This window comes from Triturus cristatus, chromosome 5_1, assembly GCF_964204655.1.
Source record: "Triturus cristatus chromosome 5_1, aTriCri1.1, whole genome shotgun sequence".
Lineage (NCBI taxonomy): Eukaryota > Metazoa > Chordata > Amphibia > Caudata > Salamandridae > Triturus > Triturus cristatus.
This window is the reverse complement of record NC_140587.1, coordinates 335,920,934-336,065,112: the sequence shown is the minus strand read 5'-3', so window position 1 is coordinate 336,065,112 and position 144,179 is coordinate 335,920,934.

The window sequence follows — 144,179 nt, the reverse complement described above, 5'->3', positions numbered from 1 at the left end:
TGTGTGGTTTATAGGGGTAAAGGGTGGGAAGTAATGTATTCTTAGTTCATGAATAATTAGGTGATAATTAATTGATAATTAATTTTGGTAATTGTTTAATTACATTTTTTTGGTGTGGGATTTGGGTTTATAGGGGTAAAAGTTGGGAAGTAATTTTTAATTAATTAATACTTAGTTGTTAGTAACAATTAATTAATTGATAATTAAATACATTGTATACATTTTTTTTAGGTGCGAGCCGTGGGGATTATCGGGGCAAAGGGTCAGAAGTAATTTATTTTTAATTAATATATAATTCATTGATAATTATTATTATAATATTTGTAGGTAGTTGTGATATGTATTTAACATTATGGTGCCAATTCCGATCCTGTAAAACCCGGGTACGAACCGTCGTACGGAGTGTTTTCTCTGTTCGACTCGTACCCGGGAAAACCACCTTACAAACACGCAAGTACGATTCGTACAGAAATACCATTTCGGTACAAATCGTACAAAACACCGACCGGCTAAAATATACCCACAATTCCGATCTGGGACACCGCGTACGTGACGTCCGGACGGAGTCAGGCAGCGTTTTACGAACCAGCAAGTACGATTCGGTCCTACGTCACTCCGCACGTAGCATTTTTTACGGGAGCCAAAAACTGCCGGGAAATTGAAGAGGACGCGAGGAAGGAGCACCTGTACGCGACGGACAGCCATGGACCCCATCCTACGTGTCATCCCGGCCCTCATAGCCTACGACCTGGTGCACAGGAACCGACGCAGACGCCGCAGAATGTCAGAACAACACCCAGGGGCAAAGGTGGTGGGCAGGGGCAAGAAACATAACCCCCACCCAAGGCAAAATATATACATGCCCTGCACATACCGTACCTACAGGGACTGGTCACTCCGGGGGGGGCGTGTCCACCAAGGCCTGCGTCCCGCCACAACGAAAGTGGACGTGGACGCGTCCCATCACCACAACAATTGTGGTACGCACCGTACCCATGCCTTGGGTACGGGTCGTACCACGCCTACACCTAGGTCACCCCAACAATGGTGGTACGGCCCGTACCCACATTCTGTAGGCCTGGGTATGGGCCGTACCCCTACGGCACCCCAACAATGGTGGTACGGTCCGTACCCACGCTCTTCAGGCCTGGGTACGGGCCGTACCACCATTCTTGGGGTGACGCGTGGTGCGACCGTACCCACGCTCTGAAGGCCTGGGTACGGGCCGTACCCCTACATCACCCCAACAATGGTGGTACGGCCCATACCCAGGCCTGAAGAGTGTGGTTACGGGTCGCACCACGCGTACCCCTACGTCACCCCAAGAATGGTGGTACGGCCCATACCCAGGCCTGAAGAACGTGGGTACGGGCCATACCACCATTGTTGGTGTGCCGTAGGGGTACGGCCCATAACCAGGCCTACAGAACGTGGGTACGGGCCGTACCACCATTGTTGGGGTGACGTAGGCATAGGCGTGGTATGGCCCGTACCCACGCTCTTAAGGCCTGGGTACGGGCCGTACTCCTACGTCACCCCAACATTGGGGGTACGGCCCGTACCCAGGCCTGAAGAGCGTGGGTACGGGCCGTACCACCATTCTTGGGGTGACGTAGGGGTAGGCGTGGTATGACCCGTACCCACGCTCGTAAGGCCTGGTTACGGGTCGTACCCCTACGGCACCCCAACATTTGGGGTACGGCCCGTACCCAGGCCTGAAGAGCATGTGGGCGGGCGGGTGGGTGTCGTGCTACGATCCACATCAGTGGACAGAGACATAGGGGTGGGTGCCTATCACTCCCAGCAGTGCCCAGACATATGAGGGGTGGGTGCCTATCACTCCCAGCAGTGCCCAGACATATGAGGGGTGGGTGCAGAGGACTCCCAGCAGTGCCCAGACATATGAGGGGTGGGTGCCTATCACTCCCAGCAGTGCCCAGACACATGAGGGGTAGGTGCAGAGGACCCCCAGCAGTGCCCAGACATATGAGGGGTGGGTGCCTATCACTCTCAGCAGTGCCCAGACATATGAGGGGTGGGTGCAGAGGACCCCCAGCAGTGCCCAGACATATGAGGGGTGGGTGTTTATCACTCCTAGCAGTGCCCAGACATATGAGGGGTGGGTGCAGAGGACTCCCAGCAGTGCCCAGACATATGAGGGGTGGGTGCAGAGGACCCCCAGCAGTGCCCAGACATATGAGGGGTGGGTGCAGAGGACTCCCAGCAGTGCCCAGACATATGAGGGGTGGGTGCAGAGGACCCCCAGCAGTGCCCAGACATATGAGGGGTGGGTGCAGAGGACTCCCAGCAGTGCCCAGACATATGAGGGGTGGGTGCCTATCACTCCCAGCAGTGCCCAGACATATGAGGGGTGGGTGCAGAGGACTCCCAGCAGTGCCCAGACATATGAGGGGTGGGTGCAGAGGACCCCCAGCAGTGCCCATACATATGAGGGGTGGGTGCAGAGGACTCCCAGCAGTGCCCAGACATATGAGGGGTATGTGCCTATCACTCCCAGCAGTGCCCAAACATATGAGGGGTGGGTGTCTATCACTCCCAGCAGTGCCCAGATATATGAGGGGTGGGTGCAGAGGACTCCCAGCAGTGCCCAGACAAATGAGGGGTGGGTGCAGAGGCCTCCCAGCAGTGGACAGAGACATGGGGGTGTGTACATCATCCTCCCATTAGCAAAACTCCATGGGTGCATGAAGGCATCCACAATGTGCGACTATTTTGATAGTGCCATGACAACACATCACTGACAGCAGTGTCCCACTCCCATGAGGATGGATGTCCTTCCCCCACTGCATGACACACCACATGTGGGTGTGATGACAAATTACACATGCATACCCACCCCTGGCGGTGGCAGCACAATACACACACTGAGATCATGCAACAAGACTGTATCCTCATGTTAAACCCCACTCAACTAAGAGAGCCTAAGGGAACACACACGGTCACCCACATTCCAGGACTGATAGGAATGTACAGGTGCTGGGGCTGCCAACAAGTTGTTGCCTCCCATGGAGGGAAAAGGGTGGAGTACCCACAGATACAATGCCCACAATTGTCAGTCAGGTGCCCAAATACCCTGCAGAACAAGTAACACATGTGTGCTAGGCTGGGAGTACACACATGCATAGTGCGGAAAAGTGACCATGTCCACATTAAGCCATGGCAACATACTCCATACACAAGTACAGTGACTACCAAGGATGGCACAGACGATGCAGGCGGAGACATTGCTGAGCAGGCATGGGCAAAGTTGAAGGGATCCCTCACACAGCAAGGTAATGTAGACACAGGTCAGCACAACAATTGGGAAACACCCTGCAGGGAAGAAGTCAGGTGCCACAGAGGAAGGAACACTCCTTGGGACAATGTCACCATACAGTAAGAGCTTACATGACCAAAGATTATTTGTAGAGACCTTGTGATGGCACGCAGATACCAGGGTCCTCCCCATGAGCAGCACACTACAAAATTTCCCAGACACCTAACACATTATCACCACCCCAACTCAGGGAGCAGCAGCACCAACAGCAATAGCAGAAACGCGTTTGTGTGCAAATGAAAACCAAAATGCTTTATTCAGCATGAAAAAAGATTGGATTTGAAATGTACACTATATACAAGGCCCATAGGCCAGTCCATATGCGAATTCCGGGGGAGGGACACATTGGGACGCGTCTCCCCTAGCTTGCCTGCACAGTTCAGAGTTCCTTTCCATCCACAGGGGGGGGGCATCATGTGGGGGGGAGGACCAGGCACCGCAGGGACAGGAGGGGCAAGGGTAGGTGTTGTGGGTGCAGGGACAGACGACTCCACCACAGGGGGTGGGGCAGCGCCAAAGGTGGTGGTTAGGATGGCACTGCACACAGTTGCAAGGTCTCCCATGCACCCGAAGGAACCACAGGCCCCAAGGAGGGGGGGGTCGGAGGGATGGGTTGCAGTGCTACTGGGGGAGGGTGTGGACAGGGGGGACTCAACTCCCCTGCCTGGGGACTTCCTCGACCGCTTGCGGGGTGGTGTCACACTGGGGCTGAGGGACAGACTGGCCATGAAGGACTCTTTGTCCGACTGTTGGGCAGGGGAGCTAAGGGGAGTGGTTTTGGAGGAAGTGGGTCGTGAGGACTGCGGACTCCCACTGTGGCTGCATGGCTGCCGTTTTCCCCCCGACCCAGTGGGTGTGCCTACTTCCCCCTGTGTGTGCGTGACTGGAGGTGTGCGCTTGGCCTTCCCTGTTGGTGTGCTGCCTGTGTCTGGTGGGGTGCGTGCATGGGGATGTCTGGGTGTGCTTGGGACAGGCATGGGAGTGGGAAGTGTTCATGGTGCAGGGGTAGGGGGGGGACAGAGCGCTGCAGGAGACCCACTGCTGCCGTCAGTGACGAGTCCATGGACCTCAGCAACATCCGTTGGTCAGACATCGCTGCTGACATGCCCTCCATGTACGTCACCATCTGGGTCAGCAGTCTGGTGTGGCCATGGAGGACATTAAGCAGTGATGTCTGACCAACCTGCAACTGCCGCATGATGTCCACAGACTTGGCATTGATGGCAGCAGGGGAGACAGGGGCAGGGGGTGCGGTGCCTGGCACGAAGGAGACATGTGGTCACCTAGCACGGACAGAAGGGACCCGAGCAAGTGGGAGGGCAGTGATGGGAATGGAGGGGGCGGCGAGAGATGTACTGCTGCTGTCAGCTGTGGGAGCAGCCTCTGCCCCCTCTGGGAGCTCAGCCTCGGACCCGTCAGCGTCATAGTCGGTGTTGGGACTGGACAGGTCCTCCGCCTGACTCCCCTCGCCCTCCGTGCCACTTGCTGCGCCAGACTCCCCAGCACTGGTGGCACCGGTGCTGGATCCCTCCTCCACGTCCGTGCCGGTGTCTCCCTCGGTGTCCCCCGACGATGCTGTGGGCAAGGTGAAGAGACAGGAAATAATCAGACACCTGTATACATATGACACATGAGTCCAAACTACATAGGGCACAGTGCATAGCATGAAAAGCATCATGAGTAACATCTACAATACTACGCACATATGTAGGCCCTGCACTACACAGTTGGTTGACCGACCATGCCACTTTGAAACAATGGAGAGCATGACACAACAGCAAAGAACTTGATATCGAATTATACAGAGAAGCTAGTGTCTGTGGACAGTCGAGCACAGCATCTGGACCACACACCGTTGCCAAAAATGGATGAGCAGGAACCATGTCTTTTAACTTTTGACACATGCTGCAAAGCACAAACATTAAACCCTGCACAACATGACTGGGTCAATACTTGTTGAGTGTCTGTTCCGACTATCATCACACACAGGCCAGACCTGGCAAGGAGACATAAGCTTTGGACATGTGGGCCTTGCCCGCACAACCCCCCCCACCTGAGACAATGTGATTGAGACAGAGGAAGGACTTACACCTCTTAATCAGGGATCACAAAAATGGGCTCCATTAAATCCTAATTGCACTCTAACTACCCCTCGTGGGGCTGACCACACATATTATTGACAAACAACCATCATCAGATAGTTGTACACAGACACACAGGCACTGGCCAGTGTGAGGATGCACAAGCCACATTGGGTTACCCTGTACAGTGTACACATGTAGCACACTTTACGTGAATACAAAGGAGGCCAAGGTACAATGCCACAGAGGCCAACCTATGCTGAAGACACTGAGAATGTCCACAGTGTTGGATGACACACATGATTCCTAGGAAAAGGTGTCTCAGGGGACTGTAGTGGCCACACTGCTCCATGGTCCTGGATAGATCTGACTGCAACAGGAGCAACCGTCCCCGCACTATGCATATCTCCCCCTCAAGCACATCATGTCTGAGGCCACAACATCGGTCATGCATGCTGCAAGGCAGTTTATTTTAGGCCTCACACTCCTATGTTTAGACTCTGCATCAGTGCCAACAATCATGGACCCCCAAATGACTGAACTGGACAGGGCACAGGCAATGTCCCAACACATGTCACAGACCACCCCCACTCATGATGCTGCAAGTATTGGGCACTTGGATTAACTGCCAGCCTAGATTACCTTGTGCAAGAGTGACTACACACAGACCAGGGAACACATGTCAAGGAGGGGAAGGGAGGAAGAACAGGACCGGCTGACTTTGGGGAACAGGATATGCACTGCACATATAAACCCTGGCATTGTATCCAGGCGACTGAGCACTTCCAAAAGCTGGTGACACACAACAAACACACATGTACCTACCCCCTTCCTGCTGCTGCTTCTCCTGTAACCGTCTATCCATGTCAGGGAAGACCACCGCCAGGACACGCTTCATTTGGTGGGTCAGGCGCCGGCGCCCACCGTGTTTGCGTGGAGGTAAGTCCCCCAGCAGGACCCGGGCGATCCTCCTGGTCCAGCACCGGATATCCTGCCATCGTTTCCTCACCTGGGCCAGGCGCCGATTGCGACCCTCCACCGAGCTCATGGCCCTGACGGCCCGCTTCCAAATCTCCCCCTTGGCGTAGACGGCTACCTGTGAGGATGACAAAGTAAGACAACATCAATACACCTGCTCCATGTCACAGAGACACACATTAGAACAATTGGGCTTGTTTGAACAGGGTATAGTATGCAGCAAACTCATTGCACCTTTGTCATAGGGACATTATCCTCTGGGGAAGGCCAAATGCACTACGTGGCATTTAAAGTACACAGGTGGCATGAGGGGTGCGACAGAATCAATGATCATGGCTCACACTGTGCATCACAAGCAACACCAGGATTATGGACAGCACCTCAAAGCAGTCACATGCCCCAGGCCACTGACGCAACCTCAGCGGAGTACACAGACACACACAGGCACAGGACAATCACCTGCCATTGGCAACTGCGGGTACAAACATCACTCTGCACATTTGCCACTTGACTGGGGGGAGTCACAGGTGTGGGGCTAGCTCAGCACATCAGACACATAGCACGGCTCCCTGCTCACATCAGATGGGTAGGGCATATGCATCCTCCATGCAGCTGGGGTGCAACACTCCACATAGACTCTCACCCACATGACAAGGGACTTACACACACACCAATGTCCAGGGGCCGTACACATCATTTGGACACTATCACCACAGGTACACTCAACTCACACACATCTGTGGGTACAGTCACCTGTCACACTGGGGGGACCACAGAATCACATCAGGACTATAGAAACAACATTCCCAAGAGGATTAGCCAGGCTGAATGTGGCATGCACCATGCAGTGATATTCACAGTAAGCACAATGCAAGTGAGGAGTACAGATATGAACCACATCAGGCTTTGCATGGGAGACATAAGGCATTCCCCCCCCCTGGGACCCACCATGAACAACATTGCATGTCTGTCACACCTGGACACAATGCCAGAAGTGACAGACACAAAAAAGGGGCACAGTCACAGCTAGTGGAGTCAGCACTCACCTGCTCCCCTGGTCTCCCATACATGCAGGGGTACTGTGGGAGGATGATGTCCAGCAACGCCTCATTCTCCTCTTGGGTGAAAGGCTGGGCCCTCTCTACAGACCTGGACATGGTGCCAGAGGAAGCACAAGCAGCAGCAGTGGTGTGGAATGAAAGGTTGTGCAGGCAAGTGCTCTCTCATGGGTCCTGGCTGCCTTATATCTCCCTTGCTGGGCTGTTTCATTTACAGGAGTACAGAGTGATTGGTCAATCTCATTTGCATCCTACGTTTCCTCCAATCCCTTTAAACCTACCCCAGTGAGGGCCTTTGCATGGTTCAAAATTTGAGCGTGATGTCAAGTCAACAACCACTTTGAAACATAGTATATTGTCTCCAACCGACTTTTGCTGGACACCTGATGAAAAATTTTGAACTGGAAACTCGGTCTCCATGACAACCAGCATGCATTTAGGCCCTTATACTTGTCCCTCATGTGTCCCCTATGTATTTTCACTATCCACACACAGGTACGGTGCGTTCCACATGTACCCCTAGGGCACCACTACTCCAGTGATACGGTCCGTACACGCGTGTGTAGGGCCTATATCACTTTGGTAGTGTTGCCGTAGGCGTACGCCATTGTGATATGGGCCGTACACACGTCTGTAGGGCCTGTAGCACTATGGCGTACGCCTACGCCAACACTACCATAGTACTACGGGCCCTACACACGCGGGTACGGCCCATAGCACTAGGGTAGTGTTGGCGTAGGCGTACGCCAAAGTCCTATGGGCCGTACATACACGGGTACAAGCCGTATCTCAATGGAGTACGCCTACGCCAACACTACCCTAGTGCTACGGGCCGTACCCACGTGTGTAGGGCCCGTAGCACTATGGTAGTGTTGCCGTAGGCATACGCCATAGAGATACGGGCCATACATATGCGGGTACGAGCCGTATCTCTATGGCGTACGCCTACGCCAACACTACCCTAGTGCTACGGGCTGTACCCGCGTGTGTAGGGCCCGTAGCACTATGGTAGTGTTGCCCTAGGCATACGCCATAGTGCTACGTGCCGTACATACACGGGTACGAGCCGTATCTCAATGGAGTACGCCTACGCCAACACTACCCTAGTGCTACGGGCCGTACCCACGTGTGTAGGGCCCGTAGCACTATGGTAGTGTTGCCGTAGGCATACGCCATAGAGATACGGGCCGTACATACGCGGGTACGAGCCGTATCTCTATGGCGTATGCCTACGCCAACACTACCATGGGGATAGGACCAGTGTGTACACGTACGTGTGTACGGTCCTTACACACACGCGTACTCCTACCCAAACCCCATATTGTGATATGACCGTACACACACCCTCAGAGCGTGTGTACGGTGCGTTTCACAGCTTACACTGGTGATAGGAGACGCACAGGAAAGGAATGGAGGTGTATGACTCGCTCAAGGATGGACATCAAGTCATTGTCAGTGCAGTGCATCATGTGTAGGGCCTAGGTGTGTCAGGCAGTGAGCTGGCACATGTCTCCTCATGTTTTAACCCAATAGTTGTGTGATGACCTGTGTACACATGTCATGTGTGATGGGGCACCATGTGGCGCACTTCCCCTTCACACCTTTTACATGTGTGCATGTATTTCAAACTTGTCAAGCACTGCATCACTGGCATGGCACAGTCCCCAACACCCGCAACTGCCCCTGATGCCAGGTACATGGATGATGACACCTGACATCTCACTACCAGCGTGCCACGATGTGACTATGTCATGTGTGTGTCATGTGTTCCCATGATCTTGCTGTTGGTGTTCCGTCAACGGCATCTGCTGTAGCTGCATCCAACATGTGTCTGTGTCTAGATGCCCATGTCCCACTATTACGCACACCAGGACACATGTGGAATAACACGTGATGTGTGTCTGTATGCATCTAACAGGGACTTGCGAGCTTAGGACATATCTGCGTAGTCTCAATGTCTGTGTGATCATATTTGACATGTACCCCTTCATGGCAAGGTGTGTGGTCTGTCCTTTTTCCATGACATGTGACCTGTGCGTCTAGCTTGCCGGCAGCTGTCTGTATAAGATGACATCCTTCAAATGCACATATGTGGATGTATGTCACTCCTGTAATGTGTCTGGCTGTTCACTCACACTGGCCCACAGCTACTTTCATGGCATGTCATGTAGACCTTGACAATCCACGTTTGTAGCTGGCTCTTGGTAGGAGTATCACCTGGCTGGCATACGTGTGCAGGATGTATTGCACAGACCAGAATCTGTATGTGGCATATGTGTATTAGCTGTTGAACATGTGCTCAGTTCATTGACATTGGTGTAGTAATGTACTCAATCTTCGTTATTCCTTCCAATTTTCTGCAGGGCACCACCTCTCCCCCGACCAATGCCAGACTTGGCTGCCATGAGGGAACGTGACTGCATACGCTGCTACAGATTCCCCCAACGGTTAATTGTGGACCTGACAAACGGGCTGGCACCACACCTCCAACCGCGACACAGTTAACCGACTGCACTGACCCCCAAGATGAAGGTGATGTCAGCCCTACATTTCTTTGCCACCGGTACGTTTCAATTGACCATAGCTGATGTGGGTGGCATGTCTCAGACCATGTTCAGCCGTGTCCTGCATGATGTTTTAAAAGCCATGTTGGCGCACCTGGATGAATTAATCCATTTTCCAACTTGTGAGCAGTTGACAGGTATCAATGGTGAGTTCTATGCCCTGGGAGGGATGCCCCATGTAATTGGGTCCATTGATGGGACACATGTGGCTTTGGTACCACCACAGGCACAGGAGGTAGCCTTCCGTAACCGTAAACATTACCTCTCCATTAATGCCTTTGTGGTGTGTCTTGCTAACATGGTGATTTCCCATGTCTGTGCACGTTTTCCAGGGTCAGCACATGATGCCTACATCATGAGGCGTAGCAGGGTGCCAGAAATGATGCTGCAGCTGCACAACGAACGAGCATGTCTTGTTGGTGAGTAGACTCTGTTTGTCCAGTATTCAGCGGTATCTTAGTATGTGACGGCATCTCCTGATCCACCTCTTTACATGATGTTTCCATGTAGGGGACTCTGGCTATCCCAACATGCCATGGCTGGTGACGCCTCTCCGCAACCCGAGAACAGCTGCAGATCACCGTTACAACAACGCCCATGGGAAGACCAGGCGAGTGATTGAGAGGACGTTTGGCCTCCTGAAGAGCCGATTCCGGTGCCTCCACAAGACCGGCGGGTCCCTCCCATATGCACCGGTGAAGGTCTGCAAAATCTTCCTCGTGTGCTGCATGCTGCACAACATGGCAGTGGAGAAAGCTGTGCCACTCATCCTGGATCCCGATGAGCAGGAACATCCACCCGTGGAGGATGACGGCCTTGGTCACGAGGCAAGTGAGGAGGAGGAGGAGGACATCTGGAGTCAGCTCATACGCAACTTCTTCTCATAATGGTGAGTCCCTGGGTCTGAGTGTGCACGCTTTGAGCCTTGTGTGGCATGTGTTGCAATGTGTGTGTCCAGCTGACTGTATGCTAAGTGACTTTGAGGTGTGTGCTGATGTGTCACTCGAGTGCTGATGTGATTCCACACATTTTAGCTGACACACTCAAGTAAATGTAAATGTAAATGTGCAGATATTTATATAGCGCAAATCACCAACCGGTCTCTAAGCGCTTGCTTAGGGAACCCGTCCTGGTATTCCCCTGTGAGATAACCCAGCAGGGCATCCACAAGGTGAAAGCCAGGCATCCCGCCGCGAGGGGCCATTGTGGAGATTAAGCAAGCTATTGCCCAGAGTCGCAGAGTGTGAACCCATGAATCGAGTATGCACTGGAGCGAGAATTATCGAGTCCATGGACAATTTATGGACTCAAGACCCAGCCGAGCCGGGAATTGAACCCTGGTCCCGGGCTGACCTCTGCTTCCAGGTCTGCCTACTCTAACCAGTGAGCCACACTTCTCCAAGTGACAACTGGCATGGTGTCAACCTTATTCATGTAGAGTACATGACCATGCATGCGGATGACTATGTTTTTCCTGACTTCTTGTGTGTCTCTCATCCCCAGGTAGTTGCGCATGCTGTCTGCTCGTGGCATCGTTGTGCTCCTGCTATTCCTCATGAGTAATGCAACGTGTGCTGAATCAGCGTTACATGCACGAACATGGTGAAAATTCTCCTTTCGGTAAGGATTGCAGCAAGGCTTTTTGGGTGTGGTAGTTGTTTGTAATGTGTGGGCACTGCTCCTGCGCAGGTTATGTTACTCACCATGGGGCACATGACATATGGCATGACTCACATGAATTGATAGTCACACTTCGTGACAGTCATCTGTTATGGGATTGTGGTTTGTGATGAAGGCATCAATGTGTGTACAACTTCCCTCGGAAACAGACGGGAGGCTACGGGTGGACATATTGCGGGACATCCCCATATGATGCTCAATGGGGAATTGCAGCCTCTCCGTGTGCAGCAGGGGATGTTTGGCTCAACTCCTTCACTTGTGTGCCAGTACAATGGATTTACAGCGTCTTTGGTGCAAAGGGGGTGTCCGGTGTAGGTCCCACATGTTAATCCATTAGACCTGTGAGTCTGTTAATGTTGATGCTTTTGCAGAGGTGTGAGCCTGAGTAATAAAGGTGTTCCTCAGCCTCCAAGGTGCCTCATCTCTGTCAATGCAGGTCTCTTGCCACTGTGCATGCGGCATCTCTGGCATGGTTGTCAAGGATTGTGCATATGAGTCTATGTGTAGATTAGCAACCTGCATGCTGTTCTTCATGTATTTGATTCTCTATTGTGCATGATGTCCATGGCTGTGTATGTGTTTTGGCATGTTATTCCCCCCCCCACGGGCCGTCAACACCTTCTGGGGTGTGTTTCCTGTGCGCAGCTCGGCCTTCAGTTTCATGATCCGGGTCAGTCATCTTTGGTGATTGTGCATCCTTTGTCTCTGGGTGTGCCATTGCAAACCGGTAACTCCTTCCTTGAAATACACCTGTTGCAGTAGTACTTTCTGACATCCTAGTCTTTGTGTGGATATTGTGGAATAATTCCCAGGACATGCCGCCTGCTGTTGCAGCCACTGCAGCAAGGGCACAAGTAGTTTCCAGATTTGGCAACACACACACATCAAAGGTGCTCCTCCCTTCCTCCCTCAACACATTCATTTGGCTGTCTTCGGCTTGTCTGTGCCACAGTTGCGGCCACGCGGTACCAAAGGCTGGACCGTCTGCACATGCAACGTGCACATTGCACGACCCTCAGGTCCTTGCATGACCCACATCACACTACAGTGTGATGTTGCAGCCACCCTACAAGCAAGGTCCATCCACACATCTCCCGCCTGCTCTCAGGCATGCACTGAGCGCACACACAACACCTTTGCATGATGAGTGTGCAACTCCGACTGCCTACACAGCACTTCCACACCTTCCAGGACCTGTCACACCCACCAGGTCATGTCCCTCCTACTCCCCACCGGATCTGTACCCCTGCAAGGCCATGGGAGTGGGACTCAAGGCATCGGCATGTAGTATGCTTTCGTCGTGAGGCACATGGCATAGGTATCATCTTTCAACGTGTCAATCTATAATGTGTCCAGGACCCCCCTATCCACCATCACATGTGCACACGACCTCATCATCAACTCGTATGCCATTGACAGCCAGGCGCTCCTCACCCTCACCAAGGACACAGACATTTCCAGTTCCAGTATTCAAGATTGCATGGGATCCATAGATGAATGGCAGAACAGCAGCCACCTGAGGCTGGACTTGTACAGGACTGAGGTCAACATCTCAGGATTGTCCCCTTACAGCTGGCTCAACTGCTTGTGTCCCCCCCCACAGAAGCCCCGCACAGGCACCCAGTGTCCACGCACACAAGATGTTGTGCATCATGGATTGCTTGCTCTAATTTGCCATGGTAATCACCAGCATCTGTACCTCACACTGCAACACCCTCAGCATTATGCACATGATCCCCAGATAGATCCAATCCAAGGTAAGACGGACCATCCCCCAGGTCCACGACAACATCCGTGTCAAATACTGTCCCGGCCCTCTACGGAGCAGCCACGTCCAAAATCCAGGGACACTTGTCCGCATCCAGGCTGCATCTGCACACCCCAGCATCAAAATACCGCGCCCCATCCACATCACTGTCCAGCAGAGAAAGCTGCAATGGATCACAGTGTGCTGCAGGATGACCTTCAAACTCCTCACCCACACTCAGGAGGCAGGCCACAACCCTGACCCAAAACCAACCTTGTACCACTGTCATCCGAGACCCCGTAGTGCCATCTCCGTGCATCCAACCTTGACCTGGCCACCATTCTTCTGATCCACCGTACTCCTGCATGCAGGACATAGTTCTCCCACCTTGGAACACATACCTGGGACTCCCTCCCCGGGAACCTCCAAATGAGGCATGACATCTACGCCTTAATGTTACTCTTCCAAATAGGTGTGTCCTCACAGTTTCCCTAGCACACCCTCAGCAGCTTGAGGCCATCACAGGTGAGTATTGTGCTCCATGTCTGCATTGAATGATAAATTGTGACCCATGTGTGTCCTGTACCAGACTCCGATCCCAGGGTATGGATGTGTGGAGTTAGTTCAACACTCAGGCATAGTTTGACATTTACACACACATATGTTGGTGAATAATGCCAAATGACAGCAACATCTCATGACAAAATAAAGTATTTATTTTTGGTGGGGTAAGTCTTTTGGTGGATGAAGTAAGGTGCTCTACCGGGTGCATTGAATCCAAAGTTCACAGGGGGAGATGGCATCCTTGTCAGTTGGAGTCATCAGAGTCCAGACCACAGTGTTGGTCATCATTGGTCAGACTGTGACCAGCAAGTCCATGTGGCAGAGAATGTCATTGGGTGAGGTGGTGCTGTTGCGCCAGAGGGCCAGGTGCCAGGCCAGGTGACCTGGGAGATGTGGATGGTCAGCTGACTCTCACGGTCTTTTCCGTGGACGACCCACCTTCCTCCGGGGACCCTCAGATGCAGGCCTTGACGATGTCTGTGATGCTCCGTCGGACGAATCCTCCTCCTCCTCCCTCCCTGTGGCTGGTGGTGGCCTTCGCTTGGTGGCACAGGGAGGGTTGCCCATGTTGTCGGCGATCTGACGGAGTGAATGGCTCATGTCCGTTTGCACCGCCAGGAGCTCAGCCAGTCTTGCCTCCATCCGTCCTTGGTGTTGTTGTTGACTGGCATGTTGCTCGGCCTGCAGGTTCTTCATCTCGTCGAGGGTCCCCTTGATGTCTGTGAGGCTCGACACAACCTGGCTGATGCCCCTGGTGTCACACCGGTATGTGTCCAGGATGTGGCGCATGTGTGCCATACTGGTTCCCTCAGCTGGCTTGTCAGGTTCTCGCCTCCGCCTGCCTCCACTCCCACCACCCCTGCCCACACGAGCCTGGCCTGCCGTTGTGGGCACATCAGGTCTACGGGACCCCTGAGGGATGGCATTAGCATGGTCGTCTGCCTCCTCCTGGGTGCCCAGAGAACCTTGTCCCTCCTGGTCAGACTGGCTGTGTTCTTCAGTGTGAGCAGGGCTCCTGGGTGTCTCCTGGGATGTGGCAGGAATAGGGGTGGGGGTTGGCACAGATGTACCTGACGCAGGTGCTGCAGGGCCTTGGGCACCAGAGGGGCCAGGTTGGTCGGGGTCATCCACGGAGTGGTGAGAGTCGTCGCTGCCGGTGGGATCATCTCCACGCTGAGCCTGGGACTGTGATTGTTCCCCCCCATTGTTGGGGGGAGGTCGATGATGTTGCCCTGTGTGTGAGAGAGAGACAATGTTAATGCTGTTTCATGCCACATCCATGTTTCATACATATTCAAGTAGTCACAGTTCCTCCAGGTGGTTGGATGTGCCTAGCATTCCTCTCAATGTACACTTGGGGATGGGTATGTTGCGGGGGACAGATTGGTATGTGCTCCTGAGTATTTGCCAGTAGATTTTTGGCTGGGATGCTTATTTGGCTATGGATTGGTCTTGTTGTGTCACATGTCCATTGTGAGAGTGGGTAAATACGTTGCCTGCCCCGGGGGTGTGTGCTTGTGTGAGGGGAGGTGTGTGACCAGGCCTGCTGTTGTGTGTAGTGTGACTTGTCATTGGGTCTCCCAGGTGATGTGTCTGTCCCCTCATGGTGCATGCTGGCATGCCAGTGTGTGTGAGTTCCTGTGCTGGGTATGTGAGCTTGTGGAGTTGTTGTTTGAGTGTACAGTGGTCACAGGAGGGCCTTGTGCTGCCTACAGCAGGGCCAAGTGTCAGCTACCTTGTCATTACTTTGCCAGTCCCTGTGCATTGGACATGGTGCATGGGTACGTACCTAGGCCATATGGGCTGTGGGCATTGGTGTCTGGTTCTGAGTTGCACAATGTGTTGTGTGAGCCTCACCCTCCCAGCATCCCGGACATCCAGTCTTGGGTTTGTGGTTGGTGTGGCCTGGGACATGGCATTGCCTTTATTTGTGAATGGGGCATGGAGACGTTAGTGGCATGAGTGTGGTTTTTGGGCGTGGTTGTGTGCGGTGAGGGCTTGGGGGTAGTTGCGTGCATTTGGTGTATTTGTGGTGTGGATGCCTTTCCCCCCATGCTACGTGAGTTGTTTGTGTACTCACCAGGCGACTCCGTGTTCTCCCACCGGCGGAAGCGTGGCCATCACCTTCTCCTCCCAGGGATGGTAATGTACGGGTCTGCGGGGCAGCCCACCTCCAGTGATGTTACTCTGGGCGTATTCGACGTTTATTTTCCTCTTGACTGCCCTGCGCAGATCGTACCACCTGGCTTGGCATTCAACTTATCGACGATCCTCTGCCACAGGCTGGTTTTTGGGCTATGCTGGTCTGTCTGACCAATGTTCAAAACAGCTGTGGCTCGACTCTGATGACTTCGTTGACAAGGAGCTCCAGCTCCGCCATTTTGAACTTTGGATTCTTGTCAGTGGGCATGGTGTGGGGTGTGGGTGTCGATGGTTGTGGGTGTATGGGTGTGAATGTGACGGTGTGTGTTTGAAGGTGAAGAGGGGGTGTTTGTGAAGGAGGTTGTATGAAGGTGTGTAAGTTAAGGTGTAGTTAAGGTGTGAGTAAGGTGCAGTTGTTTGTCTGTGGTGTCTGTGAGCAGTGGGTCTGTTGCAATGGCTCATGGGTTGTGTGTGCGGGCCCTTTTTATTGGTCCATTTGTGGGTGTGGCTGTGTTTGAATTTGTGGTGGGTGTGTTATAAGAGGTGGTTGTGATTTGGTCCTCTGTTTGCCTGTTTGGATGTGCCAGGTCAGTCATAGAGATGTATTTTGTCATGTTGACGTGTTTTGTGGTGTTGTGCGAGTCAAATTGACTCTCCTTGTGCTGTTTTACAGTGTCCTGGTTCTGTACGAGTCTTTTTCGCGTAGGTACGGTCCGTACATATGCGATGCTGGGTGAGGGTGCTGGGGTACGGTGTTGGGGTACGGTGCGTACAGGTGCGGGGCTGTGCTACGGTGTTGGGGTGCAGCGCGTACAGGTGCGAGCTGTGCTACAGTGTTGGGGTATGGTGCGTACGGGTATGGGCTGGGAGACGGGCCTGGGGTATTTTGTATTTTTAGAATTTATATTATTTGTTTATTTGAAATCATAATTTTAATTATTAATAGTTGCAATTGTAATTTGTTTTAGGTAAATATAAAGATTTTGAAATCGTTTAATCTTTTAATTTCAGTAGAATGTTTTTATTTTTTACAGATTTATATATCTATATATTCACAGAAAAAAACATAGGTTTCAGGGGCGTTATAGTTAGCTGGACATTTCCCTCGTACAAAACCCTAGAAATTCCCCCGTTATAGTTAGTTCAGCTAACTATAACTCGCGCCCCCGCAATGCACTGCTGATGACGTCTCATATTACATCACTCATGACATGGTCAGTGACATCACTGATGACATCACTGATGACATCTCAAATGACATCACTGATGACATCACTGATGACGTCATCCAGTGTGTCTGTGTTTCTGTAAAGTTTTAATATGTTTAATATATATCGGGAAAGGCCTGTTGAAGAATGAGTGGGTGTACAAGTGTGTGAATGGATGATTTTCTAGGTGCGTAACTGACTCTATAAGTGAGTCATTAAATGTATCTTACTGCAGACTAGTGACTAAACTGTGTGAATGTCTGTATGTGTCTGTGTGTTGGTGTATAAGTGGCTGCATGGTTTTGTGAATAGCTATATGAGTGTCTATATGAGTTATTGATTGGTTGTCTGAGTATGTGTATGGGTGCCTGAGTGTTTGTGTAGGTAGGGTGTGTGTGACCCTGTGCATAGATGTGTGAGTGGGTGTTTCTATGGGTGCATGGTTTTAAGAGTGCAACTGTGATGGACTGTATGGTTGGGTGAGTGTATGTATGGGTGTGTTAGTGATTGAATGTATATCTCAGTTGTACATGTGTCAGTAACTACATATGTGAAACGCAGTGTATATGTGTGTAAGAGTATATAAATATCTATATGTGAGAGTGTGTGATTGCGGGAGTGGCTGTATGGATGAGTGTGTGCTTGTATCAGTAATTGTATAGGAGTGTCAGAATTTGTTAGTATTTTTATGAGTAAGTGAACTTGAGTGTGTTTAACTGTATAGGTGAGTAAATTGGACTGTGATTAATTATTTGCATGACTGACTAGGTGTGTCAGCACCTCAATGGATGATTGGCGGTGTGTGAGTGTCTATATAGGTGTATAAATGCATATGATAGTGCTGTAAGGAGTGACTGTAGGTATGAGTGACTGTACAGGTGAGTGAGTGGAGATGTATGTAGACCTAAGAGTCAATGAGTGGGTATGTAGTTATTGGTATTGGAGTATCTATGGTTTTCAAAATGGCCGTCTGAAATTTTGAGTCGGTGTATCAAAGGTTATATTAGGGTGTGAGAAGATGCACTAATTTATCACATGGATGATGTCATCAGTGATGTCATCAGTGATGTCATTTGAGATGTCATCAGTGATGTCATCAGTGATGTCACTGACCATGTCATGAGTGATGTAATATGTGACGTCATCAGCAGTGCATTGCGGGGGCACGAGTTATAGTTAGCTGAACTAACTATAACGGGGGAACTTCTAGGGTTTTGTATGAGGGAAATGTCCAGCTAACTATAACGCCCCTGAAACCTATGGTTTTTTCAGTGAATATATATATATATATATACATATTCACTGAAAAAACCATAGGTTTCACACACGTTATAGTTAGGAATTAGCACTTAAAAAACCTTGCAAATTCACTGAAAAAACCAGCGGTTTCACACACGTTATAGTTAGCTGGACATTTCACTCGTACAAAACCAATGAAATTCCCCCGTTATAGTTAGTTCAGCTAACTATAACTCGCGCGCCCGCAATTCACTGCTGATGACGTCACATATTACATCACTCATGACATGGTCAGTGACATCACTCATGACATCACTGATGACATCTCAAATGACATCACTGATGACATCATCCAGTGAATGTGTGTTTTTCTGAAAATTATATATGTTTTATCTATATATATGTCAAGGTCGATGGAAGAACAAATGGGTATATAAATGTCTAAATGGATGATTTGTTTTTGAAAAATGTATTGTATTACTGACTGATTAAGTGTATCTTAGTGAGTAATGTTTAAATATGTAAATATCTGTATCAGTCTCTCACTTTGTGTATAAGTGGCTGCATGGGTTGGTGAGTAGCTACATGGGTGTCTATATAGGTTATTAATTGGTTTTTTGAGTATCAGTCTGAGTGTCTGCATGGTTCGGTGGGGGGTATTACGTAGTGCATAGGTGCATGAATGAGTGACTCACGGTTTGTATGTGTTGAAGACAGCATGTGTGCAGGACTGTATGGGTGAATGAGTGTGTGCATGGGTGTGTTAGTGAGTGAATGGCTGTCTCAACAGTGTCTCTATGAGTAACTACATATGTTTTAAACTAGTATATGTGACTAAGTGAGTATATGTGAGAGTGAGAGATTGAAAGAGTTCCTGTATGAATAAGTATGTGCTTCTATAAGTGATTGTTTAAAAGACTAAGTATGTGTAAGTTTCTGTAGAAGTAAGTGTGGTGGTGTGTGTATAACTGAATATGCAGGTAAACGGATGTTTGATTCTTTATTAGCATGAGTGACTACGTGTGTGAGTAACTTTATGGATGAGTGGCGTTCTGTAACAGAATGTATAGGTGTATGAATACATATGATGAGTGAGTGCATGTATGAGTGACTGTATAGGACTGTTGGTGAATGAGTGGATGTGTATGTGGATCTTACAATTACTGAATAGGTTTTTGTAACTGGTATTGGTATGTCCATTGTTTTGAAAATTTTACTTTCTATTTTTGAATGTGTGTAACAAAGGTTATATTAGGGTGAGAGGAGGTCTGCCACTCCATCACAAGGATGATTTAATCAGTGATGTCATTAGTGATGTCACTGACCATGTCATGAGTGATGTAATATGTGACGTCATCAGCAGTGCATTGCGGGGGCACGAGTTATAGTTAGCTGAACTAACTATAACGGGGGAACTTCTAGGGTTTTGTATGAGGGAAATGTCCAGCTAACTATAACGCCCCTGAAACCTATGGTTTTTTCAGTGAATATATATATATATATATATATACATATTCACTGAAAAAACCATAGGTTTCACACACGTTATAGTTAGGAATTAGCATTTAAAAAACCTTGCAAATTCACTGAAAAAACCAGAGGTTTCACACACGTTATAGTTAGCTGGACATTTCACTCGTACAAAACCAATGAAATTCCCCCGTTATAGTTAGTTCAGCTAACTATAACTTGCGCGCCCGCAATCCACTGCTGATGACGTCACATATTACATCACTCATGACATGGTCAGTGACATCACTCATGACATCACTGATGACATCTCAAATAACATCACTGATGACATCATCCAGTGAATGTGTGTTTTTCTGAAAATTATATATGTTTTATCTATATATATGTCAAGGTCGATGGAAGAACAAATGGGTATATAAATGTCTAAATGGATGATTTGTTTTTGAAAAATTGATTGTATTACTGACTGATTAAGTGTATCTTAGTGAGTAATGTTTAAATATGTAAATATCTGTATCAGTCTCTCACTTTGTGTATAAGTGGCTGCATGGGTTGGTGAGTAGCTACATGGGTGTCTATATAGGTTATTAGTTGGTTTTTTGAGTATCAGTCTGAGTGTCTGCATGGTTCGGTGGGGGGTATTACGTAGTGCATAGGTGCATGAATGAGTGACTCATTGTTTGTATGTGTTGAAGACAGCATGTGTGCAGGACTGTATGGGTGAATGAGAGTGTGCATGAGTGTGTTAGTGAGTGAATGACTGTCTCAATAGTGTCTCTATGAGTAACTACATATGTTTTAAACTAGTATATGTGACTAAGTGAGTATATGTGAGAGTGAGAGATTGAAACAGTTCCTGTATGAATAAGTATGTGTTTCTATAAGTGATTGTTTAAAAGACTAAGTATGTGTAAGTTTCTGTAGAAGTAAGTGTGGTGGTGTGTGTATAACTGAATATGCAGGTAAACGGATGTTTGATTCTTTATTAGCATGAGTGACTACGTGTGTGAGTAACTTTATGGATGAGTGGCGTTCTGTAACAGAATGTATAGGTGTATGAATACCTATGATGAGTGAGTGCATGTATGAGTGACTGTATAGGACTGTTGGTGAATGAGTGGATGTGTATGTGGATCTTACAATTACTGAATAGGTTTTTGTAACTGGTATTGGTATGTCCATTGTTTTGAAAATTTTACTATCTATTTTTTAATGTGTGTATCAAAGGTTATATTAGGGTGAGAGGAGGTCTGCCACTCTATCACAAGGATGATGTCATCAGTGATGTCATTTGAGATGTCATCAGTGATGTCATGAGTGATGTCACTGACCATGTCATGAGTGATGTAATATGTGACATCATCAGCAGTGGATTGCGGGCGCGCGAGTTATAGTTAGCTGAACTAACTATAACGGGGGAATTTCATTGGTTTTGTACGAGTGAAATGTCCAGCTAACTATAACGTGTGTGAAACCTCTGTTTTTTTCAGTGAATTTGCAAGGTTTTTTAAATGCTAATTCCTAACTATAACGTGTGTGAAACCTATGGTTTTTTCAGTGAATTTCAAAGGTTTTTTAAATGGTAATTTTTGTATTTTTTAATTATATTTTTTATATATTGGTTTTTCAAAAATTTCCCTATGTATACATTTATATATTATCTGTATCCTTTAATTTGGTGTGGCTCATTTTTTTTTTTTACTTTCAATTAGGATAAAGTTGAACAACATAGTTAATATCTTCTATTAAGTTATGTTCACTTTTTTTTTTTAATAAATTCTTAGGGTGCGCGCTCACAGCGCGCACCTAGTACGTTTGCGTACGTTTTTTTTTAATTCCGGCGTACGTTATTTACGTACGCATACATACGTTTTAGTGCGTGCCCGTAGCGCGCACCCAGTACGCATGCGTACGTCGTACGTTCACCACGCGGTACAGTTGCGTATACGCGTACAGTACGCACGCTGACGGTTGCGCGTGCTGCGTATGCACGTTACGTACGCGCACAAGACTAATGCGCATGCGCGCGTACGCGTTCGCGCATGCGTAATTGCACCGTGCGCGCTGGGAGCTTGCTCCGTGCGCACACCTCGGGGTATTTGATGAATAAAACAACACTTTTAATTGGTTTTCATTACTTTCAGTTTCAGATTGTTTCAACACCACACCCAATCCCCTCATGGCAAGTCATGTGATCCAGAAACATCACTTTTCATTGGTTCTAAGTACTTTTAGTTCCAGATTCTTCCAAAATCACACCCACCCCCCTCATTGTTAGTTCTGATTCCCTAGGAGAAGGAGCTAATCTGTGTGTTGAGATACAATGGCAGAGCAGCAGCCATCTTCTGAGAGTGAACAGGACACTCTTCAGAGACAGAGGCAGAGGAAGCAGAAAGACTCCTTCATATGGCAGTTTTTCACTTTTCCAGAGGGACAAAAGAAGGTGAATGCACCAAAGGTCACCTGCAAACTGTGTCAGCGCGTCTTGTCACGTGGGAATGCTAACAAGAAGTACTCTTTTAGTATTCATACTATGACGAGGCACGTTGAGGCAATGCATCCAGTGACTTTTCATCGAGCTTCTGGAGCAAACCCTCCACCTGCTCAGCCGACGACATCTGCAGCAGCTCAGCCGAGCACATCTTCGGCAGCTCAGGCGAGCACTTCTTCTGCAGTGGTGCCTTCACCTTCTTCCACACCTCTGGATATTCGTACTTGTTTTGGGAGGATGAGTACACACTGCATGGATTGTGGTACTCTTATTACTTTGGGTGAGAGCAGTATTGATCTCATTCAAAAAAAATTTGAGGAGCATCCTTGCGAAAGGCCATAATTTTGTTATTTTTTTCTTTCGTTTTTCTCTTCCTCTGTCCCTACTTTAACTCAAGGGCTCTTTTTAGAGCCACCTAAAATCAAAACACAAAAACTTGTTTTTTAGAATCTATTTCTCTTTTTGTTTTAGGGTGCACGCACTCAGCGCGCACCCAATGGGTTTTTTAAAAAACAAAAAAAAAATCATTTTTTTCACCTTTAGTAAACCTTCAGGGACTACCTGACAAAGAGAGGGGAGTGGCAAAGTAATTTAAAAAGAGATGGTGTACATTTCACAGATGAAGGGAAGAGAGTGTTCCTATTAAACTTTAAACTCTACATCATTATTTATGTATAGGTACCCAAAAAAGATAATAGCTCATTTTAGTGCTGCATTTCAATTGCCTATATTTACAAGGAGAGGAAAAGACACACAAAGAGGCTTATCCTCTCCTTGTAAATATGGAAAAGTACCCTGCGCCACTAGTTTGTCTTGAAAATTGACGTAGTGGTGGTGCAGGTGACTTGTAAATGTGCCCCAGAGATGTTAAGGAAATTAAGGGTAAAACAGACAAACCGAGAGTGACAGATACACACACAGAGAGCAAACAACTGAGAAGGAGTAAGGCAGTTAAAAAGACTAAGACATATGGATACAGATAAAGAAACATGGATGAAAAATTAGTGATGGAGGTAGCAAAGGTAGGGGAGTAGTATAGAAGGAGTGAGGAAGTTACAAAAGAGTAGTAAAGCAGGAAGAGAGAGTGAGAAGAGAAATGAGAAAAGTAGAGTAAGGAGAGGTGAAGAAAAGGAAGCATGAAACTAAACCAGTGACACATGCAGATATGTTAAACTTACCTGACCATCAAAATAAATAATTTAGAATTAAATGTTTTTATTTAATTGCAAAGATAACTGAATAACATCTTCTAAATTTTCTTTCTAGTTCTGAAAAAAAGAAAAAAGTATTAATATTCAACAATACACTTTATTAAACAGTACGTTTTTTCATATTTAGCAAAGCAATTTTTTGCCCTTTTTTTGCTGTTTTCAGAATGTTTTGATTTTCACTGAAAATAGTGAAATCAATTATATTCATCATTTAACAGCGGGCAAAAAAAAAACAATCTGAAAGATTGTTTAAAAAAGCCCCAAATGTATCCTCACTAAAACATACCTTAATAGAAATGTTAAAAATACATTTTAAGAACAATAACAATTTCCCAAAAATAACGTCTGTAAACCTTGTTACAAAAGAACATTTTCCAAAATAATATCTGTCAAAGAAGTCCACAATTGTTTGTTTTACCTTTCCTTACGGCCAAATGGTAAGTTTAAAATCTCTTTTGAGCGAAATATCCAATTTTAATCCTTTTAAATTTTAATAATGCTTTCTTCCAATGATGATGTTAGTATTTAAAATTTGGGTTTCAGAAAAATTAGGTAACAATTGGGTAAATCATAAGGCAAACGTTGCTTGAAAATCAATTGAGAATCATTACACAGTGTCCATCCTTTTTCACATTTAAGATAAACTGTGTAATGACCAGAAGTTATAGAAGGTCCATCATGAAAAATTACTGCAACTGCAACAAAAGTTTTTACAGATATTGATAATTGTTGTCCTGTAAACTTCTTTATTAAAGTGTCCAATTTTGAACCATCAGCTCTACAACGTTGCATCATTAAAATGACATACTGTCCATATTTCTTTAAAAATAACGTTGACAACTTGTCTGATTTACATTGAGAACATTCCATGTTGTGATTAGCATCTTTAACTAATTTACTAAAAGTCACTGTTTTACTCTCTGGTAATGGTAAATATATGAACCTTTCAGAATCAACATTACCACTGCTTGTGTTCATACAGTTATCACAACAATGTTCCCATTTATAAGAGACACCAAATACATTTTCTACTTCTACCCCTTCATCTTCCAGTACCATCAGGATATACATCAAGAATTCCTGTGCATCTCGCTGGACATTTTGTGTAAACTGTGTACGTCCAGAACATACATCTAAAAGATCTCTAACATCAGAAGCACTTTCTATTTTAGTTTTATCATTACTCAGCTTCTCATAGAGGAGACTCAGCAAAGAACAGAATCTTTTTTCATGATTTAGTGTTATCTGCTCTTGCAAAAAATCAAGATAAAATACAACATTCAGCACTACATTTGCGTAGCAGTTGACACCAGAGCTATTTTCAAAATGACAACCAACAACCTCTTCCACACTGTCCTTTTTCTTTTTGCTTGCAGTCACATCACTATCTTTTTGTTTTCTCTTCTGTACACCCTCATTACAGATATTCTCAAATCTCCTTTTCCGACAAACAACACGTTTTTCAAACACAGGATACTGACCTAAATGAGGAGCATAGCTTCTTCTTAATCTATTATACTCTTTACACAGTTTGCATCAGCACTTACTTTTGAATCATCAAAGTCTATCATGAATAAACCAGATAATTTTTTCACGCGTGACAAAGCAACATATGCCATACCTTCTTTAAACACAGTAGATCCAATGTTTACAAAAGCACTATCAACAGTTAATCCTTGAGATTTGTGAATAGTTACAGCATATGCTAGAGAAAACGGAAACTGCTTCGTACGTACATATAAGTCTTTCACAAGCAAGAAACGAACTGAACAACGACAAATGTCTCTAACCTCTTGTATCTGATCAAATTTTATTTTTAAACATTCAATTCCAACTTTTTTCTGGTAATTAACAAAACCCACAACTCTTTCCATAGCTCCATTCACTAAACCTTTCTCCACATCCAAATTACGTCTTAAAATTACTCTAAAGTTCATACACACATAAAGATTATTTTCCAAACCAGCTGTTTTTGAAATGTTTTTCTCCAGAGAATCCAATTTAGTACCCAATTTGCCTGTCAATATAATAGTTATTCGTTCATGTTCTATTTTATCCACAGCTTCCAGTTTTACGATCTCTTCATTTTCCAATTTCAAAAGTTCTTGATTGAATACAGAGCATTCATGTAGTGTTGGCATTAAGCAGATTACAGTATTTTTTTCTGCAATTTCCTTGTATATTTTCTCTGGAACTATTTCTTCTGTTGGAAACAAATTACTCAGCAATCGACTCTGTAATGCTTTTCTGCCATGTTCTGTGAGTAGTCCAATTCTTATATCTTTCAGAATACTTGCATAGTCCTCATCATTGGCTTGCCTCATATTGGTAATGAGTTCCTTATACTCAAAATATGTCCAAATATTTACATTGTCTATACTTCCTAATGACTTTTTTGTGTCTTCATGTGTAAGTGTATGGAATACCGGTTGTCCTTTAACTGGAGTAAGTTGCAAAAGATCTCCAAAAACTATGACGTATTTTCCTCCAAATAGGACGTCAAAGTCTGTCTTCAGAATATGCTGCATTCTTAAATGCACAAAGGCAAGCATTAAGTTTGATACCATGCTAACCTCATCAATAATGAGTACTTTCATTTTCTTCAATACTCTTGAAACTTCCAAGCATGCTTCTCCTGCTAGTTTCTGGTACTGTATTTTGTTCTCATGCTCTACTGGTAACATTAGCAAACGATGTAAGGTAACTCCTTTGATGTTATATGCTGCTAACCCAGTTGGAGCAGTAACAACACAAGACAAAATAGATTCCATTTTCTTCTGTAGGTAGCTTCTAATTACATTAATTAAGAAACTTTTTCCAGTTCCTGCTTGTCCACTTACATACATTCTCATTGGTTCAAAAGATGTGCATGAGCACTCTTTATTTTCCTGTAGTAATCCGTGATCAATTTTTTGTCTGACTTCTTCATAAATTTGTTTTTGTTCTTCATTCAGTTGCTCCTCCAAATATGTTAAGTCTACTAAATCTTCCTGAGCTTGTTTCATAGCTGTTTCCACTTTGTTCATAGCTATTGCTGCTTCATTTTCGATGATCGGTTGTCCTAGAGGATCTTGACTGAATGTCCCAGAACTTTGACTGTCTTGAGAACTGTCTCTAGCTACTTCAGCTGCAATTGTTGCTTCTTGTTCAATTTCTTCATTTAACATTTGAACATAAGTTGTGAAAGTACTGCATTCAATGCTGTCTTTGCTAGCATTGAAGGAATCTTCATAGCTCTGAAATTCTCCAAGTAGTTCACCCTCTGAACGCCATGGTTTAAACAGCTGCAAAAGTGCCAAGTAGTAAAATTCCTTTTTATCAGGAGTGTCGCAACTCAGCTTCCGGTGATTTATCAAACTTCCTTTTGTTTGCTTCTCCAAACATCCTTCCTCACCAATGACTTTATATTTTCCATTGTTGATATCTTCTGTGACATTCCGTTTAAAAATAAAGTTCTGCAGCACTTCATAGAGACACATGTTCTCAAGGTGATGACTTCTTTGTGGATAATATGTGTCCAACATGTTTGTTCTTAAAATGTCTGTACTTTCTGGTTCGTACTCTGCTAAATATTCAATTTCTCGAATAGATTTGAGTACCCGATTTTGCATTCCTGCAAGACCTAAACTTGCCCAAATTATTCTTCTGGATTTTGAGTACAGACTTGCAGATGATAACCTATCTGAGCATTCGTAGGATCCAATTTCTCGATGCGATAACATCTTTAAACTGAAACTGTATAGCTTCTTACTGACAGTCTTCTCGTGAGAAATCTCTTCCCACATTTCTTTCAATTCCGTTTTCTCAGATTTAGTGATGTAAGATGTGACATAGCGAGTAACAGCAATAGAATTGTTAGCCACATACCGTATATCCATGTTAGCATTCCACATGGATAAAATGACTGGGTTGTAGTCATTTATATATTTTGACTCTTCTTTTCTTCTTAGATTGTAGGTATTTTTAGGCGATTTTCTTGTAATAGTATGTCGCACAGCTGACATAAAACTGTTTACTCTTCCTTTTGAAAGAACAGGTTGTGGAAATCCAAATCGACATTTTGTGTAGAATTTATCTTTACTCTTGTACTTTCGTCGACAATATTTTCCACACCGATGACTTTGGAAACTTAAAACTTGCTCTTTTAAATTTTTCTCTTCTGTGCTTTTAGGTATAGCACATGTTGCATATCCTTCGATGAAACTTAAAACTGCATCATCAGAATCTGTTCCAAATTTTGGAGCATCCTTGATCCACAACAGCATATGAATATGAGGAGCACCTCTGGCTTGGTACTCTTTTCTCCAAAAGAAATCCACAACTTCTCCAAGAGGTGGATTTTTTTTATTGCAGATGAAGGACATCATAGCCTCAAATCTATGATTGAAATATCTGCAAACATTAACCGGATCCAATGAGCACAATTCTCCTGCTGTCTTGTATTGGATGTTTTCAATATTTGAATTTGCCTCTCGAAGAAAATCCAGAAGATCATCCCAAGCGTACTCAGCACAGCTTAGGGTAAGGAACCATGTAGGAGTTCCTAAATTCCGTAACATACATTTCAATTCTCCATGGCGTCGGTACCAATATTCATTCGTCCCATGCTGACAAGCCATCAAATTGATCAATTGAGATTCCAAATGATCATCTCGCTGTTGCACTTTGTTCATAAAATCCTTTGCAGTCACATTACCTAGATGTACTCCAGTTTTCAAAATGTGATTTACTGCATAAGATAGTGCTGACAAGTCACTTTCAAATAAAAGATGGAACAAATAAGGAATACTTTGACGAAATCTCCGATCTTCTGCATATAGTCTTGTAGTCCGATACTCAGAAGCAGGAATCTGTACTGGACGTTCATCATATCGTCCTCCTTCTCCTGTAGAAAACAGCTGGGGAAAACAACGAGCTTCCAAGCTCTCCTCCCCTACACTCACGGGAGTTCCTTGTGCTTTCTTCATCTGAAACAGATAAATAGCGTTTCCCATAACTTTTTAGAATGTAGAGGATGTATGCTGAAATGTTCATAAATTTCTTCTTCATTTGACTTATCCACTTTTTCAAGTTGCCCAGTTGGTATTCCTGTGTCTTCTAGTATTTCTTCTTCATCTTCATCCATATGAATGGCTTTATACCATTTATTATTTTTTTTCAAATACAAATTTACTCTTTGTACTTTTCGTACATCCACCAGCTCCTGCCAAATTTTCTTATTCTTTGTAGGTACACCATTAACCAGAATAACTAATGGTTCAGTTTCCAATGTATCTGCATCAATTGTTTCCATATTTTTTTTCAAATCCAATGGCAAATAGACAACTCTTCCTTTTAAACCTCTTTGTAAATCCGAAGGAGGTAATTTACCAGTTTTTGGCTCCATACGCACTATGGCCTGAAACGGATGGACACATTGAATGAGTATAGACTCATACGTATTTAAATCAGAAAGTTCTGGAGGAATATCAACCAATTCTAAATTATTATGTACAGCTCTAGCTGGCATTCTATTTTCTTCTAACTTGTTATAACAGTATTTACAAATACGCTGATCTTCACCCAAATCAAAACAGTTTTCCAGAAATATATATGTTGCAAAATCTTTCCACTTATAATTATCTTCATTTTCACTTTTTTTATACAGATCAACATTCCTTGTTTTAATTTTGTAATGGCTTCTCCGGCAACAAATACAAGTAATATTTGGTCTTTCATTAGAGATGATAGTAAATTTTGTCATTTCATCCTCAAAATTTTTACTAACAGTGAGTTCTACATTCTCTTCCACATTTTCATCAATCACTGTGTCATTTTCTACACTTTCTTGCTCTGGACCAAAGTAACAAAACTGAATCTCATCAGTAACCTTCACTACATCTGATACAGATCCACGGAACAGAGCATTATTCAACTCATTTAACTTTAGTGCTGGACTTTTAGCAAAATACAATGTTCTCACAAACTTTCTCATTTCAGTATGATGAACAGCCAGCATCCTAAAATGGTGAAAAACACGTTGACACACTTTCCTAGATAGACAAGCCAGAGAATGTCCTTGCAAACCAGTATTCTCTCTCACTCTGCATGGATCTAGTCTTTGAAGCACCTTAATCTTCTGTTTAACACTCTTTTTACTATATTCTCTTAGAAAGTCACGTAATTTATCAATAGATTCCTGACGCACAGTACAAATACTACTACAATTCCAAGTGTACACTGGGGCTTTAGGACGTCTTCCCATAACCTCATCAGCCATCACTTGTTCCTCATTTCTTGGAACCATTTTCTCCTTTTCCATTACACAACCATCCTTAACTTCATAAGCTCTACCATTGGTGTCAACTGCATGCAACAAACTATTACTGTGAAGATAACTCTCTTCATTAAAAAATGGTTCAGTACTTGAACTATGCTTCCATTCTCCTAAGAACACTTTACATAAGTTTTTTTTTTGACTTCTCTTTTCCTTTTTCTTTGTGACTTTATTGCATTCACTAATTTATCTAATCTACGCATCCTGTTCAAAATTAAAATGAATAGTTGTTTTTTATTTCTAATGCCTTGGTAGCAATACTTTCAATTAATTTCTTTTTCTTATAAAATTTGTTTTTTTCTTATATTTTTTCACATCCTTCAGCAAATTTAACATCACTCTTCTCTGAAACATTTTTCGACGAATGTTTTTAAAATCTATTTTCCGTGTTAAGTCACTCTTCCTAACTTCTGAGTCTATATTAGCATTTTGTTTTTGCTATCGACTCTGTTGTTGTTTTGTACTTGAAACACTGTTTGAATGTATATTTCGATCATTTTTTTTTTTTGGAAGATATTGTTTAAAAATTCTTTAGTTTGCTTACCAGAAGACTTTTTCTGTTTTCCAACACATGCTTCGCCTCCTATTTTTTTTTTATCAGTCGTCTTCAAATATAGTTGTTGTTTCTTTTCTTTTCTTTTTCTTGACTTTATAGGCATCTTTATATTTTTTCACTGTTGCTCAGCAATACCTGCAAAAAACTAAAAAAAAATACCTTTATGTAATTTAAATTCATTACAATTTTTTTTTGCAACTTTTCAAATCCTATCACATGAGCTGATCCTTTCCTACGTATCAAACTCTTACAAAATAGAAGAAACATGAATTAAATCTCTGACAACAATTCCTGTGTGCACACAGACTCATGGTGTGATTCTAGGCAGAAAAAGATATTTGGTTGGCAATTTGAATGCACATTTACTTCTGTTGAGGAGCAAATGATAATTACTGTGACAGCCTGACACATTTTTGTTATATTTTAAAGAAGTAGAAAAGAGCACATGTCCTTACAGCTATTTGACACCATGACCATGTGTTACAGGGTGAGTGATTAGACTACAGCAAAGGAAATGAGCCTTGGTGACGTTGAATCTGTTTGCGTTACACACTGCTATCTGAAACACCACACAGAGCTGACTATTACGCATGAGAGTGTAGCAGAAGCTGCTGCATGTGTGCAAAGAGTGTGTTTCTGGAGACTGTGTATTGTCAGCTACAAGAGATATCTGCATAGAGACTCCCACAACTGCATGAAGAGTACAGACATGTGTGTAAGAGTACATGTGTGTTAAGGGTTAATTGGAGTTTTCAACATGTAGAAACCACCTCAGCCATTGCAAGAATTGATGAAAAATCTACCATGCTATTTTCAAATGTGTTTGCATTTGCCTCACATTTTTGTGATACTGATTTCTGCTGAGTGCTAACCAACACATTTTTAGAAAATTTGCTGAGCCTTTCCTGAATGTGCAAGTTTTACAGAACAACAGCAAAAACAAATTAAAACGCTGACAACAATTTCTGTGTGCACACAGACTCATGGTCTGATTCTAGGCAGAAAGCGATATTTCCTTTGGCAATTTGAAAGCACATTTACTACTGGGGTAGAGCAAGTGATAATTACTGTAACAGCCTGACACATGTTCCTTCTAGTTTAGACAGGCAGAAAGGAGCACATGTCCTAACAGCTCCTTGAGACCATGACCATGTGTTAGAGGGTGAGTGATTAGACAAGAGCAAAGGAAATGAGCCTTGGTGACGTTGAATCTGTTTGCGTTACACACTGCTATCTGAAACACCACACAGAGCTGACTATTACGCATGGGAGTGTAGCAGAAGCTGCTGCGTGTGTGCAAAGAGTGTGTTTCTGGAGACTGTGTATTGTCAGCTGCAAGAGAGATCTGCATGGAGACTCCCACAACTGCATGAAGAGTACAGACATGTGTGTAAGAGTACATGTGTGGTAAGGGTTAATTGGAGTTTTCAACATGTAGAAACCACCTCAGCCATTGCAAGAATTGATGAAAAATCTACCATGCTATTTTCAAATGTACTTGCATTTGCCTCACATTTTTGAGATACTGATTTCTGCTGAGTGCTAACCAACACATTGGAAGAAAACAAGCTGGGCCTTTCCTGAATGTGCAAGTTTTACAGAACAACAGCAACACAAATTAAAACGCTGACAACAATTCCTGTGTGCACACAGACTCATGGTCTGATTCTAGGCAGAAAGCGATATTTCCTTTGGCAATTTGAAAGCACATTTACTACTGGGGCAGAGCAAGTGAAAATTACTGTAACAGCCTGACACATGTTCCTTCTAGTTTAGACAGGCAGAAAGGAGCACATGTCCTAACAGCTCCTTGAGACCATGACCATGTGTTAGAGGGTGACTGATTAGACTAGAGCAAAGGAAATGAGCCTTGGTGACGTTGAATCTGTTTGCGTTACACACTGCTATCTGAAACACCACACTGAGCTGACTATTACGCATGGGAGTGTAGGAGAAGCTGCTGCGTGTGTGCAAAGAGTGTGTTTCTGGAGACTGTGTATTGTCAGCTGCAAGAGAGATCTGCATGGAGACTCCCACAACTGCATGAAGAGTACAGACATGTGTGTAAGAGTACATGTGTAGTAAGGGTTAATTAGAGTTTTCAACATGTAGAAACCACCTCAGCCATTGCAAGAATTGATGAAAAATCTACCATGCTATTTTCAAATGTGTTTGCATTTGCCTCACATTTTTGAGATACTGATTTCTGCTGAGTGCTAACCAACACATTGGAAGAAAACAAGATGGGCCTTTCCTGAATGTGCAAGTTTTACAGAACAACAGCAACACAAATTAAAACGCTGACAACAATTCCTGTGTGCACACAGACTCATGGTCTGATTCTAGGCAGAAAGCGATATTTCCTTTGGCAATTTCAAAGCACATTTACTACTGTGGTAGAGCAAGTGATAATTACTGTAACAGCCTGACACATGTTCCTTCTACTTTAGACAGGCAGAAAGGAGCACATGTCCTAACAGCTCCTTGAGGCCATCACCATGTGTTACAAAAAACAAGCTGCCCCTTTCCTGCGAGTGCAAGAGTAATAGAGCAAGACCAACCCGAATCAAATCTCTGTTTACATTTCCTGTGTGCTCACTGTCTCATGGTATGATTCTAGGTAGAAAACAGTATTCCTGGGTGATACCAGTACACATTAACTTATAATGAAGACATACTCCATAATAGATAACATGTTCAAGCCACTTAAATATCTTCCTTAACATAAAATGTAAAACACAACTTTTAAAGTGGTAGGAAAATGTACCATACTATTTTCAAATGTGTTTGCATTTGCCTCTCATTGGTCAGTAAATGATTTCTGCTGAATGCTAATCATCACACTTTAAGATAACAAACTACCCCTTTTCTGCGAGTGCAAGGCTAAGAGAACAAAAGCAACACAAACTAAATCTCTGTCAACAAATCCTGTGTGCAGACAGACTCATGATGTGATTCTAGGCACAAAACAATATTCCTCACTGATACCACTACACCTTAACTTACAGTGAAGACATACTCCATAATATCTTACAAGTTCAAGATAGTTAAATATCTTCTAAACCACAAAATGTAAAACACAACTTTAAAACAAGAATGACAATTCTATTATTTATATCAAAATACACCACATACTTCCCCTCTCAAACTCATAACTCACCTTTAGAATTAATTAGTTGAGAAAGAAATGTGGCACTCAAACAGCAGATTATCAGAGCCAGAATCTCAGAGCTGTACACCTCTCTCCTCTCTCCACAACCAGTAAATGGCAATTTTTCCCTCTCTTTTTCCCACATATACATGTTAATGTAAAATCACAGTCCTCCCCACATTTTTTCAAATGGAATCAAACATTTCTATTGGTTGCTACTTTCAACCCCTTTGCAAATCATCCCTTCCCCCAACATGACTTCTGCCTGCTACCATAGCAACAGCTCATGGAACACAGGTGTGAGCAGAGAGGTCAGAAGTTCAGCAGACAATGTTTCAAATCCAAAGAGCAAGAGTGCTTGACTTTTCAAACCTAACAGCAAATCCAAAGTAATGTTCAGTGGGAACACATTTTTCTGAACCAATCCAAAACATGCTTTTAAAAATGTAAACATACAGCCTAGTTTTTAGTGTAGAATGGTTTGAAACAGCCAATGAGTTATTTTTATTAAAAAAAAGTATGTTTGCCTCCATTTTTCAACTGTCTTTCTTTTCATATTGCCATTCTACTGAAAGACACCTCCTGAGGGCATCCTGTTCTCCTTGAAAGATGTTCACAGTGTGGATTGTAGGTCATAGCTATGTCTTCTGGAGTGAAAAATTTGCAGAAAAAAGAGGTATGGTGAGAGACCTTGCTTTGCCAAATGTAGACATTAAATGGATTGGTCAGAGAGGGTTAAAGTGGCACCAATTAATGCCTTTGGTGAAAACCTTTCTACATCTCCCACAGCCTAACCGTATTATTGTGCACTGTGGTGGAAATGACCTAGGCACTTTAACTGGGGTAGGTCTGGAAATGCTTATTAAGGACACCTTTGTGCAATTGATGTCACTTTTTCCACAAACTGCCTTTGTATATTCTAATATATGCCAAAGGCAAAAGTGGAACTGGTCCAACCAATTTTGTCCGCAGATTGACAAAGCAAGAAAGCACGTCAATAAGTCTGTTTCTGCTTTCCTCAGAGACTATGGTATGGGTTCTATATACCACAACAACTTGCGTTACAACATGCAAGACATTTATAGAGGAGACGGTGTACATTTCAATGATGAAGGGAACAGAGTCTTCCTCTTGAACTTTAGACTCTGCATCGGTACTTACTTGTAGGTACCAAAAACACTCAATGAACACAAGGGCTCTTTTTAGAGCCACCTAATATCTAAACACTTAAAAGTGATTTTTATTTCTATTTTTTTTTAAGGCTTTTTTTTGGGTGCGCGCCGAGTGCGCGCACCTCGTGATGTTTTTAAGGTTTTTTCGGGTACGCATAGAGTGCGCGCACCTTGCGATGTTTTTTAAAAAATTAAAATCTTTTTTTTTGCCCTTCGTGGTCCTACTGTGCCCACCTGACAATGGCTAGGGGGTCTAGAACTCCCTACCCTGCCCCCTGTTCACAGTCTCATCCTTTCCTTTTTAGTGCGACAGACAAAATGGCGGCCTACACTTCCTGATTTCGACTGATTCGAATGTTTACTGACATGTAACAACCAATCACAATTACGCTCGCGCACGGCAGGGTGCGCGCACAGGGCTTGCTCAGTGCGCGCACGCTGCGCGCGTATAGATATTGATATGCTTTCAAATGATATTTTCTCAGGAAATACTGAACAGATTTACACCAGACCTGCAAAAGGCACTTCCTTGACCTTATGGCTACCTCTCTGCCAAATTTCAAGTAATTCTGTTCAGCCGTTCGGGCTGTAGCTGTGTCTAAAGGTCCTATGGAAAAATGCATGGGGAAAACGCGTTTTGGGACCCCCCTTTTTTCTCAGCCCCTGCTTGACGATTCACCCCGAGACTTTCAGGGTAGGAGCTGAACGGAGCGCCCCATTAGTTTTGAAAATTGCGCGAGGATTCGTCAACCAGCGCCAAAGTTATTCAAAATAGAATTTTGAGATTTCCTATTGAAACTCGGTCCTAACTATAACTATCTACTGGCGACCGCCAGTAGATAATATGTATATATTTGGTGTGTGAATAAAAGCATTTTCTTGATGAAATTTCCCACGGAGTCAGCGCCTTTTCAGTATTGTTTGGATTGGATCGTAGAATATATATATATATATATATAAATATATATATATATATATTACCTACTGGCGGTCGCCAGTAGGTAGTTATAGTTAGGACCACGTTTCCATAGGAAAACCTCAACATTCTATTTTGAATAACTTTGGCGCCGGTTGATGAATCCTCGCGAATTTCTCAAAATAGGTGGGGCGCTACGCTCCGCTCCTACCCTGAAAGTCTCGGGGGGATCCGTCTTGCGTGGGCTGAGATAAAAGGGGGGTCCCAAAACGCGTTTTTCCCATGCATTTTTCCATAGGACCTTTAGAACGAGCTACAGCCCGAACGGCTGAACAGAATTACTCAAAATTTGGCAGAGAGGTAGTCCCTAGGTCAAGGAAGTGCCTTTTGTAGGTTTGGTGTAAATCTGTTCAGTAGATTCTGAGAAAATAGCCTTTAAATCAATATATATATCTGAGCCCGCTTACGGTACGCTTACCGTACGCTTACGGTAAGCGTACGGTGGCGTGCGCGAGCGCGATTCTGATTGGCTCTTAGATCTTAGTAAACATTCGAATCGGTCGAAACCAGGAAGCGGCGGCCGCCATTTTGTGTATTTCACTCTGAAAAAAAAGAGTGAAAACAAGGAAAGGGGGCAATGAGGAGAGTTACAGACCCCCTAACATTTGTAAGGGGGTCAAAGAAGGACAGAAAAGTACAAAAAAAACATTTATTGATTTTAAAAAAAATCACGGGGTACGCGTACGGTAAGCTTATGGTAAGCGTACGGTAAAAAAAATAAAAATAAATAAATGAAAAGCAGATTTAAGAGTTTAGATATTAGGGGGCTCTAAAAAGAGCCGTTGTGTTTATGAAGTGATTTTTTAGTGGTACCTACAAGTAAGTACCGATGCAGAGTCTAAGGTTCAAGAGGAAGACTCTGTTCCCTTCATCATTGAAGTGCACACCATCTCCTCTATAAATGTCTTGCATGTCATAACGCAAGTTGTTGTGGTAAATGGCACCCATACCATAGTCACGGAGGAAAGCAGAAACAGATTTGTTGACGTGCTTTCTTGCTTTGTCAATCTGTGGACAGAAATGATTGGACCAGTTCCATTTTTGCCTTTGGCATATGTTGGAAAACACAAAGGCAGTTTTAGGGAAAAGTGTAAACAGTTGTGCAAAGGTGTCCTTCATAAGCATTTCCAGACCTACCCCAGTCAAAGTGCCTAGGTCATTGCCACCACAGTGCACTATTATGAGGTCAGGGTGTTGGATTTGAATGAAGGATTTCACCAATGGCATCAATTGGTGCCACTTTAACCCTCTCTGACCAATCCATTTAATGTCTACATTTGGCAAAGCAAGGTCTCTCACCATACCTGTTTTCTCTGCAAACTTTTCACTCCAGAAGACATAGCTGTGCCCTACAATCCACACTGTGAACATCTTCAAAGGAGAACTGGATGCACTCAGGAGGTGTCTTTCAGTAGAATGGCAATATGAAAAGAAAGACAGTTTGGAAATGGAGGCATACATATTTTTTTCAAAACAAAAAGAACTGATTGGCTGTTTCATACCATTCTAGAATAAAAACTAGGCTGTATGTGTAAATTAATAGAAGCATGTTTTGTATTGGTAAAAAAAAATGTGTAACCAAAGAACAGTACTATGGATTTGCTGTTAGGTTTGAAAAGTCAAGAACTCTTGCTCTGTGGAATTGAAACATTGTTTGGCGAACTTCTGACCTAACTCAACACAGCAGTGTTCCATGAGCTGTTGCTATGGTAGCAGGCAGAAGTCAAGTTGGGGGAAGGGTACTAGGCAGAAGTCAAGTTGGGGGAAGGGTACTTTTGGAAAAGGGTTGGTTTTCAACCAATAGAAATGTGTGATTACATTTGAAAAAAAGGGGGAAGCACTGAGATTTGAAACTTACAAGTATATGTGTGGAAAAATAGAGGGAAAGTTTGCCATTATCTGGTTCTGCTGAGAGGAGAGAGGTGAACACAACAGAGATCCTGGCTCTGATAATCTGCTGTTTGAGTGTCACATTTCTTTCACAACTAACTAATTTTAAAGGTGAGTTTACAGTTTGAGAGGGGATGTATGTGGTAACTTAAGAAATGAATAATAGAAATGGAAATTGTTTTTGTTGTAGTTACACATGGAGGTTTCATAATGTGTCAGTCTGTAAAAGTGATTTTCACTTGCCCAAAAAAAAGAGCAGTAAGTGTGCTTTCAAATTGGCAAAGAAATTTTGTTTTGTGACTAATGTGAAAACATGACTCTGTGTGCAGAGAGGAATTATAGGCAGAGATTTATTGCGTATTGCTCTGGTGATTTCACAGTTGCATTAGATGGAAAGGGGGAGCGAATTTTTGGAGGAAGAAGCAGAGTCTTAGCACACACCCAGCTGCTTTTCATGTAGAATCATGCACAGTATTTACAAGCGAGTGGGGTTTTCAGGTTTCAGTCTGTAATACAAATACATTCAGCATCACTAAGGCTGGTTGCCCTTGCTGGAGTGTAGGCAGTCACCGAGAATACACATGGTGGTGGTCTGAAAAAACAGTTTGGACATGTGCATTTAAATAAATCAAAAAAAGTGGTTTCATAATGTGTCAGTCTGTAAAAGTGATTTTCACTTGTAAAAAGTGATTTTCACTTGCCCCGAAAAAAAAAAGAGCAGTAAGTGTGCTTTCAAATTGGCAAAGAAATTTAGTTTTGGGACTAATGTGAAAACATGACTCTGTGTGCAGAGAGGAATTATAGGCAGAGATTTATTGCGTATTGCTCTGGTGATTTCACAGTTACATTAGATGGAAAGGGGGAGTGTATTTTTGGGGGAAGAAGCAGAGTCTTAGCACACACCCATGTGCTTGCCATGTATAGTCATGCACAGTATTTACAAGCGAGTGGGGTTTTCAGGTTTCAGTCTGTAATGCAAATACATTCAGCATCACTAAGGCTGGTTGCCCTTGCTGGAGTGTAGGCAGTCACCGAGAATACACATGGTGGTGGTCTGAAAAAACAGTTTGGACATGTGCATTTAAATAAATCAAAAAAAGTGGTTTCATAATGTGTCAGTCTGTAAAAGTGATTTTCACTTGCCCCGAAAAAAAAAGAGCAGTAAGTGTGCTTTCAAATTGGCAAAGAAATTTCGTTTTGGGACTAATGTGAAAACATGACTCTGTGTGCAGAGAGGAATTATAGGCAGAGATTTATTGCGTATTGCTCTGGTGATTTCACAGTTGCATTAGATGGAAAGGGGGAGCGAATTTTTGGGGGAAGAAGCAGACTCTTAGCACACACCCATGTGCTTGCCATGTATAATCATGCACAGTATTTACAAGCGAGTGGGGTTTTCAGGTTTCAGTCTGTAATGCAAATACATTCAGCATCACTAAGGCTGGTTGCCCTTGCTGTAGTGTAGCAGTCTGGACATGGGCTTTTTAAAAAATCTGAAAAGTGGTTTCATAATGTGACAGTTTGTAAAAGTGATTTTCACTTGCCCAAAAAAAAGAGCAGTTAGTGTGCATTCAAATTGGCATAGAAATTTCGTTTTGTGACTATTGTGAAAAGAAATGTAGTAATATATTTAAATACAATAAAGGAATTTTTTTTTAGTTTTTTTCAGGTATTGCTGAAGAGCAGTGAACAAAATTTAAGATGCCTACAAAATCCAGAGTTCAAAAAACGCTAAAAAAAAAACTATATTTGAAGACAACTGGAGGACCAAAGTTAGTAGAAGATGCTCATGTTGGGAAAAAGAAAAAATCTTCTGGTAAGCAGAAAAAACAATTTCTTAAAAATATATTCAAAACAAGGAAAAATGTACAAAATGTCTGTACTGGAAAGAATGTTACGAAACGAACAGAACAGGAAAAAATTGAGAATTTAGTGAATGCAAATATACCTTCTGCAACTGAAAAGATTTACATAAACAGAAAAACAGCGTTTAAAGAGATACGTAGAAAAATGTTTCAGAGAAGAGTTATGTCCAATTTGATAAAGGATGTGAAGAAATATAAGCAAAAGGCAAAATATTACAAGAGAAAAAAAGAAATTGAAGCCATTGCAGCAAAGGCATTAGAATTAAAAAGGAAACTATTCATATTAATTTTGAATAGGATGCGTACATTAGACAAAATGGTTAATGTACTGAAATCACATAGCAAAAGGAAAAGAGTAGTGAACAGAACAAACTTTTGTAAAGTGTTTTTAGGAAAGTGGATGCATAGTTCAAGTAGTGAACCTTTTTTTAATGAAGAGAGCTATTTTCAAAGTAATAGTTTGCTGCATGCAGTTGACACCAGAGGTCGTTCATACGAAGTAACAAATGGTTGCATAATGGAGAAGGAGATAATGGTTCCAAGAGATGAGGTACAAGTGATGGCAGATGAGGCAATGGGGAGACGTCCTAAAGCCCCAGTGTACACTTGGAATTGTAGTAGTATTTGCACTGTGCGTCAGGAATCTATTGACAAATTTCGTGAGTTTCTAAGAGAATATAGTAAAAAAAGTGTAAAACAGAAGATTAAGGTGCTTCAAAGTCTGGATCCATGCAGAGTGAGAGAGAATACTGGTTTGCAGGGTCATTCTCTGGCTTGTCTATCTAGAAAAGTGTGCAATAGTGTTTTCCATCATTTTAGGATGCTGGCTGTTCATCATACTGAAATGAGAAAGTTTGTGAGACGGTTGTATTTTGCCAAAAGTCCAGTAATAAAGTTAAATGAATTGAATAGGGCTCTGTTCCGAGGAACAGTATCAGATGTAGAGAAGGTTGTTGATGAAATTCAGTTTTGTTACTTTGGTCCTGAACAAAACAGTGCAGAGAAGGACACAGTAAATGAGGAAGAAGTGGAAGAGAATGTAGAACCCTCTGTAAGTAACACATTTAATGATCACATAACAAAATTTGCAATAGTCTCTAATGAAAGACCAAATTTTACTTGTATTTGTTGCCGCAGAACTCATTATAGAAAACAAACTAGGAATGTTGATCTCTACAGAAAGAGTGAAAATGAAGATAATTATAAGTGGAAGGATTTTGCCACATATATATTTCTAGAAAATTGTTTTGAATTGGGTGAAGATCAGCGTATTTGTAAATACTGTTACAACAAGTTAGAGGAAAATAGAATGCCGACCAGAGCTGTACATAATAATTTAGAATTGGATGCTATTCCTGCTGAACTTTCTGAATTAAATACATATGAGTCTATACTCATTCAATGTGTTCATCCGTTCCAGACCATAGTACGTATGGAGCCCAAAACTGGTAAATTACCTCCTTCAGATTTACTGAGAGGTTTAAAAGGTAGAGTGGTGTATTTGCCCTTGGATTTGAAAAAAAATATGGAAACTATTGATGCGGATACTTTGGAAACTGAACCATTAATTATTCTGGTTAATGGTGTACCTACAAAGAATAAGAAGATTTGGCAGGAGCTGGTAGATGTGCGGAAAGTACAAAGAGCAAATTTGTATTTGAAAAAAAATAACAAATGGTATGAATCAATTTATATAGAAGAAGAAGAAGAAGAAGAAGATTTACAAGAAGACACAGAAATACCAACTGGACAAATTGAAAAAGTGGACAAGTCAAAGGAAGAAGAAATTTATGAACATTTTAGCATACATCCTCTTCATTCGAAAGAAGTTATGGGAGACAATAATGATCTCTTTCAGATGAAGAAAGCAAAAGGAAGTCCCGTGAGTGTATGGGAGGAGAGCTTGGAAGCTCGATGTTTTCCCCAGCTGTTTCCTAAAGGAAAAGGAGGACGATACGATGAACGTCCAGAACAGATTCCAGCTTCTGAGTATCGGACTACAAGACTATATGCTGAAGAGCCCAGATTTCGACAAAGTATTCCTTATTTGTTCCATCTTTTATTTGAAAGCGACTTGTCTGCACTGTCTTATGCAGTAAATCACATTTTAAAAAGTGGAGTACATTTACAAAATGTGTCTGCTAAGGATTTTATGGAGAAAGTGCAGCACCGAGATGATCATTTGGAAACACAACTGATCAATCTGATGGCTTGTCAGCGTGGGACAAATGAATATTGGTACCGACGCCATGGTGAACTAAAATGCATGTTACGGAATTTAGGAACACCAACATGGTTCCTTACCCTAAGCTGTGCCGAGTACGCTTGGGATGATTTACTGGATTTTCTACGAGAGGCCAATTCAAACATTAAAAACATCGAATACAAGACAGCAGGAGAACTGTGCTCATTGGATCCGGTTAATGTTTGCAGATATTTCAATCATAGATTTGAGGCTATGATGTCCTTCATCTGCAATAAAAAAAATCCACCCCTTGGAGAAGTAGTGGATTTCTTTTGGAGAAAAGAGTACCAGGCAAGAGGTGCTCCTCATATTCATATGCTGTTGTGGATCAAGGATGCCCCAAAGTTTGGAACAGATGCTGATGAAGCAGTGTTATCTTACATTGAAGAATATGCAACATGTGCTATACCAAAAAGCACAGAAGAGAACAAGTTAAAGGAGCAAGTTTTACGTTTCCAAAGTCATCGGTGTGGAAAATACTGTCGACGGAAATACAAGAGCAAAGAAAAATACTACACTAAATGTCGATTTGGATTTCCTAGACCTGTTCTTTCAAATGGAAGAGTCAACAGTTTTATGTCAGCTGTGAGACATACTGTCACAAGAAAATCACCTATGAATACCTACAACCTAAAAAGAAAAGAAGAATCAAAAAATATAAATGACTACAACCCAGTCATTTTATCCATGTGGAACGCTAACATGGATATACAGTATGTAGCTGACAATTCCATTGCTGTTGCTCGATATGTAACGTCTTACATTACGAAATCAGAAAAAACAGAATTGAAGGAAATGTGGGAAGAGATTTCTCACGAGAAGACTGTCAGTAAGAAGCTGTACAGTTTCAGTTTGAAGATGTTATCGCATCGAGAAATTGGATCCTACGAATGTTCAGATAGGTTATCTTCTGCAAGTCTCTACTCGAAGTCAAGAAGAATAATTTGGGCAAGTTTAGGCCTTGCAGCAATGAGAAATCGGGTACTGAAATCTGTAGGAGAAATTGAATATTTGGCCGAGAATGACCCAGAAAGTACAGATATTTTGAAAACAAACATGTTGGACACATATTATCCCAAGAGAAGTCAACATCTGGAGAACATGTGTCTCTATGAAGTGCTGCAGAACTACATTTATTCACGGAAAGCCACAGAAGACATCAATAATGGAAAATATAAAGTCGTTGGTGAAGAAGGATGTTTGGTGAAGCAAACAAAAGGAAGTTTGATAAATCACCGGAAGCTGAGTTGCGACACTACTGACAAGAAGGAATTTTACTACTTGGCTCTTTTACAGTTGTTTAAACCATGGCGTACAGAGGATGAACTACTGGGAGAATTCCAGAGCTATGAAGATTCTTTTAATGCTTGCAAAGACAGCATACAATGCAGTACATTCTCAACTTATCTGCAAATGTTAAATGAAGAAATTGATCAGGAAACTACAATTGCAGCAGAAATCGCTAGAGATAGTTCTCAGGACAGCCAAAGTTCAGGAACACTCAGTCAAGATCCCCTAGGACAACCAATCATTGAAAATGAAGCATCAATAGCCATGAATGAAGTGGAAACGGCTCTGAATGAAGCTCAAGAAGAATTTATAGACTTAGAAAATTTGGAAAGACAACTGAATCAAGAGCAGCAACAAATTTATGAAGAGATCAAAAACAAAATTGATCACGGATTTCTACATGAAAAAAAAGAGTGCTCATGCACATCATTTCATCCAATCAGGATGTATGTAAGCGGACAAGCTGGAACTGGAAAAAGTTTCCTAATAAAAGTCATCAGAAGCTACCTAAAGCAAAAAACGGATTCTACTTTGTCTTGTGTGGTTACTGCTCCAACTGGGTTAGCAGCATATAACATAAAAGGAATCACTTTACATCGTTTGCTAATGTTACCAGTGGAGCATGAGAACAAAATACAATTCAACAAGCTAACTGGAGAAGCATCCTTGGAAGTTTCAAGAGTATTGAAGAAGATGCAAGTTCTCATTATTGATGAGGTGAGCATGGTATCAAACTTAATGCTTGCCTTTGTGCATTTAAGAATGCAGCAAATTTTGAAGACAGACTATGACATGTTATTTGGTGGAAAACACGTCATAGTTTTTGGAGATCTTCTGCAGCTTACTCCAGTTAAAGGACAACCAGTGTTTAATACTGTCACACATGAAGACACGAAGAAGTCATTGGGAAGCATCGGAAATACAAATATTTGGTCCTTCTTTGAGTACAAGGAACTTACTACTAATATGAGGCAAGCAAGCGATGAAGAATATGGAAGTATTCTGAAAGATATCAGGATTGGACTACTCACAGAAGTTGGCAAAAAAACATTACAGAGTCGGCTGCTACATAATTTATTTCCAAAGGAAGAAATAGTTGCAGAGAAGATATACAAGAACATTGCAGAAAACAAAAGTGTCATCTGCTTAATGCCAACTCTACGTGAATGCTCAATATTCAATGAGGAGCTTTTGAAATTGGAAAAGGAAGAGATCAGGAAATTGGAAGCAGTGGACAAAATTGAGGATGGAAGAATTAGTGTCACAGTAACAGGCAAACTGAAAAATAAATTGGACTCACTAGAGAAGAACATCTCCAAAACAGCTGGATTAGAAAAAAATCTATATGTTTGCATGAACTGTAGAGTATTTTTAAGGAGAAATTTGGATGTTGAAAAAGGTTTAGTTAATGGAGCAATGGGAAGAGTTGTGGGTTTTATTAATTACCAGAAAAAAGAAGGAGTTGAATGTTTAAAAATAAAATTTGATCAGATAGAAGAAGTTAAAGATATTTGTCATTGTACAGTACGTTTTATGCTTGTGAAAGACTTATATGTACGTAGGAAGCAGTTTCCGTTTTCTCTAGCATATGCTGTAACTATTCACAAGTCTCAAGGATTGACTGTAGATTGTGCATTTGTGAACATTGGTTCAACTGTGTTCAAAGAAGGTATGGCATATGTAGCTTTGTCACGAGTGAAAACATTATCAGGTTTATTCATGATAGACTTTGATGACTCAAAAGTTAGTGCTGATACAAACTGTGTAAAGGAGTATAATAGATTAAGAAGAAGCTATGCTCCTCATTTAGGTCAGTATCCTGTGTTGGAGAAACGTGTAGTTTCTCGTAAAAGAAAAAATGAGAATATCTGTAATGAAGATGTAGAGAAGAGGAAAAAAAGAGGAGTGATGTAATTGCAAGCAAAAAGAAAAAGGAAAATGAAGAACAGGTTGTAGGATGTCATTTTGAAAATAGCTCTGGTGTCAACTGCTACGCAAATGTAGTGCTGAATGTTGCATTTTATCTGAAAAGTTTGCAAGAGCAGATAATAGTAAATCAGGGAAAAAGATTCTGTTCAGAGCTGAGTCTCCTTTTTCAAAAGCTGAGTAAAGATAAAACTCAAATAGAAAGTGCTACTGAAATTAGAAAACTTTTAGATGTATGTTCAGGACGAACACAGTTTTCTCAAAATGAACAGCAAGATGCACATGAATTTTTGATGTATTTTCTTCAGGTAGTGGAAGAAGAAGGAGTTCCCATTGACATTTTTTTTGGTCTCTCTTATAAATGGGAACATAGTTGTGATAATTGTTATAATATATGTGGCTCTATTGTTGATAATGAAAGATTTATTTATTTGACATTGCCAGAGAGTAAAACAGTCACTTTTGCAAAATTAGTTAAAGATGCTAATCATAGCATGAAATGTAGTGAGTGTAATTCTGACATGTTTTCAACATTAATTTTAAAGGAATACGGACAGTATGTAATTTTAATGATGCAACGATGTAGAGCTGATGGTTCAAAATTGGATACTTTAATAAAGAAGTTTACAGGACAGCAATTATCAATTTCTGGAAAAACTTTTGTAACTGTGGCAATAATTTTTCATGATGGACCTACTGTTACTTCTGGACATTACACAGTTTATCTTAAATGTGAAAAAGGCTGGACACTGTGTAATGATTCCCAATTGATTTTCAAACAACGTTTGCCTTTTGATTTAGCAAATTCCTATCTAATCTTCCTGAAACCTAAATTTTAGACAGATTTGGCAAGATCTCGACAAAATAATTTTACCATTTTACTGGATTACCATTGCAATTTTGTAGAAAAAAGATTTTTTAAATTATCATTTGGCCTAATGGAAAGATAACCAATTGTAATGTGGACTTTTTAAATTTTAAATGAAACTTTGAAAAACCAATAATTATGGGCCCGATTCACAGAACAAACTTAAGACTAAATCCTAAACTTAGTACCATTCTGGTATTCACAGAATGCACCTAGTACTTCTGGTATTCACAGAATGAACTTACTACTTTTGCTATTCACAGAATGAACTTAGTACTTTTGCTATTCACAGAATGGATTTACGACTCCTAAACTTACGTCCGCACTCGGGCCGGAAATTCCGGCCCGGAGGCGGAGCTTCCGGCCAGGAGGCGGGGTTTCCGGGCCGGAGGCGGAGCTTCCGGGCCAGAGGTGGAGCTTCCGGCCCGGAGGTGGAGATTTCAGCCATAGCTAAATCGGCCGGAATCCCCACCTCCGGGCCGGAAGCTCCGCCTCCGGCCCGGAAGCCCCGCCTCTGGCCCGGAAGCTCCGCCTCCGGGCCAGAAGCTCCGCCTCCGGGCCGGAATTTCCGGCCCGAGTGCGGACGTAAGTTTAGGAGTCGTAAATCCATTCTGTGAATAGCAAAAGTACTAAGTTCATTCTGTGAATAGCAAAAGTAGTAAGTTCATTCTGTGAATACCAGAAGTACTAAGTGCATTCTGTGAATACCAGAATGGTACTAAGTTTAGGATTTAGTCTTAAGTTTGTTCTGTGAATCGGGCCCTTAGAGATTATCGGTAACTTCTGCACATTTTAAATTTTGGAATGTTATTGGACTGCCATTGGAAATTTTTTCAAAAATGATTTAAAAAATTACTATTTGGCCATGCGGAAAAGTAACCAATTCTATTGTGGACTTAATAAATTATTCAAAAATTTTTCGTGAACCAAAATGTTACAGAGAATCGGTGAGATCTGGACAAATTAAACTTTAGAATTTTATTGGATTACCGTTGGAAATTTATTCCAAAAAAAAATTTAAAATTACTATTTGGTCTAAAGGAAATGAAATCAGATGTATTTTGGAGTTATTTGAGATATAATATTGTGATTATACTTCTGAAACAAACATATCAGACGGTATTTTAAAGAAATAAGTATTGGTATTAGATGATATTTTTTTAGAATATTATGCATTTCTATAATGTTAAGTTTAAGTAAAAAAAGAATCAGGGCTTTTTTAATACAATCTTTGTGATTGTTATTTTTTTTTGCCCGCTGTAAAATGATGAATGCAATTGCTTTCACAATTTATAGTGAAATGCAATATATTCTGAAAACAGCAAAAATAAGGCAAAAATATTTTTTGGAAAAAAATGTAAATATGTGTACTGTATTATAAAATGTTTTAAAAATATTAATACTTTTTTCTTTTTTTCCAGATAGATATAGAAAATTTTCGAAAACTACAAACATTTTTAAAACTATTTTTTAAAAAAACAAATGAATAAATATTTTTTCAGTGAGTATGGTAAGTCAATAATAATAATTGTAGTCTCTCAAGGACCTTGTAATGTGTTTATTGATTTTTATTGTTTTTTTAAAAAAAAAAAAAAAAAGTACGCGCACCGTACGCGTACGGTAAAACAAAATAAAAAAAAGTTTTTAAAAACATATGTAAAAAAAAGATGAAAGATAAGGTTGGCTCTTAAAAGAACCGTTGTGTTCATGCAGGGACAGAGGAAAGGAAGCATGGGAAAATTATTCAAAGCGACAAATGTGCTGATCTATTTTGTTGTTCACTAGGGAAACACTGGTCTCCCTATGGCAAATTAGATCTTTACAAAATGTGCAATGAATATCAACCTTCCGAAATCGAGGGTTCATTTCCAGAGGGCCAGCAAAAGGAGATTCTCCCCCCACAGATGAAGGGCTCACCTGACCTGCAGAAGAAGGAGTCAGCCCTGCAGATGATGGTCCAGGCTGAGCTACTGTGGATGTACTGGCTCGTCTTTCTGAAGAGTTACCTCCAAAAAGATGACCATGTGTCCTTCTGTGTACATCCTGGAGGTGTCTCTTCATGGTGTGATTCCCAAAGGAATACTTCCTGTTAGGATTACCTCTAGAAAGTACACGCTTACACAGCTTACAAGTCACTAAGGGTGCATTTACCTTTTGCTGGCCTTCAGGAAAAGTAAAATAATCCCATACATAAGAGGGCTTTTGTTTCCTCGATCTCTGCCTCAAGACAGTGCTGCTAGTGCTAGCCTCACTCTCAGAAGAGCTCTGCTGTTCTGCCATCGTATCCCAAAGACAAACCAGCTCCTTCTCCCAAGGGATCACAAGCAGAAATGAGGGGAATGGGTGTGGTGTAGGAGAGTTCTAGAACTGAAAGTAGTTTCAACCAATCAAAAGTTGTGTTTCATGATCACATGACCTACCGTACGCTTACGGTACGCTTACGGTACGCTTACGGCAAAAAGTGCGCATGCGCGTAAAAAAGACACGCGCTTGCGCGCATGCACATAACAGTCACTCCCCGACACTTCCGCGTAACGTGCGCGTGTGGCGTAAGCGCGCACGCGTCCCACGCGCAGTACGCGCGGCTACGCAAAGTGCGTAACTATACGCAAGCAGCCTAGATAGATTACGGACGTTGCGTAAACCGTACGCTTACCATGAGCTTACGGTACGCGTACTAAAAAAATATTTTTTTTTAAAAAAAAGTACTGCAAATAAATTTTACATGTTTATTTTAAAAAATATATTTAAAAAAACATATTAAAGAATTTTAAAAATTTAATCATAGTCTTTATAAAAGGTAAGATAATTAAATTAAAAATATGTTAGAAAAAAAAAAAAAATTAGCATTTAAAAAACCTTGCAAATTCACTGAAAAAACCATGGGTTTCACACACGTTATAGTTAGGAATTAGCATTTAAAAAACCTTGCAAATTCACTGAAAAAACCATAGGTTTCACACACGTTATAGTTAGGAATTAGCATTTAAAAAACCTTAGAAATTCAGTGAAAAAACCATAGGTTTCACACATGTTATAGTTAGCTGGACATTTTACTCGTAAAAAACCAATGAAATTGCCCCGTTATAGTTAGTTCAGCTAACTATAACTCGCGCGCCCGCAATGCACTGCTGATGACGTCACATATTACATCACTCATGACATGGTCAGTGACATCACTCATGACATCACTGATGACATCTCAAATGACATCACTGATGACATCACTGATGACATCATCCTTGTGATCGTGTGACAGACCTCCTCTCACCCTAATATAACCTTTGATACACACATTCAAAAATAGAGACTAAAAATTTCAAAACAATGGACATACCAATACCAGTTACAACAACCTCTTCAGTAATTCTAAGATCCACATACACATCCACTCATTCACTAACAGTCCAATACAGTCACTCATACATGTACTCACTCATCATATGTACTCATACACCTATACATCCTGTTACACAATGCCACTCATCCATAGAGTTACTCACACACATAGTCACTCGTACTAATAAAGAATCAAACATACATTTACTTGCATATACAGTTATACACACACCACCACACTTACTTCTACGGAAACTTACACATTCTTAGTCTTTTAAACAATCACTTATAGAAACACATACTTATTCATACAGGAACTCTTTCAATATCTCACTCTCACACATACTCACTTATATACACCAATAGTCACATATACTAGTTTAAAACATATGTAGTTACTCATAAAGACACTATTGAGACAGTCATTCACTCACTAACACACCCATACACACACTCATTCACCCATACAGTCCTGCACACATGCTGTCTTCAACACATACAAACAGTGAGTCACTCATTCATGCACCTCTGCACTACTTAATACCCCCCACCGAACCATGCAGACACTCAGACTGATACTCAAAAAAACAACTAATAACCTATATAGACACCCATGTAGCTACTCACCAACCCATGCAGCCACTTATACACAAAGTGAGAGACTGATACAGATATTTACATATTTAAACATTACTCACTAAGCCATGTATTCACTATGATACACTTAATCAGTCAGTTACACAATCAATTTTTCCAAAAACAAATCATCCATTTAGACACTTATATACCCATTTATTCTTCCATCGACCTTGAGATATACATATATAAAACATATTTAATTTTCAGAAAAACACACATTCACTGGATGATGTCATCAGTGATGTCATTTGAGATCTCATCAGTGATGTCATGAGTGATATCACTGACCATGTCATGAGTGATGTAATATGTGACGTCATCAGCAGTGCATTGCGGGCGCGCGAGTTATAGTTAGCTAAACTAACTATAACCGGGGAATTTCAATGGTTTTGTACAAGTGAAAAGTCCAGCTAACTATAACACCCCTGAAACCTATGTTTTTTTCAGTGAATATATATATATATATATATATTGATATATTTATAATAGATATACATTTATGTATGTATGTGTTTATAATTTTATGGATACATTTTTCTACATGCACCTAAATTAATTGGTACATTGAATTGCACAAAATCGACATCGCAATAGAAATATACACATCCATATGGAATGAAGTGTATTTCAATTTATCAACTGGCATTAATAGTCAATGGATTGAAGCTGTGTGTTGTTTCACAACAAACAAAACGACAAAAGTAAAGTCTTTCTTTTATTTTTTTTGGGGTCACGTGACTTTAAGGGGATGTACAAAACAGTTCACTGCAAAGCATTTCATATGTGATCAAGGCTGGCAACAGCTGAAACACATCATGACTGTTAACTGTGAACAATAAAGAAAATCGCACAATTGAAGAGGAGCTCGTGCTCTCTTGTTTTTGCTGTGAGGAAGTGAACGAATGAGCGCTGGGTGCACAAATCCGGACAAAAACAAATATGAAGCGGGGTGCTCCCCTTCTTCATTTAAATGAGCCCCCGGGTGGGCCAGGTTCCGGGGGCAATCTGAAAATTATATTGCGGAGGCCTGTGGGGACTCTGCTGTCCCGGGGATGGCCACCTCCCCGGGGCTATGTAAATTAGGTGCTGGAGGGCACACGGCCTTTCCGCATCCCCGGGGACCGTCACCTCCCCGGGGATTGTTTTGCAATTGTTTTAGGGCCTCCAAAGCCCCCCAAGTCCCGGAGATCGCCACCACCCGGGGCTTTAATTTAATATGCAGGGGGGGCCTCATGGCCCCCTGAAGCCCGGGGACCACTACCTCCCCGGGGCTTTGAAAACAGAGGGAGGGGGGCCACGCGGCCCCCCTCCTGGAGCTGTTGATGGCCCTGGGGACCACCACCACCCAGGGTTGGCTCCTGCAATATCCCATGGAGCTTGCTATGACAGGGTGGAGCGTGCCTCGCCCACTGTCATAGCAAACCCTGGTTTGCTTCGTTGAAGCGAGAGGAGGAAAACTTGCTCTCGCTTAAATAAGGCAAAGCAGGATTGCTTTTGGGCAAGGGGAGCTGCATTTTAGCAGCTCCCCTTGCCCAAAAGCAATGCCGGTTCCCGGAGGTGGCGGGTTGCCAGCGGGAGCGTGGGGGCATTGGGGCTCCCCCCACGGTCCCCAACGAAGAGGCCAGGCCCCGGGGGATGGGGTCCCCGAGGCCAGAAGTAGACAAGGGAAGGGGGACCAAGCGGCCTCCCTTCCAAATGATTAATAAAAACATTCAATAATTGGGCATGCCCTGGGGGATGGGGTCCTCGGGGCGAATATAAATTAATGGAAGTGGACTGTTTTTTTAAAAGAAAAGTTTGGAGTGGCGATCCTAAGGCGGCGCTCCGCACGGCCCCCTAGTGTGAACGCTCTGGGTCCGCGGCTCTCAGCGTGTCCCCCTAGTGTGAATGCACTGGGTGCGCAGCTCTCTGCGCAGCATCCGAGTAATCCACAGGTCTTTAAAAGACCATTTACCTGTATATGAGGCCTTATTGTTATTTCACCTCTTCTTAGAGCCCCTGCATCTCCACTCTGCCTATGACTGGAAGAATTAGCCCTACCCCTGACATTTTTATCAGCCTCCCTCGAAATTCGGCTCTAGTAGCACCCCTGAATGGCATACGCTGGCTCAGCCCACTCCGCTTCCGCTTACAGAATTCCATAGATTCTATCCGCCGTATGTAAATGAACCAGCTGTGGGGCTGGAAATATCTTATGGACAAAATTCTGGGCCTGTCCCGATGCTTGGTTTGCAATCCTGACGCTCTGCCGGGGTTGCCACTGGTTAGCAGCCAATTAGAGCCAAGCTGTGCTCGGGGGTTAGGCTCCCCCAGATATGTACTTATCCAATCACTCCACCAATCCCCAAGCACTTATAAATTCACTATACACTCTCCTTGCAGTACTCTAATCCTCCAGTCTCTACCCATGTACTCATAGAATGACCCAGACAAAGTTACATAACCGAGGTCTTCCCCACTGCCAGAGGTAACATGGTTGCGTGCGCAGTCAACAGCACAATGTAATGTGGTGGGGACCAGGGCCATCATGCATTCATAATGAACACACGGACACAGTTAGATAGTGGAACTGGCTACAGGCACATGCGCTCAACCCCTTTTTATTACCAGGTTCACATGTCCAGTGACGTCTGTGCTGGATGCATGTGGGGTAAGTGTAAGCCAGCCCTCAGGGAATGGTTGGTGCTGGCAACAACTACAACAGTGATATTCGGATCACACACAGAGATTCAATCATAAAGGGTCCATGACTTTTGGTGCACTAAGGTAGGGGTACCAGATCTTAAATCACACACAAAAAGATTATATCGTAAAGGGTCCATGACTTGTGGTGCACTGAGGTAGGGGCACCAGAGAGGAGCGTACTGATGTGAAGAAATTGTTAATGTCCCTTTGGGATATTCCTGCTGCATGAGGTGACATTGTTGCATTCGGTGTCTACAGCATGAAAGTCACTCATAAAGGGTCCATGAGTTGTGATGCACAGAGTTAGTGCCACCTGAAGAGTTCAGCGTGTTGCAGCCAATGATGATGGTGTGTCCTTGCAGGACAGGATTGGATTGGATATGTGTGAAACCTGCTGACCAGAGGATAGGCCGGAGGCAGCGGTCAGCAAGGGCCTACAACTACGTGGTGTTGACTTGTGGTGCACTGAGTTAGTGGCATCAGTGGCGCTCAGCGTGTGTGCAGCCAGCGATGATATGTAGTTCGGGCGGGCCGCACTGGAAGTAATGTCTTTTGCCTAACAAATTCTGCGTCAATAAGGCCATGTGGCAGTAACATGTGGTGCACTGAGTTAGTGGCATCAGAAGCATTCAGCATGTGCGCATAAGGAGAAACCTCTATACCGGCCTATGTACTTATATGAGTGATCTGACTAGATTCTACATTACCAAAAACTCCTGCTTAATGTCATACAATATCCTGCTATCGTTCTATACAGATAAATTATAACTCCTTTTTATTTTTAATCAGATTTATTATTTCTTTTTCATGAACATTTATCATTGAGCTTGGTAGCACATACAGTTAAACAAACATAACATTTTTTTTCTATTTTTGAAACCATATAATTTTTATACTCACTATAATATTGGTACATACATATAAAATGCTTTATATTTCAAAACGACATCCTAGACATATAAAATCACTTGCATACTCATTCATACTTCCATTCATGCATAGGAATAGTGTACTATCTAAAAGAAGGAAAAAGATATTGGGAAAGGGGAATGGGAAACAGAGGACCCTCAAGTTGGTCTCAATGTCGTCGTGTGCTTGAGATGGATCAAAAATTTCTCCAGGTCACCATGATGGGAGACATCAATCTCCAGTGTCACTATGCTGAAAACAGATTCGCGGTCAACGCGCATTTCAGTGGGAGACCACCTTCTTCAGGACCAACAGGAATTTATTAAAAGATGAAGTATATATACAGATTGTCAGGATGTCTGTAGAAAAAAGAAAAAGGTAGTTACATTGGCAGGAGTAGAGGAAATGAATTCAATTTCAAAAAGGAGATGCTTCCCTCTATTTATTTATACTTTCTTTATATTAATCTGCTTGTTTGCTGGCAGTGCTCAGATTGGTGAGAGGTGTGAGAGATGACTATAGACACCAGTATTGTAAGTGGCTAAATGTACCACCAGGGGATAGAGGTGATATGAATCCCATTGATATTAGTGTAAGAGAGGATGGAAAAGTTCCAAATTTTGCTCAAGATCTAATAAGGGGGTTGACGACATGCATCCCTGCGGTCTGGGCTTGGAAAAAATTGACCTGAAAGTCAGAATACTATTTCAAAATAGAGGCAGCGGTCAGCAAGGGCCCACAGCCACGTGGCATTGACTTGAGCTACACAGAGTTAGTGGTACCTGAAGCACTCAGTGTGTGCACAGCCAGCGATAATGCGTGGTCCGGGCGGACCGCACTAGATGCAATGTCTGTTGCCTACTGGACTGGTTCATCTGCAATCGCGAATCTATCTCTATTGTCAGCCCTGCTACCCGCAGTGTAGGCCAGAGGGAGCGGACAGGAAGGGCCAACAGCCACGTGGCTTTCACTTGAGCTGTACAGTATATATAGTGGTACCTGAAGCACTCAGCATGTGTGCAGCCAGCGATGATGCATGGTCTGGGCTGGCTGTAGTGGGAGCAATGTCTTTTGCCTAATGAATTCTACATCAATAAGGCCACATGGCGGGGACTTGCAGTGCACTGAGTTAGTGGCATCTGAAGCATTCAGCGTGTGCTTAGCCTGCGATGATGAGTGGTCCGGGCGGGCCGCACTGGCAGCAATGTCCTTTTCCTAATGAATTCTGCCTTAATAAGGCTACGTGGCGATGACATGTAGTGCACTGAGTTAGTGGCACCTGAAGCATTCAGCGTGTGCGCAGCCTGTGATGAAGCGTGGTCCAGGGGGGCTGCACTGGGAGCAATGTCTCTTGCCTACTGGACTGTGTCATCTGCAATCGCGACTCAATCTGAATTGTGAGCCCTACAGTCCGCAGTGCACATCGAAGGCAGTAGTCTATACAGACATAACTCTGCGGTGCTGTGCTGCTGGATTCGTAGGGAGCTTGTGTCGAGGAGGCCGGCGGTCATGGTGGCGGCCTCATGGCAGGGTGAGGGCTGCCACTCTGCCAGACGCATTGGCCTTCCCAGAAGTGGACCACGCCCAGAGCCCCGGCCTATTTATTTACACTCCTACACTGGAGTGGCGTACGTTTGGACCAGCCCACTCCTCTTCCAGTTTCGCTTACAGGGGGCGGACGGTACAGCTACATGACCGAGATCTTCCCCACTGCCTGAGGTAACATGGTTGCGTCCACTGTCCACAACAGTACAAGCACCAGCAGTATATGTACACATGGAGAGGTCTGTGCTCTGCATAGTGAGGTCTGTCCAGCACATTATCGCTACACTTGGCTTTGTGTGCATTGTTATCTGAGCAGGCCTAGGGGGTCAGAGTGTTTGTACCATGCCCACTTTTCTTGTTTTTTCATCTTTTTTCTTGTGATTAGCATGAACCTACAACAAAGTCCTAATAAACACCAGGACTTGTTTTAGGTTCATCCTATAAATCAACAGTTGGGACTTATCGCTGAGTTATCAGCAGTTTAGCGCAGCAAAAGTGGCAAAAGAAATATCGCCCCATTCTCAAGTTGGTACACAGTGCCACATTGCCCACAGGCTGACGGTACCAACACAGCGTACAATCAACATCGTTACGCAGACAAAGCTGATGGCCGTGCTGCACCTGTTGGCCTCTGGTATCTTCCAACTAACAACTGCGAGAGTCGAAAGAGTCTCACAGCCAGCCGTATTAAACTTCCTCACACGTCTTGGATGCATGTCTACAAAAGCAACTTAGGGCCCCTGCATCCGCACCACCCGCTCGTCCCAATTCATAGTATTTCTGCACAACCAACCCCAGCCGCTGCTTGAAGCCTCTGTGCTCCAGATCCAAGATTGTAGTCACTGAAATGGGGATGCGCCAGGTCATGAAGTCTAGTAGTCAACAGTAGTGGAAAAACAGTGCTTTATTAGAAAAACTTAAATTAACAAAACAAAAACATCAAACAACGAGTGACATTGCCAACGGGGAACATCAACTTGTGGATCGAAATAACTGTAGATCATCCTGGAAATCCCAAAAGTCTATATTCAGAAACCTGTTGGATAAATGAAGATAATGGTAAAGCGTTAGTATGGTCACAAACATAATATGGTACAATGTATTGCACTTGGACAAACCGGAATGCTTACAGGTGTGATCCTGCACAAAATGACCGTAACAGAAGCTTGTGTGGTCGTAACCTTCGTAGGAAAGAAAAGGAACATTACAACCACACAAACGTCTGTTACAGTCTCATTATGCAGGATTTACCACCCCTGTAAGCATCGGGGTTTCGTTTCAGCTTGATACACATGCCTGTTCACTTCACCTAAACTGCGCAGAAACAACTGGAGACGTGGAACCACGCCATAGCAGCCTTGCTGCACGCATTGGGGGTAACTGACTGCACACATGTACTATTTGTGCCCCCTGCTGACACTGTACCCAATCACCGCAACAGAAACCACACGCATTCCAACAATGTGCAGGCAAAACTGGACCACCGGGGCCTGTACACTGTCATCGCAAACGTCTCAGGAAGTGTGCATGATTCTTACATCTTTCGCAAGCATTCCCATCCCTGGTCCCTAGACCAGTCCGCCGTCCAGCGATGACTGCCTGACCCTAATAACCTAGACCTCAATTCTCACCTGCCGCCACCGGTGTGTCTCCAAGAGGGCCCACCATGTGCCGGAGCAACCTCTTCAGCCGTCGCTGGATTCCGCAGCACACGCCCCCAGCGCATCCTGCTGCACCGCGCCGAGGAGCACACGGATACACCCAGATTGAGAGTGGAAATGGCGTCGAGCACATGAGCCTGGCCCTTTTTATTGGCAGGGTCACATGTCCTGTGATGCCTGTGCTTCATGGGTGTGGTATGGGTGTAAAGCAGCCTTGAGGGAGTGGATGTGGCATGCTGAAAACTAGACCTGTGATCAGCAGATCACTACAGGAAAGACCTGGGACATATAGCGTCGTAATTCCCTCTTGTAAGTGTAAGCGGAGTTGGCTGGTGAAACGCGCATCCTTCACGACTTTACCAATATGGCGGTTTGAATCTGCAAACCCAGCGAGAAAGGTACACGATGGGTGCGTGACTCCACTTTTTCTCCCAAAACAAAAAATATATTCATATTTGAGAAAACAGAAGACATATATTTTAATACCAAACAAAAAAAATACAAAAACTATTTTTTAGATATTAAAGTTATCATCCCCAAAAAAATCTAAATTACTGAAAAAACCATAGCTTTAATGAACATTATAATTCAAAATTAGCATTTAAAAAACCTTTGAAATTCACGGAAAAAAACATAGGTTTCAGGCAAGTTATAGTTAGAAATTAGCATTTAAAAAACCTTAGAAATTCACTGAAAAAACCATAGATGCGGGGGCCCGAGTTATAGTTACCTAAACTAACTATAATAGGGGAATTTCACTGGTTTTGTACGAGTTAAATGTCCAACTAACTATAACGCCCCTGAAACCTATGGTTTTTTCAGTGAATATATATATATATATATATATATATATATATATATATATTCACTGAAAAAACCATAGGTTTCACACAAGTTATAGTTAGCTGTACATTTCACTCGTAAAAAACCAATGAAATTCCCCCGTTATAGTTAGTGCAGGCAACTATAACTCACGCGACCGCAATCCTCTGCTGATGCTAATACTGTATTTAGACACTTATTTGCCCATGTCTTCTTCCATTAAATTTTAGCTATACATATATTACAAATATTTTTTTTTCATAAAGACACATATGTCATCAGCAGAGGATTGCGGTCGCGTGAGTTATAGTTGCCTGCACTAACTATAACGGGGGAATTTCATTGGTTTTTTACGAGTGAAATGTACAGCTAACTATAACTTGTGTGAAACCTATGGTTTTTTCAGTGAATTTGCAAGGTTTTTTAAATGCTAATTCCTAACTTTAACGTGTGTGAAACCTATGGTTTTTTCAGTGAATTTGTACGTTTTTTTAAATGCTAAGTTACTTTACGCCATTCGTGGCGTGCGCGCCCAGTTAATGCAGTTCGTTCCGTGCGCGCACGGTGCGCTTCGCGCACCGCGCGCCCACTTTACGCAGTTAGTGCCGTGCACGCACGGTGGTCACGCGGTGCGCTGCGCGCACCGCGTGCCCACGTTACGCGGGATGGGCCATGTACGCACGATGCGCTTCGCGCACCGTGCGCACATGGGGGACATATTATGCGCTTCGTTGTGAACGTTATTCATTTGTACTTTCCATTTAATTATTTATGCCATGCACAAATGGTGCCCTATGGGCACCATTTGCACACGGGGTGGGGAAAGTGTGGATAATTTTTTTTTTAATAAATTTTTTACCGTACGCGTACGGTAAGCGTAATCGGCGATTTTTCGAAAAAAAATAATTTTGTTTTTTTGGCCTTGGGGGTTGTTTGGGGACACATGTATGGATGCTGGGTGTTTAAGAACTGAATATACTCCCCCTGTAGATGTTTTTTGTCTTGGTTTTTGCAGCCCCCCTCAGAGTGCGAGAGAGAAAATGGCGGCCGCCGCTTCCTGGTTTCGACCGATTCGAATGTTTACTTAGATCGAACAGCCAATCAGAATCGCGCTCGCGCACGTCACCGTACGCGTACGGTAAGCGCACCGTAAGCGCACCGTAAGCTGGCTCAGATATATATATTGATTTAAAGGCTATTTTCTCAGAATCTACTGAACAGATTTACACCAAACCTACAAAAGGCACTTCCTTGACCTGTAGACTACCTCTCTGCCAAATTTCAAGGAACTCTGTTCAGCCGTTCGGGCTGTGGCTGTGTCTAAAGGTCCTATGGAAAAATGCATGGGAAAAACGCTTTTTGGGACCCCCTTTTATCTCAGCCCCCGCTTGACGAATCCCCCCGAGTCTTTCAGGGTAGGAGCGGAGCGCAGCGCCCCACCTATTTTGAAAATTTGGCGAGGATTCGTCGACCGGCGCCAAAGTTATTCAAAATAGAATGTTGCGGTTTTCCTATGGAAACAGGGTCCTAACTATAACTACCTACTGGCGACCGCCAGTAGGTAATGTATATATATATATATATATATATATATATATATGCCGAGAGCGACGCACCACCAAGGAAAAGAGCGCCATTACTGCCCAAAATCGGACCCTCCATGAAGTTTTGCGGAAGCAACAAGGGCAGTGGCAGCCGCCAGGAACTGGATCCTGGCTTTGGTCCCCAGCAACTTGAAAGGTAGTATGCATGGGGATTAGGTGACAGCGCTAATCAGCGGAAAAAACTTTTAAGCATCATCCATTAAGGGAAACAACTGCGGGACAAAAGTGAAACTCCATATACCAGCATGCCCCACTGAAGCCTAACGTGGAGCCCACCAGGGGGAAAACACTTTAAATAAGTGACAGTTTACCTTTTGACCTTTAGATGCTTCTGGCTTCCTTTGAAAAAGGTCAATGCTGACCGAAATGCATCAGGAACAAACATGCCAGCGCCAGCGCTTTTAAAGAAATAAATGGATTTCACATCACCTAATGTGTGCGGCTCACTCCCTTCTCCGTGTGAGAGGTTAGCTGTTGTGTTTTTCGGCGTGGTCCTGCCGAGAGCGACGCACCACCAAGGAAAAGAGCGCCATTACTGCCTGAAATCGGACCCTCCATGAAGATTTGCAGAAGCAACAAGGGCAGTGGCAGCCGCCAGGAACTGGATCCTGGCTTTGGTCCCCAGCAACTTGAAAGGTAGTATGCATGGGGATTAGGTGACAGCGCTAATCAGCGGAAAAAACTTTTAAGCATCACCCATTAAGGGAAACAACTGCGGGACAAAAGTGAAACTCCATATACCAGCATGCCCCACTGAAGCCTAACGTGGAGCCCACCAGGGGGCAAACACTTAAAATAAGTGACAGTTTACCTTTTGACCTTTAGATGCTTCTGGCAATGCTGACCGAAATGCATCAGGAACAAACATGCCAGCGCCAGCGCTTTTAAAGAAATAAATGGATTTCACATCACCTAATGTGTGCGGCTCACTCCCTTCTCCATGTGAGAGGTTTGCTGTTATATATATGTATATATATATATATATATATATATATATATATATATATATATATATATATATATATATATATATATATATATATATATATATATATATATATATATTTTCACTGAAAAAACCATAGGTTTCACACACGTTATAGTTAGGAATTAGCATTTAAAAAACCTTGCAAATTCACTGAAAAACCAGAGGTTTCACACACGTTATAGTTAGCTGGTCATTTTACTCGTAAAAAAACAGTGAAATTCCCCCGTTATAGTTAGTTCAGCTAACTATAACTCGCGTGCCCGCAATCCACTGCTGATGACGTCACATATTACATCACTCATGACATGGTCAGTGACACCACTCATGACATCACTGATGACATCTCAAATTACATCACTGATGACATCACTGATGACGTCATCCATTGAGTATGTGTTTTTGAAACATTTCAATATGTTTAATATATATAGGAAAAGGCCTGTTTAAGAATGAGTGGGAGTACAAGTGTGTAAATGGATGATTTTCAGTGGTGCATAACATGATTCTTTAAGTTAGTCATTAAATGTATCTTACTGCAGACTAGTGACTAAACTGTGTAAATGTGTGTATGTGTCTGTATGTTGGTGTATAAGTGGCTGCATGGTTTTGAGAACAGCTATATGAGTCTCTATATGGGTAATTGATTGGTTGTCTGAGTATCTGTATGGGTTCATGAGTGCTTGTGTGGGTAGGGTGTGTGTCACTCTATGCATAGATGTGTGAGTGGGTGATTCTATGGGTGCATGGTTTTAAGACTGCATCTGTGATGTGCTGTATGGTTGAGTGAGTGTTTGTTTGGGTGTGTTATGGATTGAATGTAGATCTCAGTAGTACATTTGTAACTTACTACATATGTGAATGGCAGTATATGTGCGTGTAAGAGTATATAAGTGAGTAGATATCAGAGTGTGTGATTGTGAAAGTGACTGTATGGATGAGAGTGTGCTTGTATCAATGATTCTATAAGAGTGTAAGAATGTGATTCTAATTTTATGAGTAAGTGAACTTGAGTGTGTTTCACTGCATAGGTAAGAAAATGGGAGTGTGATTATTTGCATGACTGAGTAGGTGTAACAGTAGGTCTATGGATACTTGTTAGTGTGTGAGTTTCTCTATAAGTGTTTAACTGTATATTATAGTTTTGTACGGAGTGACTGTAAGTATGAGTGACTGTACAGGTGAGCAAGTGGAGGTATATGAAGACCAAAGAGTTAATAAGTGGGTATGTAATGATTGCTATTGCAGTATATATGGTTTTGAGAATGGAACTCTCAAATTTTTAGTTAGTGTATTAATGGTTATATTAGGGTGTGTGAAGATGTGGTCATTTTTCACAGTGGATTGCGGGCGCGCGAGTTATAGTTAGCTGAACTAACTATAACGGGGGAATTTCATTGGTTTTTTACGAGTAAAATGACCAGCTAACTATAACGTGTGTGAAACCTCTGGTTTTTTCAGTGAATTTGCAAGGTGTTTTAAATGCTAATTCCTAACTATAACGTGTGTGAAACCTATGGTTTTTTCATTGAATTACAAAGGTTTTTTAAATGCTAATTTTTGTATTTTTTAATTACATTTTTTAAATATTTCTTTTTAAAAAATTTCCCTATGTATACATTTATATATTATCTGAATCCTTTAATTTGGTGTGGCTAATTTTTTTTTTTAACTTTCAATTAGGCTAAAGTTGAACAGCATAGTTTATACCTTCTATTAAGTTATGTCCACTTTTTTTTTTGTATATATAAATTCTTAGGGTGCGCGCTCAGAGCACGCACCTAGTACGTTTGAGTACGTTTTTCATGAATTCCAGCGTACGTTATTTACGTACGCATACATACGTTTCAGTGCGCGCTCGGAGCGCGCACCCAGTACGCACGCGTACGTACACATGCGTGCGTGCGTCGTACGTGCTCCATGCGGTACACTTCCGTATACGCGTAGAGTACGCGCGCTGACGTTCGCGCATACGCGCGTGCTGCGTATGCACGTTACGTACGCGCATAGTACGTAAGCGCATGTGCGCATACGCGTGCGCGCACCTCGGGTTATGTTAATAATGAAACAACACTTTTAATTGGTTTTCATTACTTTCAGTTTCAGATTGTTTCAATACCACACCCAATCCCCTCATGGCAAGTCATGTGATGAAGAAACATCACTTTTCATTGGTTCAAAGTACTTTTAGTTCCAGATTCTTCCAAAATCACACCCACCCCCCTCATTGTTAGTTCTGATTCCCTAGGAGAAGGAGCTAATCTGTTTTTGAAATACAATGGCAGAGCAGCAGCCATCTTCTGAGAGTGACCAGGACACTCTTGAGAGACAGAGGCAGAGGAAGCAGAAAGACTCCTTCATATGGCAGTTTTTCACTTTTCCAGAGGGACAAAAAAAGGTGAATGCACCAAAGGTCCCCTGCAAACTGTGTCAGCGCGTCTTGTCACGTGGGAATGCTAACAAGAAGTACTCTTTTAGTATTCATACTATGATGAGGCACGTTGAGGCAATGCATCCAGTGACTTTTCGTCGAGCTTCTGGAGCAAACCCTCCACCTGCTCAGCCGACGACATCTGCAGCAGCTCAGCCGAGCACATCTTCGGCAACTCAGGCGAGCACTTCTTCTGCAATGGTGCCTTCACCTTCTAACACACCTCTGGATATTCGTCCTTGTTTTGGGAGGATGCGTACACGGTGCATGGATTGTGGTACTCTTATTACTATGGGTGAGAGCAGTATTGATCTCATTCAGAGGAAATTTGAGGAGCACCCTTGCACTAGGCCATAGTTTTCTTTTTTTTGTTTTTCGTTTTTCTCTTCCTCTGTCCCTACATTAACTCAAGGGCTCTTTTTAGAGCCACCTAAAATCAAAACACAAAAACTTGTTTTTTAGAATCTATTTCTCTTTTTTTTTTTAGGGTGCGCGCACTCAGCGCGCTCCCTATGTTTTTTTTTTAACAAAAACAAACATTTTTTTCACCTTTAGTAAACCTTCAGGGACTCCCTGACAAAGAGAGGGGAGTGGCAAAGTAATTAAAAAAGAGATGGTGTACATTTCACAGATGAAGGGAAGAGAGTCTTCCTATTAAACTTTAAACTCTGCATCAGTATTTATGTATAGGTACCCAAAAAAGATAATAGCTCATTTTAGTGCTGCATTAGAATTGCCTGTATTTACAAGGAGAGGAAAAGACACACAAAGAGGCTTATCCTCTCCTTGTAAATATGGAAAAGCACCCTGCACCACTAGTTCGTCAAGAACATTGACGTAGTGGTGGCGCACGTGGCTTGTAAATGTGCCCCAGAGATGTTAAGGAAATTAAGGGTAAAACAGACAAACAGAGAGTGATAGATACAGACACAGAGAGCAAACAACTGAGAAGGAGTAAGGCAGTTAAAAATACTAAGACATATGCATACAGAAAAAGAAACATGGATGAAAAATTAGTGATGGAGGTAGTAAACGTAGGGGAGTAGTAGAGAAGGAGTGAGGGAGTTACAAAAGAGTAGTAAAGCAGGAAGAGAGAGTGAGAAGAGAAATGAGAAAAGTAGAGTAAGGAGAGGTGAAGAAAAGGAAGCATGAAACGAAATCAGTGACACATACAGATATGTTAAACTTACCGGACCATCAAAATAAATAATTTAGAATTAAATGTTTTTATTTAATTGCAAAGATAACTGAATTACATATTCTAAATTTTCTTTCTAGTTCTGAAAAAAAGTATTAATATTCAACAATACACTTTATTAAACAGTACATGTTTTTTCATATTTAGCAAAACCATTTTTTGCCCTTTTTTTGCTGTTTTCAGAATGTTTTGATTTTCACTGAAAATAGTGAAATCAATTGTATTCATCATTTAACAGCGGGCAAAAAAAAAAACAATCTGAAAGATTGTTTAAAAAAGCCCCAAATGTATCCTGACTAAAGCATACCTTAATAGAAATGTCAAAAATACCTTTTATGAACAATAACAATTTTCAAGAAATTACGTCTGTAAACCTTGTTACAAAAGAACATTTTCCAAAATAATATCTGTCAAAGAAGTCCACAAATGTTTGTTTTACCTTTCCTTGAGGCCAAATGGTAAGTTTAAAATCTCTTTTGAGCGAAATATCCAATTTTAAGCCTTTTAAATTTTAATAATGCTTTCTTCCGATGATGATGTTAGTATTTAAAATTTGGGTTTCAGAAATATTAGGTAGGAATTGGGTAAATCATAAGGCAAACGTTGCTTGAAAATCAATTGAGAATCATTACACAGTGTCCATCCTTTTTCACATTTAAGATGAACTGTGTAATGACCAGACGTTATAGAAGGACCATCATGAAAAATTATTGCAACTGCTACAAAAGTTTTTCCAGATATAGATACTTGGTTGCCAACAAACTTCTTTAGTAAAGTTTCCAATTTTGTTCCATCAGCTCTACAATGTTGTACCATTAAAATTACATGCTGTCCATATTTCTTTAAAAATAACGTTGACAACATTTCAGAATTACATTTAGAACATTCCATGTTGTGATTAGCATCTTTAACTAATTTACTAAAAGTCACTGTTTTACTCTCTGGTAATGGTAAATGTATGAACCTTTCAGAATCAACATTAGTATTGCTTGTGTTCATACAGTTATCACAACAATGTTCCCATTTATAAGAGACACCAAATACATTTTCTACTTCTACCCCTTCATCTTCTAGTACCATCAGGATATACATCAAGAATTCCTGTGCATCTTGCTGGACATTTTGTGTAAACTGTGTACGTCCAGAACATACATCTAAAAGATTTCTAACATCAGAAGCACTTTCTATTTTAGTTTTCTCATTACTCAGCTTCTCATAAAGGAGACTCAGCAAAGAACAGAATCTTTTTTCATGATTTAGTATTATCTGCTCTTGCAAAAAAATCAAGATAAAATACAACATTCAGCACTACATTTGCGTAGCAGTTGACACCAGAGCTATTTTCAAAATGACAACCAACAACCTCTTCCACACTGTCCTTTATCTTTTTGCTTGCAGTCATATCACTATCTTTTTGTTTTCTCTTCTGTACATCCTCATTACAGATATTCTCAAATCTCCTTTTCCGACAAACAACACGTTTTTCAAACACAGGATACTGACCTAAATGAGGAGCATAGCTTCTTCTTAATCTATTATACTCCTTTACACAGTTTGCATCAGCACTAACTTTTGAGTCATCAAAGTCTATCATGAATAACCCAGATATTTTTTTCACGCGTGACAAAGCAACATATGCCATACCTTCTTTAAACACAGTAGATCCAATGTTTACAAAAGCACTATCAACAGTTAATCCTTGAGATTTGTGAATAGTTACAGCATATGCTAGAGAAAACGGAAACTGCTTCCTACGTACATATAAGTCTTTCACAAGCAAGAAACGAACTGAACAACAACAAATGTCTTTAACCTCTTGTATCTGATCAAATTTTATTTTAAAACATTCAATTCCAACTTTTTTCTGGTAATTAACAAAACCCACAACTCTTTCCATAGCTCCATTCACTAAACCTTTCTCTACATCCAAATTACGTCTTAAAATTACTCTAAAGTTCATACACACATAGAGATTCTTTTCCAAACCAGCTGTTTTTGAAATGTTTTTCTCCAGAGAATCCAATTTAGTACCCAATTTGCCTGTCAATATAATAGTTATTCGTTCATGTTCTATTTTATCCACAGCTTCCAGTTTTATGATCTCTTCATTTTCCAATTTCAAAAGTTCTTGATTGAATACAGAGCATTCATGTAGTGTTGGCATTAAGCAGATTACAGTATTTTTTTCCGCAATTTTCTTGTATATTTTCTCTGGAACTATTTCTTCTGTTGGAAACAAATTACATAGCAATCGACTCTGTAATGCTTTTCTGCCATGTTCTGTGAGTAGTCCAATTCTTATATCTTTCAGAATACTTGCATAGTCCTCATCATTGGCTTGCCTCATATTGGTAATGAGTTCCTTATACTCAAAATATGTCCAAATATTTACATTGCCTATACTTCCTAATGACTTTTTCGTGTCTTCATGTGTAAGAGTATGGAATGCCGGTTGTCCTTTAACTGGAGTAAGTTGCAAAAGATCTCCAAAAACTATGACGTGTTTTCCTCCAAATAACACGTCAAAGTCTGTCTTCAGACATTGCTGCATTCTTAAATGTGCAAAGGCAAGCATTAAGTTTGATACCATGCTAACTTCATCAATAATGAGTACTTTCATTTTCTTCAATACTCTTGAAACTTCCAAGCATGCTTCTCCTGCTAGTTTGTGGTACTGTAGTTTGTTCTCGTGCTCTACTGGTAACATTAGCAAATGATGTAAGGTAACTCCTTTGATGTTATATGCTGCTAACCCAGTTGGAGCAGTAACAACACAAGACAAAATGGATTCCATTTTCTTCTGTAGGTAGCTTCTAATTACATTAATTAAGAAACTTTTTCCAGTTCCTGCTTGTCCACTTACATACATTCTCATTGGTTCAAAAGATGTGCATGAGCACTCTTTATTTTCATGTAGTAATCCGTGATCAATTTTTTGTCTGACTTCTTCATAAATTTGTTTTTGTTCTTCATTCAGTTGCTCCGCAAATATGTTAAGTCTACTAAATCTTCCTGAGCTTGATTCATAGCTGTTTCCACTTCGTTCATAGCTATTGCTGCTTCATTTTCGACGATCGGTTGTCCTAGAGGATCTTGACTGAATGTCCCAGAACTTTGACTGTCTTGAGAACTGTCTCTAGCTACTTCAGCTCAATTGTTGCTTCTTGTTCAATTTCTTCATTTAACATTTGAACATAAGTTGTGAAAGTACTGCATTCTATGCTGTCTTTGCTAGCATTGAAGGAATCTTCATAGCTCTGAAATTCTCCAAGTAGTTCGTCTTCTGAACGCCATGGTTTAAACAGCTGCAAAAGTGCCAAGTAGTAAAATTCCTTTTTTCAGGAGTGTCGCAACTCAGCTTCCGGTGATTTATCAAACTTCCTTTTGTTTGCTTCACCAAACATCCTTCCTCACCAATGACTTTATATTTTCCATTGTTGATATCTTCTGTGGCATTCCGTTTAAAAATAAAGTTCTGCAGCACTTCATAGTGACACATGTTCTCAAGGTGATGACTTCTTTGTGGATAATATGTGTCCAACATGTTTGTTCTTAAAATGTCTGTACTTTCTGGTTCGAACTCTGCTAAATATTCAATTTCTCGAATAGATTTCAGTACCCGATTTCGCATTCCTGCAAGACCTAAACTTGCCCAAATTATTCTTCTGGATTTTGAGTACAGACTTGCAGATGATAACCTATCTGAGCATTTGTAGGATCCAATTTCTCGATGCGATAACATCTTTAAACTGAAACTGTATAGCTTTTTACTGACAGTCTTCTCGTGAGAAATCTCTTCCCACATTTCCTTCAATTCCGTTTTCTCAGATTTAGTGATGTAAGATGTGACATAGCGAGCAACAGCAATAGAATTGTCAGCTACATACTGTATATCCATGTTAGCATTCCACATGGATAAAATGGCTGGGTTGTAGTCATTTATATATTTTGACTCTTCTTTTCTTCTTAGATTGTAGGTATTTTTAGGTGATTTTCTTGTAATAGTATGTCGCACAGCTGACATAAAACTGTTTACTCTTCCTTTTGAAAGAACAGGTCGTGGAAACCCAAATTGACATTTTGTGTAGAATTTATCTGTACTCTTGTACTTTCGTCGACAGTATTTTCCACACCGATGACTTTGGAAACGTAAAACTTGCTCTTTTAAATTTTTCTCTTCTGTGCTTTTAGGTATAGCACATGTTGCATATCCTTCGATGAAACTTAAAACTGCATCATCAGAATCTGTTCTAAATTTTGGGGCATCCTTGATCCACAACAGCATATGAATATGAGGAGCACCTCTGGCTTGGTACTCTTTTCTCCAAAAGAAATCCACAACTTCTCCAAGAGGTGGATTTTTTTTATTTCAGATGAAGGACATCATAGCCTCAAATCTATGATTGAAATATCTGCAAACATTAACCGGATCCAATGAGCACAATTCTCCTGCTGTCTTGTATTGGATGTTTTCAATATTTGAATTTGCCTCTCGGAGAAAATCCAGAAGATCATCCCAAGCGTACTCAGCACAGCTTAGGGTAAGGAACCATGTAGGAGTTCCTAAATTCCGTAACGTACACTTCAATTCTCCATGGCGTCAGTACCAATATTCATTAGTCCCACGCTGACAAGCCATCAAATTGATCAATTGAGATTCCAAATGATAATCTCGCTGTTGCACTTTGTTCATAAAATCCTTTGCAGTCACGTTACGTAGATGTACTCCAGTTTTCAAAATGTGATTTACTGCATAAGATAGTGCTGACAAGTCACTTTCAAATTAAAGATGGAACAAATAAGGAATACTTTGACGAAATCTAGGATCTTCTGCATATAATCTTGTAGTCCGATACTCCGAAGCAGGAATGTGTACTGGACGTTCATCATATCGTCCTCCTTCTCCTGTAGGAAACAGCTGTGGAAAACAACGAGCTTCCAAGCTCTCTTCCCATACACTCACGGGAGTTCCTTGTGCTTTCTTCATCTGAAACAGATCAATAGCGTTTCCCATAACTTCTTTAGAATGAACATGATGTATGCTGAAATGTTCATAAATGTCTTCTTCTTTTGACTTATCCACTTTTTCAAGTTGCCCAGTTGGTATTCCTGTGTCTTCTAGTATTTCTTCTTCATCTTCATCCATATAAATGGCTTCATACCATTTATTATTTTTTTTCAAATACAAATTTGCTCTTTGTACTTTTCGTACATCCACCAGCTCCTGCCAAATTTTCTTATTCTTTGTAGGTACACCATTAACCAAAATAAATAATGGTTCAGTTTCCAAAGTATCTGCATCAATTGTTTCCATATTTTTTTTCAAATCCAATGGCAAATAGACAACTCTTCCTTTTAAACCTCTTTGTAAATCCGAAGGAGGTAATTTACCAGTTTTTGGCTCCATACGCACTATGGTCTGAAATGGATGGACACATTGAATGAGTATAGACTCATACGTATTTAAATCAGAAAGTTCTGGAGGAATATCAACCAATTCTAAATTATTATGTACAGCTCTAGCTGGCATTCTATTTTCTTCTAACTTGTTATAACAGTATTTACAAATACGCTGATCTTCACCCAAATCAAAAAACAATTCCAGAAATATATATGTTGCAAAATCTTTTCACTTATAATTATCTTCATTTTCACTTTTTTTAGCGAGATCAACATTCCTTGTTTGAATTTTATAATGGCTTCTCCGGCAACAAATACAAGTAATATTTGGTCTTTCATTAGAGATAATAGTAAATTTTGTCATTTCATCTTCAAAATTTTTACTAACAGTGAGTTCTACATACTCTTCCACATTTTCATCAATCACTGTGTCATTTTCTACATTTTCTTGCTCTGGACCAAAGTAACAAAACTGAATTTTATCAGTAACCTTCACTACATCTGATACAGATCCACGGAACAGAGCATTATTCAACTCATTTAGTTTTAGTGCTGGACTTTTAGCAAAATACAATGTTCTCACAAACTTTCTCATTTCAGCATGATGAACAGCCAGCATCCTAAAATGGTGAAAAACACTTTGACACACTTTCCTAGATAGACAAGCCAGAGAATGTCCTTGCAAACCAGTATTCTCTCTCACTCTGCATGGATCTAGTCTTTGAAGCACCTTAATCTTCTGTTTAACACTCTTTTTACTATATTCTCTTAGAAAGTCACGTAATTTATCAATAGATTCCTGACGCACAGTACAAATACTACTACAATTCCAAGTGTACACTGGGGCTTTAGGACGTCTCCCCATAACCTCATCAGCCATCACTTGTTCCTCATTTCTTGGAACCATTTTCTCCTTTTCCATTACACACCCATCCTTAACTTCATATGCTCTACCATTGGTGTCAACTGCATGCAACAAACTATTACTTTGAAGATAACTCTCTTCATTAAAAAATGGTTCAGTACTTGAACTATGCTTCCATTCTCCTAAGAACACTTTACAAAAGTTTTTTTTTTGACTTCTCTTTTCCTTTTGCTTTGTGACTTCATTGCATTGACTAATTTATCTAATCTACGCATCCTGTTCAAAATTAAAATGAATAGTCTTTTTTTATTTCTAATGCCTTGGTAACAATACTTTCAATTAATTTCTTTTTCTTATAAAATTTTGTTTTTTTCTTATATTTTTTCACATCCTTCAGCAAATTTAACATCACTCTTCTCTGAAACATTTTTCGACGAATGTTTTTAAAATCTATTTTCCGTGTTAAGTCACTCTTCCTAACTTCTGAGTCTATATTAGCATTTTGTTTTTGCTGTCGACTCTGTTGTAGTTTTGTACTTGAAACACTGTTTGAATTTATCTTTCGATCATTTTTTTTTTTTTGGAAGATATTTTTTAAAAATTCTTTAGTTTGCTTACCAGAAGACTTTTTCTGTTTTCCAACACACGCTTCGCCTCCTATTTTTTTTTTACCAGTCGTCTTCAAATATAGTTGTTGTTTCTTTCCTTTTCTTTTTCTTGACTTTATAGGCATCTTTATATTTTTTCACTGTTGCTCAGCAATACCTGCAAAAAACTAAAAAAAAATACCTTTATGTAATTTTAATTCATTTCAATTTTTTTTTTCAACTTTTCAAATCCTATCACATGAGCTGATCCTTTCCTATGAGTCCAAGTCTTACAAAATAGGAGAAACATGAATTAAATCTCTGACAATAATTCCTGTGTGCACAAAGACTCATGGTATGTTTCTAGGCAGAAAACGATATTTGATTGGCAATTTGAAAGCACATGTACTTCTGTTGAGGAGCAAATGATAATTACTGTGACAGCCTGACACATTTTTCTTATATTTTAGAGAAGTAGAAAAGAGCACATGTCCTTACAGCTCCTTGAGACCATGACCATGTGTTACAGGGTGAGTGATTAGACTAGAGCAAAGGAAATGAGCCTTGGTGACATTGAATCTGTTTGCGTTACACACTACTATCTAAAACACCACACACAGCTTACTATTATACATGGGAGTGTACGAGAAGCTGCTGCGTGTGTGCAAAGAGTGTGTTTCTGGGAACTGTGTATTGTCAGCTGCAAGAGAGATCTGCATGGAGACTTTCACAACTGCATGAAGAGTGCAGACATGTGTATAAGACTACATGTGTGATAAAGGTTAATTAGACTTTTCAACATGTAGGAACCACCTCAGCCATTGCAAGAGTTGATGAAAAATCTACCATGCTATTTTCACATGTGTGATTGCATTTGCCTCACATTTTTGAGATACTGATTTCTGCTGAGTGCTAATCAACACATTTGAAGAAAACAAGCTGGCCCTTTCCTTTATATGCAAGTTTTACAGAACAACAGCAACACAAATTGGAACGCTGACAACAATTCCTGTGTGCACACAGAGTCATGGTGTGATTCTAGGCAGAAAGCGATATTTCCTTTGGCAATTTGAAAACACATTTAGTACTGTGGTAGAGCAAGTGATAATTACTGTGACAGCCTGACACATTTTTCTTATAGTTTACACAGACAGAAAGGAGCACATGTTCTAATAGCTCCTTGAGACCATGACCATGTGTTACAGGGTGAGTGATTAGACTAGAGCAAAGGAAATGAGCCTTGGTGACATTGAATCTGTTTGCGTTACACACTACTATCAAAAACACCACACACAGCTGACTATTATACATAGGAGTGTACGAGAAGCTGCTGCGTGTGTGCAAAGAGTGTGTTTCTGGAAACTGTGTATTGTCAGCTGCAAGAGAGATCTGCATGGAGACTTCCACAACTGCATGAAGAGTGCAGACATGTGTATAAGACTACATGTGTGGTAAGGGTTAATTAGACTTTTCAACATGTAGGAACCACCTCAGCCATTGCAAGAATTGATGAAAAATCTACCATGCTATTTTCACATGTGTTATTGCATTTGCCTCACATTTTTGAGATACTGATTTCTGCTGAGTGCTAGTCAACACATTTGAAGAAAACAAGCTGGCCCTTTCCTGAATATGCAAGTTGTACAGAACAACAGCAACCTAAATTGGAACGCTGACAACAATTCCTGTGTGCACACAGAGTCATGGTGTGATTCTAGGCAGAAAGCGATATTTCCTTTGGCAATTTGAAAGCACATTTAGTAGAGTGGTAGAGCAAGTGATAATTACTGTGACAGCCTGACACATTTTTCTTATAGTTTACACAGACAAAAAGGAGCACATGTCCTAACAGCTCCTTGAGACCATGACCATGTGTTACAGGGTGAGTGATTAGACTAGAGCAAAGGAAATGAGCCTTGGTGACATTGAATCTGTTTGCGTTACACACTACTATCTAAAACACCACACACAGCTGACTATTATACATGGGAGTGTACGAGAAGCTGCTGCGTGTGTGCAAAGAGTGTGTTTCTGGAAACTGTGTATTGTCAGCTTCAAGAGAGATCTGCATGGAGACTTCCACAACTGCATGAAGAGTGCAGACATGTGTATAAGACTACATGTGTGGTAAGGGTTAATTAGACTTTTCAACATGTAGGAACCACCTCAGCCATTGCAAGAATTGATGAAAAATCTACCATGCTATTTTCACATGTGTGATTGCATTTGCCTCACATTTTTGAGATACTGATTTCTGCTGAGTGCTAATCAACACATTTGAAGAAAACAAGCTGGCCCTTTCCTTTATATGCAAGTTTTACAGAACAACAGCAACACAAATTGGAACGCTGACAACAATTCCTGTGTGCACACAGAGTCATGGTGTGATTCTAGGCAGAAAGCGATATTTCCTTTGGCAATTTGAAAGCACATTTAGTACTGTGGTAGAGCAAGTGATAATTACTGTGACAGCCTGACCCATTTTTCTTATAGTTTACACAGACAGAAAGGAGCATATGTCCTAACAGCTACTTGAGACCATGACCATGTGTTACAGGGTGAGTGATTAGACTAGAGCAAAGGAAATGAGCCTTGGTGACATTGAATCTGTGTGCGTTACACACTACTATCTAAAACACCACATACGGCTGACTATTATACATGGGAGTGTACGGGAAGCTGCTGCGTGTGTGCAAAGAGTGTGTTTCTGGAAACTGTGTATTGTCAGCTGCAAGAGAGATCTGCATGGAGACTTCCACAACTGCATGAAGAGTGCAGACATGTGTATAAGACTACATGTGTGGTAAGGGTTAATTAGACTTTTCAACATGTAGGAACCACCTCAGCCATTGCAAGAATTGATGAAAAATCTACCATGCTATTTTCACATGTGTGATTGCATTTGCCTCACATTTTTGAGATACTGATTTCTGCTGAGTGCTAATCAACACATTTGAAGAAAACAAGCTGGCCCTTTCTTTTATATGCAAGTTTTACAGAACAACAGCAACACAAATTGGAATGCTGACAACAATTCCTGTGTGCACACAGAGTCATGGTGTGATTCTAGGCAGAAATCGATATTTCCTTTGGCAATTTGAAAGCACATTTAGTACTGTGGTAGAGCAAGTGATAATTACTGTGACAGCCTGACACATTTTTCTTATAGTTTACACAGACAGAAAGGAGCACATGTTCTAATAGCTCCTTGAGACCATGACCATGTGTTACAGGGTGAGTGATTAGACTAGAGCAAAGGAAATGAGCCTTGGTGACATTGAATCTGTTTGCGTTACACACTACTATCAAAAACACCACACACAGCTGACTATTATACATAGGAGTGTACGAGAAGCTGCTGCGTGTGTGCAAAGAGTGTGTTTCTGGAAACTGTGTATTGTCAGCTGCAAGAGAGATCTGCATGGAGACTTCCACAACTGCATGAAGAGTGCAGACATGTGTATAAGACTACATGTGTGGTAAGGGTTAATTAGACTTTTCAACATGTAGGAACCACCTTAGCCATTGCAAGAATTGATGAAAAATCTACCATGCTATTTTCACATGTGTTATTGCATTTGCCTCACATTTTTGAGATACTGATTTCTGCTGAGTGCTAGTCAACACATTTGAAGAAAACAAGCTGGCCCTTTCCTGAATATGCAAGTTGTACAGAACAACAGCAACCCAAATTGGAACGCTGACAACAATTCCTGTGTGCACACAGAGTCATGGTGTGATTCTAGGCAGAAAGCGATATTTCCTTTGGCAATTTGAAAGCACATTTAGTAGAGTGGTAGAGCAAGTGATAATTACTGTGACAGCCTGACACATTTTTCTTATAGTTTACACAGACAAAAAGGAGCACATGTCCTAACAGCTCCTTGAGACCATGACCATGTGTTACAGGGTGAGTGATTAGACTAGAGCAAAGGAAATGAGCCTTGGTGACATTGAATCTGTTTGCGTTACACACTACTATCTAAAACACCACACACAGCTGACTATTATACATGGGAGTGTACGAGAAGCTGCTGCGTGTGTGCAAAGAGTGTGTTTCTGGAAACTGTGTATTGTCAGCTTCAAGAGAGATCTGCATGGAGACTTCCACAACTGCATGAAGAGTGCAGACATGTGTATAAGACTACATGTGTGGTAAGGGTTAATTAGACTTTTCAACATGTAGGAACCACCTCAGCCATTGCAAGAATTGATGAAAAATCTACCATGCTATTTTCACATGTGTGATTGCATTTGCCTCACATTTTTGAGATACTGATTTCTGCTGAGTGCTAATCAACACATTTGAAGAAAACAAGCTGGCCCTTTCCTTTATATGCAAGTTTTACAGAACAACAGCAACACAAATTGGAACGCTGACAACAATTCCTGTGTGCACACAGAGTCATGGTGTGATTCTAGGCAGAAAGCGATATTTCCTTTGGCAATTTGAAAGCACATTTAGTACTGTGGTAGAGCAAGTGATAATTACTGTGACAGCCTGACCCATTTTTCTTATAGTTTACACAGACAGAAAGGAGCACATGTCCTAACAGCTACTTGAGACCATGACCATGTGTTACAGGGTGAGTGATTAGACTAGAGCAAAGGAAATGAGCCTTGGTGACATTGAATCTGTGTGCGTTACACACTACTATCTAAAACACCACATACAGCTGACTATTATACATGGGAGTGTACGGGAAGCTGCTGCGTGTGTGCAAAGAGTGTGTTTCTGGAAACTGTGTATTGTCAGCTGCAAGAGAGATCTGCATGGAGACTTCCACAACTGCATGAAGAGTGCAGACATGTGTATAAGACTACATGTGTGGTAAGGGTTAATTAGACTTTTCAACATGTAGGAACCACCTCAGCCATTGCAAGAATTGATGAAAAATCTACCATGCTATTTTCACATGTGTGATTGCATTTGCCTCACATTTTTGAGATACTGATTTCTGCTGAGTGCTAATCAACACATTTGAAGAAAACAAGCTGGCCCTTTCCTTTATATGCAAGTTTTACAGAACAACAGCAACACAAATTGGAATGCTGACAACAATTCCTGTGTGCACACAGAGTCATGGTGTGATTCTAGGCAGAAATCGATATTTCCTTTGGCAATTTGAAAGCACATTTAGTACTGTGGTAGAGCAAGTGATAATTACTGTGACAGCCTGACACATTTTTCTTATAGTTGACACAGACAGAAAGGAGCACATGTCCTAACAGCTCCTTGAGACCATGACCATGTGTAACAGGGTGAGTGATTAGACTAGAGCAAAGGAAATGAGCCTTGGTGACATTGAATCTGTTTGCGTTACACACTACTATCTAAAACACCACACACAGCTGACTATTATACATGGGAGTGTACGGGAAGCTGCTGCGTGTGTGCAAAGAGTGTGTTTCTGGAAACTGTGTATTGTTAGCTGCAAGAGAGATCTGCATGGAGACTTCCACAACTGCATGAAGAGTACAGACATGTGTATAAGACTACATGTGTGGTAAGGGTTAATTAGACTTTTCAACATGTAGGAACTACCTCAGCCATTGCAAGAATTGATGAAAAATCTACCATGCTATTTTCAAATGTGTTTGCATTTGCCTCACATTTTTGAGATACTGATTTTTGCTGAGTGCTAATCAACACATTTGAAGAAAACAAGCTGGCCCTTTCCTGAATATGCAAGTTTTACAGAACAACAGCAACCCAAATTGGAACGCTGACAACAATTCCTGTGTGCACACAGAGTCATGGTGTGAGTCTAGGCAGAAAGTGATATTTCCTTTGGCAATTTGAAAGCACATTTAGTACTGTGGTAGAGCAAGTGATAATTACTATGACAGCCTGACACATTTTTCTTATAGTTTACACAGACAGAAAGGAGCACATGTTCTAACAGCTCCTTGAGACCATGACCATGTGTTACAGGGTGAGTGATTAGACTAGAGCAAAGGAAATGAGCCTTGGTGACATTGAATCTGTTTGCGTTACACACTACTATCTAAAACACCACACACAGCTGACTATTATACATGGGAGTGTACTAGAAGCTGCTGCGTGTGTGCAAAGAGTGTGTTTCTGGAAACTGTGTATTGTCAGCTGCAAGAGAGATCTGATTGGAGACTTCCACAACTGCATGAAGAGTGCAGACATGTGTAGAAGACTACATGTGTGGTAAGGGTTAATTAACTTTTCAACATGTAGGAACCACCCCAGCCATTGCAAGAATTGATGACAAATCTACCATGCTATTTTCAAATGTGTTTGCATTTGTCTCACATTTTTGAGATACTGATTTCTGCTGAGTGCTAACCAACACATTTGAAGAAAACAAGCTGGCCCTTTCCTGAATGTGCAACTTTTACAGAACAACAGCAACACAAATTGGAACGCTGACAACAATTCCTGTGTGCACACAGAGTCATGGTGTGATTCTAGGCAGAAAGCGATATTTCCTTTGGCAATTTGAAAACACATTTAGTACTGTGGTAGAGCAAGTGATAATTACAGTGACAGCCTGACACATTTTTCTTATAGTTTACACAGACAAAAAGGAGCACATGTCCTAACAGCTCCTTGAGGCCATGACCATGTGTTACAAAAAACAAGCTGCCCCTTTCCTGCGAGTGCAAGGGTAATAGAGCAAGACCAACACGAATCAAATCTCTGATAACATTTCCTGTGTGCTCACTGTCTCATGGTGTGATTCTAGGTGGAAAACAGTATTCCTGGGTGATACCAGTACACCTTAACCTATAGTGAAGACATACTCCATAATATATAACATGTTCAAGCCGCTTAAATATCTTCCTTAACATAAAATGAAAAACACAACTTTTAAAGTAGTAGGAAAATGTACCATACTATTTTCAAATGTGTTTGCATTTGCCTCTCATTTGTGAGTAACTGATTTCTGCTGAATGCTAACCATCACACTTTAAGTTAACAAACTACCCCTTTTCTGCAAGTGCAAGGCTAACAGAACAAAAGCAACACAAATTAAATCTCTGACAACAAATCCTGTGTGCAGACAGACTCACGATGTGATTCTAGGCACAAAACAGTATTCCTCAGTGATAGCAGTACACCTTAACTTACAGTGAAGACATACTCCATAATATCTTACAAGTTCAAAACAGTTAAATATCTCCTAAACCACAACATGTAAAACTCAACTTTAACCCCTTCGATGCTCATGACGGAACGGTTCCGTCATGAGCATCGGTTGGGCTGTGCTCATGATGGAACCGTTCCGTCATGAGGACAGCCCCTGGGGGAAGCGCTGGCGCTCCCCCCCTTGCGCATCGATCTTGCCCCCCTTTACGGGGGTGGCAGCGGAAGAGCTTCCGCTGCCACCCCCGAGCCCCCCCACGCTTTCTGATGACGTCAGCGCGCACAGCGCGCGCCGGCGTCATCAGGAAGCGTTGGACGCGCTGGAATCCATTTCTTCCAGCGCGTCCAAGGCAGCAACAGGTAGGTTCCCTTGTCCGGTGGGGGCCGCGGGGGTGATTTCTTTTGTATTGAGGCATCGGGGGAGAGGAAAGAGTATTTCCTCTCCCCCGATGTCTCAATACAGGGCATTCCTGCTCCACGATCGCGCACAGCGTCGCGATCGTGGAGTAGGGATGCCCCACTAGACACCAGGGATTTGTTTTTTTGAATTTGGGAAGCGACCCCTTAGGCAAGGGTCGCTTCCTTGGGGGCAAAATTTTTCAAAGTCTTTTCTGCCCCCCTGGGGGCAGATCGGTCCGCTTTCTGCGCGTTTCTGCCCCCAGGGGGGGCAGAAAAGCCCACTAGACACCAGGGATGTTGTTTATGTTATGTAGGAAGCGACCCCTTAGGCAAGGGTCGCTTCCTTGGGGGGCCAAATAATACGAAGACTTTTCTGCCCCCCCTGGGGGCAGATCGGTCTTCTTTCTGCCCGTTTCTGCCCCCAGGGGGGGCAGAAAAGCCCACTAGACACCAGGGATGTCTATTTCGTTATGTAGGAAGCGACCCCTTGGGCAAGGGTCGCTTCCTTGGGGGGCAAAATAATTCGAAGACTTTTCTGCCCCCCCTGGGGGCATATCGGTCTTCTTTCTGCCCGTTTATGCCCCCAGGGGGGGCAGAAAAGCCCACTAGACACCAGTGATGTCTTTTATGTTATGTAGGAAGTGACCCCTTGGGCAAGGGTCACTTCCTAGGGTGGCAAAATAATTAGAAGACTTTTCTGCCCCCCTGGGGGCAGATCAGCCGTCTTTCTGCCCGTTTCTGCCCCCAGGGGGGGCAGAAAAGCCCACTAGACACCAGGGATGTCTTTTTCTTTATGTAGGAAGCGACCCCTTGGGCAAGGGTCGCTTCCTTTGCGGCCTAATTATTAAGAAGACTTTTCTGCCCCCCCTGGGGGCAGATTGGTCGTCTTTCTGTCCGTTTCTGCTCCTAGGGGGGGGGGCAGAAAAGCCCACTAGACACCAGGGATATAAATATTATTGTAGGAAGCGACCCCTTGGGCAAGGGTCGCTTCCTTGGGCCCCTACATTTTTTGAAGACTTTTCTGCCCCCTCTGGGGGCAGATCGGTTTTATTTTTTTGCCGTTTCTGCTCCCATTGGGGGCAGAAAAGCCCACTAGACACCAGGGAATTAGTTCAATTAGAAATTGAAGTGACCCCTCGCTTCCAGGGTGCAATTTGTTATATGTATTTGGCTCACCCGCCCCGGGACTGAGTAGCCTTTTTTTTCCTGCTGTTTTCTGCCCCACCTGGCACACAACCCGATTGACCATTTGGGTAGTGACATGGCATGTTATAATGTTTATTGTTATATTTTTTGTGATTTCCAATTGTAATGTTTTTTTTTTTGTTTACTTTTTTGTTCTAGGTGAAGGCTTTTCTTCATTTCACGTTGACGTTTTGGTACTGGTGGTTCTGCTGTTTGTGTAGTTTGGTAAGAGACTGTTTTTTTGTACAATGTAAATGTGTTTGATTTCTCTGCCTGTTTTTTTTTGCAAATGGTGTAATAATAGCAGTATGTTTGGTTTTTGAGTGTCAAAAACTTTTTGCATTGGTGCTCGATGTGTATTTTGTTGTCTTGTGAGTAATTTGTTTTTTTTTCTTCTTTCTAGTTTGATATCGTTGGTCTTTGCTGTGTCACTGCAGAGTTTGTTTCTGGTGAGTGCAGCTGTCTCTTGTAATTGGATTGTATAGTTTTTGAGTACATTGATCTTTGTGATAAAAGGTACACATTTCTTTACTTACTTGGTTTGCACATTGTTGGTTGTTGTTGACTTGTTTGTGCAGTCTTCTATCTTAGTAAGTATAATGGCTAGCCGCAGGATGACTGCTCAGCAGGTTGTTGGTTTGCTGTTTGAGTCTTCCTCTGATATTGGGTCAGAGACTGACTCTGCTTCTGAGGGAGAGGAGGCAGGGGACGATTCTGGCAGTGAGTTTTCTCTCCGTATGGGGTCATCGGATGATGAAGATACTCTTAGTGCGGATGAAGTGCCTGTGTTAGAGGAGGAGACTGATGTGCCGATAGTGCGGCAAGAGGCATCTGGGCTGCAGCCTGCGGCTGCAAGGCTTCCCGTTGGTGTAGTGCGGCAAGAGGCACCTGGGCTGCAGGCTGGGGCTGCAAGCCTTCCCGTTGGTGTAGTGCGGCAAGAGGCATCTGGGCTGCAGGCTGGGGCTGCAAGGCTTCCCGTTGGTGTAGTGCGGCAAAAGGCATCTGGGCTGCAGGCTGGGGCTGCAAGCCTTCCCGTTGGTGTAGTGCGGCAAGAGGCATCTGGGCTGCAGGCTGGGGCTGCAAGTCTTCCCGTTGAAAGTGATGACCTCTGGGTTGCCCCTGGCATGGTGCAGCCGAAATTTCCAGAGTTTACTGGTGTTCCAGGGTCTAGAGTGAATACTGAGAACTTTTTGCCTGTAAATTTTTTTCAGTTGTTTATGGACGATGTATTTTTGGCAGAGATTGTTGAGCAGACTAATTTGTATGCCGAACAGTTTTTGAGGGACAACAGTGCCAGTCTTAAGCCACACTCTAGAGCTACCCGGTGGACTCGCACAAATGTTGAAGAGATGAAGAAGTTCTTGGGTTTAACTTTTTTGATGGGCTTGCTAAGGAAGCCATCATTGGCTTCATATTGGTCTAGCAGTCCCTTGATGGCAACGTCTATTTTTCCGGCAGTCATGAGTCGTGACAGGTATTTGCTTCTGCTTCGGATGATGCACTTTGTTGATAATGGTTTAGCGTTGCCACGAGATCACCCTGATTGTGACCGTCTTTTTAAGATTAGGCCTGTCCTTGATCACTTTGTTGATCGATTTTCTGAGATTTATGCCCCTGGTAGAGAAATTGCAGTGGATGAGTCTTTGGTGTTGTTCAAGGGCCGCTTGGTTTTTAGGCAATACATTCCTAGTAAGAGGGCACGCTATGGAATAAAACTGTATATGCTGTGTGACAGTAGGACTGGATATGTCTCTAATTTCAGGGTGTACACCGGAAAGGAATCTAGGTTTAACCTCCCTGGTTGTCCGTCCACTTTTGGAGTGACTGAGAAAATTGTTTGGGAACTTGGTAGAGGATTTTTTAACAAAGGCCACCATTTATATGTAGATAATTTCTACACTGGTGTGCGGTTGTTCAGGGAATTGGCCAAAGTGGACACTTTTGCTTGTGGCACAATCCGCTGTAACCGTAAAGGTTTTCCGAAAGAACTTGTTTCTCAAAAGCTTGTGCGGGGACAGTGCAGTGCGTTGCGTTGCCAGGAGCTTCTTGCTGTGAAGTTTACAGACAGGAGAGATGTCTACATGCTGACTTCCATCCATGATGAAAGCACTGCACCTGTGACTGTTTGGGGTCAGGTCGCTGAAGTGCGCAAACCTGTGTGCATTTTAGACTATAATAGGCACATGGGTGGTGTTGACAGAGTAGATCAGAGGTTGGAACCTTACGCTGCTCTTCGTAAGGCTTACATTTGGTACAAGAAGTTGGCTATCCATCTTTTCCACTTGGCAATGTTTAATGCTTTTGTTGTGTTCCAGGATTCTTGCCCTGAGTCAAAGATGACTTTTGCTAAGTTTCAGGAGTCTGTAATAGGCAGCCTTGTTGTAGTGGAACAGGCAAGTGTTCCTAGAGTTGGACTGGTGGAGGATGTTGCTAGATTGAAAGAACGCCACTTTCCAGATCACATTCCTCCCACACCCGCAAAAGATTTTCCCAGTAGGAGATGTAGAGTCTGTTGGCGAAGAGGTTTGCGGAAGGAGAGTCGTATGTACTGCCCCGATTGTCCCTCTCATCCTGCACTGTGTCTCCCTGCTTGTTTCAGAGCATACCACACGCGTAAAAATTTCTGGGAACATTCATGAGTGGTAAAGTGAACTGCCTGGTCTGTATTCTTTGGAAAATATGATTCTGTTTCAAGGTTGGTGTTAGTGCAATGTATTTAGTTGCTGATTTTCTGTTAGAAGATTTGTATCTATTTGCAATTTGTTTGTGTTTTTTTTTTTCTAAAAAAAATCCAAAATGTGATGGCGGTGTGTGTAGGCTTGCGCTTGGCTGTTGGTGTGTGTGGACTGGCACTTGGTTGGTGGTGTGCGTGGAATGGTGCTTGGCTGACGGTGTGCGTGGACTGGCAGTGTGCATGGACTGGCGGTGTGCGTGGACTGGTGCGTGGCTGGTGGTGTGCGTGGAATGGTGCTTGGCTGACGGTGTGCGTGGAATGGTGCTTGGCTGGCGGTGTGCGTGGAATGGTGCTTGGCTGGCGGTGTGCGTGGATTGGTACTTGGCTGGCGGTGTGTGTGGACTGGTGGTGTGTGCGGACTGGTGTTTGGCTGGTGGTGTCCGTGGACTGGAGCTTGGCTGGTGGTGTCCGTGGACTGGAGCTTGTCTGGTGGTGTGCGTGGACTGGAGCTTGGCTGGCGGTGTGCGTGGAATGGTGCTTGGCTGGCGGTGTGCGTGGACTGGTACTTGGCTGGCGGTGTGCGTGGACTGGTGGTGTGTGCGGACTGGTGCTTGGCTGGTGGTGTCCGTGGACTGGAGCTTGGCTGGCGGTGTAGGTGGATTGGCGATTGGCTGCCGGTGTGCCTGGACTGGCGATTGGATGGTGGTGTGCCTGGACTGGCGCTTGGCTAGCGGTGTGCGTGGACTGGCGTTTGGCTAGCGGTGTGTGTCGACTGGTGCTTGGCTGGCTGTGTGTGAGTAGTGACTTTCTGCTGGTCACTACACATAATGCTAGCTGAGTGCCACTCCACGCAATCCTTCAGCCTGTGTAGTTGCTGTGTCTGGATTGTGGGCGTGTGAAAGTGATGGGCCCTTGAATGGCGCTGTGTGCTGGTGTGAGTTTGGTTATGTGATGGGCCTGCGGCTGGCGGTGTGAATGGTTTTGTATGTCTCACACGTATGAAAGGTGTATGAATGGCCTGTAAAGAGGTTGGTGCCTTGTCGTGGCTTTACAGCTCACGAGCTGTGAGTCAATGGTTCAGTTTCTCGCCCTTTCAATTATTACCAGTGCATTTCATGTTTTGTGAAATCACTTGCTAATACAATTTTATCTACTGAACCATCACTCACCCTCGTGCCAAATCCAACCAGTATGTGTGTGTGCTTGCGGGTTAGATGGCTGTGCAGTAATATTTGTCTTTCTGAAGCAGGGTGTACCTTGTCCCTTTCTGGTGATTTTTGTACTGTGTTGCTTTTGTACCTGGTGGTGCGAATGGTCTTGTTTGTATCACGTATGAAAGGTGTGTGAATGGCCTGTAAAGTGGTTGGTGCCTTGACGTGGCTTTACAGCTCACGAGCTGCGAGTCATTGGTTTGGTTTTTTGTGAATTTAATTATTGACAGTGCATTTCATTTTAGTGAAATCTCTTGTTAATAAAATTTAATACACTGAACCATGACTCGCCCTCGTGCCAAATCCAACCAGTATGTGTGTGTGTTTGAGGAATAGATGGTTGTGCAGGAATCTTTGTCTTTAGTTTCTCTGCCAAGGTACACTTTCCATGTAAGAATAACCCACCAACTGTAGATATTGTCGAAAACCCTTGGGAGTTCATGGTGATGTCTCTCTAGTGAATTGAAAAATATTTTTTATCCCCATTGTCCTGTAAACCTCAAACTGTCTGCCACATTTGCAGTATTATTCCTAAATTCTCACGCTGTAGTAACAATAGTTAATCTGGTTTTGCAAGGGGGGTTACTTTGGTTTTTTGCCCAGGGCTCGGCGGCCATCTAGGGAAACCTTCCAAACCCACGCATTTCTGAAAACTAGACACCCGGCGGCTTCCAGGGAGGTATGGCTTGCGTGGATCCCCCAACGTTTCCTTACCCAGAATCCCCTGCAAACCTCAATTTTTGCCCAAAAAATCACTTTTTTCACACATTTTGGGGTGGGAAAGTAGTGGCATCACCGGGCTCACACAAATTTACCACCACCCAGCGTTCCCCCAGGTCTCCCGGTAAAAATGGTGCCTCACTTGTGTGGGAGGCCCAAGTACCCGCGGCAGGCAAGGACAACAAACGTAGTGAGGCGACATCAAAATGGCCTATCGCCAAACCACCTGGTTTTGCAAGGGGGGTCACTTTGGTTTTTGGCCCGGTGCGCGGCGGCCATCTAGGGAAACCTACCAAACCCACGCATTTCTGAAAACTAGACACCCGGCGGCTTCCAGGGAGGTATGGCTTGCGTGGATCCCCCAACGTTTCCTTACCCAGAATCCCCTGCAAACCTCAATGTTTGCTCAAAAAATCACTTTTTTCACACATTTTGGGGTGGGAAAGTAGTGGCATCACCGGGCTCACACAAATTTTCCACCACCCAGCGTTCCCCCAGGTCTCCCGGTAAAAATGGTGCCTCACTTGTGTGGGAGGCCCAAGTACCCGCGGCAGGCAAGGACAACAAACGTAGTGAGGCGACATCAAAATGGCCTATCGGCAAACCACCTGGTTTTGCAAGGGGGGTCACTTTGGTTTTTGGCCCGGTGCGCGGCGGCCATCTAGGGAAACCTACCAAACCCATGCATTTCTGAAAACTAGACACCCGGCGGCTTCCAGGGAGGTATGGCTTGCGTGGATCCCCCAACGTTTCCTTACCCAGAATCCCCTGCAAACCTCAATTTTTGCTCAAAAAATCACTTTTTTCACACATTTTGGGGTGGGAAAGTAGTGGCATCACCGGGCTCACACAAATTTACCACCACCCAGCGTTCCCCCAGGTCTCCCGGTAAAAATGGTGCCTCACTTGTGTGGGAGGCCCAAGTACCCGCGGCAGGCAAGGACAACAAACGTAGTGAGGCGACATCAAAATGGCCTATCGGCAAACCACCTGGTTTTGCAAGGGGGGTCACTTTGGTTTTTGGCCCGGTGCGCGGCGGCCATCTAGGGAAACCTACCAAACCCACGCATTTCTGAAAACTAGACACCCGGCGGCTTCCAGGGAGGTATGGCTTGCGTGGATCCCCCAACGTTTCCTTACCCAGAATCCCCTGCAAACCTCAGTTTTTGCTCAAAAAATCACTTTTTTCACACATTTTGGGGTGGGAAAGTAGTGGCATCACCGGGCTCACACAAATTTACCACCACCCAGCGTTCCCCCAGGTCTCCCGGTAAAAATGGTGCCTCACTTGTGTGGGAGGCCCAAGTACCCGCGGCAGGCAAGGGCCCAAAACGTAGTGAGGCGACATCAAAATGGCCTATCGCCAAACCACCTGGTTTTGCAAGGGGGGTCACTTTGGTTTTTGGCCCGGTGCGCGGCGGCCATCTAGGGAAACCTAGCAAACCCACGCATTTCTGAAAACTAGACACCCGGCAGCTTCCAGGGAGGTATGGCTTGCGTGGATCCCCCAACGTTTCCTTACCCAGAATCCCCTGCAAACCTCAATTTTTGCTCAAAAAATCACTTTTTTCACACATTTTGGGGTGGGAAAGTAGTGGCATCACCGGGCTCACACAAACTTACCACCACCCAGCGTTCCCCCAGGTCTCCCGGTAAAAATGGTGCCTCACTTGTGTGGGAGGCCCAAGTACCCGCGGCAGGCAAGGACAACAAACGTAGTGAGGCGACATCAAAATGGCCTATCGCCAAACCACCTGGTTTTGCAAGGGGGGTCACTTTGGTTTTTGGCCCGGTGCGCGGCGGCCATCTAGGGAAACCTAGCAAACCCATGCATTTCTGAAAACTAGACACCCGGCGGCTTCCAGGAAGGTATAGCTTGCGTGGATCCCCCAACGTTTCCTTACCCAGAATCCCCTGCAAACCTCAATTTTTGCCCAAAAAATAACTTTTTTCACACATTTTGGAGTGGGAAAGTAGTGGCATCACCGGTCTCACACAAATTTACCACCACCCAGCGTTCCCCCAGGTCTCCCGGTAAAAATGGTGCCTCACTTGTGTGGGAGGCCCAAGTACCCACGGTAGGCAAGGACAACAAACGTAGTGAGGCGACATCAACATTGCCTATCCCAAATGTCGCCTCACTACGTTTGTTGTCCTTGCCTGCCGCGGGTACTTGGGCCTCCCACACAAGTGAGGCACCATTTTTACCGGGAGACCTGGGGGAACGCTGGGTGGTGGTAAATTTGTGTGAGCCCGGTGATGCCACTACTTTCCCACCCCAAAATGTGTGAAAAAAGTGATTTTTTGGGCAAAAATTGAGGTTTGCAGGGGATTCTGGGTAAGGAAACGTTGGGGGATCCACGCAAGCCATACCTCCCTGGAAGCCGCCGGGTGTCTAGTTTTCAGAAATGCGTGGGTTTGGTAGGTTTCCCTAGATGGCCGCCGCGCACCGGGCCAAAAACCAAAGTGACCCCCCTTGCAAAACCAGGTGGTTTGGCGATAGGCCATTTTGATGTCGCCTCACTACGTTTTGGGCCCTTGCCTGCCGCGGGTACTTGGGCCTCCCACACAAGTGAGGCACCATTTTTACTGGGAGACCTGGGGGAACGCTGGGTGGTGGTAAATTTGTGTGAGCCCGGTGATGCCACTACTTTCCCACCCCAAAATGTGTGAAAAAAGTGATTTTTTGGGCAAAAATTGAGGTTTGCAGGGGATTCTGGGTAAGGAAACGTTGGGGGATCCACGCAAGCCATACCTCCCTGGAAGCCGCCGAGTGTCTAGTTTTAAGAAATGCGTGGGTTTGGTAGGTTTCCCTAGATGGCCGCCGCGCACCGGGCCAAAAACCAAAGTGACCCCCCTTGCAAAACCAGGTGGTTTGGCGATAGGCCATTTTGATGTCGCCTCACTACGTTTGTTGTCCTTGCCTGCCGCGGGTACTTGGGCCTTGTTGGACTTGGCCCTTCTGGCAGGTTCACCCCTGAACTTTTTGCTTTTTATTGGTGACTTGGTGTGGTGATTTGTTTGGTTCCTGCGCACTTTCCCTGTGTCCCAGGGTAAAGTGCGTGCACACTCTGAGTGCATGTGGTGAGATAGGCCTGCCCTCCCATAGGAATGCATGGGGAATGTATGTGTCCCTAGTAGTTCCTGATGCGTGGGGTGTGCAGGCCCGAGTTTGGTATGTGCGGACTCGTGGGAGTGAATGCTGCGCGATGATGTGTGCGGCGTGCATGTACCTAGTGTGGAAGTGCCACTTCTAGAAGTGGGCACTTCTGTGTGCAGTGTGTCTGTCGCGTGATTGGCTGGTCATGTCATGTGACGGGCTAGGGATTCCCCAGAGTCAGGATGAGTCACCCAGTGGTGAATGGGGAGATCAGCAGCTAGATGGGTGGGAGGAGTACACCTGGGTCCTGAATAGGACAGGGTTTTCCACACACAATGCTGGCCCCGCCCCCTGTGGTGCGACTGACGACCCTAGCCCTGCCAGTGAATAGAGTGAGGGGCTGAGCACATCAAGGGTGCTCCCCAACCAGCTGCGACTGGTTTTCCCCCTCACCCTGAACCCAGAACAAAGGGATTTGGTGTATAAAAAGGGGCTGTGTCCCCTTACCAAATGTTCTTGTTCTGCTTTGGATCCTGACAGGAGGGGGCTCGCTGCTGGTGGGGCCCAGGAGGGACCGCCATGGGGGTTGCCTCCCTGCTGGAGGGCCCTGTGTGCTGGCCCCTGGGCCCTGCCTTGCCCCCTTGATGCCTCCAGGACTTTGAGGGCGACTTGCTTTATTTCCCTTGCCCCAGGACCTCTGCAACAGCCTGCTAGCGCTCTGGGAGCGCTTTATCGCTATTTTCGCCAGGAAGAAGAGCGTGCATGCTCTGCAGCGCTCAGCTGCCATCCTGGCCCCCAGAGGGAATCCCCAGCGTAGGGATTCCCCCGTAATGGCTCTTCCGTGTGGGAGCCAACCCCGCCGCCTGTCGGCTTATTGTAATTAGGCACGGGTGCCCACCCCGCATTGCGGCGTTAATTTGTGTCTTTGCGGGTGCCCACCCCGCTAAATATGCCGCCATCTGCTTTTATTTAAAAGCGGGTGCCCACCCCGCTTATTTCTGCTCATTTCTATGCCCTTGATGCGCGGGTGCCCACCCCGCGACTTGATTGCCAGAAGAAAATCACCGCCGCGGCCCGAGCTGCATTTAAAAATCCTCGCCGAGCCCGCGGCCCGCCTGGTTGTGGGCGGGGCCGCGGGACGGAAGCGGAAGTGCCGCCATTTGCCCCGGAGCCTCGCAGGCTCCACCAGTGAAGTCCCGGTCCCGAGATGGGGGACCGGGCGAAGGCCGGCGCATCCAGGGACGGGGCTCTCAGGAGGTGAGAGAGCCCCGCCAGTACAGAGAAGAAGAGAGTTCCCGCCCAGAGGCCCGGTGAGTGAGGGCTGAAGGGGGGGCGAGAGAGAGGCGCCAGTGCCGGTGCCGACAACCTGGGCGGCCCCGTCGAGCAGCGGGCCGCCCCAACAAGGGGGCATGTTTATTTTAGAGCGCTCCTGCGCTCCAACCACGGGGGCATGCGTGTTCAAAGCGCCAGTGTATCCAACGCGGGGGACTGATTTGTTTTAGAGCGCTCCTGCGCTCCAACGACGGGGGCACATGGTCCTAGAGCCTAGAAGGCTCCAACGGAGGGCGCATGCATGTCGTGTTACAGAGCCTACGTGGCTCCAACGCTGGGTGCCAGTTCCTCGTGTGGGAACATGATTATTCTAGAGCCCAGGGAGGCTCCAACTTGGGGACATGGTGTGTGTCGAGCCTAGGTGGCTCCAACGTTGTGGATATTGTTCCAAGGGCTAGTGAGAGCCCATGCCTTATTTGCCTACCACAGCTGCGCAGCACTTAGTGCCAGCTGCAGCGTTTAGGCCCTGCTTTGTCCCCAGCTGCCCAGCAAGTAGTGGGCAGCTGCTACGTTTAGGTTCTGGTGCGTCCTGGACTCTAATGTGATTGAGGTGTTATTGCGATTCATGCTAATGTGCTTTTGGGTGCTAGGAAATGTATTGTGTATAGCATGTTTTGCGCACCCTGTGTCTGATACCTCTAAATGTGGTTATTTCTGCCTAGAAGGTTGTTTTACCTGCTTAGGTTGATGGTAGGGAGAATGTACTTCCCTGTGCGATGTGCGCCCCTAGTATAGTTATAATACAAGCAACAGTGATCCTCAAGAGAGGGGATGATCGACAGATAAATATAGTACACAATCGAAACTATATTCTAGAAGTCCAGCCGGACAACTGATTTAATGATTCAAGAACATATACAATCTTCAAATTGCAATACGTGTGGGACACAGTCCTGTGTCCAGAGAGAACATTTGACATTAACAAAACAAACAAGGCATTTCAGGCAAGACAAAAAATAGAGCTTTGTGAGATTATTCGGTGTCAAAAGCTTTTACGAAACAGCGAATGCACTTTCATAACACAATGGAATAACGTGCATGCTATTTAAAGGGGTCGACGACGTTTCGATCCTATTAAGAGAATTACAGGATCATCATCAGGACTGAGATGTGTACATGCCTGATTTGAACGATTTGAAGGTCCACAAAAATCAGACAAATCCTCCTGGACGGCCAATAGTTTCAGGCTGTGGCTCGATCTTAGAACCCCTGGGTCAATACATTGACCACTTTATTAAGGATTTCGTACCACTCACCCATTGTTACATCAGAGATAGCATGGCCATGATAAACCTCATTGAACATCACCCCTTTGACCCCTCCTCAGATATTCTCTGTACCATGGATGTAGAATCACTTTACACCAACATTCCCTAGATCCCAGCTCTCCTCGTGATCCAAAGGGTACTAGACTCCAGACCTCGCCCCCACTCAGTCCCCACACTTTTCATTATTCAGCTTCTCGAACTCTGCTTGACCCGTAATTTCTTTACTTTTGATAATGAATACTATCAGCAAGTTAAGGGCACGTCGATGGGTGCAGTTTTCGCACCAAATTTAGCGATCCTCTACATGGACCATCTAGAAATGACGACCATCCTTGATTCCACCAATCCATTTCTCCCAGGCATAATTATATGGCGTCGTTACATAGATGACATTTTCCTGATATGGCATCAAAATGAGGACACACTCTCCCAATTCAATCATTGGCTCAACAACAACTGTTCTGGCCTCAACTTTACCAACACTTATGATAGATCAGAAATCTCATTTCTGGATCTAACCATTTATCATTCAGATGGTGAATTACTGACAAAACTATACAGGAAAAGTACGGAGAGGAATACCTTGCTCAGGTACAAAAGCCACCATCCCCGTGCACTCAGAGACTCCCTGCCATACTCCCAATTTCTCCGCATCAGAAGGAATTGTTTCTCCAAACATGATTACTTCTCTGAAGCACTCATTCTCACCAACAAACTGAGAGCCCGTGGTTATCCAAAAAGACTGGTAAAAAATACACAAAAACGCGCTTGGTACTGTCCAAGGGAAATACTATTGTCACCAAAAGAAAAAACCAACGCAAACCGCTTGGTCTGCGTGACCACTTTCTCACCAGTTTCTAACCAAATACGCAAATCCATTCTACATCATTGGCCAGTAGTGAATGCAGGTAATCTCTCAATAGAAAGACCAATTTTTGCATTCCGCAAGAACCGTAACCTAAAAGATCATCTTGTCAGAGCAGCTTTGCCTTCCTCCAGCCCACTGCTGACCTTAGATGCACATTGGGGGTTAGGCCCCCTCATTGGACATGCCAAATGTGGCAACTGCAATGTGTGCAGTAGCACGATGGAGGGCAAAGACTTTGTATTCAATAATGTGTCTATTTCCTTGCAATCCTTTTCAAACTGTAATACCTGTAATGTTATTTATTTGATTACCTGTCCCTGCAACAAGATTTACATCGGACAGACTACACAAAAGGTGAAACTGCGTATTGGCCAACACAGGAGCAGAGTACGCTGCAAAACCCCCAATGCCCCCCTTGTTGAACATTTCACCGAAATGGGGCACAAAGATGTTGACATTAAGTGGACAGTTTTGAAATGCATCAAACAGCCGCCAAGAGGTGGAGACATTGCCAGAATCCTGAATAAGGAAGAACTAAGAATGATCATCCGCACTGACAGCATCAGGAATGGTTTAAATCGGAATGAGGACTGGACTAACCTCCTTTAAAAACAAAGATGGGTGCAGTTGAATGTTCCCTCGTGTTAGGCTGCACAACAACTATTTCTATTTGAATGTCACAATTTAATTGTCCACGAAATGAATTTAACAACATGCAAGTAATGTTCTGGTTTTACTTTCCATGCCAATGAGCTATTCGCCACAAGAGCTCTCTAGATAATTTCCGTTCACTTATGTCCTAAATATAGTCAAGGCAATGGTATTTGTAATTTTGAGGCAACAAGTTTCTTTCTAAATCAAGAATTGAAGGTCTTGTTCTGTCTATATTCCCGCTGTATTTCTTCTCTGTCTATTTTTCCTCTCCAAAATGGCGCCGTCTTTCACCCACTCTAGTTATCAGACACATATCGGTATTTAAATGGTTTAGGCACGCGCAACGCTACCACTCGGTTCATTGTAACCCGTCGGAGCAGGCTGTATCACGTGCAATTTCACGCCGCATTAATCAAGGGTACTTCTCATCCGGATGTTCCTTTGTTTTGGCAAATTCCAGTGGCCGCTCATCTTTAACTTTTACCGCGCGTAAGTCTGCCCGGCTCAGACCCTCGAGCCTCCGCAGCTGCCCCCGTCATTGTACGGATTACCTCAATGATTACAGGCAATTTCGTTCAAATCAGGCATGTACACATCTCAGTCCAGATGATGATCCTGTAATTCTCTTAATAGGATCGAAACGTCGTCGACCCCTTTAAATAGCATGCACGTTATTCCATTGTGTTATGAAAGTGCATTCGCTGTTTCGTAAAAGCTTTTGACACCGAATAATCTCACAAAGCTCTATTTTTTGTCTTGCCTGAAATGCCTTGTTTGTTTTGTTAATGTCAAATGTTCTCTCTGGACACAGGACTGTGTCCCACACGTATTGCAATTTGAAGATTGTATATGTTCTTGAATCATTAAATCAGTTGTCCGGCTGGACTTCTAGAATATAGTTTCGATTGTGTACTATATTTATCTGTCGATCATCCCCTCTCTTGAGGATCACTGTTGCTTGTATTATACGATTACCCAAGGTCCTCAACTACCTCTTTGGGTTCCCTTGTTCCAAAAAAATATACCTAGTATAGTTATAGCTAGGTGGTTAGGTCTAATGAGTTAGACCAATGAGAATTGCATAATGTGATTTATGCCCCTGTGATAGATACAGGATAGGTTTTATACCTGATGCTAGTGTGATGACGCTGAGGTCATTATTGCGCCAGTAGAGACTGGTTGTGTTCTACAGTTACTTTGTGTTATGTTCTACGTTTACTATTGGTGATTTGTGCTATGTTCTAAGTGCTAATCCCTGGCAGTGGTCCATGTGGCCCTGTCCCCTGTATATATAATCCCTTGTAAATTCTGCCCGTGCCTGTTGGCACATTGTAGAGTGTGTGTTTTTATCTAATGTGTTGTGTATAATACAAAGGCTATTTTTATAGAATACCTTGTGTGGAGTTTCCTTTGTGGTGGGCCTTGGGTGTTGTTGCTGGGTGCGCGCGCAAACGCTTTACACATCGCCTCAGAGATAAGCCTGTCTGCTCGTGCCAAGCTACCAAGGGGGTGAGCAGGGGTTATCTTTGGCGTGTAACTCCCCAGCCCTGACTAGAGTGGTGGTTTCTGTCTGGCTTTGGCGCAAGCCCTAGCCAACCAGAAATCCCATTTCTAACATTGGTGATCAGCGGTGGGATTTGGACTTGCGTTTGCGCTGTACCGCAGCAGCAACTGGCCGCTCTACAAAACTCTGCATTTAGATAAATCACATGGTATAGGGATTATTGTTTTAAAGTTTGCTTTTAATGTGTTCTTGTGCACTGTGAGTTAGGTGTCCCTAGCTCGGGAGGGTAGATCATCCCCCTTAGTGCATTGTGTTTTCTGGATTCACCAGAGGGTGGGATCCAGTGGTGGCAGCAGATGTGTGGCCAGTGCATGTATTCCCATTCCCAGTTCCAGGGGTAGTGGTACCTGTGTCACGTGGTGGTCAGGTTGAGAAATCAGGGGCGGTAGAAACTGTCTTACCAGTCTTGGGAGGGGTTTGGGGATGAATGTGTAATGCGCTGGATGAATGTGAATGTCCCATTCCCAGTTCCCAGAGTCATAGTACCTGTGTCACGTGGTGGTCAGGTTGAGAAATCAGGGGCGGTAGAAACTGTCTTACTAGTCTGGGGGGTGTGTGTATGTGGATGAATGATGTGAGTTCTCTGAAATAAGGAGCTTGCTGGTTGATTGGGTGTGAGTTCTCTGGGATAGGGAGCTTGCATTGGGGAGTGATTCCAAAAGTAGTGGCTGAGGTGTCTTCCAGCCCAGCGTGGTGGAAGAGGTTCAGAGTAGCCCAGCTAGGTCTCGGTGTAGGGGCTCACGGCCTGTCTCTGCGGAGAAGGAGTGGGTGGGACTGCGTGTCTCCAGGTGCCCGAAACCCAGTGTCAGGGCCTGGATGGTTTCTTTAGGGAACATCAGGTCGGGGGCCTAGGCTGTACCAATAGGTCACTTGAGGAGGATCTCCCAGTGTCTAGAGGACGTGGAGCGTCTGTAATCAGAGCTCTAGTAGTCCTGGTGTCTGGCGGTACCGCTCCAGATGGGAGGGTGCAGAAGTCCAGAGGGAGGGGTGAGAGGGGGAGGGATTCCCCAGTGGGAACCAGTAGGTCAGGGACCAGCCGGGAGGGCTGTGTCGCCACTGAGTGACCGTGGTGTCGCCACTTCTGTCCTGGGGGGTCTGCACGCACTGTCAGATGGACAGGAGGTAGTGAGATCAGCGCCAGGCAGACTGTCACACGACCCATTAGTTATGTGTCACCCTCGTTAAGTCCTGGTTCGCCAGGCATCTGACCAAAGGGTACGTCCCTCGGTTGGGGAGCCAGTAGTCGGTGTTTCCGGATCTGGACGTAAGGGCAGCTGTAGTCCTGAGGGCAGGTGGGGCTCATCTTAAGTGAAGAGACCCTGCTCTACAGTGGAAGGGGGTGCAGAGGGAGGGAGTCCTCGCCTCTGACCCCTTGGATCCCAGGTGGTAGACCAGTTGGTGGAGAGAGGTCCTGAACTGGTGGGAGAGTTGTGTTCTGGTGGGTGCTTCCCTGGGAGGGTGCGGAACCCCAGAAGTAGAGGTAGGGTGGGGCATTCTTGCCCGTGACCTCTGGTCAGCCTGAGGGTGCAAACCCTAGGTTGAAGGATCAGTGGTAGTTGGGAACTACACTGAGAGGGAGAGTGGAGAATGGCTTGTATGCCAGGGGTTACTACCCCCCACTCTGGGTTTGGCAAGGACCAGTGGTATCTGGGTGGCCTAGGGCCTGGTCCTGGCCGTGGACAACTAGGTAGTACCAGTGGGGTAGCCTAGTTGGGCCTGAGTTCTTTTCGGTTGTTTTTTTTCAGATGGAACCATGTTGATTGAGAATGGCGTAGAACCGGAGAGTGTCCCTGCAGTGCGGGCCTGCGTCCGTGTTCTATCGCCCCAAGCAGGGAAGTCCGTCACGGTGGTGATTGGTCTGCCCTGCGTTTTGGCTGGAAGGGGGTTGTGTTGGACTTGGCCCTTCTGGCAGGTTCACCCCTGAACTTTTTGCTTTTTATTGGTGACTTGGTGTGGTGATTTGTTTGGTTCCTGCGCACTTTCCCTGTGTCCCAGGGTAAAGTGCGTGCACACTCTGAGTGCATGTGGTGAGATAGGCCTGCCCTCCCATAGGAATGCATGGGGAATGTATGTGTCCCTAGTAGTTCCTGATGCGTGGGGTGTGCAGGCCCGAGTTTGGTATGTGCGGACTCGTGGGAGTGAATGCTGCGCGATGATGTGTGCGGCGTGCATGTACCTAGTGCGGAAGTGCCACTTCTAGAAGTGGGCACTTCTGTGTGCAGTGTGTCTGTCGCGTGATTGGCTGGTCATGTCATGTGACGGGCTAGGGATTCCCCAGAGTCAGGATGAGTCACCCAGTGGTGAATGGGGAGATCAGCAGCTAGATGGGTGGGAGGAGTACACCTGGGTCCTAAATAGGACAGGGTTTTCCACACACAATGCTGGCCCCGCCCCCTGTGGTGCGACTGACGACCCTAGCCCTGCCAGTGAATAGAGTGAGGGGCTGAGCACATCAAGGGTGCTCCCCAACCAGCTGCGACTGGTTTTCCCCCTCACCCTGAACCCAGAACAAAGGGATTTGGTGTATAAAAAGGGGCTGTGTCCCCTTACCAAATGTTCTTGTTCTGCTTTGGATCCTGACAGGAGGGGGCTCGCTGCTGGTGGGCCCAGGAGGGACCGCCATGGGGGTTGCCTCCCTGCTGGAGGGCCCTGTGTGCTGGCCCCTGGGCCCTGCCTTGCCCCCTTGATGCCTCCAGGACTTTGAGGGCGACTTGCTTTATTTCCCTTGCCCCAGGACCTCTGCAACAGCCTGCTAGCGCTCTGGGAGCGCTTTATCGCTATTTTCGCCAGGAAGAAGAGCGTGCATGCTCTGCAGCGCTCAGCTGCCATCCTGGCCCCCAGAGGGAATCCCCAGCGTAGGGATTCCCCCGTAATGGCTGTTCCGTGTGGGAGCCTACCCCGCCGCCTGTCGGCTTATTGTAATTATGCGCGGGTTCCCACCCCGCATTGCGGCGTTAATTTGTGTCTTTGCGGGTGCCCACCCCGCTAAATATGCCGCCATCTGCTTTTATTTAAAAGCGGGTGCCCACCCCGCTTATTTCTGCTCATTTCTATGCCCTTGATGCGCGGGTGCCCACCCCGCGACTTGATTGCCAGAAGAAAATCACCGCCGCGGCCCGAGCTGCATTTAAAAATCCTCGCCAAGCCCGCGGCCCGCCTGGTTGTGGGCGGGGCCGCGGGACGGAAGCGGAAGTGCCGCCATTTGCCCCAGAGCCTCGCAGGCTCCACCAGTGAAGTCCCGGTCCCGAGATGGGGGACCGGGCGAAGGCCGGCGCATCCAGGGACGGGGCTCTCAGGAGGTGAGAGAGCCCCGCCAGTACAGAGAAGAAGAGAGTTCCCGCCCAGAGGCCCGGGGAGTGAGGGCTGAAGGGGGGGCGAGAGAGAGGCGCCAGTGCCGGTGCCGACAACCTGGGCGGCCCCGTCGAGCAGCGGGCCGCCCCAACAAGGGGGCATGTTTATTTTAGAGCGCTCCTGCGCTCCAACCACGGGGGCATGCGTGTTCAAAGCGCCAGTGTATCCAACGCGGGGGACTGATTTGTTTTAGAGCGCTCCTGCGCTCCAACGACGGGGGCACATGGTCCTAGAGCCTAGAAGGCTCCAACGGAGGGCGCATGCATGTCGTGTTACAGAGCCTACGTGGCTCCAACGCTGGGTGCCAGTTCCTCGTGTGGGAACATGATTATTCTAGAGCCCAGAGAGGCTCCAACTTGGGGACATGGTGTGTGTCGAGCCTAGGTGGCTCCAACGTTGTGGATATTGTTCCAAGGGCTAGTGAGAGCCCATGCCTTATTTGCCTACCACAGCTGCGCAGCACTTAGTGCCAGCTGCAGCGTTTAGGCCCTGCTTTGTCCCCAGCTGCCCAGCAAGTAGTGGGCAGCTGCTACGTTTAGGTTCTGGTGCGTCCTGGACTCTAATGTGATTGAGGTGTTATTGCGATTCATGCTAATGTGCTTTTGGGTGCTAGGAAATGTATTGTGTATAGCATGTTTTGCGCACCCTGTGTCTGATACCTCTAAATGTGGTTATTTCTGCCTAGAAGGTTGTTTTACCTGCTTAGGTTGATGGTAGGGAGAATGTACTTCCCTGTGCGATGTGCGCCCCTAGTATAGTTATAGCTAGGTGGTTAGGTCTAATGAGTTAGACCAATGAGAATTGCATAATGTGATTTATGCCCCTGTGATAGATACAGGATAGGTTTTATACCTGATGCTAGTGTGATGACGCTGAGGTCATTATTGCGCCAGTAGAGACTGGTTGTGTTCTACAGTTACTTTGTGTTATGTTCTACGTTTACTATTGGTGATTTGTGCTATGTTCTAAGTGCTAATCCCTGGCAGTGGTCCATGTGGCCCTGTCCCCTGTATATATAATCCCTTGTAAATTCTGCCCGTGCCTGTTGGCACATTGTAGAGTGAGTGTTTTTATCTAATGTGTTGTGTATAATACAAAGGCTATTTTTATAGAATACCTTGTGTGGAGTTTCCTTTGTGGTGGGCCTTGGGTGTTGTTGCTGGGTGCGCGCGCAAACGCTTTACACATCGCCTCAGAGATAAGCCTGTCTGCTCGTGCCAAGCTACCAAGGGGGTGAGCAGGGGTTATCTTTGGCGTGTAACTCCCCAGCCCTGACTAGAGTGGTGGTTTCTGTCTGGCTTTGGCGCAAGCCCTAGCCAACCAGAAATCCCATTTCTAACTGGCCTCCCACACAAGTGAGGCACCATTTTTACTGGGAGACCTGGGGGAACGCTGGGTGGTGGAAAATTTGTGTGAGCCCGGTGATGCCACTACTTTCCCACCCCAAAATGTGTGAAAAAAGTGATTTTTTGAGCAAACATTGAGGTTTGCAGGGGATTCTGGGTAAGGAAACGTTGGGGGATCCACGCAAGCCATACCTCCCTGGAAGCCGCCGGGTGTCTAGTTTTCAGAAATGCATGGGTTTGGTAGGTTTCCCTAGATGGCCGCCGCGCACCGGGCCAAAAACCAAAGTGACCCCCCTTGCAAAACCAGGTGGTTTGCCGATAGGCCATTTTGATGTCGCCTCACTACGTTTGTTGTCCTTGCCTGCCGCGGGTACTTGGGCCTCCCACACAAGTGAGGCACCATTTTTACCGGGAGACCTGGGGGAACGCTGGGTGGTGGTAAATTTGTGTGAGCCCGGTGATGCCACTACTTTCCCACCCCAAAATGTGTGAAAAAAGTGATTTTTTAGGCAAAAATTGAGGTTTGCAGGGGATTCTGGGTAAGGAAACGTTGGGGGATCCACGCAAGCCATACCTCCCTGGAAGCCACCGGGTGTCTAGTTTTCAGAAATGCGTGGGTTTGGTAGGTTTCCCTAGATGGCCGGCGCGCACCGGGCCAAAAACCAAAGTGACCCCCCTTGCAAAACCAGGTGGTTTGGCGATAGGCCATTTTGATGTCGCCTCACTACGTTTGTTGTCCTTGCCTGCCGCGGGTACTTGGGCCTCCCACACAAGTGAGGCACCATTTTTACCGGGAGACCTGGGGGAACGCTGGGTGGTGGTAAATTTGTGTGAGCCCGGTGATGCCACTACTTTCCCACCCCAAAATGTGTGAAAAAAGTGATTTTTTGAGCAAAAATTGAGGTTTGCAGGGGATTCTGGGTAAGGAAACGTTGGGGGATCCACGCAAGCCATACCTCCCTGGAAGCCGCCGGGTGTCTAGTTTTCAGAAATGTGTGGGTTTGGTAGGTTTCCCTAGATGGCCGCCGCGCACCGGGCCAAAAACCAAAGTGACCCCCCTTGCAAAACCAGGTGGTTTGGCGATAGGGCATTTTGATGTCGCCTCACTACGTTTTGGGCCCTTGCCTGCCGCGGGTACTTGGGCCTCCCACACAAGTGAGGCACCATTTTTACCGGGAGACCTGGGGGAACGCTGGGTGGTGGTAAATTTGTGTGAGCCCGGTGATGCCACTACTTTCCCACCCCAAAATGTGTGAAAAAAGTGATTTTTTGAGCTAAAACTGAGGTTTGCAGGGGATTCTGGGTAAGGAAACGTTGGGGGATCCACACAAGCCATACCTCCCTGGAAGCCGCCGGGTGTCTAGTTTTCAGAAATGCGCGTGTTTGGTAGGTTTCCCTAGATGGCCGCCGAGCACCGGGCCAAAAACCAAAGTGACCCCCCTTGCAAAACCAGGTGGTTTTGCGATAGGCCATTTTGATGTCACCTCACTACGTTTTGGGCCCTTGCCTGCCGCGGGTACTTGGGCCTCCCACACAAGTGAGGCACCATTTTTACCGGGAGACCTGGGGGAAGGCTGGGTGGTGGTAAATTTGTGTGAGCCCGGTGATGCCACTACTTTCCCACCCCAAAATGTGTGAAAAAAGTGATTTTTTGAGCAAAAACTGAGGTTTGCAGGGGATTCTGGGTAAGGAAACGTTGGGGGATCCACGCAAGCCATACCTCCCTGGAAGCCGCCGGGTGTCTAGTTTTCAGAAATGCGTGGGTTTGCTAGGTTTCCCTAGGTGCCGGCAGGGCTAGGGTTCAAAATCTACAACTAGTCACTTTGCCAAAAAAAGGGTCATTTTTCACTGCAAAACCACGTTGCGTTTTGCGCCGTTTCCTATCGCGGGCACTATGCCGACCCGCACAAGTGAGGTACCATTTTTCTCGTAGGACTTTGGGGAACACGGGGTGGGTGGAGATTTGTGGATCCACGCAGATTCCAGAACTTTCCATCACAGAAATGTGGGGAAAATGTGTTTTTTTTGTCAATTTTTTACGTTTGCAAGGGATTCTGGGTAACAGACCATGGTGGGAGGCAGTCAAGTCACCCCATCCTGGATTCCCCTGGGTGTCTAGTTTTCAAAAATGTATAGGTTTGCTACGTTTCCCTAGGTGCCGGCAGGGCTAGGGTACAAAATCTACAGCTAGTCACTTTGCCAAAAAAAGGGTCATTTTTCACTGCAAAACCACGTTGCGTTTTGCGCCGTTTCCTGTCGCGGGCACTATGCCGACCCGCACAAGTGAGGTACCATTTTTCTCGTAGGACTTTGGGAAATGCGGGGTGGGTGGAAATTTGTGGATCCACGCAGATTCCAGAACTTTCCATCACAGAAATGTGGGGAAAATGTGTTTTTTTTGTCAATTTTTTACGTTTGCAAGGGATTCTGGGTAACAGACCATGGTGGGAGGCAGTCAAGTCACCCCATCCTGGATTCCCCTGGGTGTCTAGTTTTTAAAAATGTATAGGTTTGCTAGGTTTCCCTAGGTGCCGGCAGGGCTAGGGTTCAAAATCTACAGCTAGTCACTTTGCCAAAAAAAGGGTCATTTTTCACTGCAAAACCACGTTGCGTTTTGCGCCGTTTCCTGTCGCGGGCACTAGGCCGACCCGCACAAGTGAGGTACCATTTTTCTCGTACGACTTTGGGGAACGCGGGGTGGGTGGAAATTTGTGGATCCACGCAGATTCCAGAACTTTCCATCACAGAAATGTGGGGAAAATGTGTTTTTTTTGTCAATTTTTTACGTTTACAAGGGATTCTGGGTAACAGACCATGGTGGGAGGCAGTCAAGTCACCCCATCCTGGATTCCCCTGGGTGTCTAGTTTTCAAAAATGTATAGGTTTGCTAGGTTTCCCTAGGTGCCGGCAGGGCTAGGGTACAAAATCTACAGCTAGTCACTTTGCCAAAAAAAGGGTCATTTTTCACTGCAAAACCACGTTGTGTTTTGCGCCGTTTCCTGTCGCGGGCACTATGCCGACCCGCACAAGTGAGGTACCATTTTTCTCGTAGGACTTTGGGGAACGCGGGGTGGGTGGAAATTTGTGGATCCACGCAAATTCCAGAACTTTCCATCACAGAAATGTGGGGAAACTGTGTTTTTTTTGTCAATTTTTTACGTTTGCAAGGGATTCTGGGTAACAGACCATGGTGGGAGGCAGTCAAGTCACCCCATCCTGGATTCCCCTGGGTGTCTAGTTTTCAAAAATGTATAGGTTTTCTAGGTTTCCCTAGGTGCCGGCAGGGCTAGGGTTCAAAATCTACAGCTAGTCACTTTGCCAAAAAAAGGGTCATTTTTCACTGCAAAACCACGTTGCGTTTTGCGCCGTTTCCTGTCGCGGGCACTAGGCTGACCCGCACAAGTGAGGTACCATTTTTCTCGTAGGACTTTGGGGAACGCGGGGTGGGTGGAAATTTGTGGATCCACGCAGATTCCAGAACTTTCCATCACAGAAATGTGGGGAAAATGTGTTTTTTTTGTCAATTTTTTACGTTTGCAAGGGATTCTGGGTAACAGACCATGGTGGGAGGCAGTCAAGTCACCCCATCCTGGATTTCCCTGGGTGTCTAGTTTTCAAAAATGTATAGGTTTGCTAGGTTTCCCTAGGTGCCGGCAGGGCTAGGGTTCAAAATCTACAGCTGGTCACTTTGCCAAAAAAAGGGTCATTTTTCACTGCAAAACCACGTTGCGTTTTGCGCCGTTTCCTGTCGCGGGCACTAGGCCGACCCGCACAAGTGAGGTACCATTTTTCTCGTAGGACTTTGGGGAACGCGGGGTGGGTGGAAATTTGTGGATCCACGCAGATTCCAGAACTTTCCATCACAGAAATGTGGGGAAAATGTGTTTTTTTTGTCAATTTTTTACGTTTGCAAGGGATTCTGGGTAACAGACCATGGTGGGAGGCAGTCAAGTCACCCCATCCTAGATTCCCCTGGGTGTCTAGTTTTCAAAAATGTATAGGTTTGCTAGGTTTCCCTAGGTGCCGGCAGGGCTAGGGTTCAAAATCTACAGCTAGTCACTTTGCCAAAAAAAGGGTCATTTTTCACTGCAAAACCACGTTGCGTTTTGCGCCGTTTCCTGTCGCGGGCACTAGGCCGACCCGCACAAGTGAGGTACCATTTTTCTCGTAGGACTTTGGGGAATGCGGGGTGGGTGGAAATGTGTGGATCCACGCAGATTCCAGAACTTTCCATCACAGAAATGTGGGGAAAATGTGTTTTTTTTGTCAATTTTTTATGTTTGCAAGGGATTCTGGGTAACAGACCATGGTGGGAGGCAGTCAAGTCACCCCATCCTGGATTCCCCTGGGTGTCTAGTTTTCAAAAATGTATAGGTTTGCTAGGTTTCCCTAGGTGCCGGCAGGGATAGGGTTCAAAATCTACAGCTAGTCACTTTGCCAAAAAAAGGGTCATTTTTCACTGCAAAACCACGTTGCGTTTTGCGCCGTTTCCTGTCGCGGGCTCTAGGCCGACCCGCACAAGTGAGGTACCATTTTTCTCGTAGGACTTTGGGGAACACGGGGTGGGTAGAAATTTGTGGATCCACACAGATTCCAGAACTTTCCATCACAGAAATGTGGGGAAAATGTGTTTTTTTTGTCAATTTTTAACGTTTGCAAGGGATTCTGGGTAACAGACCATGGTGGGAGGCAGTCAAGTCACCCCATCCTGGATTCCCCTGGGTGTCTAGTTTTCAAAAATGTATAGGTTTGCTAGGTTTCCCTAGGTGCCGGCAGGGCTAGGGTTCAAAATCTACAGCTAGTCACTTTGCCAAAAAAAGGGTCATTTTTCACTGCAAAACCACGTTGCGTTTTGCGCCGTTTCCTGTCGCGGGCACTAGGCCGACCCGCACAAGTGAGGTACCATTTTTCTCGTAGGACTTTGGGGAACGCGGGGTGGGTGGAAATTTGTGGATCCACGCAGATTCCAGAACTTTCCATCACAGAAATGTGGGGAAAATGTGTTTTTTTTGTCAATTTTTTACGTTTGCAAGGGATTCTGGGTAACAGACCATGGTGGGAGGCAGTCAAGTCACCCCATCCTGGATTCCCCTGGGTGTCTAGTTTTCAAAAATGTATAGGTTTGCTAGGTTTCCCTAGGTGCCGGCAGGGCTAGGGTTCAAAATCTACAGCTAGTCACTTTGCCAAAAAAAGGGTCATTTTTCACTGCAAAACCACGTTGCGTTTTGCACCGTTTCCTGTCGCGGGCACTATGCCGACCCGCACAAGTGAGGTACCATTTTTCTCGTAGGACTTTGGGGAACGCGGGGTGGGTGGAAATTTGTGGATCCACGCAGATTCCAGAACTTTGCATCACAGAAATGTGGGGAAAATGTTTTTTTTTTGTCAATTTTTTACGTTTGCAAGGGATTCTGGGTAACAGACCATGGTGGGAAGCAGTCAAGTCACCCCATCCTGGATTCCCCTGGGTGTCTAGTTTTCAAAAATGTATAGGTTTGCTAGTTTTCCCTAGGTGCTGGCAGGGCTAGGGTTCAAAATCTACAGCTAGTCACTTTGCCAAAAAAAGGGTCATTTTTCACTGCAAAACCACGTTGCGTTTTGCGCCGTTTCCTGTCGCGGGCACTAGGCCGACCCGCACAAGTGAGGTACCATTTTTCTCGTAGGACTTTGGGGAACGCGGGGTGGGTGGAAATTTGTGGATCCACGCAGATTCCAGAACTTTCCATCACAGAAATGTGGGGAAAATGTGTTTTTTTTGTCAATTTTTTACGTTTACAAGGGATTCTGGGTAACAGACCATGGTGGGAGGCAGTCAAGTCACCCCATCCTGGATTCCCCTGGGTGTCTAGTTTTCAAACATGTATAGGTTTGCTAGGTTTCCCTAGGTGCCGGCAGGGCTAGGGTTCAAAAACTACAGCTAGACTCTTCGCAAATAAAGTGTAAATTTTCAGTGTGAAAATGTGGTGCGTTCACCTTAGGTTTTGAGCCACTTCCTGTCGTGGGCACTATGCCTACCCACACAAGTGAGGTACCATTTTTATCGGGAGACTTAGGGTAGTTCAAATTTGTAAAGCAACTGTTATTACCTATTGTTTTTTGATGCATTTCTCCCTTCCAAATGAAAGACATTGTGTAAAAAAAAAGTCATTTTGAAAAATGACCAATAATTGTCATGCAAATATGAGTATTCCCAATTTCGAAAATGTGCAAATATGCACTGTTTCTAAACTCTGTAATTTGTTCCCATTTTAAAAATACATAGGTGACTTTCATACCGATTTTTCCATGTATACATTTTCCCACAATAATTGCTATATACCCGGACCAAAAAAAAAAAAACATTACAAAATGCTGCTCAGTTTTCTACTCTGGGTTCGTTGGGCTCTTGGTGAACCTACAAGTCCTATATGTCCCCACAACCAGGAAGGTCTACCGGATGTAACGGTGCATTGCTTTCAAAGAGATGTCATAATTCGAAGAAGTTACAGGTGAAAACGTTGACTCAAAAGGCTGCTTTTTTCAACACATTTTTAATTTTTCCTATATTTACCTGTAAATTTCTATAAAGAAATCTTGATGGATCTACACAAATGACCCCTTGCTGAATTCAGAATTTTGTCTACTTTTCAAAAATGTATAGCTTTCCAGGATCCATTATTGTTTTTGTACCCATTTCTACCGTTAACTGGAAGGAGGTTGAAAGCACATAAAATAGCAAAAATAGGGTATGTCCCAGAAAAATGCCAAAACTGTGTAAAAAATGTTGGTTTTCTAACAAAATTCTGTCATTCCCTAAAAGCTGGAGAAATGGTGATTTCAGCCCCACAAACCCTTTTTTGATACCATTTGCAGAGAAAAACCCAGAAGCTTTCATTTGCAGCCCGTTTTTCCCATTTTTCACAAAAAAAAAAAAAATTGCTGTATTTTGACTAATTTCTGGGAACCCTCTAGGAGAATCCACAAACCCTGGGTACCTTTAGAATCCCCAAGATGTTGGAAGAAAAGGACGCAAATTTGGCGTGGATACCTAATGTGGTCAAAAAGTTACAGAGGCCTAAGCGCGCACTACCCCAAATAGCCCAAAAAAGGCTTAGCACAGGAGGGGAAAAGGCCTAGCAGCGAAGGGGTTAAAAGAAAAATGACATTTCTAATATTTATATCAAAATACACCACATACTTCCCCTCTCAAACTCATAACTCACCTTTAAAAGTAATTAGTTGAGAAATAAATGTGGCACTCAAACAGCAGATTATCAGAGCCAGAATCTCAGAGCTGTACACCTCTCTCCTCTCAGCAGAACCAGTAAATGGCAATGTTTCCCTCTCTTTTTTCACACATATACATGATCATTTCAAATCACAGTCCTTCCCACATTTTTCAAATGGAATCACACATTTCTATTGGTTGCAACTTTCAACCCCTTTTCCAAATCATCCCTTCCCCCAACATGACTTCTGCCTGCTACCATAGCAACAGGTCATGGAACACTGGTGTGAGCAGAGAGGTCAGTAGTTCACCACACAATGTTTCAAATCCAAAGAGCAAGAGTGCTTGACTTTTCAAACCTAACAGCAAATCCAAAGTAATGTTCTGTGGGAACACAGTTTTCTGAACCAATACAAAACATGCTTCTAAAAATGTACACATACAGCCTAGTTTTAACTGTAAAATGATTTGAAACAGCCTATGAGTTCTTTTTATTAAAAAAGAAATATTTATGCCTCCATTTTACAACTGTCTTTCATTTCATATTGCCATTCTACTGAAAGACACCTCCTGAGTGCATCCACATCTCCTTGAAAGATGTTCACAGTGTGGATTGTAGGTCACAGCTATGTCTTTTGGAGTGAAAAGTATGCAGAAAAAAGAGCTATGGTGAGAGATCTTGCTTTGCCAAATGTAGACATTAAATGGATTGGTCAGAGAGGGTTAAAGTGGCACCAATTAATGCCTTTGGTGAAAACCTTTCTACATCTCCCACAGCCTAACCGTATTATTGTGCACTGTGGTGGAAATGACCTAGGCACTTTAACTGGGGTAGGTCTGGAAATGCTTGTTAAGGACACCTTTGTGCAATTGATGTCACTTTTTCCACAAACTACCTTTGTATATTCTAATATATGCCAAAGGCAAAAGTGGAACTGGTCCAACCAACATTGTCCGCAGATTGACAAAGCAAGAAAGCACGTCAATAAGTCTGTTTCTGCTTTCCTCAGAGACTATGGTATGGGTTCTATATACCACAACAACTTGCGTTACAACATGCAAGACATTTATAGAGGAGACGGTGTACATTTCAATGAGGAAGGGAACAGAGTCTTCCTTTTGAACTTTAGACTCTGCATCGGTACTTACTTGTAGGTACCGAAAAACACTCAATAAACACAAGGGCTCTTTTTAGAGCCACCTAATATCTAAACACTTAAACTTGATTTTTAATTCTATTTTTTTTAATGTTTTTTTTCGGGTGCGCGCTGGGTGCGCGCACCTCGCGATGTTTTTAAAAAAAATTAAAATCTATTTTTTTTGCACTTTGTGGTCCTACTGTGACCCCCTAACAATGGCTAGGGGGTCAAGAACTCCCTACCCTGCCCCCCTATTCATGGTCTCCACCTTTCCTTTTCAGTGCGACAGACAAAATGGCGGCCGACACTTCCTGATTTCGACCGATTCAAATGTTTACTGACATCTAACAACCAATCAGAATTACGCTCGCGCACGGCAAGGTGCGCGCACAGGGCTTGCTCAGTGCGCGCACGGTACGCGCGTATAGATATTGATATGCTTTTAAATGCTATTTTCTCAGGAAATACTGAACAGATTTACACCAGGCGCTTCCTTGACCTTATGGCTACCTCTCTGCCTATTTTCAACTAATTCTGTTCAGCCGTTCGGGCTGTATCTGTGTCTAAAGGTCCTACGGGAAAATGCATGGGGAAAACGCGTTTTGGGACCCCCCTTTTTTCTCGGCCCCCGCTTGACGAATCACCCCGAGACTTTCAGGGTAGGAGCTGAACGGAGCGCCCCATTAGTTTTTCAAAAGTTATTCAAAATAGAATTTTGAGATTTCCTATGGAAACACGGTCCTAACTATAACTATCTACTGGCGACCGCCAGTAGATAATATATATATACATATATATATACATATATATATATATATATATATATATATATATATATATATATATATATATATATATATATATGTATATATATATATATATATAAACATAGGGTGTTGATATTTTTAACTTTGAAATTTATGACACAATATTTTGGTAAGGGGATATTTTAGGTGCCTATATTCTATCAGTGATCAGTTGCCGGCTGCTTCACTGCTTGCATTAGTGCTCTCTGCTATCCACTACTCGCTACCTGCTGGTTCCTTCTTCTTGTTTCATCAAATCCCTTGAAAACTTGCATGCTTGTCCCCACTATGGTGCAGTGGTCAGCCACTGAGTACTGGTGTTCTCACCACTCGTGCCGACCACCATTGGCCATTGGTTTCCCATATTGGCTTTAGCATTTACTGTGGCTGGTGGAACTGAAGAGGCCTTACCCAGACACGGGAGCAAGCAGACATCTTTTTGCTTTAATTTGATCATTTTTCTTTCTTTTTAGTGCACAGCTGGCTAACTAAAAGACCATTACAGCCTGAATAAACACCTTGCGGTCTCCTGGACCGCTGGAACTAAGAAGTTCCCCTAAGGGTTCAATGAAGCAATCAAGCAACCAGTACTGATTTTCATCTCGTATGATCTGGATCGGGTGTGGTGGTGATGCCAGGATGAGCGTGGTGAGCACCAGACAGCCGTCTCTAGGCGATAAGAAGATGGGTTTAGGTGCACCGTGCGGTTCAACAAGTAGGAAGCAGAGTTGAGTTGAGATGCAGTTGGGTGATATTGGACGCAGATGCAAAAATCTAGTGGATGGTTATAATATTTGAAATGCTCACTCTTCCTCGTTTTGGGTAGTGCCGTGTTAACCGATGTTATCTAATGCTACACTTTTTTAACAAGACCTAATCAGTTTTATTTTAATTCATTTGCATAATTCATTGCTTCAGGCCTTTAACACAACAACATTGAACAGGCTCTCTGTGGAGAAACCTTCATTCACCCACAACATTGCTCTTTCTACTTTTTCTTTATTAATAACATAATAACCCAACAATTAGAAGGTGTTTAAGGAGTAAAGGATAGTACAGCATTACTTGCAGTTGGTATTGTGGACCTAATATTTCGTCAAGGCGATATTTTGCCCCAAGAACCTCTTGAGTGAGAAAACAGACTTTTTCTCAACAACAAAATGAAAGTTGGTCCAACATCATGTGTCTTGTTATCATACATGCTTATTTCATCTTGAGCAGCAACAAGGCATTTTACCGTGTAAATGTTCAGATTGTCAATCAAGTGCCCTGTTGTGTGGCAACAAAGAGTAGTGTGCTTGTTTTGAGAGAAATGTTCAGTGTATTAAGAGTTAGCCATGCCACCATACACTGATGCTGGGGTCTAGAAAGTTGTATTTTTTTTGTCCTGGCTTACTATCCAAAATTCAATTAAAAATATTGTGCATGAAAACATAGAACTAAATTGAAACATAAAACACTCTACTTGTATAAAAAATTATATAATAATATTCATGAAAATCTTATATATGTTTCCTTAAATAAAAGATGTTGATAGTTAATCCTCTCAGGGAGCTCTAAACGAAAAAGTAATAAGAGGCAGGGCAGCTTAATTGGCACTATCTTTGCACACTCACATTTATTACGCAAGGATAACACGTGGCTCTTTTGCAAAATTAAAAATAAGCCAAACACAAGTGGCAGATGAATGCAACTTTCTAACAGTTGAAAACTCTCAAATTCGCTGCTAAAAGGAATTTTAGGTTAATTAGACCCATTGACTCACTCAGAAAAGTCTTTCCAAATTAAGTGGAGTAGGAAATGTATCACGAATAGCAAATTGAAAGACAGGTGTTGGGGGCACCCCTCCATCCCCTCTCAAACGTGATGTGTACCCTGATGTGTTGATGGCTGAAACCGTAATTCTAGTCACAAACCATTGAAAAGATATTGATTCTCAAGATGATGTGGTAATTGATTTGCAAATGTTATGGGGACTCCCTTTAAACATCTTCCCCTTTTCAAATTGGGGTACAAGTTTCAGGGGCAGGGGCCAGGGAACCTCTGACACCTTTCACTGAAACTTTTCATAGAATGAAAGATTAAAACTAAAAACATAAAAATGAAACAAGCAGACCCGTTTCCTTTAAGACAATCATGCTGCACAAAAAGCACAGGGTTGGTGGTTTGCAGACCTGTGGTGTCCATCATCCGCAATCCATAATCAAAGGGAGTTTCAAATTGCAGTCTGCCTTATGAGTACTCATTAGGCAGGGCATTCTATAAGTACACAGGTCAGTTTTCAAAATCTGAATCAAAAGCCAGTGTGCATTTTTCGACTCCTTTTTTAAATTGATTCATGAGGTATCTTCATGTGCTACTTTCTCAGGTCCAATGACTATATATCTAACATATAATTTAATACACCTCTGTCTGGCTTAAACAAGTACAGGAATTCCAATGATCTTTTGCACTTGATAAAACTTTATTTTTCTTTTTATAGCCCTTAGTAGCAAATGTTAGGAGTCCTATAACTACAAATTGAACACCAATTTGCAACTCATAACTATTGAAAAGTTCAAGGTACAGCACTAAACCCCATACATGTGGTTTCTCACTATAAGAGATGTCCTTTAATAATTTCAAGCTTATAGTGGCTGAATAATGTTCAGTAAGGCTAGTCAAAAACATGATGCCTAAAATGTCTTCTTGCACTGCATAGTCTGAATTCTATTCTCAGTGTTTCTAATCTCACATCCATCGGCATTCCTATGACTGTGCAGAGAGTTCTGCCTTCAAATGCCTCGTAGTTTATGGCTCTCTCTAAAATAAGCCCACCACAAGTATATAAGCAAAGAAATAATTGTCCTTTATATACTTTCAGCAGCAGTTTAATGGATGACTACCAAATCTACAGTTAAATCAATCTAAACCCAGACACGGTTGTGAATGCCTTTTGCAAAACTCCTTCTGAACATTTGCATAGGGCCTTAGGGTGTGCAGGGGCAACTGGACCCAACTATGATGGTTGAGGCCTTTTCCTTCCGATATCCCGGTGCCTGAAGTACTATGGATTCTGATCAACTCGGCCAAGTACCCCTTTACATTTGACTCTTAAGATAGTGTGGTCTAAGCTGTCCAAGGCTCCCCTGGGTGGAGATGGATACAGGATAATAAACACAGGCTCACAACTCAACATGCGTGCAGAAGCAGCAAAAAAGCATTGTCCAGCAAATATTCCCTTTTATGAAAAAGCAGAAGCATTTTATTTTCTACTGCTATCCATGTAAAGTTAAAATAAGATCTCCACAAACAATTATACAGTTCTCCCCTATGGTTGTGGCTCTAGTATTTCTTTGGCGGTTCCCTGTCAACTCACTCCTTGCATTGATAATGGTTATTCCCCATTCACTATTGGTAACATTCATGGTATGCCCCATTAGTAGTCCGAGTGTCAAGAGTCCACTATAACTCTAACTTACATTCAACAGGGTGCTGCTACTCTAATTTAGCAGCAAGTTTCTTCTGGGCTGACAGGCCCAAAACAAATCTTACCCTCATAGTAGGTGTAAAGAGTTCACGGTTCCAGAGTGCACCCTTCCGCGAGCACTTGCAGCGGCTGAAGCTCAATTCAGGTGAGTCGGCCACACACGGCCCTGGTGGCAGCACTTAGAGGGTGCTGAGTCTCTCACTCGTGGTCACGCCCCTGAAGTGGCTCTTCCTAATGGGGTAAGTGCTTGGTTGGTCTCCTGATGGAGGGAGTGGCCACAATAATCCTCCTCTGGGGTCTCTCACCTGGGTGGTGCATACAAGCTTTTTCACTTCTGTGGTGGGGGAAGAACAAGTCACAGTCTGGGGTGCTCCTGGTGACCCCCTCTGACATAACGGGGTCACTGCAAGTTGCAGTCCATGGGCTCTGTCCCTATCAGTGATATTCTCATAGGCGGCCCCTCCTGGCATACAGGGTCACAGCCTCACTAGTACAAAAGGCTGCTGCCCTTAGTGTAGTGCAATCTTTTCCACGGTGACCCCTCCAAGAATATGGAATTGCTGCCAATCTACTGCACAAGACTACAGTCCTCACCACATGGAAGTCGTTTCCATGGATGCCCTTCCTGGCATACAAGGTCACTGCCTTGCTACTACACATGGGTTTCGGCCTGATCAGTGCAGCATGGCTAAATTCACGGCGGCTCGCCCTCTCCTGGTATACAGGGCTTGCTGACTCTGTCCTCCACACAGATCAGTGTAGCAGATGTTGCCCCACACCTCACACAGGGACTAAACTTGACAGGGCTCCCCAGTAGACGCCACTCCTTCCAACGCTCTCTTTATCTTCACAGGCACACTGGGCTTAGCAAGGAGGAAGGTGCTGGTGCTCCAGGCTCCAGAGCAGGTGGTGTTGGATTACCTGGGCGATGTCCCCTCACCCAGCTTGGAGACTAGCATGCCTTGGCCCCCAGTCCTGACCACAGGAAGAAGTCTTGCAGAGATTTTCCTCCTCTCAGAGCACCTCTGGCTGCTTGATAGATGACAATTCTTGGGGTCTACAACTTTCCAGACCCCAAATGTGATTTAAGGACTGAGTCTTTGAAATTTTATATTGGGTTTCAACTTCTTTTTAAGTGTTACCTCCTCTATTCCCTCTTCCTCTTGAAAAGCTGTCTGTTACAGCAGGTGTGTCTCCAAAGCTGGAAGTCCCACAACACAGGCCATGGGAGTGACTACAGTTCACACCTGGATGTCAGCCACTGTGGTATGACCATCAAAAGGTTAGCCCAGGGTCCCCAGCCCTACTTTTTATTATTTCCTTATCAGTCCCATCTCCTTCCTGAGATGTGATAGGCTCCTTTCCTGTGACCTCTCACTAAACCAAAGAGCATCCTTTGAAGTGTACATGGGAAGCCTCTCACTCCCGTCTCCATAGTGTATCCCACCCAGCTTACAGGAATATAGCAATACACAAATCTATCTGGGGTAATCTATGTACCTCCTCTCCACATTTCACTATGCAAGCCTGGGTCTCCCAAAATGGAACTGGGGGCCCTTGATATATTGCACCAACCACAGGCACACATACACTCAGCGCATGTATACACCATATACACACTGCAGAGTACTGTACCCTCCATGTACTGTACCACTCATAGGCACTCATAGAACCAGCACCTGCATCTAATGTGCAGCCACTGCCCAGCACTGTATTAATTATGTATTATACCACTCATAGACACATGTTCTCATCCAGAATATGCATTTAACATGCACGTACCATACCCTTTTTGTATTGTACCTCTGAAAGGCACGATACATGCTAGCATATGCATTTAACATGTACGGACTGTAACCTTTATGGATTGTACCACATCCAGGTGCACATACACCCAGTACATGCATACACCATGCACACATTGCTCAGTACTGCATTATCCCTGTATTGTACCTTTTCCAGGCACACATACACCCAGCGCAGATACACCACCTCTGTGATGTGCAGCACCTCACACCAATCTTATGTAGGCCAAGGGCAACTTAAGCACCAGCAGAATGTTAAAAGTGCGTATGCCTGTAGATCTCACTACAGTGACACAGGTTAAAAAGAACCTGTTCACTCCACTGATCACTACATGGTATGCTGTGTGGGAGCCAAAGCCGAATAATTCCCTAAACCCCAATATTTTAACAAACTAATTTGGCCCCATTATAACCAATTGATCTAGCAGCTAGAGACTATGCCCCACATCAGGAAAACACAATTCGGCATAGTTAAATAAAATAAAATATTTAAGCAGAGAGTATAGAGTTCTAGATCAGAAATAGGGCAAAAAGTTACTTTATTACAGAATAGTCAAATTGCGTTGTAGAGAAATATGCATGCAATGCCATGAAGGAGCAATTACAGATAACATCCCCATAAAATAATCTAAGTCAAATGGAAATAGTAAAGCTCCCAGCAACAGCAGTCCTAGTTACAGCTGTAAAGTAAAACCAAAAAGAAGACAAATGCACAGCTCCAAACCCAAAGAATTTTTATACACAAACCTCACTTTCTATTAATAGATGCTGCAAAGTCAGCATGGTATGATCATGGTTAGGCTCGCTGTGGCAAATCGGAAACAGCAACATATTAAAAGTCATTAGTGCTAAACCATTTCTTAAGGTAAGAGAAATCTTCATCTTGCCCCCTCATCAACTGCACTCTGGAGATGTAAGACACAAATGAAACATTTCTTAAACAATGGCTCATAGAATTAGCACATCTACTCCAACACTTCCAGCAGGAGTCCTTGAAAATGATACTTTGAGTACACGATGAAAGCTTCATTCACAATAGACCTTTTAAAACATTTTTGTACATTGCTAATTCATTGATGTCATTCACTTGATGCTCCTCGGAAACAAGGGGAGAGATGGCTTGGCAGCGGGACACTGATTGTGATGGGGAACAAGTAGGAGGAAGTTGAGTACAACACCAAAAACTACATCCATTTCGAAGATAACGGCGCATTGCACGATAATGTGTCATAACTATTCATAGCATTATTTACACTTCTATATGAACTAGGTAACAAGTGCAACACCAACAGTTCATCATGAAGGAAGTGACCCGCTTGGGTCTACCCGGGTCACTAATGACCACCTCTCGGCCTTCCATACCAAATGAAGATAATAATTTAATATTCATATGCACTCAGAGTGAAGCCCCATCTGTACAGTCACTAGGAGTGGTATAGACAAGCATAAAGATACATTATGGACATTTCGTAGTCATGCAGAAACACTCCCACAGTCGAATTTTCCAAGCAGGTGCAGCATAACAGTGAAATACAAAAAACGGTTTCAACTTCTCGTATCTGACACAAACTCACATAATCCAAGGTCGGGCAATCCTGAACCCTCCACTCGATAAGTGGGAGAGGGCCTCTATCTGGAGGGAAAGGCATGCACTACTATAAACAGAACACTCATTACTAAAACAAAACCTAAGCGAAGAAACGAAACTCAGAGGGCAGCATTTCTCAGAAATGGACAAGATCAGTTTTGAACAGCCTAAAATGGCACCTGTGAAGAAAATGGCGCAATGAATGCTAACTTACATAGGACACTGTGTAAGCACAAACAATTTCTATTCTATCAATCAGTTACCACTCTATGCACCATTGCAACACTTATTATCAACCAAAAAAATTACTCAACATTTGCACATTATTCGTAAATGTTACAACAGCTCTCACCACCGCGCTCGTGCTACATAACTTCTTGTGAAGGTAGTAGCCTTCCACCCCTATGGGGGTAGCACTCCTTCCGATCCAACAAGATCACAATTGATGTTTGCCTATGACAACAAAAATCTGCATTAGGGATCAAGATATCTGTACACTTTGGCACTGAGGCCAGGGGTGCACGTCTGCTACCATGCAGAGAACTTTTCCATTTCAACAATTACTATTAGGTATTTTGAATTAAAACACTGAAATGTTGTTGAGTGCTACTGAAGACAACGGAGTGACTCATAGCAAATATTGACAGATATAGACCTACGGTTCAACAGTCCAATATTTGTCTTTCTGTTTCTCCCTTTAGAATTTAAAACATTCTTCCCTCAATACGTGAATTGTTCTAATAGCATTATAGCCCTTCTGCAAAGGGCTATACAGGTATTGTTGCCTGTGTCTATAACTCTAATGCACGCCCTTTAAAACCCAATGTAACCCTTGGCAGCATGTTACAATGCTATATTATAAGGTCTTTCCCACTACCATTCATGTGAAATGTATTACTTCCCTAGCAGGATAGACTGTGTCTTACCTTTTTTAATCATCCAGGTACGTTTCGTACAATATCCATGCAAAACGTTATTTGCCTCTGTACACTAATTTGAGTTATACTGGGTACTGCAAGAGCATCAGCCTACAGAAGAGCTATTACTTGTTTCCAGTTAATCTTTTAAGTGGAGCTCTTTCTTCACTTTAACACACCCGGTAAATCGGATAAAAATAAAGAAAAAATCAAAGGAGCAAAGTTGCAGTTTTTTAATGCTGTTACAATTCTGCAACTTCCTTGTCATTTCCCTAGGTTCATCTACAGTAACTTTGACCCTTTTTCTAATGCGAAAGAATCTAATTTAATTGATTAGACCTTGTGGAATATCTGTTTTATCTAGTTTTAGCCACTTCAAGGAACGATTAAGAGGTTTTTTTTAATTTAGATTCAAAATCCACAAGACATAAGGCTAGATTACCTATAATTCCTACAAAAACTATGGAAGTTATGAGTGATACACTCCTCTGTTCAAGAGTAGGGAAAAGGTATGTGAGGTATATTCTCCCAGACAGAACACTGCAAGTAAGGGAATAGATATGCATCGGGAGAAGGAGTGTCATACATCCAGTTTCAGAGATCTGACAAAACATTTCTGTACCAAAATCAAATGTTGTGAGAAAAAGTTATGTGATCAGGGTAGGTTTATGGAACAAAAACATGCCTGCTAGAAGGGCAAATGACCTTTACAACGCGTTCGTTACACTGTGATACATTTACATTGCAGTCATTACAACACAAAACGTTACAACAACTTGGGCGGGATGGCGCTCTACACTAAGGAATAGCATGATTTACTATTCCAACGCCTTCCCTACTGTTACACACACTGGATTTGTAATAGTAAATCATACTATTCCTAAGTCCAGCGCCTCTAGCACAAGTCGTTGTAATAACCACGATGTTACATACCGCGATCTAAGTGATCGCCTTGTAACGTCACATATTGCCTAGAAGTAGTCCAATCATTGGAAACTACATTAGGCTACACTTATGCCTTGACATATGAGTGCACCAATAATTCAAATATATGATGTAAACATAGTGGAAGTGCAAATTTAGGGCTGCAAACCAAGGAAAGTCTGTGCTGGAGCAACAATATCTAAAGTTGGAACGTCAATGTTTAAACTAAAGTCAAGACAAAATCTATTTGTTTTTTAGATATCAACTGACTTGCAATGCAGAATAAGCACAGATGTGCCATGTGATAATATCATGTATCGCTGTTTCTCTCTAATGTCCAATTCCCCTTCCCCAGGCCTATTGCAAATCTCCACAATAGTAGAGTAGAATTGGCTCTGGATTTGTCGAAGTGCAGATACTGCCATCACTCCAGTAAAGACAGGTGGTTAGCTTTAACAAGGCGTTTTTCACACAACAAAATAGGTATTGTAAATATCAAGTGAAGTAGTGGTTTATCCCGTTGGTTATCTGTAGCAAAATGTGAGAACAAATCTTAATTATTTAGTTAAGAATGTAAAGTGTCAGAAAAAAACACCCTTTACTCTTTTAAAAAATGTATTCCGTCACTAGAAAGGAGAGATTTTTCAAGCCTTTCCCTTCAATGTACAGCTAAGAATAGGCATTGATAGGAATTGGATCATATTAATTTTGTTGAACTTTCATCAATAATTGATAACACAATGGACATGGTATGCAGATCTCTCACTGTTCACCAAGTAATTATAGATTATCACTCTTGCCAAATATTTTGCAGATTGCAACCAAAAATAAGTATAGCTATATGGGCTCAAAATAATACTGCAAGAGAATGTTTCACAAAATACTGCATACTTGGCTTTTTCAGTAATTTAGATAACTGTCCCAGATAAATTGGTGTTATGTTTCATATAGGTACCCCAATATAGGCTCAGGTCGCAACTTAACCTTTCACCTATATTCTCCCCTAACATTACACTACATAATGGTTCTTGGGACTGACCTTTTACCTTGTTACAGTACTGCATACAGGACGTGGGGTTTTCCCAGTAAAGTGGCCTCATCCATTAAGATTGAGGATTCTTAGAAACTCAGCAGGACTACCATCTCCTGCATAAGAACTATGTTCAAGGGTCATTCCTTCCGTCATCCTAAGTCCGACATGACACAGCAAGGTAGAACCCCTGAGAATACCACTTTGGGTGTATAAACACCATATCTTGCTGAGGTAGTCAGAGGAGAAAAGGACTTCCATGCTGACACACTGACGCGAGACACAGGTTCCTGCACACAGTCATTCCAACTCACAGTGGTCTGACATCCCTTGCGGGGTGACCATCTCGAGTAAGCCTGGGCGAAGCACTACGCTACGCTCGCGTAGTTTGCGAAGTTCGCGCTACTTCGCACTACGCGAACTGCACGTAGCACAGTGCGAACACGCGTAGCGTAGAGTTGCGTAGTGCTGCGGTCATTTTTTGCTTGCTCGCGGTCCTCAACGTCAAGTTGGCGACTGCAAGCAGGCAAAATGACATCCCGGCGAGACTTTTCCTTGTTCGCGATCAGCAACTTCAAGTTGGCGATCGCGAGCATGGAAAATAAACCTCCCGGTGAGATTCCCAACGCGAGGAGGTCAGGTTTCTCATTGCGAGTGGTCGCGTATGCTCGCGACCGCTCGCGATGAGAAACTACCAATTCGCGGTGAGAAAGCCGGAGCTCGAGTAAAAATCTACTCGAGCAGCAGAAAACTACAGCTCGCACTGTGCAAGATGCCATTTTCAATGATTGCACAGTGCCGGTTGCTTGTCCGCACTGTGCAATCATTGAAAACGACATCTGGCACAGTGCGAACAAGGTACTACGCAGTTCGCGAAGTGCTACGCGTAGCTCGCGTAGTGCGAACTTCACTTTGCGTAGCTTCGCGAAGTGCTACTTCGCGAACTACGCCCAGGCCTAATCTCGAGACCAAGACTGGGTCCCACAGTCTCTCACTTCAGGTAATGGGGTTGACTTTATCCTAGAGGGAACTTTGGCTTTTACACCTACATACATGCTAGGTAGACTTAGGTACATCTAGTTTGGGTTGTATGGTAGGAGTACGCATTCTACTGTCATGTATTTTTATACACTTGCCTGTATTCATTTTTTGAGCACAATGGTGGAAATCTACCATTCTTTTAATCTTAGTGCCTATAATCATTTATATCTGTTACTGTCTAGTGGTTGGTTCAGCACACCTATTTTACAATAGAATTACGCTGGTTCAATAAATGCTTATTGGGAAATGTTTCCACCGTTTATTCTGTGTATCACTCTGAGATGAAGTGAGCACAAGTGACTAAGCGAAAAGTGTTGCACTGTTTCCACGATCCTGAAGGATCATGGTTGTCATGTTCGATAGTTGCCAAAACCTATTTTATCCTAGGTAAAAGGGGTTTCTAGTGGCACTGTGAGCTAGCTGGTACACAGGCTGACATACCCTGGTGGGGGTGTCTAGAATCAGTCCGGACACCAATCCTACAGTGTATGTTGTCTAAAAGTGCAGATCCTATATAGGTTTATAGGAACTACACGACATTGGTCCTTCACTGCATAATCCTTTTGGCCCTGACACTGGTAAATATCTATAAAGTTGTTTGCGAGCTGTCATAATGATTATGAAACACATATTTCACATGGATCTATGATATAGTTACCACATTTCTTGGGTCCCTATGAGGCCTGTAGGGATAACAAGTCTGACCCTAGGGGCCTGTGGACCCCCCAAAAGACTAATAGTAAAAAAAAAGTGTAGGGTTTGGTGCAGGTCTTAGTCGAAAGAAAGGAGGTCCTATCTCACCAATGCCTTGTGCAGTAGGGCTTGGTAAACGTGGTGGGTTAGGTGAAGAGCCTGGCAGTAGGGCAGAGAGTAGATCCCCAGACAATCAGTGCTACACTACCTTTGGCTGCATCTACAGTGGATGACACAGAATGGGCTTTGACAAAGGGCTTGACCAAAGCGTGTGTGCAGATGAAGTTGTTAGCATATAGTGGTTGATAAAGTCGAGGTTCTTCGGCAATTCACTACTGTGCACAGCCAAAGATGTTCATTGTGTGGAACATGCACATGGGAGGTGAATGCAGTACATCATTAAAAAAACTATGATTCACAGAACGAAAAAAAAAGGTTAAAAGTTTATTATGAATCAGCAAACCCAAACCTGAAAAGGCGAAAATATCTTTTAGTGATGGTATGTATCAAACCATGGACACCATAACCCATGGCACCTGCCATGCTCAGTACACCACTTGTCTACCTGCAGCAAAACATGACATTTCTTTTGGTCATATCGTCATCCAACCAATTATGGCTACAAGTGAATTTATTGATGTCCATGTAACTGGTTTCAGGGATCCAAAAAGGCCTTTTTTGGGATTCTAGTCCCAAGGTTCGGGAACCCCACAAGATTAATCATATCTTTATCAAAAACGTTTGACCTCAGTGAGAGCCATTTTGTCCCCACCCTCCCATAGCAACCAGGGTGTACTCCCATCCCCTTAAGGCTCATTTAATTTTAATTTTCAGGTTTCGGATCCCAACATCTTATAATGGTAACCGCAAGAGACATTTCTCTGTTGCACCTAGCCAGTTATAGATCCCTGGGTTCCCTGACCCACCTGACCCACCTTACGGTCCGTCAACCCCATTGGATGATGTGAGATAATGCTTCCTCATCCAAATCCCAGTTTCTGAAATGTTTGGAGGCATTAAGCATGAAATATTGGTAAATCTTGCTGTCTTGATGAGTCCAGAATAAGAGATGCACATAATGAAAATACAACATGACTTGACTCAAATTAAGAGATGCATTGAGAAAATGAAATTTAAATATTAAAGAAACATACTTGGTCACTAAGTGCAACAGGTTTATGCTAGCGACAAAACAATTTTTATGAGACCATAGTCCGTTGAGAAGACCATCAGGAAAACATAGTGCATGAAAATATTCAATGCCTAAGTATTCTTCCCCAAAAAAACATTTTCCAAAAAGAGTGTAGACTGGGGCAATGATAGAGTTGTGGAATCACCTACACCCACTAGCTAGTTCTAGCCATAAATGTGACATTCCAAGCGAAACCCCTTGAGAACGCTTTTCCTGGCCTGGACCCGCTTCCTGTGGCCTGAAGGGAGCCCTGAAGGACTGGACTCATGGCTTCTTTTACCCAACACAAAGAAGTGAGCTCAAAGGGTCAGTTGTCTGGCCTCGTACGTGGCTACAGGGGCACAGCAAGCTGCAAGAGGCCTTTTTACTTGAAGTGCCCAGCTGTTCTTTGCTGGACTTTGCTGTTGGCCTCTGCCTGACACCGCGAGAATCTTGAAGTGCCTTTCTCTGAAGTCCAGAGAGGCTTAGAAGTGTATTTGGAAACTTTTCTTCTAGAGCTCCAGTGCAACCCATGGGAAAAAGTATCCGATCTGCAGTTCCATAGCATCTGATTGGATTTCAGCTTCGTCCTGCTCAAGGATTCCAGCACCTCCATTCTGTGTTGAAACTTCTCAGCAAGAAATCACCAAAGCTCCTGGAGGACCAACCTACTTTTAGTACCTGCCATTCTGTTCACAATGATTGATACAGTCGAGCTGCAGTCCGCTACCCGAGATAACTTTTTTTCTCAAAAAGTGACAAAGTCCTATTCTGCTTTGGGACTTAAAAAGAAATGGCAAAGCTTTTCTTCATAAGAGTGAGAAAGTCCCTTTCTGAAGTGGATCTTAGAAACTTTTTGAACATTTTGACTTCCAGATCTTTTGCCCAATCAACTTGATGTATTTTCTGAGCATGACCCCATCACCATATGCCTCAAATCATGCCTTGGTCGAGGGCTACAGAATCCATAGGATTTTATTGGCACTTTATAATTGTTGGCACTATTTCTACTTAAAATTCAAAAATTCATATCTTTAGTTCCTCTTATTGGATGTTTGATATTTTTCTAATTCGGTGTGGGATTTTTACTATTTAGGGACCAATTCCGATCTGGGTCGGAAAGCTCTCCGACCGAGTCGGATCCAGAGTGTTTTCCGACCGATCCGGACTTCTGCAGTCCGACAGAGCGAGTACGATGCGGCCGCATGCTGCTGGACTCGGTTCGGTCGGACTCCCATAGAAGTCAATGGGAGCCGGTCGTACGAAGCGTACATGGGCTCCCATTGACTGAATGGGTACGTCTCGCACAAGGGCACCCTCTACAGTGGGTATGCTTCGGCGCCATCCGCACCATTCATGCCTGTGTTGTGTCCGAGTCGTAAGGCTGCGGGTGATGGGGGGGTCCGTCGTGGACCCCCAAAGGCAGCTTTCCAGATGTTTTGCAAGCTGGAAACTTCGTCTCGATCCGGCTGTCCGACGCGTTCATCGTACTTGCTCGGTCGTAAAACGTCTCCATTGCGCGGTGTGAATTGTGTCCGTAAGAGTCAGTCGGAGTGGGTCGGATCCGGAAACGGTTCAGTTGGAACACACGCGTACAGTCGCATCGTACTTGCTCGCTCGTACAGGTGTCCGAGTCGGTCAGGAAAAACGCATCCGACTCGTACCTTTTTCCCGCCAGATCACATTCGGAGCACTTCTGACCCAGATCAGAATCAGACCCTTGGTGTTTTGACTTGATTAGAGCTTTGGTACTGCAAAAATACTAACCACATTGCCGCAAATTAACCTCTCTGCTCTGTAGCATAGCTACCAGGTATTGAGTTCAGGTTAATTTAGTGATTAAAAGTTGCCCACTCCAAGTAATAATCTACTTTCTTACATTGGTGTTCAGTGGTGGGGCATATAACTTGTGATTTGCAGTACCAAGCAGAGATTTAAGTTGAAGTAAGAATTGCTTTCTAAATTGACAGCAAAAATATACTCTTTGGAATTTCAATTGGCTTCTTGTTTTTATTGGGCATTTTATATTTTTCTTAAATTCATTTGTGCACTTAATTTTTGCACCTTAAGTCATTGGGGGGACATGGAGGTGGATCTAGCTAACGCGGAGCGCCTTGACATAAGAGAGGTGAGGAGCATGTGCAGGCAGCGAGGGCTGAACCTACATGGGGAATTGAAGAAATGGGTATACCTCATTGCCCTTGCAGCATGGTAAGAGGTCAGTCAGCTACAACAGATCTTAGAGGAGAATGAAGATTAAGTTGAAGAATAAACTGAAAATGACATTAAGAATGTTGGCCTTGGCTGTTTGGGAAAAGAAGGTAGCTGAAGTACTGGCTGCTGAGGACAAAAGTTTGGCCATGGTTGCAGAGGAGAAAAAGGCAGTCCTAACTTTGCTCTAGCAGAGAAAAAGCTGGCCTTGGCTACTGAAGAGAAAAATATGTCCTAGGCCATCGAAGAGAAGAAGAAGGCCCTGCTGGCTCATGAGAGGTGCCAGCACAAGATGGACTTGAGATCCACAGGGATTCACAGTCCAGTGTTGATGGTGGCAATGATTCAGAAGTGCTTAGGAGGGGTAAACAAAGAGTCCATATTCCAAACGTCCTGGTGCCTAGGTATGTGGTGTGGGGAGGACATTGATAAGAGGTTTGCAGCTTATGAGGTGGCCTTGCTTATTCAGAGGGTCCTAGGGGAGGACTGGGGGCACAGCTTGTGGAAGCACATGCCCATTTTAGGAAGGGATACATTATTAGTCCTAGATGCAGTTGACCATGAAGGAGGCTCTCCCAAGCAAATGTGGTCTGACCCCAGAGAAGTATCACCTGAAGTTCAGGGATAGCCAGAAACAGTCACACCAGTCTTGGAAGGATTTTGTAGACATGTCAAGTAAAGCACTGAATAGGTGGGTGAAGGGCAGCATGGTAAAGGATTATGATGGGCAATATCATACAATTATGCCTGAGCACATCTAGAATAATTGCTTTCTAGAGTTACGGCAGCACATCATAGATTCCAAGCTCAAGCTGCCGAGAGAGCTTGGAAACTAAGCTGACCTCTGGCTCAGCACCAGAAATCCTGAGGGACCACAAAAAAGATGCTTATGGTCCCCATCCACAGAAGAAGAGGGAAGGTAAGGATAATGAAAAAGGATCCCTCTATAGGGCCCCATAAGCATTTTAAATATACTTCTGAGAAAAGGAATGTGCGTCTGTTGGGAAGAAGGCCCTTGTGCTATATCAACAGGCCCAGAACTATGACTGTCTTAGGGAGTGGACAGAGGTTACCTTTATTTTTCCTGGGTAAAAAAGAGATAGAGCTCATGGCCAACATGCTATGCAATACTAAGAAGTACAGGCAGTGGCTTTCTATCAATGGGAAGAGGGTAGGATTCTGCGTAGCACAGGAGCCAGAAGAACTCCTGTCAGTTTTCAGAAGAACAGATCATTCTAAATGTACTCCAACAAAGGGTGAATATTGTCAACCAGGCTAGTCACTATCCTATGATGATGTTTTCCCTTTAGTGAGTGAGGTCTCTGGTTCTCTTAAAGTAGCTGTGAGCCCAGCCATACCTATGGACTGTTTGATTGAGAATGACTTGGAGAATACTATCTGGTAAGAGGTAGATGTCTGGGCCCATGCTGAAATTTTGGGTTTGCCTGAATAGGTGCTAATGACTACACATTCCAGAGCAGCCCATCAGAGAATTAAAATGGATATGGAGCCTAAAACAGTGGGCCAGGTGCCCACCAAGAAAAGAGGGGACAGGAAGGATCCAAAACCATCCCTTAAAATTCCCACGGTTCAGGAGGAGCCCAATTTTGAGGGGTAGGACACAGTGCCTACAGGGGAGCTGATATCTGCCCTGGGAGTTCTGCTTGATCTGGCCGGCTAAAGAGAGAGTGCCCTGCCCTTGATGGTCCTCAGTGACAGACTGAAGGCCAGAAAAGTGGTGACACTCTGGTGATCATGATCACCACATATATTGGGAGAATGACCTCCTATACAGTGAGCCTAAGATACCTGAGCCTGGGTCAACCAGAATATTGGTGGTCTCGCAGTGCTTTCAGGCTTGGTTATTGGAGCTGGCACATGGCATTCCATTAGCAGGGCATCTGATGCAGGTCAAAACTTTTGAACAACTGGCCCCCCACTTCTGTTGCCCCATATGAGGATCAAGGTAGAAGCATTCTGCCAGTCCTGTGTCACTTGTCAGACCAGTGGCAAGTCATGATGGAAATGCAAGGCTCCCCTCCAGAATTTATCTATAGTAGGGACCCCCTTTGAGAGGGCAGGGTAGACACTGTCAACCTCCTTAACACTAAGGCAGCCCTAGGAAACAGGTTTAGCCTGGTGTTGGTGGACAATGCCATCTGGTACCTTGCTGCTATACCCCTGAGGATGTTGACAGCACCTGTGGTGGCTAGAGCGCTGATGAACATATGTATACGATTGGGGTTTCCCGAGGATGTAGCATCTGACTGGGGGCAAACTTCATGTCAGCAACATGCTGCAAGAGGCCATTTTCCTGAGGTTTTGAGCTGACCAGTGGCGATTCGACCCGGAGCACACTTTGCTGATGGCCTCTGCCTGTTAACCTATCCCCTGAAGTCCTGTGTGCTTTTGAAGTATAGTCTTGTGGTTGTTTGGGCAGCAGAAGTAAGTGTGGAAACTTTTGAAAACTTTTCCACCAGATTTCCAGAGCTGGACCGATGGGAAAATGTAGCTGATCAACAGATCCATGGCATCTGATTGAATTTCATACCACTCCAGGCACCTCCCAAAAAAATGAATGAGTCCCTTTCTGAGTGGGGAGTTAAAACATTCTGAGTGAGAAATCTTCAAAGCTCTAGAGACCAAGCAGGACCAACCTGTTTCAAGTATCTGGCCATTGGTATCACATAGGCCCAGGTGGTGTTTTATTTCTGCAAGTGAAACGGGATAATTTGGTACACACAGCATTACTCTTGTAATGTGAAGGTCCTGCCGAAATCAGACAATTGCTGCATGGTGGAATTTTTGTACAGTTTGAGCAAATCAATGGCAAGATGCACAACACAAGGCTTCAGAATGCAAACTGGCAAGCGCAAACAAGATTTTGCGTCCCCTTGCATGATTTTCAGTTGCTAGGAGGACATCCTGTGAGATTTTCAAATGCAAAGGGTCACAGTCAGAGCCTACTTCTCAATTGGATTTTGTACTCATCCGGCAGCAAAATCAAGTTGAGAATAGCGTGGTGCCATATGCGCTGATTTTTCAGTGAGGAATGTGCTACTGGTTCTACCAGTCGGAGCGGAAATAGCGCGACATATATTTTCTTCTCTTTGGCAGAACTCTAGAATCTTGCAGAGTTTTTATGTAACTCCATGGAATTCTGGGAGTTCTGCCCAGGACTAGTTTCATGGCAGTGGATAAAATTTCAGCAGTGAATCGCTCAGGGATGTTTTTTATTCTCAAAAAGTGACAAGGTCCCTTTCTCCATTGCGACTTAGAATTTTTTTTAATACTTCTGTTTAAAAAAAAAGTGGCAAAGTCTCTTTCTGAAGTGGTACTTTTTACTTCCAAACTTCACGGGGACCAAGCCACTTGGGGGCAGATCTATAAGCCCCTTGCGTCACTTTTGCACCATCGTTGCATTACTTTTGAGACGCAGCGGCAGCGTAAAAGTTGCGGCCCATTTAGCACATGACTCATCTAGGGAGATGTGTCATGTTGTGAAGCCCTGCGCCACATTAACCCTTTCGCCGCGGCGGGAATTCTGCCGCAGCGCTGGGGGGGGGTTTGGGGGCAGCGCGGTGGCGCGGTGCTCATGACGGAACCACTCCGTCATGAGCCACGGTTGAGCTGTGCTCATGACGGAGTGGTTCCGTCATGACTCCGCCCACTGCGCCAATCGCCCGCACAGGCGGGGAATTAGCGCCGCATGGGCGGCGCGGCCGCCAACGGCCGCAGCATGACGGAACCACTCCGTCATGAGCACACGGTGACCGTGGCTCATGACGGAGTGGTTCCGTCATGAGCTGGGGAGGGGTTAATCTTGCGTCAGGTTTAATGTATGCAGGGTGGGTGTTCCGTCGCAGGAAGCCCCGTAAAAGTGACGCAGTGAAATCTACAAAATTTCACTGAGTCACTTTTACGTCCATGCTGCGTCAAAATCATGCGCCTGCTTGAAGCAGACATAAGGAGTTACGCAGCATGTTAGACATAGGGTGAGAAAATTCGATTTTCGATCGTGATCGAATCGACCCGCCATTTTGTGCTCCGCCGCCATTTTGTGTTGCCCTCACTCAGGCAGCACGGCGAACACAGTCTTTTCTGCTTTTTCTGCAGCTTCATGTCAAAATAAGTCTTCTGCCTCTATTTACAAAGCTGGTGTTAGGACTGGCCGAGGACACTAATCCCCGTCTGGTTTTTCTAATCCCTGTCTCAACTATCTGTTGGTTCACACTATTCTCTTCTGACTTTATCTTATCGTCTGGCCTTCGCTGTCCTCTGCTAGAATTCTCTCGTTTCACAACTGTCCTCCAAATCACATACACGTATCTCGCCACCTGCGAGTCGGTCACAAACCTGTTAATGAATTAGTTCGTGGGGAGGGGTGACAAACACAGTTGGAGGAGAGGCTTCTTCGAGTTACTTGATACTTTATTTTCAAACCTTTCCTATGGGTTCTGTTCTGTTTTCCAACCTTTCTTATTGGCTCTTTTTATATGTTTTAGGTGTTTCTTTGGATAATGTATATTTCACATATATACTATATAAGGTTGTGCGCCACGGAGTGAAGTGGCAGTCTCCTGAGAACATACCGTGTGTACTTCTAGGACAACTGTACTAGCTGCAGCTATTAAAATCTGATCTTTTACGCCGACAGAGTATCCCCGCGTCTCTGTTAGCTGAAGCAGGAGAACCCAGGAGATTAAAGTGTACCCTGCGCCGCCGGACCCAAAAGGTTCTGGTTCTTCAACTGGCGCCCAACGTGGGGCGGCTTCAGAGGTAGTGGTCCTGCCTGAAGGTCGTGAGGAACCCCGCAAGAAAATTCTGGAGGAATCGCGAGCCACGTTAAGCGACCCCTGTATGTCGAAAGTGGTCCGAAGGTCTTTTGCAGCGTGGTTACTCCTTCCTGACGGCTACTGATGACTGCTGCCCTGACTGCCGCCCTGCCTTGGCCCTCTTTCGATGATGTATGGTAAGGCGAGACGATAGACGGGGCCTCTGTTGGCGTAAGAAGACATCCTTAGTTAAATATTTGGTGGGTCGCGCCCACAATTTTGGTCCTTTGTTTCTTTGTTCCTTTGTTTCTTTGGTCCTTAGATTCGACTATTGCAATAGCCGAAGCCGAGGGGTAAGTGCATTTGTGCTGCGTAAACCGAGTTTACCCCCTTGATGTTTGTGAACAGTCCGGTGAAATCACGAGATGCCTGGTCTGACTAAGTTTGGAAAAATTTGTTGCTTTGGTTGTAATAGGGATTCCAGGCTTGAGGACTCTTGTCCGATTCCTTTGGTTGGAACTCCCACTTATGAGCTCTATTCTAAACATGGTGTTGGCCCCATTGCCTTTAACGAGGCATGGATCCAATACACGAAGAATGATGGTGTTTTAAAATGGCCAAAAAATGTATGGCCATTATACAGGCTGCTCAGCAATTCAAAGATGATGAAGTCGATAATGCGATGGAAATTTCAGCGAGACAGCAACGTATGGCGATAGATAAATGCTACCCGATGTTGCCAGCTTCCCCCTCTGATAAAAGAAAGGATTTAGAGGAGGATTCCTTGATGTCTCACCTATTGAGATTGCCTCCGCCCTATGCACAAGGTGCCAATGCACCCCAGTTGTTACAGCCTGTTCAGCCGCCAGTTGCGCCTTCGCCTGCTCCGGCTCTTCCACATTTGCCCCCTCAAGTATTGCCGCCTCTGCCGGCTTTGCCTTCGACTCCCTTGCCTTCATCTTCTTCGCCTTCTGCTCCCCCGGTAATTACCGACTCCTTTTCAATTAGTTCGCCTAATACTTTGTCCCCTATCCTTATGTCCAATTCTCCGTCTATGCGTAAACGACTTACAGAAACGGTTTCTGGTCTTTTATCTCCTTTCTTTGAGGCATTAAATGTGTCTCCGGCATTTTCTTGAAGACAGTCTCGTAGTCAGTTCCCAGACTCCGAAGAACGAGAAATGTTGGTCTCTCTTGCTCGTAAATGGATTGAAAAGGGTCCTCGGTATAGTGTACCTGATAATATGCCTACCTTCTCACAGTGGAATGCGCCTACGCAGAGATATGTTTTCAATGCTATGTGTGATACTCTTATTAAAGGATGGGAGGATATGGACTTGGGTTCGGTTCCTCAGGGTCTGTTAAATATTCAGGCTAATTTTGATAAGGGTCTCACTGTGGGTTCTAAGGTTGAGGATGCTCTAAAGACACTTGTTTCCTTTAGAACCTTATTTACCTCACAGACTTTTCTATATTCCGATCCTTCAATTAGGTTGACACTGAAAAATTACCCAATGAGAGAGGTTCCTCCGGTATGGAGAGAAGAGGTTCCAGCAGCAGGTAACGTTCCACTTATTCCTGCTCACTTCCAGCGAATATGGGTACATGTCCCCTGGAAAAGATCTGAAGTTTTAGCCCTTAAACAGTCTCTACCGGATCCTCGTAAAAATCCTGCAGGTTATTATATAGAATTGTCACAAACTGTTGAAGCTTGCATCATGAATTTAGCAGATATTGACATGTTGATGGGGAATGTAGTTCTACAAGCATTATGGGCTAGGATTCGTAAAGAAGATCATGCCCAAGAACTAGGTGGAAATTGGGATGCTATCATTGCCGCAGATAGAAACCAAGTGGGTGGTGCGAAGCCTGATGCTTTGATTTCAGAACTCCCTGGTAGGATTATTACATTAATGAAAACGATGATGCCTGGCTTGAGAGTTAACTGGGATAAACTAGCCGCGTATAAACAGAAGAAAGATGAGAGTGTCTCCGATTTCTTCACTCGTTTCGAGGCGACATTCATTGATCCTAGTGGTCAGGATATGACTACAGAGGGTGGACAGCGATTATTTGTGGATAAGTTCGTATTTAATTTGCTTCCCGAGCTGTCACATAAGTTGAAAGACTCCGAGAGCTCATGGGCTGTTTCTTCTTCAGCCCAGATATTGGCTACTGCTCAATATTATGGAAATAGAGATAAAGAAGAACGAGATAAGCAAGAGAAAAAGACTAAAGAATTAAAAACGAAGGTTCTCTTGCAACAGGCTTATCCACCTCGTTATGCTCAGCCTCAGTTTCAACAGCCTCTGCAGTTTCAGAGGGTGTATCAAAAGCCTGAGCCATATATTCCGTGACCTTTGTTAGGTCCTAATCAATGTGCCTATTGTAGAGAGGAAGGTCATTTCAAGAATAGTTGTCCGGTTTTATTGCAGCGAAATGGGACACTACCTGCTCCATGAGGTTGTGCTGGCCTCCAGTCAGCAAACAGAGGTAGAGGTTGAGGTATGTGGACTCAAGAACAGCGTTCCCTTCCTCCTTCTAATTCCTTGAATTACTTTGATCAGCAAAACGCTCGGTCTACACAGTATTACAATGAGGATTATTACATTGAAGACAGGAATGAAAGTCTTCATGCTAACTAGGACAGCCATGGACAAAGTAAGGGAGTTGTGTCGATTCCAGTAGATCAGAATGGACCTTATGTTAAAGTCACTACAATGGGTGTTTCAGAGCCATTTCTGTTAGATACTGGTGCGATGAGAAGTTCTATCATTCATTCAAAACTCCCTGGGGCACCTTTGTCTTGCTTAACAAATGTATCTGTAGGATTTTCTGGCGCCCCTGTTCATAATCCGGTTTCTTGCCCTTTGCCCATTTCAATTGGCCCTTATGAGTTGGAAGCTCCGATTCTTTTGACGAATGCTTGCGGTGAGAATCTGTTGGGTTTGGATTTATTGAAAAGAATGCATGCTATGATATATTGTTCTCCTTCTGGTGTACATCTTACTTTAGGACAGAAATTGACTTCTCCAATGTATTTGTCCAAAGATCAGTTTCCACCTAAATTGCTTTCTCTTCCGGCAACGCTTTGGGCCACGGGTCTGAACGATGTGGGTTGTCTTGAAATTCCACCGTATGTTGTTACTCTCAAGCCTAATGTTGAATTGCCTCGTATTCCACAGTATAGAATTTCCACTGAAGGTGAAAAAGCGCTTTTGGAAATCATTCATGATTTGATCCAGAAGGGTGTGGTTGAAAAAACGAGAGGAAACATATGCAATAGTCCTATTCTTCCTGTTCTTGAACGCACTGATCCTTCTCAGCCACCTGTATATCGTTTCGTAATTGATCTTCGGGAGGTAAACAAAATTGTTGTAGCACAATTTCCTGTTGTCCCAGATATCACTGCTCTGTTGACAATGATACCTTCCACAGCGACTTGGTTTTCTGTTATCGAGCTAAAGAATGCCTTCTTTAGTATTCCCATTGCAGAAGAGAGTAGAGATATTTTTGGCTTCTCTCTTGGAGGCCGAAGCTTCCGGTTCAAGCGCGCACCTCAGGGCTATTGTGAAAGTCCCTCTATTTACAGCCAAGCTTTAAAATGTCATCTTGATACTTTTCATTTGCCGTCTGGTACTGCTCTTATTCAGTACATGGACGACTTGTTAATCGCTGCTGATTCAGAAGATATTTGCAAAAACGTGACTGTTGCATTGTTACGCCATTTGTTTAATCTGAATCATAAGGTTTCACCTTCCAAACTACAATATGTTTGTCGAGAGGTTACCTATTTGGGTCATCTCCTATCAAAGGAGGGACGACGATTAACCCCAGAACGAATTCAGGCGATTACGCAAATGTCTGTGCCATCCACACAAAGAGAGGTACGTGCGTTCCTGGGCATTACTTCCTATTGTAGGCAGTGGATCCCTAACTTTTCTCTGTTGGCCAGACCTTTGTTGGCACTCACTTTGAAAGATACGCCTCAGCCCCTTCCATGGACTGACGAATGTCAGAAGAGTTTCACTGACTTACGTGCTGCGCTATGTTCTGCTCCTGTATTGGGTACTCCCGATTACAGTAAGCCGTTCACGCTATATGTTCATGAAAAAGAAGGTTGTGCGTTGTCAGTTTTAACGCAGCGTTTTGGAGACAAACAGCGACCATGTGCATATTTTTCAGCTACGTTAGATCCAGTAGCCAAAGCATTGCCTAGTTGTCTTAAAGCGACAGCAGCAGCAGCAATTTCTATTCGACAGTCTGCTGGAGTAGTGTTAGATAACACACTTATTGTTATGGTGCCGCATACAGTGGATACCTTACTAAACCGAACGAAAACACAGCATCTTACGAGTGCTTGTTTGTCTGGATATGAGCTGACACTTTTGGCTAGTCATGTGCACATCAAACGATGTAACACTTTAAATCCAGCGACTTTGTTGCCTCTTCCAGTAGATAAAGACGTTGAAAAACAACATGATTGTTTCCTCCGTACTGAAGAAGAGACAAAAGGAAGAATTGACTTGAAAGATACGCCGCTAGAAAATCCGGATGGAATTCTATGGGTGGATGGTTCTTGTTTTAAGCTCCCTAATGGAGATACAGTTTCAGCCTATGCTGTTACTACTTTACATACAGTTGTGGAAACAGCTTGTATCACACACAATTCAGCTCAAGCAGCTGAACTGATAGCTTTAACAAGAGCATGTATGTTGTCAAAAGGAAAAAGAGTGAACGTGTATACTGACAGTCAGTATACCTTTGGTGTAGCGTTCAATTGTGGGCGTCTTTGGAAAGAGAGGGGATTCCTTACTTCACATGGCACTAAAATACAACATGGTCAGTTGGTGACTGATCTTCTTGAGTCACTTTCTTTACCTGCTCAGATAGCAATTATGAAGTGTAGTGCACACAAGAAGATTACAGATGATGTTGGTCGAGCAAATGCATTTGCAGATGAAGTAGCTAAAAAGACAGCGAGAGATGCTACAAGTCGAATGTATGTTGCGGGTCCTGCGAATTGGGTCAGAGAGAGAGGAATGTATGAGGATACAGTAGAAAGTGTAAGGTCGATTCAGGAAGAGGCTACAGAGAAAGAATTGAGCAAGTGGAAAGAAAGTACAGGAATGTTAGATGAGATGGGATGTTGGGTGGAATTATCTGAACACCAACGTTGGCTGTTACCAGACGCCCATGTACTCCCAGTAGTTACTATGGCGCATGGACCAGCCCACTTAAGTGCGAAAGGTATATGCAAGCTTCTGGCTCCAGTGTGGCAAAATGAAGGAATCCCAAAATGTGCAGACAATGTAGTGAAACATTGTATTGTTTGTTTGATGTACAATCCGGGAAAGGGAACCCCAACTCCAGGGGGTCACTTTGCTCCTCCGACATATCCATTTGAGGTGTTGCAGATCGATTACATTCATATGGAACGATGCAACAACCTCAAATATGTTCTGGTGGTAGTATGCGCCTTTTCTAGGTGGATAGAAGCATACCCTCTAAAAGACAATATAGCCTTATCCACAGCCAAAGTTCTACTAAAAGAATTTTTCCCTAGGTTTGGTTTGCCGCGCATTGTCTGGAGTGACAATGGGAGCGAATTTGTGGGCCAAGTCATGCAAAAAGTTTGTGCGGGTCTTGGTATCAAGCAAAAGTTCCATGCGGCAAACCATCCACAGTCAGCGGGTTTAGTGGAATGCTACAATGGAACTTTAAAGCTTAAACTAGTGAAAGTGCAGGCTAGTACAGGACTTAATTGGCCCGATGCTTTACCATTGGCTCTTTTATCCACCAGAACTGCTGTACACTCTCGTTTGGGACTTAGCCCTTACGAAGTGGTTTTTGGGCGCCCAGCTAATATATGCGGAGTCCCTCGCCCTAAGAAATACTCAGACTTGCCATATCCAATGTTTATTGATTACTTGCATGAACTTACAACTAAATTGCGTGTTCTCCATCAGCAGGTTCAGAGTGCTTTGCCATAGGCCTCCACAGACTCAGGTCATTCCATCCGACCAGGTGACTGGGTCTGCGTGAAGAATTTTCAAAGGACGAAGAATTTGGAGCCTCGCTGGGGAAAACCTCATCAGGTGCTCCTCACAACCCGTACGGCAGTGAAGGTTGAAGGGAAGAAAAATTGGATTCACGGCGTGCATTGTAAGAAGGTTCCTTTGCCTCTACCCTTCGATCAATGGATGCGTAAGGGCATTAGTGACTCTGGGAGCGAGAAGACACGATTTGTACCTTTCAGTGATGCACGCCTGAATGGAACATTGTCTGAGAAAGAGGACGACGACATTCTTCAGGAAGCGATAACACCACATCGTCGCTTGAATACGACAAATCCGCGAACATTGTTCCGAGACCATTTGTACCTGATAAAGAACACTATAACCTAAGACCTAGACTAAAGAACATTTAAGATTTTCTCTCCTATGTAGTATTCTATCCCGGTTGCAGGGTCACGGTAGGAGTCTTGGTTGTGACCTGAGTAGTGGCAATAGGCCTGCAGGACTTGCAGTGTCATAGGATGACAGATTATCATAATCAAGTGATTGAGGAAGATTGCCGTGAGCATCCATTAGAAAGATGGAAACTACATTAGGAAAAAGAGAGAGAAAGGATAAAATGAAAAAAGAATTCTGTAGATTGATGTACAGTCATTTTAGTATAACCTTGTGTATTATTATATTATTGTGTAACCTTTTGGCGTGTATAAGTTGGATTATTTATGCTCTGCAGCAAAAAGTTGTCTCTCCTACCTCTTCGTCTTCTTCTACTGTCTCTCCACATCTATTTCATACCCTTCCTCAACATGAACTCATTAGAAGAACCGAATATTGCAACAATTCATTTGCCCAATTATTACATCAACACCAGTTAGTGATCAATACAACTGACTGTTGGGTGTGTGGACTTATGCCACATACCACGGAGAAAGGAATGCCGTATTTAGTTCTTCCGTTCTCTTATGAGGGTTCTGCTTGGGCTTATTTTGTTATCTTCTCCAATGCCTATCAAAGCAAATTCAGACGATCCGTTAGTTCATATATTGGTGGTCCGGATTTCGGTCATAGTTCATTGATAAAGGGAATGGTAGCTATGGCTAAAATCATGGAAAATAGTAAAATTTCCGTTGACGAAAGAAAAGCGCACACTAACTGGAACGTCACCCATTATGTCACTAAGTCTTAGTGATAAGGTTAAACAAGAAAAATCTCCACCGATTTGGACTATTCCTCATTAGGGAAATTTCTGTCTGCAAATAAATGGTCAATCTACTGACACCATACAAAGAAACAGCTGTTCCCACACATACGTCTACTCCTCTCAGAACTCGCCGCCTCTAGTACCATCTCAAGGCACGTATTTTATCTGCCACGATAGGGCTTACACGTGGTTGCCAACTGATTTTTCGGGTACCTGTTATATAGCTTTCCTTCTTCCCCCTACATACACCGCTTCTGCGAATCATCATCGAAACAGATATGGCAGAGTGATTATTGATTCTAAAGACACAGCAGGACAAGAGGGAGGAGATTTCCTCAAAGGACTTCTTCAATTTTGGGGTCCAATGGCCAACAGCAGAAATATAAGGCAACTGGTTTGTGACGTAGAAACCACTATAGACATCACTGTAGGAGCCTTAAGTAATATCACGGCAGAACTACAGGCGGATCGTCTTATGACTTTACAAAACCGAGTTGCCTTAGACTTTGTTCTTGTGGATCGTGGTGGAGTTTGCAAATTGATCGGGTCAAGTTGCTGTATTTTCATACCTGATGACGCTCCGACAGTATACCAAGCTTTCTCTAAGTTACATATAATCTCTGAGTCGATTCATCAGGACGAAGGAGATTGGTCATTATTGGAGTGGTTTTGGGGACTACTGTCTAAATGGGGTTGGAAGGTATTGACATTCCTTGGAGTAGTTTTGACCATCATATTCTCTTGTTGCCTTTGTATGCACTGTGGTCCCGCCGTCTGCGACATTTGTGCTACTATGTGCATCCCTAAACCCAAACCACAAGTAACAGAGAATATTAGAATGATGCTACAGCAACAGCTCGATGACCTCATGACCATCGACATTAACTCAGATTAACGTGAGTCTACGTATCTTGCCTGAGTCCTGGCAAAAGGAGGGTCTGAGAAAATTCGATTTTCGATCGTGATCGAATCGACCCGCCATTTTGTGCTCCGCCGCCATTTTGTGTTGCCCTCACTCAGGCAGCACGGCGAACACAGTCTTTTCTGCTTTTTCTGCAGCTTCGTGTCAAAATAAGTCTTCTGCCTCTATTTACAAAGCTGGTGTTAGGACTGGCCGAGTACACTAATCCCCGTCTGGTTTTTCTAATCCCTGTCTCAACTATCTGTTGGTTCACACTATTCTCTTCTGACTTTATCTTATCGTCTGGCCTTCGCTGTCCTCTGCTAGTATTCTCTCGTTTCACAACTGTCCTCCAAAACACATACACGTATCTCGCCACCTGCGAGTCGGTCACAAACCTGTTAATGAATTAGTTCATGGGGAGGGGTGACAAACACAGTTGGAGGAGAGGCTTCTTCGAGTTACTTGATACATTATTTTCAAACCTTTCCTATTGGTTCTGTTCTGTTTTCCAAACTTTCTTATTGGCTCTTTTTATATGTTTTAGGTGTGTCTTTGGTTAATGTATATTTCACATATATACTATATAAGGTTGTGCGCCACGGAGTGAAGTGTCAGTCTCCTAAGAACATACCGTGTGTACTTCTAGGACAACTGTACTAGCTGCAGCTAATAAAATCTGATCTTTTACGCCGACAGAGTGTCCCCGTGTCTTTGTTAGCTGAAGCAGGAGAACCCGGGAGATTAAGGCGTACCCTGCGCCGCCGGATCCAAAATGTTCTGGTTCTTCAATGGCGCCCCTGAGCATTGCTGGAGTTGTGTCGTGCTTGCGACACGACTCCAGCACTGCATGACTTTTCCGTCAACAGATGCGTCAGAATGTCTGACGCATCTGTCAATCCTTGCGCCATGGTGCGCCGTATTTTAAATACGGTGCATCCATGGTGATGCAAGGGTTTTGCATGTTGGCGCAGGGAAAGTGACGCATCTCTACAGATCCGTCACTTTCTTGTAATTCTGCCCCTTGGTGTTTTATCCAAACAGGGCTCTATTGCGGCCGGCCTCAAATTACACCTATGTCCTGGTCTACCACTACCACAGACTATCATTGGCGTTTTATGCTTTTTACCACTATTACTGCTTATCTCGATCTCCCCTTATTCATTTTTTGCTGTTTTGATGTAATTTACTTTATTAAATTGTACTCTGTTTCTAATTTGGTTTAGGATTTTTACTAGTTGGTGTTTCGACTCTATTAGTGTTTTGGAAATGCATACATACTTTACATATTTCCCACAGTTGAGCTATCACAAGGGTGAGTTTGGATAATTTGGTGACTTCAATGGTTCAACCTGCCAATAAATATTTTTATTTCTTGAGGTAGAGAGTCACCCACACCATATAATAATCCCCTTTGTAACAGAAATGAAAACCCAGCAGGCAATGTGTTGCTGCTAAGAAGAGCACCTATTCAGGTGCACATACAAGAATGCGTGTTCAGTTAGATTGACTGATGCATGTAATATCTTTATGGTTTACATTATGCACGACTTGTTTATTCAGTTGGGTGTTTTATAAAGCTCCAATTTTCATCTTACAATAAAGTTCGAGTGCCAGGAAATATGGGTGCAAAGCTTATCCATTGTAATAAGGTTAATAGTTATCATGCAGTTACAGCCCAGTCAGGTGAAACATATCTCAGTTTGTGACCTTCATTTGTTGAAGCTCGAACAGCCTTATGCAAAGGCGCTCATGGAAAGTTCCGCTTGGGGCAGAGTTCGTAGTCAGAGGGAGTCGTGTTAGGATCTGAGATTTAGCTCCAGAGCTTTCCAAGGTTTTGACCGCCCTGTTCCTAACGGTCGATGGGGTGAAGTGTGATCAACACCTCGAGGCGCTCCAGATGTCAATATCTTGCACAACTACACTTGTTCTGAGCCCGAAGAAGATCTTTGGGGCATATTATCAAGACAGGCGATAAAATTATCGCCGCTTTAGTCCTTCACATCTAACTTGGGCTTCAATTGGAATTCCATGGAGCATATTATCAAGCCCATTATCGCAGTTTTAGCGGCAGTTTTCTGCCGCTAAAGCGGCGATAATTTTATCGCCTGTCTTGATAATATGCCCCTTTGTTCGTGAAAAGCATTTAGGGAGGAAGAGCAAATAAGTTTTTTGAAAAATGCATTTTGTGGTACGCATCTGGATTTAATGGAGTGAAAACAAAAAGGAGTCATTAAAATGAGTTGAGGACACGTGTTAAACGAGTGCACGGATTAATTAATCTGAGGAAATAGCGCTATTGTCAGGCAAGATCAGGTCCCCGGGTCAAATATAATATATTTGTGCAGCATGGATTACTAGCCACGCTGGTCTGATGCGATGTGGGGAATCACGTCCATTGCTTCTTTAGTCCATCCTCTTGTATGCTTCGCCCCTTTCCAAGCAGCCAGGGCCCGCTTGCAGGCGTTAAAGTCAAGTTTCTTTGGGGCATATCAACAACAACCGGCGATAATTATCGCTGAGCTCATTTAGCGCTAGGATAATTATCGCCGGCTAGCGCCGATTTTTATCGCTGAGGTAGCATGCTATTAGCAACGCTTATCTCATCAGCGTTAAAAATCCGACCGCTAACTGGCTAACGTGAGATTATCGCTGGAAACCCAGCAACAATCTCACGTTAGCTAGTTGATAGGGACTCACAAACTTAGCCATGATATCCACCTTCCATAGGATATCATGGCTAAGTCAGTCTTGAATCAGGCGTAAGGAAAGTAGCGATAACAGGGGTTATCGCTACTTTTCTTGCAGCTATGCTTCATAGCGTTAGGCTTGCTGATAGGAGAAATGTCGCTTAGCGACATTTCTCCTGTCATGCCAGGTCAGGAATGCCCACTTTGCATCTCATTAGAGATGCAAAGCTGGGCGTTAGACATCCCCACGCTAAAGCAAGGTTTCACGCGTTAGCGTGGCCTTGCTAATATAGCGATAAAATTATCGCCGCTTTTCGGCCGAAAATTTTTTATCGCCTCGTTGTAAATATGCCCCCTTGTAGATTACCGGGTGAGGATAAACACAGGCACCTTAACCTGCCAAAAAACTGGTGGAATTCATAATGGCAAAAACACGTGGAGACACATACAGTCATTTTGTATCTTGCATACTATTTCTCAACGTGGTGTTAATTGAACCCAAACTGAGTCCTTCGATTTCTTTGCTGGTTCGCACACGTTGCTTACAGTTAGAATGAGTTGTAGGGCACAAAAGCATGAACAACACAAATACACTAAAATTGCATTTACATAACCATGCATTAAGAAAGCTCGGCCTTTGTATATCATCAAGGAGCAGACACCTGCATGGGCTTTCGATATCACTTGATTCTGACCACTAACGCCCAACATTCCACAGAGACATTTTTTGAAAAACTTCCTAAACATTCTCATTTCACTTTCTTGGAGATTGTGTCTATTTAAATCCTTTTACTTGTTCCTTCACGATTTACCAAAAGCGCCCAGATCATCATATACATACATACAGCGCTCCTGGACCAGCTATCCTTGAGCCGCAGCAGCAGATGCTGGTGAGAACGCTTTCTGTGCTAATATGATTTAGCCCTCCCTTGTAGTCCTAAACAGGTTTGTGTGTGCATCAGTACAGTGTTCACTCAAGTCAGCAGTATGTGCAACGCTTGCCATCTGCTATCAGGAAAAAAATACATCTAAAATGCAGGTGAGCAGCGGAAACACATACCCCAGTGTCCTTTTTCTCCAGGCACAATTCCCACCATCCCATTCCTGACATTAATTACAGGACTCCCCTGCGGGAATGTTCCCTTTACTGAATTACACTAATTGTTTTTTGTCTTTCCTTTTCATTTTATGGCAAGCCAGCAATATCCCAATAGGCAGATTACAGCCTCTTATCCACAATCAAACAACCCCTCCAACACTACTTCACTTTACAATTTCACACACTATTAAGCGCCTTTATGGCTTACACGTCCTGCCATCACTCACCTTACCCCCTCTCTTTGTGTTTGCCTCCAAGAGGCCAAAGCTTCCAGGCTTTCTTTCTGAGAGTAATGGGAAAAGCTGAAAGCACGTTTGAACTGCAGGCTCAGGTGGATAACAGCAGATGCCGGCCGCTGCCTCCGTCTGATAAGCCACACTTTGGATGGATTACATGGCAAGGGATTACAGAGATCTGACACAGGTTTGTAATGATGCCATTTTTTGTGGGGTGCATTTTTCTCATGATCACATCTCACCTTTCGGGCCCAGGTGGCCTGCTTCGAAAGCGGGAGCAATCTTCCCTCGTTAATGTCGGGCCAAATATAGAACATAGACTAAAACCCACAGCGCAGGCGGCTAACTCGATCGCAGCATTGGTTTCTACATCCGGCATCAGTCGCCTCACTGAGGTTTCAGCTGGCTTGAAAGAGAAGCAATCATTGATTAACGCACCAACAGCTATAACGTCGCAAACAGAGTAGGGGGTACATCACTACTGCAAAACCTGAATAGTCAATAAACAAACAGTCCAGTGATGGAGTTTGTGTGAAGTTATCTCAATAATTTGCATGTGTAAAAGTCAACAACAAGGCAAATGTAACAGGTGCAGAGCAAATTCAGCTTCACAGTGAACGCATGTGGCAATGTCTCGACACTTTACTAATACTCATGAAAAACATGCATGGGCAAAGTTGAGGGGCAGACGAAAAACTAAGCAAAGGTCAATAATGAATTTTGAAAAAAAAGTTTTGCATGCGTGATATAAAATGCTCGTCATGATCTCCGTGTTTTGCATGGTAAGGAAAGCCATCAGTTATCAAATATATTATTGTAAATTATGACCCAGGATTGAGGTTAAACGCAGGGGTCCTCAATAAACCCAAGATACTGTCGAGTTGAAATTGATGTGATATGCTTTAAAGAAATGCTAACACTCACAACTTGAGATATATATATATATATATGTATATATATATATATATATATATATATATATATATATATATATATATATATATATATTCTCGCTCCAAGGATGCCCTCCTTCAGGAAGCACTCTGACGCTGTCATAGGTATCAAACCTTTAATGGTATAGGAGTCACAGCATACATCGATAGCATTTAGCAGTTCCACAGCGTCTATTCAGCCTGACGCGTTTCGAAGTTAGAAACTTCTTCCTCAGAGGCATAGACGCGGAAGAATGGTGCGTGCACTCCGGACCCCTCCCTTAATTAATGCAGGGAAGCCCGCCCTGTATGGGCCGTTGACGTACAGCGAAGCATGTATTGCTGGGCCTTGCAGTCCGTGAAATATGAACTTTACAATCTATTGCACACTTGATCAAACTGCCGCAAAAGATAAAAGCCCCCAGATGGGCCTCGATGTGTAGCGCTTCCATTGGGACCCGGTGTATCCCCGATCACACGGCCCCCTGCCATGGGGTGGTGCATTCCCGGCGGCTAGGCTGAATAGACGCTGTGGAACTGCTAAATGCTATCGATGTATGCTGTGACTCCCATACCATTAAAGGTTTGATACCTATGACAGCGTCAGAGTGCTTCCTGAAGGAGGGCATCCTTGGAGCGAGAATATTTGGCGGCGAGCCTAGCCGCCGATAATGCACCACCCCATGGCAGGGGGCCGTGTGATCGGGGATACACCGGGTCGCAATGGAGATGCTGTGTCTGGATTGAGGGAGAAGCGCTACACATCGAGGCCCATCTGGGGGCTTTTATCTTTTGCGGCAGTTTGATCAAGTGTGCAATAGATTGTAAAGTTCATCTTTCACGGACTACAAGGCCCAGCAATAAATGCTTCGCTGTACGTCAACGGCCCATACAGGGCGGGCTTCCCTGCATTAATTAAGGGAGGGGTCCGGAGTGCACGCACCATTCTTCCGTGTCTATGCCTCTGAGGAAGAGGTTTCTAACTTCGAAACGCGTCAGGCTGAATAGACGCTGTGGAACTGCTAAATGCTATCGATGTATGCTGTGACTCCCATACAATTAAAGGTTTGATACCTATGACAGCGTCAGAGTGCTTCCTGAAGGAGGGCATCCTTGGAGCGAGAATATTTGGCGGCGAGCCTAGCCACCGGGAATGCACCCCCCCATGGCAGGGGGCCATGTGATCGGGGATACACCGGGTCGCAATGGAGATGCTGTGTCTGGATTGAAGGAGAAGCGCTACACATCGAGGCCCATCTGGGGGCTTTTATCTTTTGAGGCAGTTTGATCAAGTGTGCAATAGATTGTAAAGTTCATCTTTCACGGACTACAAGGCCCAGCAATACATGCTTCGCTGTACGTCAACGGCCCATACAGGGCGGGCTTCCCTACATTTATTAAGGGAGGGGTCCGGAGTGCACGCACCATTCTTCCGCGTCTATGCCTCTGAGGAAGAGGTTTCTAACTTCGAAACGCGTCAGGCTGAATAGACGCTGTGGAACTGCTAAATGCTATCGATGTATGCTGTGACTCCCATACCATTAAAGGTTTGATACCTATGACAGCGTCAGAGTGCTTCCTGAAGGAGGGCATCCTTGGAGCGAGAATATTTGGCGGCGAGCCTAGCCGCCGAGAATGCACCACCCCATGGCAGGGGGCCGTGTGATCGGGGATACACCGGGTCGCAATGGAGATGCTGTGTCTGGATTGAGGGAGAAGCGCTACACATCGAGGCCCATCTGGGGGCTTTTATCTTTTGCAGCAGTTTGATCAAGTGTGCAATAGATTGTAAAGTTCATCTTTCACGGACTACAAGGCCCAGCAATAAATGCTTCGCTGTACGTCAACGGCCCATACAGGGCGGGCTTCCCTGCATTAATTAAGGGAGGGGTCCGGAGTGCACGCACCCTTCTTCCGTGTCTATGCCTCTGAGGAAGAGGTTTCTAACTTCGAAACGCGTCAGGCTGAATAGACGCTGTGGAACTGCTAAATGCTATCGATGTATGCTGTGACTCCCATACCATTAAAGGTTTGATACCTATGACAGCGTCAGAGTGCTTCCTGAAGGAGGGCATCCTTGGAGCGAGAATATTTGGCGGCGAGCCTAGCCGCCGGGAATGCACCACCCTATGGCAGGGGGCCGTGTGATCGGGGATACACCGGGTCGCAATGGAGATGCTGTGTCTGGATTGAGGGAGAAGCGCTACACATCTGGGGGCTTTTATCTTTTGCGGCAGTTTGATCAAGTGTGCAATAGATTGTAAAGTTCATCTTTCACGGACTACAAGGCCCAGCAATAAATGCTTCGCTGTACGTCAACGGCCCATACAGGGCGGGCTTCCCTGCATTAATTAAGGGAGGGGTCCGGAGTGCACGCACCATTCTTCCATGTCTATGCCTCTGAGGAAGAGGTTTCTAACTTCGAAACGCGTCAGGCTGAATAGACGCTGTGGAACTGCTAAATGCTATCGATGTATGCTGTGACTCCCATACCATTAAAGGTTTGATACCTATGACAGCGTCAGAGTGCTTCCTGAAGGAGGGCATCCTTGGAGCGAGAATATTTGGCGGCGAGCCTAGCCGCCGGGAATGCACCACCCCATGGCAGGGGGCCGTGTGATCGGGGATACACCGGGTCGCAATGGAGATGCTGTGTCTGGATTGAGGGAGAAGCGCTACACATCGAGGCCCATCTGGGGGCTTTTATCTTTTGCAGCAGTTTGATCAAGTGTGCAATAGATTGTAAAGTTCATCTTTCACGGACTACAAGGCCCAGCAATAAATGCTTCGCTGTACGTCAACGGCCCATACAGGGCGGGCTTCCCTGCATTAATTAAGGGAGGGGTCCGGAGTGCACGCACCCTTCTTCCGTGTCTATGCCTCTGAGGAAGAGGTTTCTAACTTCGAAACGCGTCAGGCTGAATAGACGCTGTGGAACTGCTAAATGCTATCGATGTATGCTGTGACTCCCATACCATTAAAGGTTTGATACCTATGACAGCGTCAGAGTGCTTCCTGAAGGAGGGCATCCTTGGAGCGAGAATATTTGGCGGCGAGCCTAGCCGCCGGGAATGCACCACCCTATGGCAGGGGGCCGTGTGATCGGGGATACACCGGGTCGCAATGGAGATGCTGTGTCTGGATTGAGGGAGAAGCGCTACACATCTGGGGGCTTTTATCTTTTGCGGCAGTTTGATCAAGTGTGCAATAGATTGTAAAGTTCATCTTTCACGGACTACAAGGCCCAGCAATAAATGCTTCGCTGTACGTCAACGGCCCATACAGGGCGGGCTTCCCTGCATTAATTAAGGGAGGGGTCCGGAGTGCACGCACCATTCTTCCATGTCTATGCCTCTGAGGAAGAGGTTTCTAACTTCGAAACGCGTCAGGCTGAATAGACGCTGTGGAACTGCTAAATGCTATCGATGTATGCTGTGACTCCCATACCATTAAAGGTTTGATACCTATGACAGCGTCAGAGTGCTTCCTGAAGGAGGGCATCCTTGGAGCGAGAATATTTGGCGGCGAGCCTAGCCGCCGGGAATGCACCACCCCATGGCAGGGGGCCGTGTGATCGGGGATACACCGAGTCGCAATGGAGATGCTGTGTCTGGATTGAGGGAGAAGCGCTACACATCGAGGCCCATCTGGGGGCTTTTATCTTTTGCGGCAGTTTGATCAAGTGCGCAATAGATTGTAAAGTTCATCTTTCACGGACTACAAGGCCCAGCAATACATGCTTCGCTGTACGTCAACGGCCCATACAGGGCGGGCTTCCCTGTATTTATTAAGGGAGGGGTCCGGAGTGCACGCACCATTCTTCCGCGTCTATGCCTCTGAGGAAGAGGTTTCTAACTTCGAAACGCGTCAGGCTGAATAGACGCTGTGGAACTGCTAAATGCTATCGATGTATGCTGTGACTCCCATACCATTAAAGGGTTGATACCTATGACAGCGTCAGAGTGCTTCCTGAAGGAGGGCATCCTTGGAGCGAGAATATATATATATGTATATATATATACATATATATATATTCACTTAAAAAACCATAGGTTTCACACACGTTATAGTTAGCATTTAAAAAACCTTGCAAATTCACTGAAAAAACCATAGGTTTCACACATGTTGTAGTTAGCTGGACATTTCACTCGTACAAAACCATTGAAATTCCCCCGTTATAGTTAGTTCAGCTAACTATAATCGCTCGCCCGCAATCCACTGCTGATGACGTCACATATTACATCACTCATGACATGGTCAGTGACATCCCTCATGACATCTCAAATGACATCACTGATGACATCACTGATGACGTCATCCATGTGATACATTACCACATCTTCTCACACCCTAATATAACTTTTGATACACCGACTCAAAATTTCAGAGTTCCATTCTCAAAACCATACATACTGCAATACCAATAACTACATACCCACTTATTAACTCTTAGTTCTACATACACCTCCACTCATTCACCTGTACAGTCACTCATACTTACAGTCACTCCATACAAGACTATCATATGCATTTATACACCTATATAGACACCCACACACCACCAATCATCCATAGAGGTACTCTCACACCTAGTCAGTCATGCAAATAATCACACTCCCATTTATTCACCTATGCGGTTATATGGCTTCCCAAAACGGCAACTCTTTGGTTTGAATTAATGAGCGGCTTGTCTGGTCGCTGGGAAGCCCCGCTGCTGGTTAGGCGGATCGTCGCTGCTCAGCAACTAGAGCGGCGAAACGAACGAGAGGGGCCTGAGCTGCCTGTACATATTGGACCTGTGCCAGTGCTGCTTCGTGCCATTCCACCCACTGGGGTAA